The sequence below is a fragment of the Melanostigma gelatinosum genome (genome assembly GCF_949748355.1).
Source record: "Melanostigma gelatinosum genome assembly, chromosome: 19".
Lineage (NCBI taxonomy): Eukaryota > Metazoa > Chordata > Actinopteri > Perciformes > Zoarcidae > Melanostigma > Melanostigma gelatinosum.
This window is the reverse complement of record NC_136652.1, coordinates 14,448,681-14,592,859: the sequence shown is the minus strand read 5'-3', so window position 1 is coordinate 14,592,859 and position 144,179 is coordinate 14,448,681. Positions and strand designations below refer to the sequence as shown.

The window sequence follows — 144,179 nt, the reverse complement described above, 5'->3', positions numbered from 1 at the left end:
AGCATGTCCTATAGCTAATTATTGATTAACTTTGCAGAGATAAGTCAGTCAGGGTGGCACGATTGGCTTCATGCTGCGCTGGCTGGCCACACGCCATCTCAATGAGCTTCTCCTGGTTGATGTAATTTGCCCATTAATAAAGCAAACCAACCATGTCTCATGCAGAAAGAGCTCCGTCTGTTTAAATGTCATCTCCTGCACCAGATTGTGTTTTGAGCCATTTTTGCTTATTTGAAAGTTGACAGTCATGAGTCCAAAATGACATCCGACAAGGGACCTGGACTCAATTTGGCAGATTATATCTGTGCTAGCGACACATTAGTCATTATCCTTTGACTAAAAGCAGCAAGATTTCTGTTGCGACGGTTCCCAGTTACAACCAAAAACATGTTAATGGTCACTGGCATACGACCAGGTGTGGTGATGCAACAGCACAGTACAGAACTACTGGTCTCTTATGACATTTGCTCTGTAGACAAACTCAAAGCTGTTCGATGGAACTGGGATGGGATTAGAATGAGAGCACAGGCTACATACTTTAAGATTTCCACAACTGAGGAATCTCTGAAGCCAGAAAACAAGAACCGCACAAGAAGCAACTAAATAAATAAAAGAGAATCTAATCCACATGCAACATAATGCTTGTCCTCAGCACAACACCGAGCTGGACTGCAAACCGCTGGAGCACAGTGAGCTTTCACTCAATAGACCTCCGCAGTGTGCTGCACAGTACATGGCTGTCTCAGCTGTTAACCTCCTCTTCTCTCCTCCTCCTGCTTTCCCATGCTCCATTGTGTCTGGGCTGACTGCTGCTCAGACAGGCCCCTGGGTTGGCAGTTCAACAGTCAAGTACCTCAGCGCACATCCTCTGGCAAAAGTCAGTCAAGTCAAATGTCTTGCGTTTTGAATCGGCCGCCGGCTCTCCAGAGAGTTGGTCTGCTCCCCCCCCCCCACCCCCACATCCCACACAATAGACGAACATAGGCAAGCTGAACAAGGGGAAGGATGACAGATGGGAAAATGAAGAAGAGATGGGGAGGGGAATGATGGCGCAAAGCTGAGGATGGGAACAAACCTTTCCACCTTGATCCAACACTAATCAATACGACACAGACGTGCAGAGATACTGAAAATGAACGCAACAACAGACGTCACACTGTGACTGCCCAGGCAGGCTGATAACCACCTCAGAAATGTCACTTTTCTTTTTTTATTTGACTATGTGAGCCTAGAATAGGCTTAGTCTCTCAAGCCCTTGAAATCTCTGGATTACCCCAATCGCTCTAATTTAGACGTAGCCTCAAGCAGAGAACAGGCCAATTTCCTCGCGTGTCGAAATTAATGAAGAAGATAATTCGCTACAATGGAAGAAAACACACACGCAATCGCACAAGCACGAATGGCTTGCACGCAACACACACACAATCACACGCACACCGAAACACTCACACTATCCTTTAAACAAACCCCGAATGGGGCCAGTAAGTGAAGACTGCAGTTGAAACTGAAACTAGGTTAGTACAGCAGCAGTGGAACATGCGGGACTTGACACTCTTGTACAAAAAGGTCTTGGATCTCAGAATGCAGGAAAAGGGGAAATAATCAGTACATGAGAATTTTAGCAAACCATACCATTTGAACCTTTTTGATATTTCTGTCAAATTTCCCCTTAAGTAGTTTCGTAGTAAGATTAAACGCCGTTTTACAACATTACATTATGTTTCACTGAGGAAGCTATATCACACTTATGCTGAGAGAACTGGGATGGAAGAAAGATAATTCTGAATATTTTGTTACATTTTTTGTACAGATTTCCAATATAGTTCAGCCTGATATATTTCATAGCTATTGAAAAAATCTGGAACAATATTTCTTTGGACAACATGAAGATGGATTTGCCAAAGGATGTCATACAAATTAAGTTCCCATACAACAAAGTTGTGTCAATGACGTTTGAGGAAAGGGAAACTTATTTTTATCTTTGGAAACGTATTTGTGATGCGTCATAAACAATCATAGTCCGTGGAAGTCTGCGTAGGGTGGTCAGCATGGATGACTGGGTCAATGCAGGACTTTCAACCAAGATACCAACATACTTATTTTAAGCCAAACCGTGATGTTTAACCAAACCTAACCAAGTCATTCTGTTGCCTGAAAATAAGCATCATTTTGTTGTGTTTTTGTATAGTTTCATTGTAATTTCACAACGTAAACGTAACATAATTGAAAAAGCAGTTAAGTTGTATGGAAACTATTTTATAGGAGACAGGGTTGTTAAGGCGAACATACGACGAGTCATAATGCAGTATGGATTTTTATATTTCACTGTAAATGAATCCATTACTTACTGTTTAAGTGTCTCATCCACATTAACTTCATTATTTAAAAATAAATGTTGATGGAAACGCATAGCAACTATTGAAGAGCACTTTCATAAAGATGGGGGACTTCAAAAAGAATGGTGAAAATTGAAGCATCGAGTCAAGACAACCTGACATTTCGATCTTTATTTGGGTCACACTTTAAAAAACTGGATGCTACACTTCCCATAATGCAACATTTCTGTTCGGCATCCTTCAACATGTGCAGCAAGATGCTGAGGATGTTCTACCAGTCTGTTGTGGCAAGTGCACTGTACTTCGCCGTAGTCTGCTGGGGGAGCAGCATTGGAGCCGGAGACACCAACAGACTTAACAAACTGGTGAAGAAGGCCGGCTCCATCATTGGCTGCAAACTGGACTATCTGGAAGAGGTGGTGGAGAGGAGGACACTGAAGAAACTATGATCCATATTGGATAACCCGGACCACCCTCTCCACCACCTCCTGCAGGGACAGCAGAGCACTTTCTCCAACAGACTCATCCAGCTCCGCTGTCACAAGGACAGATGCAGGAGAACATTCCTGCCCTCTGCAATATCACTGTATAATAAATCACCTCTGGCCAAGTCAAACACAAGACTGTAACACTGATGCACTGTTGTTGCTGCTGTTGGTGATCTTGTGCACGACTGTTTTGTTTATTTTTTATTTTTTTTCCTACTTAGTTAATTTAATCCAATTCTATTCAGTGTATATACTGTGCATTTGTATTACTTGTTTTCTTAAATTGAATAGGTCCTGCTCTGTTATTTTATTATATTGTACATAGTGTGCATTTTCCATACCCAATATTTTTATTTTATTGTGTAACCCTGTTTGCTGCTGCCACAGACAAATTTCCCCTTGGGGATGAATAAAGTACATTTCTATTCTTCTTCTTCTTCTCCTCGCCTGGTTAATTTCTCAAACTGCGTATCCACTGTATCACTTGGTCTGCTCTTTAACATTTTGTCTCCAATCACAAGCTGAGATACCCAAGAGAGTCATTTTCTCAAACTTGACAAAGCTCCTCCAGAACCACAAAAGAAGTATTGCGTCTGGTTTCTCAGGGTGTTGTACTCCACATTACCAACAACAATATATTGACTTGTGAAATTGGGTGAGTCTTCATTTAATGTAAATACTTGTTTGATTAGGCTACATTTACTGCCTGTTTTTAAGGAACTTCATACATTTTTTTCCTTAATGATATACATTAATATTACATGCATCCTGAATAATGAAATATAATGAATGTTCATTAATAGAACATCCACTATGATACACTACTGATTAGCACTTCTGAAGTGTTCCATTCTGGATGATAAGATATATAATGATATACTGATTACCTGACTCGGAAGAATATAAAACATTTGATATCAGGTTTAAAGGATGTGATAAAATGTTATTTGTTTCTTACTCCATTACTGAATTACCTTCAAAGCACCAAGCTCTAGCAATTCAATAGACTTTAAAAGGGTCATTTTATTACATTTGTCCAGGATGTTACATTATACAGCATGATTACATTATACAGCATTATGAGTCACGATATAACTTTGCAGAGTTATTGATTACACTCAGTTCCCTCCTCACCACTAATCAAAATAAAGCAGGCAGGCAGACGATCTCTTACCAGCCGACTTCAATCTATTATCCATTGGAAGCCTCAGGGAAGTAAACAAATAGAAACTAAATAATTGAAAACATCTCTTACCAGTCGACAGGGCTTCGACTGATCAAATTTAAACTGTTCATTACATGAGCCTCCAGTTTAGACAGCACACACAGAGACTGGGTATGGACTGTAGAGAATGTCTCCCATGGACCGCTGAAGTGTAGATATAGAAATATCAGAAAGGAATTAAAAAATGTTTTGATGCTGGTATGAAAAGAGTAGTATCTCCCATTAAAGTCTTGAAACCTTACTGACAAAGATATATCCTGTATTCAGCAGATAAAGACAAGCAGGGAAGACTGAGGGAGTTGTCAGACCCCCTCTGTGAATCTACATCTGTTGCAGACTGAGAGACAGCTGTTCCTATGGGGAGAGGCAGCCGGCAGATAGAGCCCCCTCCGCTCTGCCTCTACGCCTCTCTACACACTTTCTTCATCTATCCATCAACCATCACACTCGCTGGTATCCTTCCTCCGGCTTCATCCCGTTCGCTGGTACCGGTGCCCAGCCCTCTCGACACCCGGCTCAGCCATCCACAGCCTTTGTTTCCCACCTCATTACTTCCCATTTACAATGTGAATATATATTCCGACAAGAACGTCTTTTCTTTTGTTCGACTCCAGGAAGGTTGGTTATGTCTAGAAGCCCGAGATGTGCTCTAGCCTTCTATCAATGCGATGCACGGAAACTGTGGAGGGGACGTGAAGGCTTTGTGAGCCTGCAGCGGAACTGTAGACGTTTCAAACACATTGGTTTGCATTATTTGAAGAACTGCACTGATTTGATGAACCCAAATTCAGCATTTCATTTTCCAAACTTAACCTTTTCAGTTGTAAAAAAGGGGGGGGGAGGTGTAGATGGAGCGTGGAAAATACAACAGAGATTACTGAAGCCTTAGGACAATTGAGAAACTTAATAAAAGGGATTACACCAGCAAGTTCCTAATGTTCAGCACATTCAGCACAGATTTAATAGCTGACAATTGTGCAACCACGCTGCTGGTTTTTGTTCAATAACAAAGACTTTACATCAAGAGCAACATATTGAATATTAATAAATGTAGGCTAAATAAACACACAAAGCTGCTGTTTGGCAAATCCTAGAATATGGGCATGGAGACCGACGGGGCAGTGGGACGCAAGGTGAGACGATCTCACCGGTGGTTCATGCATCATTGAGCAAAGCCAAGTCAAACTGCGTTTCGGCTTTCAGCCATCTGGAGATGACCACTCGCTCTGCTGCATGATGTGACGTTTCTTATCCTACTGCAACGCTGCTACGCATCACAATGAACTCAACATTAAATTAAGATTATTTATGCCGCGTTGAAAAGCTGACTACTTAATTAATGAATTAGTTAATTAGTTAATGCTGACAAATCACCAACGGCCACCTGGAAATGTACGTAGATAGTGACATAAAGAGGCGGATTCTCCTCAGCTGATTATGGGTTTACACTGGTCAGGGTGATATTGAGCCTCTTCCTGTCTGCACAAGGAAATCCTGTTCTTAATTCTGTCTTTGTTAACAACCGAGGCCTGCCTGCAGGACGCACACTCATCCCAGGCTGAGATGTCACCCCACGATGAAATCTATATCACCTCCACCACTGCAGCAGGATTTACCACACTGGGTATGTGATGCATACCTCTGTACTAACATTTTGGTGCTGGAACTTGCACATACACACGGTAACGAGTCTCTTTGGGACAGCCCTGTAGAGTCCAGAATGTGAGAGAGAGCGAGAGAGAGAGAGGGGTATAGGAGACAAACCCTGAGAAAATAAAAGCCAGTCAGTGAGATAGTTGCTGTAAAAACATTCAGAGTATAAAGGGCACTATGGAGCGCGTGAGAGAGCGAAGGAACAGCAGCAACAACAGAGGTGATTCAGAGAAAGCCAGCTGTGAACGGAGCACACTGCTCATGTTTGTTTTAGCGGAGGCTGTGAAAGAGGCAGAGTTGAAAGCAGCGGTTACATAGCGTCTGCTCTCAAAGACAAACAGACGAGCGAGGATGCCATCCAGCACAGGTGAACCGGAGATGTGCTTTGCACACATTGGCTGAGGCGTTGCTCTGAATGCCATACGTGCCGCATGAATGCCATGCACTTTATGAGCGCTAGTTAGGCGGGATGAACGCGTGGCCTTATATGTGTGCTGCAGGAGAGGCAGGTAATAAGCAGTGTATTTATGAGGTGCGGTGGTGTCAGTGGCATCTGCATAACCTATTCATGAGAGCCATGATGGAATCTCAGTCATCCTCCACTCTAATCTTACAGGTGACAAAAGAGGAACGCCGAGGTTGAGGTTGGGGAGAATGATAATGAAGATGAAATGGAGAAAGGAAGCAGCAGAGGAAGGTAAGCGAGACAGAGTGGAATTAAGAAAACTGGAGAAATAGTTAGTAGAGGAGGGAGTAACAAAGGCTGTACTGAATAGTGGAATAGTGGGAGACAGACCAGGGAGAAGGAAAAGGAACAAAACACGAGAGAACTTGAGCGACGTACGGGAGATGGAGAGAAAGAAGGAAGCAGAAGAGCGGAGGCGAGAGCGATTACCGGGAGAATGAGGAGAGTATTTCAATAAACCTGTACATGTCGATTCCGCCCGGCACATCCGCTACTTGTGCCCTGCACTCTGCATACCAATGATTCGACGCGCCATAACTGGAATTCACAATCTATACAGACAGCAAGGGCATTAGATATTCCTCTAGAGCCCGGAGAGAGGGAGGGGGGGAGGGGGGGGGGCTACATGTGGTCTTGCGTAGAAATGAGGGACAGGAGAGAAAGGGTGTCTCACGCCTAACAAGTTGTCTCTCATTCTTTTCCTTTATATTTGCTGACTGAGAAGAGGACATATAGATCAAGAAAAGGGGAAATGGGAGAAAAATGTTCTTTTCTACAACATTTCCCACATTTCTGCTTCAAACTTTGTATCCCTTTAGTTTGTTGTTCAGTCATTCCCTCCCTGTAACTGCCTTCATTTGTTTAACTTCTCATCATAGGCATCTTTTCTTCAGCCAGTTTACACTTCAAATACTTACAAGCACCGTATGTCCCCCATGCTTTGTAGCTCCACCGTGCACCCCTCTTCTGTTACCTGGCCTAACCCTGAGGCTTAAAATAAGTATATTAACGCTAATAATGGATTATTGATCACAATGAACCAACTGCTTTTACGCTATCGCCAGCATGCTGAGCAAGACACTTGTGTGGAAAAAGTCCCCATACAGTAATTCCTCAGTGCAGGAAAGGCCCAGAGCATAAGGTTGTGTCTGAATGATGAATGGCTGGGAAAGGACTGGGGACCGCTGTGGGTTGAGAACAGTGACTGCAAGCAAAGGCCGCCATGCTACCCAGGTTGTGATTAAAGTGAGCCGTGTAAGGTTAAGCAGATAGGTGTGCCTCAGTGCCGACACCGTGCTAAGGAGAACTAGCCCGGTGGAGGGGATTATTTTCCGTCTGCTGACTTTACTGCTAGAATGAGAGGAGGTTAAACTAAACATCAAATGTCCAAGCAGGCCAAAAGAGCCATGTTATTTAGTAGAGATAATGTACCTGCTAGCAAACTAGGCTAAACATTGCTGTTCAGTGGGCTTCTTAGCTACGTTTCCTGTTTGAATGTTTCAGATAACATTCGATATATTGTTAAAGAAAAACACTATGCTCTGCAGGAACAATATTTAAACCTTTTATTATAAATTACCCAAACTTGCAGAAGATACATGTTTGGGGGTAATATCTACCACTCGTTCCCAACCAGGAGGGGTTGCAAGATGAAATGGCTCGCAAGAGAAAAAACTATATTTTTACAACACATAATACATTTATTTTTCTGACTTAAGTCTTTGCCTTTGAGATTTGATGTGTCAGCAATGCAGTGAACAAGACTTTATGGATTCATGTCACAGCAATATGAAACTTTCCAAGGTTGAGAGGTCTCAATCCCCAAGACCATATTGCAAAAACCTGGATGATGAGAGTAGAGAGGTAATGGTCTCCTCTCTCTCTCAACAACCATCATCAAGGTACACTCACACAATGCCCTTCTGTGCTGGATCCAAACAGGTTTCAGACAGGGCAGCTCAAAGGTGTCAAAGTGTGCAGCAGAGCGCAGCTCAAAGAATCGGTGCACTGAAAACCTGTCTGAAATGTAAACGAAGAAAAACACACACAAGCGGCCTGTGGTCTGATGAGGAAGAGACCATGAACATTAAACTGTCCTGGCCCATTTTCACCACGGTTCAAAAACACAATGACTGGACAGGAAATTGACAATGTAATAGCATATTTGGGGCTATTTGTCATTTTCTGACAGCATGCTCTGTCCCCGTGAATTACACAGGCTCCCAATACACACACACATTGAATTGCACTGACAAGAATGCATTTTGCTTGACCAAGCTGGGAAATGAAAGGCAGGAAAGCAGCATGAAATGTTTTCACAACACAACTGCAAAGCATGTATTCCCCCTTTCTTCCAGACAGGAAAGGAAAGCCACGGTACAATTACGTGAATTATACACAAACACCCATTTCCATGCGTGCAGTATGAGGAGGTGTGGCAGTGTTAGCAATTGTTTGGCGGCTAGAAGACGGGTCATGTCAGGAACACTCCCTGAACACATTCAGGGTTGATTTTGGGTCCTGTTAATATTCCATTATTCATTTTTTATTTCAGTGTATGTCGAAACATTTAACAGTCAAGCACACTGTCATGCACACTGTGGTATTTGAGATCTGTGCTGATATTGCAGCTTAATGAGTATCTGTTTTCTGCTGCCATTAGAAAACAAGAACTCATTTTCTTGGTTTGGCCATTGACAGAATCCTGGCTGAAGCCGAGCTGAATCCTCGCACCGTGTCTGCTTTAGTCAGCATTGCCTCCAGAGCATGTCTCCCAGTCACGCACCAACAACCCCTGACTGAAACTAAATAAATAGACGCAGCTCGCTGTCTTGTCTCCTCCCTTGCTAAACATGGAAATACACAAAGCCCTGATTGCACAAGGGAGAAAATAGTAGGAGGGTAAACTAAAAGACTCGGCAGTCAGTTTCTGCCAAACCGGCGGCAGAATGTTTTTGCCTGCCTGGACACATTCCTCAGGCATCCCACCCTATTATTATTAGAAGCGTGTGTGTGTGTGTGTGTGTGTGTTTGGGGAGGGCACAAAGCATGCTGAATATGTTAAGGAACAGTGTCCCTTTGCCATGATAACCCACTGCACTTAAATTGTGTCCTTCAGCTGTCATGCTTGACTGGGCATAGTAGAAAATACATCATTTAACATGTGGTGGTGATTTTGAGAGGACCAGTAATACTGCGAAATTGTAAAATGATTACCGTAGTTGGCTGACCAAACTCTTTTCCAGAGCAGTAAAGATGAATGGCGAGCAACACAAAACCTCTCTGATTATAAACAAACTATTGAAGGTTACTTGCCCGATGTCACATCCATCCAGGTTTATAATATATACTTATACATACAGTTTTTATAAAAAGGGATTTGGTGAATTAATCTTACATTTTGTAAATGACTGAATCCACATAGAACCAAATCTTTTTAAATTCAGCTTTTCTCAAAAGGTTAATTTAGTTCCTCTATTTCATTGTAGCTGTTCTAATATTACTGTTGTCGTATTAGAAAACAATGAATCTATTGTTACATCCAGTAAAACAACTTCAGAAAGCAATTTTTCCACATTAAAAAGGAACAGGGAAATACATTTAAGCTTTTCCTTGCTGAGGATTGGATGAGAAGAACGACAAAAAGCACGAAGCATGCAGTGATGAGGATTTCCGACAACAGCAGCAATAAGACATTCTGGCTATTTAGAGACAGAGAGCATGTGCTCCAATGAGACAGGACCCATGTTTACCACATTAAACCATGTCTGTGCAGAATCGGCTACAGTCAGAAATCTATTTCCCTCCCCTGAAATCTGCATTCCTTCAACTCTACTGTAGCTAGTATTGACTGGGCCGCAGCTCTTTGAATCTATTCTATTAGAAGCAGTGTGACCTTGGATTCAAATGAAGCACATTATTCAGAAGAGAAAATTAGAGAGTGAAAATGTGTGTGTGTGTGTGTGTTTGTGAATATAGTCGACAAACACACACACACACACACACACACACACACATAAAAACACCTCCCACCTCCCCAGCAGAGACGGAGACCACACAGCTCGCTGTGCCATCACTCCTCTGCCTCCACTGTGTATTCACCACTCAGAGACAAATGGTCTCCTGACACCGTAGCACTTTAATGAGCCTGGGGGGTCTGCAGGAAGCACATTCATCTGCAGTTTTATTTCAATTCACCGCCACCTCCCAATGTACACACAAACAGACGGAGGGACATGAAAAAATACTTTCACTTCCTAATGGAATATTCCACTATAAAGGCAGCGCAAACTGCGCCGTTTTCAAGCAGTGTGCCCTAAACGGTACACGGGGAGATAAAATCAGCAGTTTGGCACAAGTGAAGCTAAATGGAAAATGGCAGCAAGGAAGGGGTTTGTGACGTGTGCAGAGAGGTCGAAGCAGGGGGATTGTTATGTTTATGAAAGCGGCAGGGATCTGATGGCTACAACTGCATGCATTGCTTGTGAGATGAGAGAGAGAGAAGGAGAGAACAAACAAGGAATGGATTGTTGTTTCCTGATCAATATTGTCATGGGACAAGCTCTGGAATGCCAAATCCCAGTTTGTTTGATTTAAGAGAAATCCCAGAGGAATTCCAAACCTCTGTGAGAGCTCATATTATTGATTACTAAACATGTCACCTTAGTGGTGTCACCTTAAAAACATGTCACCTTAGTGGTGTCACCATTCTTCCTAATTTCTCAGGTTAGTACAACAGGTTTGTTTTTGAACATTCCAGGAGGAATGCACTGAGCCACAAAGGAAAAACACATGTTCCAAACTTTCAATTTCACTTTCACACAGTTATAAGCCCACCTACTATAGATTATTTACAATTAACCGTTTGATCGCTAACCGACAATAATCATTTTTAGTGGGCTGTAAACTGAATTACATGACCGTACTGTGATGAAACAAAGCAATGCTGGTGTTAATATTGACATTTCTTTCCAAATGTATAAAAATCTCTTTTTCATGGGTTCAACACAAAATGGCTCAACACACCATTTACCGTGTTATATCAGCCTTGAACCTTGCAGGCCAATGCATAGAGTCGATCAGTCAGACTTATCTTTATCATGAAATATATCTAAAAATAGCAACTCCTGCCTCACACTGCATTAGTCATTTTTGACAGATGATGAAAACAAGGTGATACGAAGTGCTTGAACTGTCGGACCAAAGGTCCAAAACCCAAAGACATTAAAATGACAATTATTCAAACCAAAGTGAAGCAGTAAATCTCCACATATGAGAAGTTTGAACCAGCAAATAAATGGGAGAAATGATTAATCAATAATCTGAATTGTCGCCAATTGGCAGATCGATTCATCTAATTGCGTCAGCATTAAGAAGATAATGTTTCACATCCAGCATGATTATACCCTGCATGCCTGTGTGAGGCTATGTGCCCCAGGCCTCGGTTAAAGGTTGTGTCCAGAGTTGACAGATGAGGCCACAGCTGCCCATTAAGGAGCCACTTACTGTAACTTCCCCTCTGACTAATCCATCGTATCTACATTTAGGCTAGTGGCTGACATCCAAATGTGCATTAAAACACACACATACGCACACAGCCATGCAACACAACTCATCAGATGAATCAATCAGTCCTTGACCACTCATTTATCCCCCACTCATTCAGCCATCAAGTCCTGCCTTGTAGTATATAAGCACATCTGTAATTCCTGGGATGTGTGTGTGTATGACCTCGGTCTGGGGCTCAGCCATTTCATTCGCTGGATCAATTAGCCTGAACATTTGTTCCAGTTTGCCACTGGAGGGAAAGACCCGACACAAATGGAGAGAAAAGAGGACTCGAGGCAGCTGAAATCTCCTCAAGCTGAGTCGACAGCTCCAACCTGAACATATGGCATGTTGTTCTCTTTGATCAGAATGCTGTTACTTTAAACTGACTGTGCATGGCAATACAATGAGATTACACATAAAGTAATTACGATCCCAGAGACACTGGTTCATCTTCGTTCAGATTACCTGTCCTATGTGATTTCTAACAATGGGTGGTTTGGGTCGAAGATGTCCATTACACCTCTTTTATCTAATCAAGTTAATGAATTCAGCATCAGTGATCTGTGTGTAAACTCATTTTGACGATCTATTTAAGCTGTAACGTAAACGTCAGAGCCATACAATAAAGGGCCAAAGTGTAACCGTTTGTTTGAGCTGTCAATTAGTAACAGTTATTGATTTTGCATTACACTTTTAACATTTTTGTCTTGCTCTGATATGAAACAACTTATCATTACAAAAATGTTAAAACACCATTTGACTTTTATTTTATATATTGATATTGTAGTAGATTTTTCCGAATTTCTTATTACAATAAATTGACACTTACTGTTAAGTAGAAGGGCACTGAGCAGAGCAGACTTCCGCCAAGACCAATTATTGAAAAATAATGCATGTATCCGCTCCAAGATTTTTTGCCATCTTCTTCCGACAGAAAAAAAAAAACAGATCACATAACATCCTTGGCGGAACAAATTCATTTTTATGAAAATTGTACGCAAATGCCCGAGCAATAATTGTATATTTCTATGGCTAATGTATTCCACAGGTTATGGCAAGTAATTTTAGTGTGCCAATGTATACCCTGTTTCCACAACAACTTCCTTCAAGTGTCACTGACAAAAACATGCCAAAACTCTGCATTGTCTGCAGAGTGAGAGGAGCTATCGAGTCGTTATATAAATGCTTTCTTCTTGGTTGCTGTCTTTAAGTCGCTACAGTCTGTAGATGCATATTAATAACATCTGGCTGATTCAATTATATCGGTCTGTGAGAGAGGGGTGATCACAGGTCGCTCGCAGAAAAGTCAACACACACCGCCTCATATGCAGGTCTGCCTGGACGGTTTCGAGATTTGGGCAAACAGTTTGCTGTTTTGACTGCTGTTGAGCTGTCTGGGTGCCACAGTACAAGTTTGCCGTTTACAACAGTCGTCCCACACAAATGTGTCAACCAAGTATCTGTATTCTCACCACTTTGTTGATGAACCGACACTCAGTTTGGCAGCAGTTTCCTGGCGCAGCAGGCTGAGCTCCAGCCAAACAGCCTTACTGCTGACCGCCAGCTGGATTAGAGGGTGAACCAATTAGCAGTAAGAGGATGGGTCAGAGTATTGAGTCAATCCCAATCTGTAGCTGAGCCGGTTTACAAACTGCTAATCCAGTACCTGGTCACACCCTGTAACACTACAGTGCCCGGAAAGGCCACAAGAGGAAAATAAGAGGGATAAATTATGCATATGTTTGATTGTAAAATTATTTTCTTTTGTTACAGTAATTGGTTTTCACAATATTAACATTTTCTTTGGTAAGTTCCATCCAATGAAATATGGCTAAATACAAACATTCATAAGTGAACCCATTATCAACATACATCAGGTGTAAAAGACTGATAAAGCAACTGAATTATTATTTCATGGATCTCCCCTGTTGAGATGGACATTTAGCACAGAACAAACAAATGTGTATTAGCATTGAGTCGGGGCCTGCTTTAGGTTTCATTTTGAGGATATCTCATCGAGTCAGATAAGACGTTAACAGCAGGATGCAAAACTGATTTGATGGCAGCCGGAGCTCGTTCAATACGGTATGTACGCTTCCTCAATCCATTTAAGATTGGCTTATCTGAAGAAAACATCTTTTCGGTTGTGCATGCCTGCAACTATGACGAGATTGTCACTTTTTCCCCTCTCGTATTGGGAAAAGGCTGAATCGCCATAGAGACCGTGACAAGTTCAGGAAATCCACCTTTATCTGATTCGTTCACTGGTTGATTCCCCCCAGCTGGAGATATTTGTAGTTATGTACTGGTACAAATAGGGCTGTTAATCAATTAAAAACGATTTGAAATGGCATGATTGCACATAGTTAAATCGCAATTTTATTACTCATCTTTTATTTGCTCAAAATGTAAGATTAGAGTGTGTATTATTTTTACTGCAGCACATCTAACATGGAAAAGCATGATACTAGTTTGTATTAAAATGCCCCATATACATCACTAATATGTGTAGCCTCACTCTTCTGTTTGCAGTATTCCCAGCAGCTGGTGAAGTGGAAGTGAAGATGACCATTTTTGGTGGCAGATTTTTTAAATCTCTTCATACAGCCATGTTTCCAGATAGGCTTATCTCTATTATGACCTTTTCAAAATGTAATGAAAATGAAATAAACATAGGTCGAAAAACGTTTGTCTCTTATCTTTTAATTCATGCTTGCTCTCCATCTTTAGATTCGTCTTTGTCAGTCCTGTTCCCTCGCCAGTTGGCACAGAACTTGTCTGAGAAGAGAAATATAAACTCTGAGGTTTCACCTCAGATACAAAAAAGGCAGATAAGGCTCAAACTCTGAATAGAAAACGTACTGTCTAAATAAAAAGTAAAAGTTCTCCGGTGAGAGTGAAAGAGAGACGCAACCAGAAAATCTAAATTAAATTAGATATGATCAACAAATAATTAAATCACGTTTAATCAAATACTCCCAAAGAGAGCAGAAGAAAAAAAGTCGGTTTTACAATCTCCTAAATATTTCAGTGGTGTGTTTAAGGACAGAGCTGCATAAAAACAACTCCAAAGCATGAACACACAAGCTTATTCAAAATAGGCATGAGTCTCTCCAACACCGCAGCAAAGCTACTGATAGTTCTATAAACTCTGCCGCTATCTGCATCACGCAAAATGTGCCATCCAAATGTCTAAGCCCCCGGTGCTAATGGTACGCACTCGGCTGTCAGATTAAGGCTCATTTACTCTCAGCAGGGTCTTCAATTACCAATGATTCAAACCCCCTTTGGTGCTCTGCTTGAAGAGAAACAGGATCTGTTGAGATTAAGAAGAGTCCAGAGAGAAACACAGAGCAAGAGAGGGAGGACCCTTTACTTACAGTCAAGAAAGAGACGTTGTCTCTGTACAAGCACATTTATCTCCAGAACTGGTGCTATAGATCAACCACAAGTCATTTCTTTATTTCGCAAATAAGGAAATTATTGCAGTCACTGACTGTAAGACACAATCCAGTGTTTGAACTGCTTTGCTAGTCTGATAATCTGCCCGCGATAAATTGGTATATGTCACCATGGCTTTTGAAAGACAATAGAGTCCTATGCCTGGATCAGGCTTTAGTTATACAGACAATAATTACGTAATGTCATGCAATAGTAAACATTATGTCAGGACTTTTAATATTAAGCAGTATGATCGGAACCAGCTCACAACAGTGCCAGCCAAGTAGCCCTAATGTCTGCAGACAGCCAAACAGAGGCTACAGCAATAGTACAGTGGTAAATAGATGAAAGGAATAGAACAGAGCTACTCTATTAGAGCAGAGGACAACGTTCTGATTTAATTTGTCATCCAGAGACAACACAGTCACCCGTCATCCCAGGAGCCTGCTTCCGTTCCACTGTGTTTGGATGTGCGTCAGTCTCTTTCTGTCTCACTCTGCAGCCATCTCCATCACTTAAAAGATACAAACAGCAACTCTAATGCTAGACGTCATTCTTTTTACACCACTAATGGGTCACACCACTGTACACGGAATTAAACCTCATGCTGACAAAAGGTAACAGACTTAGCGGTTAACATTTAACCTAAAAAAAAAAAGGGAAATATGATTGTTGTATAAATGTAATTCATGGTGCCGTTTGTCTGCTGTGAGACCGCTCCGTTCACACGGGTGCAACAGTTTTTGACCGCAGTGAAAAAGTTGTCTTTGAAAGGCTGAACACGCAAAAATACAGATTGAAGCAGAATATTTAGTCAGACAAAAATATGTTGTGAATCTTGTAAATGATTAAATCCATCTTTTTTCAATTCATTTTGACTGAGGACTGAGGACCGACAATTACAGAGGCGGCATGTCAAAGTTATGAATGTAAATAAAATAAATAGTACAACAATCCAGCCAGTTAGACAGCACACACTGACAAATGAACACCTCACAATCATTTGTTTTTAAAACAAAATGGATTAATAGGACAGTGGAATGAAGCCATTAATTCAACGCTCTCCAGAGCTCACCTCTTTCATCTTTCTCCGCCTACCGAGTGTCATGCAGCAACCGGCAGACAGTTGGACAGAGACCTGGATGCTCAAGCCTGAATTAATTAGCATCATCACACATCCCCTTATTGTACCCGTCATGTCAGCGATGTAGGGAATGTGTGTTTGCTTTGGCAGTCCCCATGACTACATACATACATACAGCAGGTGCTGTCTACTGGATGGGAGGTGATGGAAGAGGTTCCCCTCAGTCAAGCTCAAAAGTTTGAAGACAGGTAGCCAGTGGCACATATGGTCCTTGGTTTTCTATACTATACCGAACACACACACGCACACACACAGCGATGCAGCACCAGCATGCTGTTTATCTGTGTGTGACTCTGTAGGTGAGGATTTAAGAGGGCACGAATGATCGTGTCCATGGAAGCACTGAAGAGAAAAATAGGAACACTCATAACTCTCACCAATTCCCATCATCTCTGAAATAGGCCCATCAAGCCTGGCTGCCTCAGTTAAGCTCATTTTAGTCTGCACTGTAACTCCAACGCACCTGCGAGAGACCCAGCTGCCCCAGAGCGCCCCCTACAGATTTGATGGAGAGGTTGTTGATCTGTCAGAGCAGGCTGTGGAAGTGTTCCTATCCCTAAATATTGTCAGGAAAATAAGATGCAATTTGGCTTGTAAATAAGATGTCTATCCCCTTTAAATGAAGATGAATGATGTGAGCCATCAAGGCAAAATCGATGCCATAAATCAGCGTTAAGCAGTGTTTGCTCTCTTTCCCTCTTGGTGTTTGTGCTCCCATTCGTACTTCTGTGGCAGTATCAGTGTGCCAGGGGTTACGTACTCACCCCACCCCCGCCTGTCATGGCATGTGATGTTTTTGTAATTAGTCTGAAAAATGACGACGCGCGTCTCCATCCGAGTGCGTCGCCGACTACGCCACCACCGGCTGCCGAGACATACATCACTCTAATTGGCTCAAATGGCTCTAATATATGCCACCATGTTGCCTTCATGGATCAGCAGCGTCGCCTTCTGAAAATCAATCCAGGAACAGCATGCGGGGACAGAGGAATGTTACGTTCAATAAGCAGCCCGATGACTTTGGCATTTCAGCGTTAATCTTTTTGCTGTCCACCAGTGGCGAAAGCAGTAATTGGAGGAACATTAAGGCCTGAGATAGAGACAGGAAGTCATGATGCACAGTGTTTTGTGGATGTGTATGTGGGGCTGTCAGTAGGTGGTATCCGAGTACGTGTCCAGTGACATATTATTGTAATTAAAGGCAGCCTGGCCTAAAGGCATAACAAGGGCCTAAATATATGACAGAGCAGAGGGGAGGTCGATGCTGCAGGGCACTGATGCATGATCATTAACATTTGGACCGATTCTCTAATGCGTGGGTGATGTGGCGACACCTGTAATCTCTGGGTGTTTTGTTGAGCATATTGTAAAAAGTGGCACTTACCGCACTAGATGTGCAACAACATATGTAGTGACTCATGCTACATTGCAAAAGAGTATCTCACCTGCAAAACAGCTATTTCAAAGCCAAACCGATAAAAGGAAAACTCTGAGCTGATCATTTTAGCACATCCAAAAGTGTTCATTAAAATGTAACATACTTAACAGTTAAACATAGTCTCCAACTCATGGAAAATGGAAGATTATCAATTAAGAAATAATAAAATAGAATGTCATCTATCGTTATTGCAAAGTGTTGCAAACAGCACTCGGAGCATAACTACAAAGTAATACACCCCCCTTTTATGTTTTATGATAAACTGACCCTTTTGATCATCCCACAGACATGCAGGTGTTTCATCAGCATCTGAATGATATCTTCAAAAAAGGGACATCAAAGTCATAATCTAATAATAGACAGTAACAGCCCTGAAAGGTTGCAGAAATAAACATTAAAATCCCAATGATCCAACGGGTTTTATGTGCAGTCCGTTTCTTTTATTGTGCTGGAGAGTAAAAACAGACTGAACTTCCATTACTCTGAGTAAATTTCCCATTCTCATTCAATTCAGTTAACATCTCTAATAAACATACCTCTCTACAATGCAAGCATACAGAACACATTATACAACATCTCTATTCCTAATGAAAGCCTGCATGGCATCTATATGCATATTTATAACACTGAACTCTGACTTGTAGTGGTGTGTGGTCACATGTTTCAAATCTGGAGCCGCTAGCTGCGGAGGAAAAACTGGACCTCAATGCTCCATAAAACTGGTACAGTATGTTATCATCCATGTCATACAGACAACATACATGTATGTTATTAAACTGTCCTGGAAACCTCCAGTCATTTCGGCTTTTGGATCTGGTATGACTCAGTGGGAGATGATCTACTGAATTTCCAGTGGGATGTCCTTGATAAAGCACGAGTGGGAGGTCTCCTTTTCATTTCTTGTACTGATGTGTTCTCTATCTATATAGTCTATCTGAGATTAAAGGACAGGGAGGAAAAAAACAAAACCATATTGCCCACCAGGAGACATAGATCACTGTTGCCATGGTGGAAATGGAAGGTGGCCTTGCAAGTTGCGACATTTTGCCAGAAAATATTATCCCATCCTCTTCTCCCCCTTCTCCAGATGCCTTTTGATAAAGCAGCTGTGCAGGAGATTTCAGCTCGCGTCATTGGTCTTCATTTGGGGGCAATGAAATGGTTCGTGAAATAACAAACATGGGATTTCAGAAGCCGTGTACTATTGTGGTGCGAATACCGTTGCTGCACTGGGATTCTGACCGTGCCTAACAAAATAAACCCCAGCCTTGGGTTTTGCTACCTTATCACACCATTACAGCTGTTGCTGTTCAAAGAGGCTCAACTGCCTTTCTCTCTTTGTGTGTGCGTGTTTCATAGAGCAACACAGTGAAATAACCACCGCTTCACTGTAGCCGATTCGTTGAGGCTCAACACAGAACCCTGCTGCAACGCAATCTGTAATGACATTGCCGACCTCAGTCAATACATGTGGACGCTGGGAGGCTTGCCAGGGAAACAACACGTAAATATGTTTGTTTGGAGTAAAGTTTGAATAAATGTTGGACTGACTAAAATGAGGTCTACGATCTGTAGTGAAGCGACTTGTATACAGACAAACGTCCCCTGTGAGGACACAAAACAAATAGTTATACTATTAGATCAGGGCTGCAACCAAACATTACTTTAACTATTGATGAATCTTCTATTTCAAAACATTCACACTTTCTTTGATCAATTGATGAATGATTCAGCGAGAACATAAAGGAGTACTCCACCGACTGAGCATTGCACTCTAATACCATTGTCGTATGGTGCACAGATGAAAAATAAGGATCAAAATTGATCCAGCAGAACCAGAGATATGACCATTTATTCAAGACTACATCACCCACAATGCAAATCAACTCCAGACACTTTTTGAGATTCGGGTGCGTTATTATTCTAGTGCTCAACAGTAAACAGTATTTGTTTTACATTTCAGAAGTAGAAACCTATTCAAATGTTCCGTCGATCACCGAAGCGACCAATTGCCAATCGTGTTTATTTGGGGGGAAATTTTGCGCATATATATATATATATATATATATATATATATGGTGAAATGTAGTTATGTTATGAAATGTAATGTTATGAAATGTTATCAACATTTGCCTTTGTGACAATAGCACTGCCCACTTCTGGTTGGCATCTAAATAGGCTTTTATTGCCAATTAATATGTATATATATATATATGCGCAAAATTATGTAATATATTTTATTGCCAGTTTTTGTTGCCGCCGTTTACATTCCTTACGATGCAAATTCCAAAAATGAACTACAGGAATGTGCTACTGTTTTTGTTTTGTCTGTCATGTGTTTGTTGTGTTACAACTGGATTTATTGTGCATCCCTGTGTTGCATTATGATAAATTATCCTGGAACCTTGAACATAAAGGGGAGACTTGCACAAGACAGTTAAAGAAAAATGGTCAAAATCAAAGTCCTTGATATCCTGACTTAGAAATGTAGAATAAAAAAATGCCAGATCCTAAATGTCCCATAATGCAACCCAATAGCACTCCATGGCCTTAGTTCATAACTCAGGTGGTGGTCTGTGAAACATTGTAATGCGAAAAGCCTAACTCAATATATTTACTATTTTATATGTATTTAATATGAGACAGATATTATAGACATTATACAAGTGTTTCTGAGAAGTACTCATTATGAATAAACTGATCTTGGAAATGGAAAGGACGTATCCTAATATATTTTTCAGAAAACCACACTGTTTGAAGCTGAATCCTGCCGAGTTACAATTATTCTATTTTTGCAAAGGAAAGACTGAATTATTGCAGGTGCAGCATGCGTCTCAGTAGCGTAGCACCCAGATGGCAGAGGGAAACATGCAGCCTGTCTGACTGCTGTGTCCCCTGCCCCAAGCCTCCCCCTATTCCTGGATGTCAGCGTAAACACTGTCGTGAGGGGCACACTGGTTGTAAACAGTGGTGATAGGAGTGTGTTGATTTCTCCAGGAACTGCCAAAGCCAAACGACATGACCAGGGTGGATGTAGAAATATAAGACCCCACATGCTTGTGGATGGAGTCCATGATACTTCACTTACAACCTGTAGTAAATCAATTAAACATACAGAGCATAAAGCATGATCAAGTGTGTGTTTGCATGCATCCGTTTATGAATATCAATAATATCATGACAAAAATACATCTTTATTCGTCAACACAAAACGCATAAATTGAATATACTCCCGTGTTTGCCATGAATGGATAAAATAAACGTAAAGACGACACATGTTGGATGCTGCCTCAGCTGGCCACTGCTTGATTTAATACTTGGAGTCGGGAGCAGCACAGAGCGGATGACTGCTGAGTGGTGTGTGGGAGACCCATCCAAGCACACTTAATAGAATGTCTGTTATGGTAGCCGTGTTACATTTGGGCCTCAGAGTAAACAAACCAGGACCCATGGGAGGACAAATGGCAGGAAACATCTAAACATGAGCATAAGAAAAGACTGGAAGGGATAAGAATTGACTTAAGATATGCACACTCACATAGACAAACTTCAAAAAGACATGATTTATTACAAAGTAAACCATTGGCGCATGGATCTATATTGTGCACTTGTTGCTATACTTGCATTTGTCTTTCTTTTGCCCCGGTACAAATTGTTCCATTTATGAGTGCTTATCAAATTACAATAAAGACTGAAGTTAACTATCATGTTTTATCCACATTGCTCTCGAACTTGAGGCAAACTGCACAATACAGTACATAGTTGGAGTTTTGCCCACATCTTCTCTAACGCCACCCAACTAAACTCCCGTTTCCAGGATAATTGAAATACTGCCTTTGTCTTGGCCATTTTCTCAACAGTGTCCGATCAGTTATGCGCATGTGCAATATGGCTGTCAAAATTGGCAGAAAAATGACATTCATTCTGAAAAAAAACACAGGTTTGAACGATTCGAATGTCCATTTTTGCGCACTTAAGCTTATTTAGAGAGCACATTTAAAAACAAGAAAAGGTGAGCAAAGTTCTCTCCAGTGGTAAAACAACCATATTATACATGAAAGTTCACTCCTTAGCTACTTCTATCATATAACTAATGTTCAATGCTGTATGTTTATCGTTTCTTAGAGATAATCTTTCCTTTCTGTACAACCTCCTCTTCAATTCGTACGGTATTGCGATATACACTTATGGCCGATTGTGCCAAAATCCCTGCAAAAAACAACAATTTCTCATTAAAAAGCCTGCTAAAATTGCATTGACCAAATGATGAAATTTCCTCATAAAGTCCAATGCAAATAGAAGGCAATTCAACTTTCTTAGACAGTTACAGAGGGATCTAAAGAAACACTAAAACAAACGAAACAACTGCTGACAACTGATAACATTGACATCACCCATCCTGTTCCCTTGATATTGTCCCAGCACATTTCCTAAAGGAAGTAGGCTAATTCAGCATGACCATGCATTTATTTTACCCGTAATTATCTTTTCTTTCGACCAACAGAAACCCTAAAAAAACCTCCAGAGTCCATCATCCTTTGCAACTTTAAGCTAAAGAAAAATCCCCTTTTATTAGTCAGTATGAAGTGCATGTTTTACTCTCTGATCAAATATAATGCATGACAATTCTGGCTTCCAGATTGTACAAGCCTACACATGTTAATACATGCGCAATTGTGCATTTGAACTGTATATCCTAGCATCTATATATGCTTGCATGCAATGCACATGTACCAGGGGAGCACATTCCCAGAGAGAACATGGTCAAAGCATGTAGATTGCCAATGAAAAAGTAAAAGGACAAAACACAAACTAGAACTCTGTGTGCATGTCCCAACACACAAACAAGTAAACAAGCATAAACAAACAGCCAACATAAAGGACAAAAAGAGGGACCAAACTCTGGGGGGGAGGCCACACACCGTGGCCTAACATTCTCAGTCTAACCTGCAGCATCTCGCTGTGTTTACATAGCTGCCAGATAAGAACGGAGGGAGCTCTTTACAGGGCCACACACCGGTTTGATTCCAAATGGACAACCGAGCCATTCATGGCTTAAAAAGGGCTGCGATCTGAAACATGAACACAACAAAACAGCTCACTCACATAAACTTGGGTTAATTGGGGGCAGAGACACATTGGTGCTTACACACTGAAGCAAGCAATTTGTTGCGATTACATGTTATTGAAGAAAGAGAATGAAAGAAAATAGAGAAAAAGACACATTTAACATTCATTTAAGAAGGAACGTGTCAAATATTCCAATCTAAAGCCTTGTTGACATGAGACAGATGGAAGATTTTGACCTCAACTGCCTTCACAGCGCACAGTGAATCAAGCTGGAATGTAAATGGTGTGTCTGACTCCCCTCTAAACACAGAGTATAGGCAGAGAAACAGAAACGACCCACAGTAACAACAATGAAACACTCTCTGGCTTGTGGTCGACTTTTACTCACACAGTCCACACCAATTCACAGGAAGTTTTATAAACACAGAATCTATGTTGTATATTCGCCATCAGTATTAACAGATTGTGTTACAGCACATTCGTATCACTCGGCCATTTTTGGTGAGGATATACGCTACAGGTATTTTCTCCGGTTATTGTTTAGCTCCCTCTCAGGCTCGAACATAAAAAGGTATATGCTCTGCTGCAGATCCTTTAAATAATTACAGTGTTGTTGACAGTGGCGTCTACAGATTTATTTCAGCTGAACTTTTCAACTTTAACGTCTGTCTTGTGCTCAGAAAAAGCCTATGATGCGCGTTTATGGGGAAGCGACACTAAAAGCTTCGGACAAGACGAGGTCAGCAGAAGGGGTTATCTGGGTAATGTTTTTAGGATGTGACTGGAGGGGCTGGCCCGCAGCACTGACCCCCCCCCCCCCCCCCCAACATCTCCACCGCCGTGCAAAACAAGCAAACAACGTCAAACACGTCTGAGTCTCAGCAGAGACGCTTAGAGTTCAAAGTTCAGCAGTAACTTTCAGTTTTAAAGGTTTTTGAACAAGTAAAAGAATACAGACAGAACTCAAGGACATGCAGTCATTTAAGTGACAGCACACAGAGCATGTTGGTAAATGGATGGGAGGAAAGAGAGTGTGAATAGTTCCTTTACTTTTATTCCCTATGTAACGATTTTAAATTCAGAATTAATAAGGGACACAACTTAACTCAGGTGTTCTTAACGCTCACAACATTTTTTATAGTCATTGTATAATGGAGTTGAATTTCACTGATATTAATGATGCCGCATCACATAACCACTGAGCTCGGATTCCATCAGGATGAGCACTCAAAAAGAACCAGAACTATGCGTCCCGTCATCAGAATGTATATTAAAAGGTTGTATATGAAGATCAGACATATTATCAGGTCGTAATGAATCAAACCGCTGCCTGCCTCCCTGGTTAGGGAATGAAACCTTTGTTGGCCACTGAGCTTGTTTTGGCATTCAGTCGTAAAGTTCTGTGTCATTCCAAGCATTAAAATAATAATAATAAATGAATCACAGCTGCAGCTGGAAAACACTTATGACTCCCATTGTGTGTGGTCTTGGTAATTTATGATTGCGTTTTTTATATTTATGGCTCAAACCAAAAAGGGCAACCCTCAGGGCCCCATGAGAACCACTCAAAACATATCGAAATTTGGAAAAAATGAATGGTCATAACTTTGAATTTACAATTTGTCTTCAAGTATTTCATGCAAAAGATATAATCTTCTGACACCAGCAAAAGTGAACACAGCGTGCTTAGAAATCATCGCACTAATGAACTCCAGACCTCCGGAAGTATTAATACGGCAAACTGCTGCTCTCTTCCAGATGATCCAGTTACACAAACGGACAAGAAAAGAGGGTCTGCCCATTGGTGTCTGTGCTCCACAGCAGCTAAAGAGTAGAAGACAAAGAGGAGACTGACTAATGGCCACTGACCTAATCCAAGGTCTGTTCTATTCTAATTAAAACCTGCAATCCATTCACTTGCTCCAATAAGGACTCCACAGAAAGCAACAGACGGAGGCCTGATTCAAATGAATGGAGGAATTAAGCACAGAAACAAAAGGCCACAGCCGTAGATAATCACAGAGGAAACGGCAGCGCAATTGAAAGTGACATCACCAACAGATGAACGCACATCCTGCAATCGGACGCCTCGTATTCAGAGCGAAGAAGCAATGAAAGTCAATGCGACGACGGTACAATAGGTCAAAAGGCATGAATGGCTTGCTAGTATTTGTCAGGAGGGAACTGGGGTGGCCGGAGTAGTTATTGTTACTTGCTCATGCTTTATTACCAGATGGGAGCTGTTGCAGCAGTTGCATCAAAGTGGGATCTGTTCATTGACCATAACAGTTGCTGGCAACTGGATTGTCCTCAGGCTACAATGGCTGGTTCTGTGTATGCATACGAGTGTGTGTGCTTGATATGATTATGGGTAAAGCCATAAAGAATATCTAGGCCATGTGTATGATGGAAATAGTCTTGCTGGTGTGGGACTTAAGACCGTTTGGTGAACGGTCAAAACTCAAAGGGAATCATGGAGAAGCAGCATTTTTGACATGTTCATAATGTGCCGCTTTCTCGTTATATAATTGAATTAGATTAAACTAAAGTGGTGACACTGGGTAGTTGGAGCAGTAATAACTGGCTGCAAAACAAATATTGTCCGTGTTAAGAATATGAGCACTTTCTACTCATGACCTATTAATGTGTGCTGACCAGATTTATGTGCAAAACAGTTATTGTGCACCTCTAAATGTAAACTGGACAGTGCAAATTCATTGGAAAGAATTGGAAAGCCAAGAACATTAAAGCTTGTATAATAGTAAAAAAAAAAAGAAAAAGACAGCAGTAACACTACTACATTAAAATGAGAAAGATGGATGCCAGACAAACAGGCCATATTCCCTTCATATAGGCAATTCATTACACCAGTTTATTTTGTGTTTCTGTCAACAGGTCTACCGTTGGCCAGGCATTGCGCTCCAAGTGTTTTGGTCTGTAAAAGTCCATCAATGTTAATATTGTGTTTGCGTTACAGGTGCAGATAACCTAATGCAAGTACAGATTATAGTCATTTGGACAGGTGCATTGCTAAGCACCACTCGGGAGGGTTAGACAGTGGCTTACACAAGCCGTCTCTCACCAAAGGCTGCCGATTTCAGCAGATTGGAACATGTTTCTAAATTGTTGCTTAAATTGTGCAGTTTCGCATGAAGAACAAAGACGATTCACCGGGTTACTTGTTTGGGCTTTGACTTTGCTTGTGTGAGAAAAGCACAAAAGCCAATACAGTCACATCTCACTTTCCAATGTTAAGATGAGGCCTTATAGTGATGACAAGGGGCCTCATTTATTAAAAGGTAATTAAAGATAATGTAATTTGATCATAACCTCAAGCAATATATTTTTTTAATTGAATTAGAAGAGGTCATTCTTTGTGACAAAAACCACTGAGAAATAGTGCCAAACACTACAGGTCTACACAGCCTGCGTCCGAACTACAATTAACGCCACACATTCCAGATAACACCTCGTAGCTGTGACTCGAGTCGTACAGAGGAGAGGATTTTTGAGGCAAAATCACGAATCCCCTTTGTGAAGCTGTATCATGTGTTGACATTCAGACAGGTGTTAATTCTACTCTATGGTCACATGGGATGTTGTACATCGTATTGATGTTGAACTGTCTTGCTTAACACTTATCATTTGTCTTATATTTAACCACCATCAATAATTTACATTTAGATATCTAAGGGGCAGAAATAAGAGGAGACTCAGTCAGAATCACAGTGAAGATGAAAGTAAAATGTGATATGAGCTGTTGTGATATTTTAGACACATTTAGCTTTTTCTATGCTAAGTGCCTGCAATAGATGCTACAGAGAAGGGAAAAGATACCGGGTGTGTTCAGCTGTCTCTTTGTTTCTGATGCATTGTATGGATGGCTGAGCATTCTGGCTCAGGAGCCTCTAAGCTCCAACTGATACTGTCCCCCAAGTGGACAGGGCTGCCTACATACACCAGTATAGAGAGACTGGTGGAGGACATGGCTGGATGTAGCCGTGTGGCTCAAAATGCAAAAGCAACACTAAATGATGAACGAATGGGGATCGATTGTAAATGTTTTATGACATCTGGCACCACATTTATAGACAAAACAAAAATGCCATTAAACAGTGTGTGCAAGAGATGTGTACTGTACTTACAGGTCAGAATGTATTTATGTAGCTGTCCAGAGACGTGTGTTCTATGCACCATGTAATGCAGCTGAGGAATGGTTATGTATCCGAAGGTCATTGAAAACCTGTCAAAAAAACCCTAAAAACTCTCCATTGACATGGAAGGGTGATCCCTCCATATTCTGTTAGACTACCACCCACATCCAAATGTTGAAGTAAATTAACCAAACTTTGTAGTATAGCTTGATATTCTTTTACAGTTTTCCCATTTGTTTTTTGTAATTGGCCACCTTATATCTACAGAATTAAATTGTGTTTTGCTAATTATGTTGGAATTAGAGCTGTATTCACAAGTCCAGGGTGGTCTTTCTGGGCCACTTCACAGGAACATCTGCAAGGTGTCACTATTGTTTCTGTCACAGTCTGTCCTCTCAAGGTGGCACGTGACAGCGGTCATATCACAGCTCATCTTGTCACCCCTGCTCCCTAAGAGCTTTCCATTTCCCTTTCCCTGGACACCACACGTGACAAAATGCTCGCAAAAAGCTTTGTGTGCCCCCTGAGTCACACCCACCATTTTTCTCTCTCACTCCAGAGCTCAGCCATCTAATGCTCATCTCTCATTTGTCTCTCAGTCCTTTCCTGTTTTTTTTCCTTTGAAACCTCCTCTCTAACATCTCTTACTCTCACGTTTGAGCTCTTTATCCCCCTCTTCATAGCAGCCATTCTTCTTTCTTCGTCCTTGAAATCCCCAACTTAGTCAAATGCTCATCTTGAAAGCAAAAGTGCTGACTGAATGGGATCTCGATTGCAATAAAACTCGTGCCAACTATTTTGTAAGGCGCACGGATGACAGATATGTAGAGGTGTGTCTAAGCTCAGCACTTTAGAGAAACACACAATGACAAGTCTGGACAAACAGTGTATGGAGCACCAAGGTTTTATTTCAATCAGCAGGGACGGACACAGCCCATACACACATCTCTCATTCATATTAGGAAAGACCAAATGTGTTATTGATATCTGCCGCTTGAAGACATTCATGGGTGGAGTATGTTTTTCTGCCTGTTAGCATTTTGCTACACTGGAAACAAAAATCTATCCTGAGCTCGAATCTCTGATTTTTGCCTTTCATGTCGTCGCTGCTTACAATGTCTTCATCTTATCCAGAGGTTTCTAGCAGCTGCAGTGTTTAGATGAACTCTTGATCTGATGGATTAAAAGTCCAGACCATTAAAGGGCCAGAGTAGCTGAGGTGATGTTTAAAAAGTGGAAAACCAATGTCTGCAATGCTGCTTTTAATACAATCACATCCATTATAAAACCTGAGATGGACAAAGCGAAGTCTTTGACGTGTATTTCAGTCTCAGGGTATAATGAATTCCAGCGAGAACAGTTTACACACAAGAGTTTTAAAAAGGTGCAAGATACTGGATGTTGAGCATTTCGATTGCCACTCATAGGCTCTCAACATGCAGCAGTGATCCAGCAGCTCACAGCTCATGCTGCCAACAGTCCAAACAACGGCGGAAGTGCTGACAGAGCTAACAATGTTTACCTGAGGGGGAACCAGAGGGTGGTTTGCTACGCTTCCTTCAGTCGGTCGGCGTTATTAACTGTAACCGCCACGTGACGACAGTGCAGAGCAGCGGCCGAGAGGTAACCAGTGGGACACGCCCACATGCACCAACAGCACGCAATGCCGGCCCGGCTATGGAAACAGACAACAAAAAGAAGAATTTCTGACAACAAAAACAGAGGCAGAGTTACCGGTACTACATTACCTGCTCAGGCTGACATTACTCCACTACATCTTTATTGCAAATTGTCGATTGCTGCTATATTAATGTTAAATACAGCTCCATTTATATTACACGCACCATTGCAAAGATTAATAACACCCAGTGGAAAAAGGCAGGAGAGAAATTGCATTAACACCAGTTATGCAACTGTACAGAGTGTGCTGTAACAGCTCTATAATAGCATCAAATGTGCAAAAATCATGGGATTCGGGGGTGCACTTCACACATCAGCTCCGATGTAACTAGATGTGTGTGTGTGTGTGTGTGTGCGCACACACACACACACACACACACACACTTGTCTACATGTGTTGCAAAAACTGAATTGAGATTTCAAACATTTCTTTCACCCAGATATCAGCTCAATGTCAAAGGCTTTTGTATTCTAACTTTTAATGACATCAGTGCTTTTCTTACAATCGGATTGTTATACGCAATGTTCCCTCTAAGCTGCGCGCTTGAGCAATCGCGCACTGCTCGCACATTCTCAGCGCACAAGAAAATCTATGCAGCGCATAAAATAAAATTCAACATAAACGTATTAATTAATATCTAATATTAGTCCTAATCTTATCTAATCAATTAAACCAATAATAATAATAATAATAATTTTGTTTTCTGTACTATTTTGCAACGCAACTCAGTGAGTGACAGGTGTCCAGCCAATGATACGATTCGGTTCACTTACGCTACGCAGCCAATCATAGCATTGACACTATTGCCCTGCCCATTCGCGCCGTGCAGGTTAGCCAGCTAACAACAGTGCGGCGGAGTTACGAGACGCAAATGCTAACCCCTTATCATGGCGAAACGAACGGGCAGCGACACATCCACTCACCAAGCCATTGGAAAAAAGAAATGTGGTTCTTTTAAGATGGAATGGCTGTCGGAGTATGTTCAAATAGAATAACAAGCGGTGAAACTGGGTGAGATTTTTTCTTTTTCGAGGGGGAAGGGTCTACTCTGCAAAACATGCAGCGAAGCTAAAGTAGCAAATGAGTTTTCCGAGGGAAAAATGTGGACTGAATGGAAGTTGGACTACCTCAAGCGTCACATTCAGCAGAAAAAACAAAAAATAAAATCAAAACAGCATCCAGAAATCGTCTTGAAGTGGCACATTTGGACCAGCTGATGCGCATAAAGTCAAAGCAAGAAGCAGACGAAGCCATCAACCTGGACAAAGTGTACAACCATTGGAGAAGTGAGAAGGACAGACGTGAAAAATAAGGTAAAATTTAAGTCAGATTTGTGCATATTCTCGTGACATTTATTAAGATTTTTTACTTATGGATATTAATCATTAAATTATGTTACTACTAGATCATTTATGGGTAGTAGAAATTATAATAAAAAACTGAGTAATTACATATTTTACAGACAGAGTTACAGGAATTTACACTGTATCACAAGCTACAGCACACGTCATTGTGCAAAATGTGAATGTTTTAATGTGAACAAAATGTTATGTCTGAAAGGTGTATATGTATCATTTCTTCCAGAACAGGACCCTCACACAGGCCACAACAGGACCTCACACAGGCCAAAGCAAGACTCTTCCCATGGCCAAGCAGGACTCTCACATAAAACATACTACACATCTCATGAACAACAAGATTTTTGTCTTTTTCCTTTAAAGTTTGTCAAATCACTTATATTAAAAGTAAACTAGTGAAAATTGCTGCTGTAATTTGATTCTTTTAATAAGCCATGTAACTTGCTATGATCCAAGGTTTTGAACAGGTGTGATACTGGTGTGTGGCCACAGCGTGCACATCTGATGTTGCTCACAGTGGTCCTCAGTGTGCTCAGGGAGCTTGTGTGTATGCCCAGACACATGAAAAATTAGAGGGAACATTGGTTATACGTGATGATGGCTCTCCAATGCTGTCTACAAAGCATGATTACCTTTTCATTTATTTAATCGTTCATTTTGGCCTTGCAATTCCATTCGACGTAATAGCAACTGCGTCCCTGGTATTGTTCATACTGTATACATTTTCATATTTTTCAGTATTTCTTGATTTTAGAAATATCCAAGAACCACAGTTCATTTTGCACTTGCTGCTAAAACCAGCGGTAAAGAGGATATTTCTGTTTTCCATTACATTGAGATTTCTCCCCGAATATGAGCTTTTGCCATCTTTTGTAAATTGGGTTTGAGTATGCACCAGCTCACCGACACAATTCTTGTTGTCAACACACATTTGCATCTAAATGCATACAGTTGTTGTCCATGCTGGCATGTGGAAGACATTCTTAATATGGTGCATAATTTTCCCCATGAAGTATTTTGACCATCCATGAGGCATAATTGCATATTGTATGTATCTTAAGCCACAGACAAAGGCTCAAATAAATCTGAATGCTGAGAAAAGCAATTTGGAGAGATTCGACTGAAGGCATATCTTGTTGGCATCTTTTTCCTTATCCCAGTTGTCCAGGAATGATTATCACGTTGCTGCCTTAGCTTTTATTTTATGTCTTGCCATACTGTGAGGAGCAATATAATTAGGTGCATGTTTACAAATGTTGGACTGTGCAAACCCAGCCTCCCTCTTTCTTTCCTTCAACTATGAAAAGGTTGCAATTGCTAAATGTGTGAATATCCCAAAACCTGTTATCTTGAAGTGAAGTCTTTCATAATGTTGAATTATTTCTCTTCAGACAAGAATTGTTGGCTTCTCTTTTGGGCATTAATCTCTGCAAACTGTGTATAACTACTGTGTATAACTACTGTATACAGAGCTGACCGTAAACAGACCAGAGGCCCATATCAAATTCTGGATATTGTCATCTTCATACTCCCTTGAGTTCAGACTGTTCAGAGAGATGCCAAACATCTACATTCCCACCATCCTTGTCCGTATTTCAAGAGTGCAATTTTGGTGGAGTGATTAAGTATCAGACACAAGCCCGGCGTTTGGGACAGATTCAAATACTATTGAAAATAAACAGTGGGTGGTTTGGCAACGCTGCACAAGCAGGATTTGCTGACAACAGAAATGGTTTTGTGGTTGCATCATTGCCCATAAAGTTGTACTGCGACTCGGAGTCTACGTCTCGATTGCTGCTATTAAAATGGAGAGTCCTGAAATACCCTGAGGATATGAGACAATGAACCCTGGCTCAGTTCAACTCCTTAACAAAGAAAAAGAGTCTGAAAACATGGTGGTGGGGTATGACAGGTACATAGAGCCAATGATGTTGGATGAAGCAGAGAGATAAGTGTTTTAAAAGAGCAAATTAGATCAACTGAGTGATTTGGGAACGAATGAAAGGCAGACGTTGACATGAGGAAAGCGCCAGAGTTCATGCAACTGGTCCCTAGTAATTACAGCATTGTTTTCTTGCACATGGTGTCAGCTTTGACCTCTCGGAAAAAGCGGCAAGAGACACGTTTTATTTGACATAGTTGGCGTTGCACAACTTTTTTCAAACAATGGACAGAGTGGAGAGTTTACAGAAAATGGAATGAGAAAACAACTGTTGAGGCTGCCAATATGTGGTCCTTCTGAGTAGGAAGGAAGTTAAATATACATCAGCGTGTAGCGGCTGCCTTCAAGCTACATGGCAGCTGTCTACTTTAAACAAAGCGGGGAGAAACTTTACTCAAATCTTAAGCAAAGCATTTTTTTTAAATCGAATTAAAGTCATTTGTTTGGACTCAGATTGTTCCAAACGCAAATATTTTAACAATCACAAAGGCTCTGCAATGAGAGACTATTTAACCGAGAGTGTAAATCACCGCTTTATCCATAATTACCATCACGACTGACAAACCCGTAATCGCCATCAATTGCTTTCAACGCTGACAGTATTTTCAACTGCCCACGCCTTCTTTATGGTATTTTAATACATCTGTAGAGATAAAGCTAGCATATGTTGATGTTGGATGACCTGACAGCAGCTGATGGGATCTGTTGTTTTCAAGCATGGTGTACCCTCCTTCCTGTTTGTGGTTTAGCAGCTCCTCATTAGAAAAAAAAAAAAAGACTACTATAGGTAATTATATGACTTATAATTAACTGTTCGGAGGCAAAGCTGAGCAGAACACTTGCAAAACCACACGCCGCCTGTAACAAAATGGCATAATCTAGAAAGCATTTCCCCATATTTCACTTAATTATTTAAATCCTCGGTGGTTCACACTGAGAATCCATCTACACAAATTATAGCAGGTATAAACAAGCTGCAAGAAGAAAAATCCACCTCTAACCAGCTATCCCACTTGCCTCCTCATCACTCGCTCATAAATGCTTCCTAAATGGATCATGCAAATCAGGCTATGAATTAGCAGGAGGGATCACGATGATGTGTTATCCATCTGCGGCATTGCACGTCCCCAATGCCACATCGCTAATTGACAATCACTGTCATTGTACTGCATTTGAAAATAAGGTTCAGTGTTGGCCCCAGCCGCATAAATTAAGACGCGTATTACCTAATTGCTCTGATTAGCATGAATGAGCTCTGTGGCAAAAAGTAGCAATGCTAATCAGAGAACCAAATCTGTACCGACTGATGAGTGTCGACGGTTAACTGTCAGACAGTGGGAAATTAAATAGAAATGTGTCTGGAAATGTGTGTGCGTGGATGTAGCTTTACGACTTAAATCAGTCCAGTATCCCTCAACATTTGTTCCACAATTTACACCCAATGCCAACGTTCACCGTCTATGAGGGAAGTAGTGTGCCCTTATCGTAGCAAGGCCGAACGTAAGGGTGTGGAGGTCAGGGCGGTCGAGGGGCAAGCAGAGCATTTGACTTTAATGCAGAATGCTGGAGACTGCATCACATATCTGCACCTTAATCATAGTTTAATTGCCAAAACCACAATCTTTTCCTAACTTTAACCATACCGAAGTTATACGCATCTTCTTTGATTAATCAATATTTTCTACTGTTTTCCATTGATAAGCTAGTTGTTTAAGCACTAACTGATACACACACGCTATCATCTGGATCGCAATTTAATAATATATTATGCAATCTAAAATATGTGACAGGGTTAAATCTGACATTTCCAAATTAGGAAGAAGCCATTGCACAGGCGAAAAATTATCTTTTGGCCTTAGGAGAATAAGTGTGTTCATTCAGGGGGTTATTAGTGGCAACTAGACTGTTCAGTGCCATTTGTTGAGGGCATTTCCCTTTCTACTCCAACCACAGCTGGTCATCACAATGGATCCAGCCACGAAGCAGACCAAAAGAAATCAAAAAAAATTGTCCGCAAAAAATTGGACATGAACCCCCGTCTACTCTCCAATACTTGCCCTCCACAGAATCGTATCCTCAGCTGAGAGGAATAAGTAGACGCTAGCAACATGCTGATGGTAAGGTTTGTGTGTGGGCAGGCTTTAATTAAATCAACACATTGATCATTCTGATACAATCAGAGATATTGAGACTGATGAGTGATGTGCTCGGTCAGTACAAGTGAAAGCAGGCAGCAAAGGGTGAATGTCGTCTTCAAATTCCTTGTTTTGCTTGACCAAGCCTCCAAACATATTTGGTCCAGGTTTGGAAGGAGAGTTATTGACAATTGTAGCTATAGGTTTCTCTCACAAATCTTCAAAATACACGTTGGGCTCCAGACGGGAGAATAATACAATTCCACCCTGTCAATTTAATAAAAGATTATGACTGCGAACAGTTGGAGAGATAACTAACCCGACTAGCCTGCTAACCCGGCTACAAAATGCAACGTAAGCAAAAATCAACCCAATTTCATTGAAGTCAATTCTATTTTACTCAACAATCATAAATCAAATCAAAACTGATAATTTCTTTCTAAATACAGAATTATACAGACAAAGGTTCATTAAATCAAATACACCACATGACCGAGTCCAGACATAGAAATCAAATGTCCATTTAATAACAAAAATGTATGAGGACTTGTTTCAGGGTGTGTAAGTGTGCTAGGAGAAGAAGGAGGAGAAGCCTGGAGAGTGCATGTGAAAGGGACTTATCTTGATGAATCCCTGAAGTTAAGGAGGCCTCCAACTGGTCCAAGCTGGAGCGGAACACGATTCCTTTTCCACCACCTGCTCCCGGGATCAGCACACCTCCAGTAAGGCCTGGTCCTCCAAGAAAGCTCCGTGTATTCAGTCGGTTCATGGATCCTTGCTGCTCCGATTTAGTTTAGTCTTTGTCGACATTTTCTTATTTTGAGCTTAACAGGTCCAGAAACTGAATTATACTCTCGGTAACTCCATTAAAATCTCTCACTCCTCTCTTGGTTCTCCTCCATGCAGCTTTGGTTAGTGGATTGGTTTTTCCCTTCCCCCTAGCTCACAGGTGTGTCTGATTTATAGCCTCTCTTTCCCCACCTTCTTTTCCTGTCAGGTTGGAAAAGGGCTATTCTGTGTATTTCTGTTCTGCTACACGGTAGTAACATTATTTTGCCAATCTTGAGTAATGTAGTGGATGAAGTTACCAGCTAGTTTTAAGCAGCCTGTGAGTAATCGGATTACGTTTTCAAAAGAACCTGCATTGAAGAAAGGAGCGATTAAAATGCAGCCACAAATTAGGGCTACTTATCAGAGGAAAACCCAATGATCTATTGACTACTGGCTTATGTTACATTTAATATATTCTACGTGCGTTGTCCTAACCAAATCCTGAGCTGCTCAAATGTGACTTTTCCCTTTTATATCACTTAGTTGAAATTAATATCTGTTTTCTCATCAATTTAAAATAACAAGATAAATCAGAAGACAAATAACTTCCCATTTGAGTTAGCGTCTGTGACAATAGAAGATATAGCTAATGCAGTCTGAAGTTGACTAATGGTGAATAATTGGTCATGCAAAATCAGACACAGCAATATCATGAGTGGCCTGCATGTGTGTCTGAACCATTGTTAATACATGACTCTCTTATGGATGGTGTTAAATCACGCGCAGCTTCAGTAATTGAGTCAATGTCTCTCCTTTGGTGCAGAATGCAGACATCAGGAAGTGCTGATAAGACAGTAAAACAGGTAGCCATGTAAATCCGGGTAAGAGAAAGTGAAGACAAAGGGTTCTCCACAAACAACCCTCAGACGGACGAATTGCCAGTTCAATCATTCCGAACCACTTTGAGACGAACTGGGAGTTGGAACAGTCCAGCTAGGATAGCAAGCTAATGAAGTGCAGAAATGAGATGAAATGACATGGATTGTGAAAGTGCTGATGGTGGCAACATGGGACGCTGGAGGAGGGAAAGAACCTCACTGCCAGTTAAGTCAAAACCACCAACACAGCAGGTCAGGCGTTAAACCAGTCAGGCAGGTGTACATTTAGTTAAATCAGGTGTTCAATCAAGTGGAGGTGCATTACCAAGGTTTTTCCTGCATGGAGAATTACAAAGTGGACGATTTAAATGGCATTCCACCTCCAGTTCTAGACAAAACCGACGGGTTTCATCATGGAAAACACCTATTTTTAAAAAGCGTTGCACCTGGTGGATTCCTACCATTTGTAACTGCAAGTGCGGGATTACAGGGCACTGAATCGCAACCTGCATCGTGAACCAGAAAAGGCGCTGGCAAAGCTACCACAGTGGGAAGATAAGAGCAGTGCGTTTCTTGGCTGCACCACAGCAAAGCGGGAGCCAGCCCTATAAAAGCAAAAGTGTGTCACTGACTGACTGAAATTAGTCAAAGTGAAAATGCACCAGCAGTGCCTCTGCTCGTAAACATTGATGTTTGTCAATGGAGCACAGATTCCAGGCTTCCAGTTATATGGTATGATACAGAGGTACTGATTACAGTAGGTTTTCATGAAATATTAACATCAGGTGTATTAAACATATTCATCAGAGTATGACTAGTATGTTACAGGCAGCAACAGTCTTCTTGTTCTTAATCACTAAAGCCATTTTGGCACTCAATATCATGTCATGAACATCATTTTATCACTGTCTATAATCATGCATTAGAAAACAACCAGTGCTGACCCGGCATTCTAACTGAATGACCGGTGTATGATTTGCTGTCATCGGCGATATTATGCACTGCTTTTGCAGGACAAAATATTGTATTGGTAAATTAAAGCAGCCCTAAGATGTATAATGGCAGGGAATACCCTGGTGATGATTTACAATATTGCACCACATTCTCCTTTCTCACCTACAGCAGTACTTGATGTACACACACACACACACACACACACACACACTACACTTGTATCACCTGCTTCTCCTTTCATGGAGGTCCAAAGTTGTCCTTTAGCTTTGTGTAAGCAGCCTTTTCATCTGTGCTTTTTCAATTAACCGTCATCATAAATCAAGTAATTATTTGATTGGCTCTGCGCCCCCTCAGCTAACTAGCAAAGGATAAGCAGGTATAGCTCATATAGATAAAGAAAAAGTATCACTGCAGGTCAAATGCAGTTACACGTTTCGTCATGAGGCACGTTTTTAAATGACTTTATCATTTGGTCATATCCCCTGAGGCTAAGGGATTATAGCTTAAAGATATTACCATGATCGATTTCTGTCAGCTCGTATTTGTACCACCATTTCTCAACATTAATAGACCTAATGAGAAGCGTTTAACAAATAATTGTTGCCACATCAAGCAGCCCACAGTGCTTCTGTGTTCAAACTGATTAACAGTGCGTGGCTCGTGTGCCGGAAAACAATGCCATTTTGAGCGGCATCTCCAAATAGAACTTCAAACGTAGAAGCAATCTTATTAATTTATTCTTCAATCTTGAACATACCTTTCTAGTAACTACACTGTCCTCTGGAATAGGGAGCCATTTAATTCAAATGGGAGGAGAGTGTGAAGGTGACAATATCCCATTTCAGGCCCAAATTGAACACCGCTGCAATCACAAAGCGAGGCATGCTCTGCCATGTCTGAGTCTCACTCTCTGCAGAGACCATGTCGTGTTAGTGTGTCTTCAACAAGGATTTGAGTTTCCTGCACAAAGGCCTGTATGCATGTCCATATACTGCAACATGCGACATCAGTAAAATATATTAAACACACATTCACACCTCCGTGCACAAACGTCCAATTTCCTGAAGTGGTCCCTAAAGGCGCCAGTGGTTTTAAAGCCACTGTGGCCAATTTTGCAGATTAAAACCAAACTCTCTTCTGTCGGTTTAGTTTACCAATTGTGCCGAATTAATTAATTAGACATGTAGAAGAAGAGCAGCGGCTACCACACAGACTTATCAATGCTTTGGCTGTGCATAAACATTGGGTAAAAAGCTGTCACACTTGCCAAGGCTATGAGGACTTCATGAAGCCAAACTGAAATTCACACAGAATGAGACGGGGAGAATGAGAATAAATGGAGAGTTTTTGCAATTACCCTGAATACATTTTTACAGCGATTCTGAAAGATTTCAGACAATTAATGTCAACATAAAAGAGAGCAGAAGCCGTAAAATCTAAAAAGGGTTAAAGTTGTTTGTAAAGCAAAACATTTAAGCCGCACTGAAGTCTTTCACCCTCTTTGCTGATGTTTACGCTCGTGTTCAGGCCCCCTTTCTTCTATTTCACTAATGGCTTCAGCTTTACTGTTGTTTGCCTGGGGTCAGAGATATGTTTATAGGGTTTCAAAGCCTGTGACAGTAAGTTAGCAGTGCGATAGGGGTCTGGCAAACGTGAAAGAAATTCTTTGTTCGCTACAAGGCTGCAAGGCAAATTAACCGAAAAGATGCTTGTAAACAGTACGGTTCATTTGGCTGTTGAATCAAGCTTGAAAATCAACTGCGCTGGCATGTGCGTCTTCTGGATACACAAACATCTGTTAGTCCTTCGGTCATATCTGTGTTCAAGATCTTTGAAATGGCCGATGCATTTAAACGTTTACTTATTTTGTGTACATCTTTGTGAGTTGGACAATTCAACTGTAAAAGGGAGATGACGCTCGATTGTTGAAAAGACAAGAGAGCCTTTTTGGAACTGGAAATGTGATCCTTCCATTCCCATGAATAGCAGCGGTGGATCTTTAGCTCAGTATGTCCGGTCTGTTTTCATTTTGGATTAGTGCTGAGGTAAGCAGACAGGCTCTTAACTGCTCCATTTCCACTGGGGAGGGAGTTTTAGTCTGTGTTGGGACACACACACACACACACACACACACACAAACCCCTCATTCATAACAACTATTTCTCTGGAGACTCTTTACAGTAACGGATAGCTATTCATTACCAAACGCGTTGATGCTTTTGGGATTTGTGTATGTTTCTGAGTGTGTCTACAGTCTGTACGTGTGTGTCTGCAGGCAAAGGCTGACAGTGTGATTGCGTTCCCTGCACTCCCAGCCACTCTTCTTCTGTACAAGTGCTTTATCCTGATCAGTGAAAAAAACTTCCCATGTGGCACTTGAGCGTGGTCAGCACCGCAATAGTTTAGAGAACTGCCCCGGCGTGACATCCAACAGATTGCCATGACAACTAAGTGAAATGACAACCTCAATTATTTCCCGACTGGACGTGAACAAGCATCAGCTATCCACCTGTCCCTCTTGTAAGAGTCGCCTCTCTGAACAGCAACGATGCTGCACTCTAAGTGCATAGCTTTTAGATTATCCCAGTGCTTCCCACTAATTACCAGTTTCATAATGGACCAAAAATATTTTGATCTTATATATTTAAATCTAAAATACATGGTACATGCTTTGATACATTGAGAGCTCCCGTTTGTGGCTTCTTCATGTGATAATAATGCTTCAGAGATAATGGCATAGCTATAAAACATCTGTATATGATTTATAACCCGATATGTGGATGCTCCTCTCGCCCTGGTTGGTTGTGCCCTTGCAAAGAATCCATTGGGAGCTGGTGAAACACGTTATTTGATATGGCACATAGACATTAAATATTCATAACATCACAGGCACACTGCCTATGTGTAACAGATACGTATCGTTAAGAATGATAGATGATGTTTGTGCTCATCTCAGTTTAAATTAATTTTATTCTAGTCTATTTAAGTTGTCATGTCAGGTCAATGCCGAATGTATAAAAACAATCACTAGGCTCTCTCTATTGATTTTATGTAAAGCATATGATTAAACGACCAAGGCAGCAAAAAGTAAATAACATATCAATGAAACCCTTTAGTCACAGAAATGTTACCTTTGAGTTTGTTGTATAAATCATATTTGGACATTAAAGAATTCAACATTAGATTCAATAGTGTTTCGACTAACAAGCCAAATGCTCTCAGAAAAACATGCATTAAGCTGTGATGAACATGATCATAGTGATTAGACTGTCAGGGCAAACTTAACTCAATGGATCTATATTTACAGCATTAATCAACGACCTGGAATATATTTTTGTATGTTAAGAAGGAGCCAATTCCATGAACATGTCATCAAATGTTTCATTAAACGAGCTGCCTCATCGAGAAACTGATCTAAAGGTAAGCAAAGTATTGGATGACATCTGCCTCCATTAGCCTGCAAGCACTGGAAGTTATTTTTATTTACCCCCCCCCCCACCACACATCCATCACACATTAGACTGCAGTTCTAACAACCAGGGAGCAGCCCATTACTCTTAATGGAATACAGACAAGTCAAGCAAAATGCAAATTAACATGCCTCACCAGGGTGAAGACTTAATAGAAGCTTATGATTGACCCACATTTAACGTAAACTCTCACCGGGTACAATGTATCCCTGTGGCAGCGCTCAATTTTCCTCGCTGACAGCCACCATTCAAATCCCCTTTCCCAATCACACAGTTGCCTTGGAAACACCAGCAGTCCTTTAAAAAAAATTCCAAAATGAAGCGTCTGGATCTCTGGAAATTCCAGTGGGGGGGGGGGGGAATATCCTCAGCCAAAGACACACGAGTCCAAAGTAGGAGACGAACAAGCACCACCACATGCTGTTAATTTGTTTTCCATAGAACCTTGTTTTGTCAAATGGTGCATTAAACAATTATCTTGTGTGATCTGAAATGACACAAAGGAAAATTGAATGAGGAAGCTGGGCTAAGCTGTGTACTTAGTGGTTTATGTTCTACGGAGTCCTTTTATGCTCCAGACCATCTTCCCTGTTTGTGCAAGCACGATGCTGCGCCGCTGAGCTTGTTCATTCCAGGTTTTTTTTTTAATCACAGCGTCAAACTGCTGTTGCGGGAGAACAGGGCAATTTACTGGCCAGACATGTTAATTAGACCCTGTGTGCTATTCAAGCAGATAGGAGAAGTATAAAGTCCCAATGACTACAAACACATATGATTCAATATTAAGGTGCAACAGTCTGTGTCTGTTCAGGAGGAAACGAATGTGCTGTTTAGAAAAACAATCTCACCACATGGTCCGTTTAGTAGCTCTCCTGGAGCTGTTGATCATGTCACGTGATCGTTATCAGCAGCTGCTTACTCACGTTAGAGGCTAATTTAAAACTAATTAAATGCATTGTTGCGTATGGAGTAACACATGGCAAATGGAGTAGACTTTTTGTATCTCACAACAATTTAGGCATCCTATGTTTACACAATGTTTCAGGTGTTCAGGTTCAGTTAATTAAAAGCAATGTGGCATTTCTAGGTCCACATCGGGGTTAACATACTCAAGCCACAGCCCTCGTCCAACTGAAGTTTTCCGAGTCCTGATGGGAAAGACAGAATGGAGCAGAGCAAATATTTTACATTAATACATCGAAACTAGAAAATGAATTTCCTGCTGAAAATGCGTTGGAATGCTGAAAGCTGAAATTAGTTGTGAAAAAATTGCTGAAAATTAAGAAATGGGAGACTATCTGTCTGAAAAATGTTGAAGCCCGAAAGCATTTAAACTGCACTGCTGAAAAACCTTCTCGTTGAAATGTCTAACTATGGCGTCTGTAGCTGAAAGTATGAGGAAGAAGAAGGCTTTAAAAGTTGAAGAAGTATAACAGGATTTGAAGATTCTCTCCATATAGATCCCATTCAAAAGAAAATTGCAAAAAGCTTAATTCAAAAAGTTTAAAGATTACAAATATGAAAAGTCAAAGCACCCCTCTCCTGAAAGAGCTGAACATTTTGATATTTGAACAATTTCTGTAGCTTAAACAACTTTCAGAAGTAGTGATATTTGTAGTAATAGTAGTAGAAGTTGTAGTTGAAGTAGAAGTATTATTAGTAGTAGAAGTATTAGTAGCATTAGAATAAGTAGTAGTCGTAGCAGTAGTGATATTTGTAATAGTAGTAGTAGAAGTCGTAGTTGTAGTAGAAGTATCATTAGTAGTAGAAGTATTAGTATTTAGAAGAAGTTAATCCATAATTAATCCATGGGGTTTTTATTTTGAAAGGGTGGGGCTGGGTGGGGGAGGGAGGGGGAGAGGAGACATAATCATCATGTTAGATAAACACAAACCGGTTATTAAATGACAGGCTCATCACAAGCATTTCAGTTAGGATTCATTCTGTGGGGCTTTTATTTTAAAATGGCGTGTGTGTGTGTGTGGGGGGGGGGGGTGGAGGAGGGGGGAAAGACCTCTAAAAATCCCTAAGACCTGAATGACTGTATGAGAGACACACAGAGAGATAGAGGGAGAGGAGTGTATGTGCGTGTGTGTCTGTGAGTCTGTGTGTTTATCAACATCACTAATTGGCTCAATCGCAAACACCTGTGTGCCTGAAGCCATTTGAAAATATTCTCCATAGAGATCCTATTGAAAATAAAAGCTTAATAATTCAAAAAGTTTAAAGGTTAGAAATATAAAAGTCACAGCACACCTCTGGTGAAAGAGCTGAACATTTTGATAGTTGAACGGTTTCTGTAGCTTAAAATATGAAGGAGGAGAAGAGGTGCGACGGAAGAAATAGAAGAAGTTGAATAAAGATTCGAAGATTCGAATAGTTGGAATGCTTAACAGCATTCCAACTATTATGTTAGAGTGAAGCTTGAGTAAACCACCATTAACATGCCAGCTCATCCACCTCTTAAGACAATACTTTTATCCTCTCAAAGCCAACAATTCAGCTCGCCAGGTCCATTGTCCACAACGATTTGGCTGTCCTACCGTTTTGCCCTTCTGTAGCCGTGTATTACTCGGACCGCTACATGTCCTGAAGGCCAGCAAATGGCTCCAGTTAACGCGCCTGTATTGTATAATAAAGGCAGAAGGTCACTCCTAAATCACAGCCTGCCTCTCTCAAATTGTTATCCTTCAGAGCCTGAAAGTTGAATGAATGCCCCAGCCAGTCCAGAGCAGTACAGCAGGGCTGCTTAGTCCCCAGACATCTTATACTTACTGTCCAAGAGATTGTTGCCAAGAGAAACCTTCAAGGTTAAAAAAAAAGCCAGCTTTAACCAATGGTAAAAAACATTTCACAATGCTGAATAAAAAACACTTGAACAAGTAAGCTTCCAAATATCTCATGTCAAATAATGTGCCCAGTAAAGAACACAGACAGCTCCCTGGTTTTCTCACTTTTTACCTCAGACCACACCTTTAGAAAGTGTGTCACCACGACGCAGCGCGGGAACGAGTCATACTCCTCCAAATTGTTGCTTACACTGTACGACTGAAGAAAAAGCAAAGGCTGCACTAATTTCAGCTCTTGCTGACCTCAAATACCACAGGTTGCCCAAAAGAGCAAGTTATTATCCAGATTTGGAACAGACTGTCCTTGGGCACACAAATTAGGACAATGAATGGGTTCCCTCCCAGTTGGTGATAGGCTTTATGTCATTTTGATAAAAGGCTTCCTCCGACAGAGCGGGCCAGTGTCTATTTTTAACAATTTCCGATTATCCCATTATTATCCAAGAACATATTTGACATACCTGGACACCTAACTTGAGTTCATGAAATATGCCTCTCGCTTTAAAGAAACCGTCTCTTTTGCAGAGGTTCTGCAAAATGGTCCTCAGTCTATGAAAAGTTGAAGATAAATGGCAATGTGCGTGTTCGAGGTTTCTACCATCATTAGTGGTGCAGCAGCCAGCACAAGGCAAATGCTCTTTAAGTCCACATTGTTCCCTGTTGGGAAATTACAGTAATTTCCAGTATATGGACAGATGAGCGGTGTGTTTAAATCTAAGAATCTTTCCCCTCCTCAGAAAAGGATCATGGGTACTTATTACCAGCACAAGAGCCCGTTACTGCACCTTTAAATGATGGGTCTCCTGGGATACTAACAAATGTTTGAGAAGAGGCTTGGGTATTTGTTACTCTACACCACTTAGTAGATAAGTCATCAAAACAACTGTGCACAATACTATAGCAGCTGCTGTGCAGAATCAAAGAATCTCCTTCCACATGTTAACCTCAGTTATATCTCTTGTTGCTATAAAAGGAAATACAAACAGATACCTTGCTGAGACTGTTCAATTATTGATGAGGTGCAATTAGATCTTCGGGTATGATCAAATATGCATTATGGCCGACAGAGTACATCCTTGATGAATTTGTTATTGTAACCAAGACACATGGAAGTGGTTGCCAGATGTTACCGTGTGGCTGGGATTGCACCTCCGAGTGTGTTTCACCTCAGTGGAACATCAGAGTTTTAAGTCGAGAGAGAAAACTTTGCAGAGTGCGTGCGCTGTGGAGAATGTGTACCTCTTCATATTTATCCACATTGAATCATAACACAACATTAAAGCAATAATTAAAACGAAGCAGCAGTAACTCTCCTGAATGCATTTCCAGGTTAATGATGGGACTATCGCATGTAGTTAAATCATCTGGTGCTATAGCGGCTGCAGCTCTGAAGCCGCTTTCAAACCAGCCATTAAAGTTTAATTCCTTTTATGCGAACACATGGCATGCTTTGCATATTAAAATGTCCCCTCTCCAGGAGAGGCCAAAGCCACTCTTTCCTAAACAGCATTCAATATTTTGACAAATTTAATGTTCAAGGATTTTACAAAGGCAACAAATCAAATCCTTGCACAAATGGGCCCAAATGGCAGCCAAAGTGCCGTCTCTCCGTCAAGAGTACAGTTAATTTTGCCATCAGAGAAGCACTTGGGCCCTACAAGAAAAGATACATCTTCATGCAGTGGCAAAATATACCCACACTGAATTGAAAGTTCTCAAACAAATATATCAGAATGATCATGAGGAGATTGTAACTTGATGAGGAATCCCAACTCGTTGCATGTGGAGTATCTGTACATTTAAATAGACCAAAGACGAAAACGACACATTGACGGAAGGCAAACACATGACTGGGTTTCCTCCGTCTCTTCTCTCTCGGAACAAGTCTTCCAAACCCCTTAGTCATGGCTCACAGAACCGGGCTGATTAAACTCCAGTGCCTGCTGTAATTATACACACACAAGACCTCAATTTGTGTTTATTAGTTCTGTGGCATTTCAAAACCACATATTACGGCAAATTGAAAAAATGGTTGCGCAGGCTGAGGGTTTGGATGGCAGCCATTTTGTTTTAGTCAGCGTTCCATGATGTTTTTGCACGTGTGCCCGTTTCCTTTCTGCTAAACGTGGGTAAATGCATTTGTTTTGCATTTGATTGTACGTTTTTATTTTAATTTTTTTTAAATATAGCAGTCTTCTAGGCATGTGAGTGAAAATTGACAACACATGTATGAGTGACAGGTATCATACCCCAATGGGAGTCTTGTCTCAAGGGAAGACAGGAGAGCTTATGACTGACCAATCAGAGGGCAGCAGGTCACAGCTCCACCACTGAGCCTTCAGACTCTGTTCACTCTACCAGGGAGAAGTGCTGAGCTCAAGCCACTTTAAAATTACAAGGTCAGAGTTCCAACCACACCCATGTGTGTTATAGACACCCCTTATCTCCACAAACACACACACACACACACACAGAGGAAAAACAGCCTACAGATGATCTTCCACTCATTTCCAAAACACAGATGTTTCTAAGCTTGACAGATTGGAGCAAATTATCCTTTTAACACATGTCTCTGTCAAGTGTGGGTTGGATGTTAACTGGGTACAGTTAAACCAAACAGAAACATATGTACTTAAATGAGCCGTGACTAACCGCTCAAGTTCTGCCATTTTACTACGAGAGCAAGAGAAGCCCTTTTCATGAGTAACTGAAAATTAGCTCCCGACAGTATTCTATCACTGAAAGGAGTAACTGCTGACAAGAATAGTTACTGTTCATCTGCAAACACACAATTTAAACCAACTATGACATTATGATTCATAAAAAAAGTCCCAAAAATAGCATCAGCACGTGAACGGTTTAGTCATTGTCTTATGAATGTCCGCGCATGCATTGTTTACTTTACATTTACAATTATAATTCCAGTTGAAAGTGACCTCATCTAACACACCGTGGACCTCAATCCAAAAACTAAATGTATCAAACCAATGTAGGACAACTACCAGGCCCATCTATTGCAATGACAGCCTAAAGTGCAGCAGTCTAAGACACTTCTTTCAGCCGGTAATTATTAAATTACACATTGTATTTAACCCCCCAAAAAATTCTTGGAACAGACAACATTCCTTTTATGATAAGCTGAAGGTTGGCAGTGCATGTGGCGGAGTGTAGCAGCACTGCCAATACTAAAACAGGAGCTTGACAGTTGGATGCAATTACGACAGAAATAACAAAGCAAGTTGACACATTTGCTGACGACTGAAATATTCTCTAAAGCTCAACTAAAAAACGAAATATTTGAAGAAACTGTGGATGTGTGACAAAAGCCATGTTGAGTGTTCCCATGGTGCCAATATTACAGAGAAATGATTCGGGGCCCAATGTGAAGGCTTCGTGTGCGACACTCGTGTTTATCCCTATACAGCCAATCTACAATATTACTCTCGACTAACTTCAGAGAAGGAGCCAACAGGCGGGAACAGCCGGGGGAAATATGTTGCAAAAGTAAATTCAGCCTCATTACTCCAGCTAGTAGGCCTATTCATATTTCATCACTGTGCCAAGTTAACACCAGGACAGAGCACTATATTGTGCATGCCAATTTGCCACAAAAAAAGAGTTCAGCAGTGACAAATGGCAACAAATTACTGCACACAGGGAGATAGCTTTATAGCTTGAAAGCAGAAAAAAAAAAGCAGCAATAACACAGAGCACCGACAAGTCAAGATGTAAAGTACGTATTAGCACAAGCCTTGTTGGCGGATTGAAATAGCCACTTTCCGGTGCATACGGCCCCCTAGCTTACTGGAGTATGTGGAGCAGGATCTAGTTCAGCTTACTCTGCAGTACATGAAAAATAGCAATAAACAACAAATAATAGCCCAGAGTTGTCTGCCGGAACTAACGAGCCTGTCCTCCATTCATTAGGCATGTGGTTAAATGTGCTGTTAAAAGTCTGCCAGTGTGCTTGGTGGGTATAAGTTCAAAAGGATAAACAGGACACATCTAAATATCTGGCCGACGGAATAAAAGCAAACTTACTGTAAACTACTACTTTTTGTTGTTTATATCCAGGCTTGACTCGGCATGTTAATGTGAAAAGAAAGAAACAGATCCGATACAAAATAACACAGGATATCCAAGCTTGAAATTGAACAGCTCATGCCCCTGAAATGAGATATCTATCAAGTGGAAAATGTAACACCGTCCTTTTGGTCTTTTGCCCCAAAAAACCCAGAAGCATTTAAGATGGCAGATTCCGCTGTCATTAACAATAAACATCAGGTGACAGCTTCTCCAATTCATAAAATAAAGACATATTTTAAAACAAAACCTGCCACTGCCTGTCATGACCCAGTCTATGGTTTATCTACTTAAATAATACATGCTGAGAAGAAGAAAAACACTGTAAACATCTCGTGTTTCTGACCGATAGTTTAAATCAAGCTGAAACAGTCGGACCAGCTCATCCTTTGAATGTTCCCCTTAGGTGCCATGCTGATTCCTTGCTGTGCAGACGTGGCTCAGGTCATTCATGTTTCCAGTCACCACAGCAACAGTCACACTGACGTGCCATTCGCTGAGCAGTGTGCTCAGCTCTGGATCGCCTAACCCTATATGCGAGTGTGTTTGTGCACGCGCTAACAAGGTCAGTAGTTCATACAGTATGCATCAACAAACATTTCTCCCCGCTGACCTTCCCTTCGTGGTTTCAGTCAAATTGAACAAATCAGCCCTGTTTTCATCACCTCGCTCTCACTCCATCTCTCAACCTCCCTTCAACCTCTCACAGGCACATAAGCTTATATATGATGAAAAACGTGCAGTGCTCATAACACAATTACGACACCACTTTGTTTGAGAGTTTTGTTTACGTAAAGAAAGGATGATGTAAGGCCACAAGGTACCCATGTACATTATATACGGGAAGGGGGAGGGGAGTCATTTCCTGTAAGTGCTAGCATCATTGTTTTGTGTATATACTTTCCTCAGATCTTTTTTGTTGTTGTAGTTGAATTGTGATTTTTACATATTACATATAAATCTTCGAAGCAAACTGCAAATTAAAACAATACTGCTGCTTGTTCATTTTTTGGCGTTGCATGAAAGCGCAACTCTGATTTGCCCGTTTGTTCTTAAAACAGATGAGCAGAGCAGATTTTACAGACCTGGTTTAAAAAAAAAGTATGGCCCCGGGAAATATCAATTTATGGAACTGCAGTATATCTTTTTGTTTGTTTGTTGTTGATCATAAAACAGCTACAGTCAATCACGGGCTGCTTTTTCCCTCCAGCCAGCAATCAATAGTTTTATTTGCAATAGGACTTGTTGGATTTTAACATGTCCATTCATTCGTACAGCCTTTTATTTTACGCTATATTGCTTTTTCTGGATTGTCTTAACTCTGTCACACTGATTTCCAACCACGATGAGACACCAAGCGTGTTCACACATGATGCCAGGAAGCATTTCATGACAATTTAGTTACGGAAATCTTTTTTCCGACAGTAAATCGTCAGTCGAGCTGGAAGCCCTTCTGGTTGCTGCAGTCATTGATCCACACCATAAGTCAGTGCAAATACACTAAGTGAACTTACTGACCCACATGTGAAACATGACTGTGATTGGGACAATTTCATCTGAAACAAGAGGTTTATCCTAACAGTATAGTGGTGCATTGTAAGGATAAGTGGGACAAAATAGAAAGCCTCCCAGTGTAAGATAATTACTATGTTTCTTGTGGAAGACAACATTTCCCAAAAATCACGATCAGGGCCACTTAGCCATTACACTGTCGCTCAAACCGAAAGATTGATCAGATCTGCTTGTTCCATTCACATCTCACATGATTAGATCACCTGATGATAACTCGTAGGTCAGTAAGATTGCATTGTTTTCTGTTGACCACTCATCATCTTTTCCCTGTTCAGTCGAAATGCATGTAGAGACAACTGCGTGTGTTTGCTGCCATCTAGTGTACAGATGCAAACATGGCAATACATGTGTTCCCCCGTTCATTGCCTCATCTTCATGAACAGTATTAGTCTTAGTATGGACACATGTACCTACACTATGTACACCATCGCACCTCCCAGTACTCGCGATGCCTTATATTCACAATGCATACATTTTCTTTCATCCGACCCGAGTAAAATGTCAATTTTTTTAACTCCTTATATTTTTTTTAAAAGATGCTTTAAGACAAAACATACATTTTCCACTTTTATTTTCCATTGCACAGTAATCTCTATCTACAGAAATTCTAAATTTGTGTGGCAGCAGATAAAGTCATTAACATCCATGTGAAAGTTGCATAAAACTGTACAAGAAAATTGGCTACAATGAGAAAAATACTGCAACCCACTGATAACTGTTGAATCCAGGACAGAAGATGGCATATGGCAGATAGACAGGACTCCCTCTTGTTGCTTGAGTGTTTGGATTGTATTGGGTTAGAATACTGCATACTGTAGTGTATGGAGAAGAAACAAATCACTCAAATATGTAAAAAAGATATATATATACATTGACAAAAAGAGAAAAAACCTGAAACAAACAAATAACAGTTGGGTGGGAGGGAAAGACATTGAACGGGTTTTCGGGGATGACCTCCAGCTAAGACTAGTTTTTTTTTTTTCCTGAAGTTGTTCCCCCCCCCCCCCCCCCCCCCCTCTTCTTCACCTCGGGGGTTAAAGACAGAGCTACCTGTCAACATCCACACAACAATGCTTACTAAACACGGAGAAGGCCATATCTGTCGCTGTGGAACCAAGAGAGTCAGCGGAGGACTCGCTGGAGGAAGAGAGAAAGGCAAAGACTGAAGTGAATGAGAGTCCAAGCATGTGTGCAAAGACCAAACATGCGGCAGTTAAATTAAACCAGAATTGAGAGGTCATCCTCTTATGCTCAGTATCCGATCGTTATCTTCTTTTTATCGTCATTGGTGGCTTTAGTTAGTGTAACGGACACTCAACTGGACACAGACTAGGCTGGTGAGACCAGGACATCAACATTGATTGTTAAAGAACCAAAATCTTAAATCATATCACTTAATTTACACGAGCACGCCCTGACACACATACAGACACGCATTCGCAAACACACAGATGAATACCATAAATATTGTGTCTGAGCTTCAGTGGAACGGTTCCGATTTTTTTGTTTTATGGAGACAGCCTCATCAACCAGCAGTTAGGCCTCTTCAAACATTAAACATTGGTCCAGATGTTACACTTTATGACATATTGTGAAACAATAGTACTATAAATGGCTGAGTTCCATTGCAACTTGCTCCATTTCTTGAACCCTGAAAATGATAACATTCCTAAAAGGGACCTGATCCTAGGTCTGCACTCCGTGGGTGACGTAACACTGTAGTACACATGTTACAGTCTGGTGGAATGACAAGCCAGATGACAATGCAATGGAAAAGCGAAAGCAACTCTTTGGCGTCAGAAAAAATATGGCCTCTCTCCTCTTCTGTTGCTGAGGCAACCTCGACGTTTACTTTCCAGTTGGTCTTAGATTGTCAAACTATTTACTTATATACAAATAAAGGTTAAAAGCCTGGTAGACAGAGAGACACGACACATTTGCACGGAAATAGAAACGAGATAATGATGAAGGTGAACGTTTCTGACACCAAACACAACCGTCTCTTGCACCTCAGTAAATAAATATGAACAAAGAAGTAACACGGTCCACTTTCTCATACAGTCAACTGTCAGCAGAACCTGAAATATGTTTTACATTGATGCCTTTAAAGGATTACACATCTGTATTTCCATTATCCTGCATATATGCATACACATAAATAGTGGATACTCGTGTATTTATGAAATCGCCACAGTCATCCAGAATTTAGAAACTCCACCAAAGCTGTTATGCTGTCAGTGTATTTAACAGTGATCTCATCAGCGCTTTTACAGTCACACTCACAGACTAAGCCAAACTGTGTTAGCGTATGACATTAGAGGGTGAGGGAGGCGGTTCACATCAGGCCAATAGATGAAATTCTCAGGTAAACAATGAATGTGTAAGGTTCATACCTCCTCTTCAGAGTCAAGAAAGCTGATGTTGCCATGTCAAGTGAGTACTAAATGATATATGCCTTTTATATCCTTGCCCTCCTTTTTAGATTCCAGCCCTTTTCATAAGGAGCAATTATTTGAGTCGTTAAGATATAAGCCACAAAACGTATTTTTTCAACAAATCAAATATCATCCACTTTCACAACAATAGAAAAATAAGAGATTTTCCAATAATACAGACGGAGCAAAAAACCCAACGAATAACAAATAGAGTAATGGCAAGATAATAGAAATGAACATTCACACACGCACGCACGCACACACGCACACACACACACACTGTTGGTAACGATATGAAAGTCTGTAAGATACAGAGGAGAGTCTAGAGGTTGAGCGAGATGACGAAATATCCAGTGTACATCAAAATAGGTTGCTTTTATCCCCCTGACTCTCTGCATAGAGGAGGCGTCACTGTCACAGCACTTCCTGTGGCTCGCCAACGCCACTTTTCTTCGGCCTTCACACCCTGCTCCTGTCTCCTCCATGGGTTATTCCTTTCTTTTGTACGTGGATACAGCGTTGCACATTTATTAGATTTATGTATATATAATGATGTATTTAGATTCTTTTTTCCTTCTTTTTACATTTTAAGAATGTTGTGTAGTCCGTTTCTTCGTCAGGTATTTTGTCTTTTTTTTCCAGCTATGTTCTTCGGTTTGAATATTGGCCCCGATGGGCTCGGCGTGGAGACGACAATAAAGGACATTTTGGCATGTGAGAATGAAGAATCTCAAGGTGCGTGGGCCAATTGGCTACCTCGGAGGACAGTTGAACAGAGATAAACAAAGAGACAAAAACATAATAAAAGACACCATTTATTTGCTCCCTCTGAGGTTGTCCTTCTCCCCTGTCTACCCTTCAGTTCCACCCTAAGACTGAGGTAAGAACAGTGTTCAACATTGTGCTAGGGAAGAAAATCCCAAGTGTCCCAGTGAAGAAGGCTTGGAGGGATGGAGGAATGGACAGACGGATGGGTAGGGGGGGGGGGGGGGGGGGGGGTCACGGTGAGTCAAAATGAGCCAATGGAAAGTGACAGTTGTGTCCACGGGGCTCCGCTCCTCACCCGTCACTGATCAGATCTGGTACCATTTTTTGTCTTTGCACTTCAGCATCATCTGGAAACAGAGGAAATGTAGGAGTGAGAACATGGTTCAAATATGAGAAATACCTTCCCAACTTGTCAGTTACACGATCCATGATCCTCATGATTAAATCAAGGGTCAAAGTCCCTGGACTCCCGAGCCACAGTACTGTGAACTTTCAACAGGCATATACTGCCCTCTAGTGGGAGAATAGTGTAAGTGAGAAAGATTTCTAAAACAATTTGAGAAGGCAGATCACTCACAAACGTTTGCTTTGATACACAAGTCTATAACTCTGTTTGCAAAAGACTGCACACAGCTATTGTAACCAGCTCTGATGGTCAAATTAGAACTGAAATTAAAACAAGGCTTATCCAAACTTTCATGAATACCTCCTACCCTTAGAAGGGTATTTCTGAGCACACTATCTATTTCAGCCAAGACTTTATTTGTCACTCTGTGAGGCACCGCACACATATTTATGTACGAGCTGGAACAGCTATGGTGTCCTTTCTGTGGCGTCACATAGGGTTCACTATTAACAGATCTTAGACTGTTTACATCATGGGCGTGTTTGGAAAAGGAGTCTGCGCTGGCCATCATGGCAGCTGTCCTCTCATCCAGCTCGCCCAGTTTCTGGCCTCTTTCATCCAGTGCTATTCGGGCGCGCGCCAGATCTCCAACGACACCAGACGCTGCTCCCTTCATGCCCTCAAGGCCACCTGGGCCTGGGATGTGCTGGGCCAGACTTCGGGATGCCTTCCCAGAGGATATCTCACCGACTGAGTGAAGAAATGAAAGGAAATAAACAGCGAGAGACGTGTGGGGGAGCGGTTGAATCAACAAAGGACTGAACCACTGTATATCTGGGCATGTGTAGGTCTGGCATACATAGCTCCTCTCTGTCCAGTGACTGTGCTCCTCCCCCAAAGAGGCCTTTGAAGAACCCTCTGTTGGGTGCCTCTGGTGTCTCCACTGGTGTAAACAGTTCACCCAGCATCTCCTGTAACATCAACACACACACACACACACATCATCCTGCTGCATACAGTTTGACTGTCTGTGTCTTAGTGTTTTGTTGCCCACTGCAGTATGCTACAGACAGTCTAGTATGCAGTTTCTCAGGTAAAATATACACCAATATACAGTTCTCAAACATATTTCCTTTATCTTATCCAGATCATTTAAATGATCATGTCAACTGACTTAAACATGCACAACATGCAGTTTGTTTATGCTCCCAAGGCAATGGGATATCATCTGAAAAAACCCCTGAACCATGACTCATTAGATCCATATGCATGCTGTCCTGCATACAGAATGCTAACTGACCTGTAGGTTTTCACAGGTGTCCTGGCTGTAAGTGAGCCTCTGGGCCTCAGTGGGGGAGCAGAGGTACATGGCCTGACCCAGGTTGGTGAAGCAGAACGTCCTTGCTATCCGCATGTCTGTCAAAGGCAGGTAGTTTACATCCATGAGCGGTCTCAGTCCCGGCACACTAGACAGAGGGACACAGAGACGATGTATGTGATTTTAGATCTATTCTAAGAATATTATAACGCTGACAATAAATGCCTTTTATATTTTAGCCTTGGTCAGCACCTGAACACAAGATTACCGGTACTGTGGTTTCAAGTTTTTCAACAGCACATTTCAATCTCCTAAAACATTGATGGCAATGTTTGTGCACGAAACACACACACACACACACACACACACACACACACACACACACACACACACACACACACACACACACACACACACACACACACACACACACACACACACACACACACACACACACACACACACACACACACACACACACACACACCTGGGCATCCTTCCTTTGTCAGACACCCATATGGATGGCTATTCTGTCTCCGTGTCTCTCCTCTAGGGACAGGAAGATTAATGAGGATGAGCGACAGACTTAGACACCCCTCCACCCGTACACTTCCACACACAACATGAAAATGAACTACATGTGTATGTGCATGCCTGTATGGGAAGTTTCTAGCCTTAAAGTTTAAGTTTAGGTTAGGATTAGGTTAGCGTTGGGGTCACGAGAGGATGGAGGATAGGACCGAGGTCTGAGGATGTGACCGAATGTGGGCTGTGGGTGTGTATGAGGACAACAGTTTGTGTCTGACTTTGAAGGACAACTTGAGCAAAAATAAAAGTTTCATTGAGGACATAATATGATGAGCATGTGTGCCTCAGTGGTGACAATCTTTAACCCTCATAATATTGTTAAACCACACTTGCAGAATATAGGGAATTAGGAATGAATAAAAAGAAAGCTAGAACTAAGAGCAACAAAGACTTAGAGTCTTTCAAGGATACTTCCATCCTCACAAAAAACTAAAAATTGAAGTGATACTGAAATCTGTGTTTTGAGACTAAACACGCGCTGCTATGTGCAGTAGATTTCTGGCAGCTGTAAAATATATTACAACATAACCGAAAGAGAAGGCTGTGGTCAGCTTGGATTCACACTCATTAAAATGGACTACAATACAAGTTACAAGATGTTTTATAGCAAAAACAAAACAAAAAACATTCAAATAGACTTCTCAAACTATCTCTGCAGCCTAGTCCACTGTCTCATGATGTCCTCAGTCGTCCTTTTCATGCCAACACATGGCTCAATATCTGACTACCATCTCAATCCTCATGCAAGACCCTGATGAGCTCATAAGCAGGCACCTGTGCCCGCCTCTCGCTCTTCTATTGGTCAGGACTAAACTAGCATGGCTCTCTCATTGGTTAGCTTACACATTGACACTGTGCTTCTTGATATTCACTTGTGTCCTTTTTAAAGTGTTTCATACTCAAAGTACAGATTTTGTGGGGTCATCATGGCAAAAATACTGACCCTCCAGCATCTTTTGTCTGGTGTGAATTACTGTTCTCTGTGAAAGTAATAAAACATACAGAGCACAACAGAAGGCAAATCAAAAATACCTAAGTCTGATCATATGACCGTGATTCATTCAAACTGACTTTGACTGATGCATTTTAATAATAACCAGCTATTTTTTGACTGACATGTTTCTCACCTGAGGGTCATGATGTGGCCATTGGCGCAGAAACAGGCCAGACACACGCCTCGGCTCATCTGCACCACATCTGCCCGTAGGATGAAGGAGGTCTCTGTGATACTGTGTTTATAGATGCAGGTCTGGGAGGGGAGGGAAATGACTTTGGCCTGTTTCTCCGAACACACCACAGCGTACTGGCTCTCGTTGAGGTCCTGGGAGGTGGAAGGGGACACTGAGACGGGCCGGCGCTTGCGGACCTTCTCTCTTTCTTCACCATCTGTGGTCACGTTGGGCTCAAACCAAGGCTCAAAGGCAGGGGGCAGCATGGAACCTGTATAATCCAGGAAAGACATCCGCATGATGCTTCCCTTCAGCCGCACCAGCATGCCTGGTGAATGGAAAGAAAAGGCTTGTTATTGAAATTTGAATTGAAATTCAATTTTTAAAACCTTTCAACTCTGATTGTACAAGGCAAGGCAAGGCAAGTTTATTTGTATAGCACATTTCAACAACAAGGTAATTCAAAGTGCTTCACATAAAACCATTAAAAGCATCAAAACATAAGGCAAAAGAAAAGGAGATTTAAAAACAATTAAAGAAACAGTGTAAGAAATAAAATTCAGTCGTAAAAAGTAAAGGAGATTTAAAACATACATTGAAACAATAATTGATGTCTCCCTGAGACATTACGCTGCACGCAATCAACCATACACTGCCGCAATTCTGCAATTACTCGCACACAAACCACGTCTGGAAAAGATCTCTGCCGATCTGCGTTTTATAGTGTACGCCTTGCACGAACTCGGTCCCGGAGGAAATGGCGACATATTGTACACTTTCTAAATACAACAGACAATGTTGCGAACATCATTAGACAACTTGCACAAATCAATCTGGTTTTCATCTGCTACAGCAAGATAGCGGCTATGCATTACCCCACTTCTGGTATCCCGTTACCCACCTGTTGGTGAAACGATAACTGGCTGCAGTTGCCGTTGCTCCCCAGCAGGTGGCATTGTGAGAGCTAGAGCGAGCACCATGCCCAGAGTGGTGCCCACGTACAGGCAGGGGGTCAAAGTGCTGTCCCCCTTCCGGGCAAAGGCCTCGCTAAAGTGGAAGGAGCTGATGGCCTCTCGCGCTTCCTTGTCGATACTGGTGACGCTGGAGGAGCGGGAGCGGCTGAAAGAATTGTCCCGGTGGTCTAATGGGTTGGCACCCCGCGGCGGGCATACAGACAGGAGGACAGTGAGGAGAAAACAGAGAGAGGTAAAGCACCCGCAAAGCAGTACAATCACAAGACGGCCAACACAGATGTAGATTCTGTACTGAAAAAAATGAAGTCACAAAAAACACACTGGACCTTAACGGCATTTGACATTTTATAGCGAACTCGAGACATATTACTGTTTTGTTTATGACTGAACTCTGTAAGATACTGAAGATGTAGAGACACAACATTGGGATCGGTTTGCATTCTTAACAGTGGGTGAAGATAAAAAGGTATAATTTGATCTCTCTGACCGACTGGTTAACAGAGCAGCATCACCTGAAACCTTACTGATGGTGACTTTAGATTACACACACTTTATATAATATATTATACAATAGGACACAAATTCAGTGCAATTATGAGTTTGCACATTTTTGCAGGCCAACCAACATTTTCGAAATATTCCATCCCCAATCAATGGTTTTATTCGTATGAAAGAAGTGGCTATTAGGCACTTTGGTTACATATGTATAACATTGGAACTCTGAAACAAAACATACAGGTAAATGTCTTGGCACTTGCACATTTGAATTTGACAATGTCCCATCCAATGTTATTGGTGCTTTAGAAGAATGTTGTGCATCACAGCCTACACAACGCGACAGTATTGCTATTCCAGCAATTTGTAAGGCACCAATCAGACAGAGAAAGGAAAGACATGAAGAACAGAGAAGAGAAAGAGGAAGCTGCGAAAGTAGCAGAAAGCATTACGGTGAGATGGAAGTGTGCATCGTTTAGCTTAGCACCACTGACCTCTAATAGAACCCCCACCAAGTTCAAAAAGTGGGAGTTTCACACTGAATTTAATTCATTTACTTAACACTTCAATTTTGCTGAAATCAATTTCAACTCTGGTCAGATCAGTGCTACTTTTGTCTCATGCAAACTTAAATAAAATACCCACTCAGCTTGCCAATGTTGAGGCTAATAACCAGATAAAACCGGACCAATGGGATGTGTGAGTCCAGTTGAAGTGAGAAAGATAATACTGCATTTCATAAAAATTGTTTGGCGACAAGTCAAGGCTTACCCAAGTCTGGCTTTAGCTCAGTAGGCAAGCTTAATTTCCGTGACATCTTTGCTGGAAAAAAGAGAACATCCCTCTTTACAAAGACACGTCTACGCTAACACACGATGCCATGCAAAGCTAGATAACTAGCACTGGGCTAGGATTGTGCATACAGCTAAAATACAGGAAAGTGACAGTAGGCTGTGGAACAAAGTGCCAGGGGGATTGTTTCATTGACTTAGAGGAGCCAATATGCTTTACACAGTAGAATATACTGTGTAAGGACTCAAGAGACAACCCTGTGCATCACAGAGGCATGCTGTGAAAGACACAGAGTTGCACAGAGCCCTGCAAGAGAGGACTGATACAGTGAGATACATCGAAACTGCACAGCCATTCAGGACCGTCATGCCACGGGAGCATGCACCAAGAACAGGGAGGCAACAGAAAACAGAAAACACTGAGCTGGAAGAAGACAGTGGGAAAAGATGGTTCCTGAAGGCCAGCTAAACTTTGGTCACCTATATATATTTCATTTAACTTATTTTTGCTTCTTTCATGAACAACCGTGTGAGGCAGATTTACCCAAAACTATCTCAACTAGTGCAACGTTGATTACTGTATGTGTGCATGTCTTGCTAAATGTATTGGGTTTATTAGCTCTGGTGCTCAAATCGTTCCATCTTTTAAAAAGAGTGCACTTATAAAGAGAAACAACAATGAATGAAGGTCTTGGATGTTATTCCTCTGTCTGTAGGAGAAGAAGTAGGAGAAACTATATGATGAAAGGGGACATTCATCTTGGGTTAACTCAGATGTGATGTTCACTGATGGTAGTTGTAAAGAAATGGCTGGCTGGCGAGTTCTTTTTGTGTTCGAAAACCAACAGAAACCCACCTTGACAAAGGAAGAAATATTAAATAAAAACCCTGAAAAGTCTGTGACATCCTTAATATCCTTAAGCTCAAATTGAGTTGGGTTTAACGTGATTACATTTTTTTTGTGTGTCTCCATTTAGAGTAAGTGCCAGAGGCATAATTTGAATCACACTTCAACTACAACCCAGTTTTCAAAGCTCGCTGTTGTCCAGCTCTTGTCCATCATTTATGGACACAAATCTAAAGTGAACACGCGGCTTACTTTAATTTAAGGGCCCTGCATATCCCCGCAGGTGTTTTCACTTAGTCTGGCTACATAGAAGTTGAGAGGAGCTGTGGGAATTACATCAACCAAAAATAATTTAAAAAGGGTTAAAGGTCTCTGCAACAAAGCAAATAGGAGACGGAGAGGGAAAATGTGCTGTATATTCCGAGGCTTCGAATATTTTTAAAAACATGTCTTGTGAAACTTTTAGCAGGGCTTTAACGGGGTTCACACCAATTAAATGAGGTCAGGCTAGTTTGAAGACTCTGTGACGTTGCTTTGAGAAGGACTGGTCTGGGCAAGGGCAGAACTCCAGTCTCTGAAGTTTCGGCCATTTGAGATACCGACTCATTGTCACCTGAATCAGAAAGAAGGAAGGATCCCGAATCCCGGCCTTCCACAGACAAAACACGTTACTTTTGGAGCAGCTGATATGTCATTATCTATTTCATCAACACACACACACACACACTCAAGGTACACAAAGACACAGTTGGACAAATGAGTTGCTCTCTGCTCTGTGGCGTCGTCATACTGTACTGTGCACAGAGCCAATCACGTAGCTCGTAATGTAGACAGGGAACCTGTTGTAGGAGGTCAGGACAGATGTCACACGCAGGCACATTTACATTATGACACTCGTGCTACGTACATGTAGCATGCAATGTGAGTCCGAAGGCAATGCAGCTCTATCGTGTGTTCATACAGACAGCTGAATTCCTGCATGCTTCCAAGTTGGCCTCTGCTCTATGAGCTTTCAGTTCTCGGTGTACAGTTTTTAACCATGTACTTGAGTACAGAAGTAAAACTATATGAGCACCATGTCGTTTTAGTCAAGAAAAAAAAGAAAATAATTCTGTTTATAATTCAATACAGTGAGAACCAAACGGCAGTGGAACAGAAGCTAACCCAGAAGTGAAGCTGAACTTTGGTTCTCTCTTCTCAAATCTATTTCTTCCCACTGTGGAGACCACGACACGGAGGACAGAGACAGGGGGGGGGGGGGGGGGGGGGGGACAAATCTGGACGTTGTCTTGCCTAAACAGCCTCTAATGAATATCTTTGGCCAACCTTACCTCCTCTACCACCTCCATTGTAGAATTGCTGTAGATTGCTGTTTGACATCAACACTTTTGGGGGTGTAAGGGGGGGGGGGGAGTAAAGTAGAGTAAATGTGCAGTTAGAAACACCCTTTGGCTTATTACGACACACAAGCTGTCGCTGTTTACTCTGATGTTCAGGACACTGCTTTGACTCAAATACGGGTGGAACCGTACACAGATGGATCTAGCTGTAGCCCTTTGGGTTTTAGGCAGAGCCCTCTGGAAGGGTTGCAGGTGGAACCAAAAAAGGTACTCCTTTAAAGACAAGTTGAAGAACCCTTTATGGTTCTAGTTAACACCGTTATTTCTTAGAGAGTAATAACTTGCTACTGATGTTCTTGTATTGTGCTGCGTGTAAATCCTTCCAATATTAAATGCATAATCAAGAGCGTCCGTCCTGTTACTGTCAGTGGTTTAGCATCGACAAATGTAAGCTGTGAATTTAAGTTGTTTTTAATGCAAATGAAAAACTAATCCAAGGATTTTCTTGTATTAAATGGCACTCTCCTGAGTCTTAATTCATCATTCTGCAACTTCTTTCAAGGCAAAACAGGGTAATCTGCATGAAGAGATCTAAAGTATGTTCCTTCCACTGGCAGAAACAAACAGAAAAAAAGCTTAACCCTGTTTTCCTTTGCAGAAAGACACCTCATCGCACTCTCCGTCCTATGAATAATGCAGAGCAGACAGATGTATCAGACCACAGTCTGGTGGCACCAGGCATGGGGGGGGGGGGGGGGGGGGTTTGGGACAGGCATCATATCTGCGGCAGGACTTTGAGATTTGTTTTCCGTTTGACCTTTTTAAAAAAAGCTCCTTATTTTCAGTGCCAAGTTACCCCTAATGAGATGGATATGGGCTCTTCTCTCTTCAAGCACCTTCAGCTGAAATACTAATGATGCAGATTAGGAAGGAGGCGAGTAAAAGAGCAACAGAGCGTCTTACTGTTGCAACACAGAGCGAGGTCCTTCTGTGGCTGTGGTGCATGATATGCGAAGTGATATATTTTTTTCCCAATTATGCAGTTACTAAATATGTGAAAATTCCCAAGGCCCTTCAGGTTGATCTTTTACTTTTTAACTTATTCTCTAATTAATGTAAATTACTGGGTTTCTCGACCAGAATGTTAATTTTTGGTTTCATTCAGTGTAAAATGCTTAGCTGTCACACTGAATTAGCATCATGGAGATTGGATACGTTCACAGCCTATAGCCCAGTTTTTCAGGATACAATATGAGATAAAAACAAATGTATTCCTGTCTATTAATCTCTGCAAAGTGCTAAAAGAAAGCATTCACAAATGTGAAAATACTCCCGTAAACGTATGGCAATAAACTCAAAAAGAGCATTTCTAAAAACTGTGGTGGAATGAAATCGACAGCCAGACAATTTTATGGTTCAACAAAAAAGAAAACCTCTGCTAAGTTCCAGTTTGATGAGCAACAATTTCAACAAAAAAGTATTAAAAGTAGAGGCTCTTTAGAAACTTTAATCGTACAACGTAACCAATGTTCCTCTTGCATTCAAATACATAATACGTATATATATACTTTTTTTGTTTTCTGGTTCAGGGCTTGGCTTTTACGTCTAGATAACACAAAGCCTCTGCTGTATTTCTCCCACTTTTTCTTGAATAAGACACTGAAGGACATGTTACCTGAAGTAGGGGACTTGCAGCGGTCCTCTGATGTGGCTGAGCCCTCGTTAATGTCGCACAGACCTGCGGCAGAGATCATACAATTAAATTCATGCAAAATAAAGCAGGCCGAAAAGAGTTTAACACCACCCTTTTTACGTCGTAATACACTGCAGAGAGTACAAATAGATGATTCCCATGTCTAATGTTCTCTTCACTTGACAGTTCAGCTCATAATTGAAAAACAATAATGATTTTGTGCATCTTTAATGTTTCTTCATCAAGTTGTAAGTCTAAGTCCTTCATTTGTCGCGTGCATGTTTGTGTATGAATGTGTGTGTGTGTGTGTGTGTGTGTCTGTGTGTGACATTGTCCCGTGAGGCAGAAAGCCAAGCAGACAGCAGTCCCGTTGGCATGGAAACACAGCTGGACGCCTAATTACTGCTCACACTTGCCAAGCTCTGACAGGTGCCAGCCCACTGCTCACCAGTCGGTGACACCAGATGCTCTGTGTGTATTTACATGTGCGCGTGCTTGTGCACATGTGAGCGAATGCGTACATTGGTTTTGTTTGTGCCTGCATGCACATGTGTGCGTAAACAATCGACAGCATCACAAATGAATCCCTCAATGTCCACAGCTTTCTAATTCATCCACCAAACTTTTGCGTAAGCATGGGCAGTGCGTCGTCATGACACTGCGGCATCCTCGACGCAGCTGCACTGCCGTCATCTAACACTGGGTGGCACTGTGGCCATACGGAAAGCATCTTTAATAGCCATCAGTGGTACCATGAGGCTGCAGTGTGGAAAAGGGATGGGCTGTGAGAGTGTGTGTGTGTGTGTGTGTGTGTGTTTTCAATGTGTTGTTCTATGACTTCATTTGTTCTCACATCAGTTTGGACCTTTGGGGTTACTTGAAACTCATCATAATGTTCCCTGAAAGACTGATGACAACACTATCACACTTGGCGTCGCTGTCTTTGAAATCGAGTCAGCAAGTCAGAAACCGTGGCAATACTCTGGATACTGATATCAATTTGGAAAAATCACATTACCAATATATCACGAGAACAACGTTTTATCACTTCGAAAAAATTTATAAAAACCTGTGAGCATTTATATTTCAACTGACTCTCCGAAAGTGGTTCTTGTATATAATTATCATTGTTATTAGGTTAGACTACGGTGGCGCTCTATTTGCAGGATTGTGAAAAAACATCCGTAGGACGACTCCAGCTCATTCACGAGTCGCTACACGTCTGATCTAATCTACCTATTACTGAAATCACTTAATTCACTGGCTCCCGGAAAACAAAGAATCACCTTTAAAATCCTGCTAATAATCTATAAAGCACTTGCCTCCTCTGTTCATTTCTGATTTGCTCACTGACCCAATCTGGCCTCACAGATCAGCAGTGTGTGTGTGTGTGTGTGTGTGTGTGTGTGTGTGTGTGGCCACACTCGTCTCTAGTATAGTTGGTTTCATGTGCGGCCATGTGATAAGGCAGAGAATTCTATTGCACATTTAAATGTGTAAAATAAAATTGCCATTACCATATAATTCTAACCTAGACCTTTTCTGTAAATAAACCTTGATTTAGCAATTACGATTTTGCTTCTTAGTTTATATCATGCGTTATTTTGCCAAATATCTCTAAACTGGCGATGTGTTCGTCTGCCTATTACTTTACCCTTAAGACAGCAGCAGGATCTGCAGATCATGGTTCAACTCAGCGTAGTCAGATGCTGAGACACAATTTTAGCTTAATGGCAGGAATTTCAAAAACAAGAGGGGAAAAAATAAATGATTTTGTACAGCATTTCGAATTCGAAGCTAAACACTCTGAGCTAGTGGGGCTGAAAGAACAGATGAGCAGCGCCACCTAAAATAAATGACTTTCGTTTCTGGGCATTAAACAACAGGCACTAATACAATAAGTGCAACGTTATTTCCTGTGGCTGCACTGTAATGGCCAGAAAAAAACAAACATCTACTGCTGTGAGTGGTCAGAAAAGTTGAGACTGTTTTTTCTTACTCTTCTCCTTCTTATCCCTTTTCCTCATTACCTCCAGAGGGCTGTCGTGTCTTTCTTGGCGAGCGGGGCTGTCTCTGGTAGGGGTCATTGGAGCCGTAAAGCTCGACCGTCCCCAAGTTGAGCACCACCGTCTTCTGGACGTAGTCCACCACCGCCAGACCATTACTGTTGCCAAACACCACACTGGAGAGGGGGTGGCAGAGCCAAGAGAAAGAAAGATGAAAAGGCAGAGGAAAGGAGAGTTGGGTTATGGCAACGTTGGTATGAGATTTGATTTAATCTTCAGCGCACAAAAACAGCTTGAATATCCAAAATTTTCCAGGCAGTCATAAGTCGGGTTGACAGGCCTGGTCTTTATAGATTTTCATTTTAGTTCTTCACTTCCGATGATACACGAGGATGAATAGTGGGCACCGAGAGGACCTGGTTCTAGTCTTGACTGCGATGTTCCCGTTTGTATACTTACAGGCCGTAGGAGGAATTGAGCGCCAGACTTGTGATCTGCTGCGGAGGCTCCCCGCTCACCCACACTAACTGGACCACCAAATCTACCTGGTAACCAGCAGACTGCTTCAGAGGGGTGCTGCGCACTCTGGAGAGAGGGAAATTGGGGGGAAAACAGAAAGGAGACGTTAAAAAGAGGGTTTTCATGAAGAGAATGACAAGCGGTGCAGCTGCAGTTCTGAAGCCATTGTGTGTTGAGTGTCTGGCATGAGTGGCTGCTGTGGGATGAAGGGGAGGCTGTGGCTGAGAATGCTTCAGGCGCTGACTAAGTCTGTGCAAGAGTGCTTGAGGCAAAAAACAAGACTCTTGTGTATAAGAATGTGTGCAAGTGCTCCTGGTGCTTATGGGAGTTTATGTAATTGGTATGTGTGTATGCGTGTGTGCGCTTCGTACTTGAGGCAGGGCATGTTGCCTCCGTCAGAGTTGTTGCTGCTGGTGGAGGGGTGTGAAGGTGGGCCGCTTGTCTGAGGGGAGGCACCGGGGGTGGGAAGCGCCGATGTCTGTTCTCCCCCCCCACAGTCTGGAGACTCTATGTCGTTGAGCTCGTACTGCATTCGCACCTCTAGTAACTGCGTAGGACACACACAGAAGACGGAGAGGAGAAAAGACATAAGCAGATTTATTACAAGAGGAGATAATCAAAATCGTAATAAAAGGTCCTAAACTCTTGTGAACAACTATTCTTCATGAATTCCCCGTGAGGATGGGAAAAGTCATTTGGCCGTGAGTGACAACCACATATGTACATTCACACAGAGTCACTTTGATATTAGAGATTTGTTTGACACGCGTGTATGTGCTTGTGTGTGGGCAGATTGAGGTCCTCCAATACTGGAATATTCCATTCCTTCCAAGTCCTCCTTCAGGCTGCTTCTCTGCAACCTCCGCCTTTGTAGAGTCACACACACACACACACACACACACACACACACACACACACACACACACACACACACACACACTGTCCGTAAGCTCTCTCTTTTGCATTCTGTCAGTCTCATTAGCCCCACTGACATGTGGGAGTGAAGAGTGATCAGTGCCCTTCTTCGGATTCTCACTCCCGCCTGCCGCCGCCGTCCTCCTCCTCTAACTTCATTTCTGCGAGGTTACGGAGGTGTTCGACCTCGAGGGAAGGGAGGCTGTTCCCCTAATTACGGCTGACTGCTCGTAAATATCTAGTCCTCATCCGCATCCCAGTCACAAGCTTCGAGCGTAGGCCTGAGATTTCTCTGACACATGCATCAGCGGCCACTGGTATTCACAGGAAGAATTCACAACAAAGTGGCTGATTTGAATCAGTCTTTTGCTGTTTGCTTGGAAGAACAATATAATTGGATCGTTGCGGCAAACTGTGCTGAACACATTAAGGGCACCGGCTAAAAAAAAATTCGAATTAATTTACAGACCTGCGAGGAAGAACACGTCACAGCACCTCCCACGCACTTTGATTGACAAGCGGCCTCTGTCTAGAGCAAGTCTCGAGCAACAACGCCACAGCAGTGACCGCTTCACAGGGAAAATGTTGCCAAAATAATGAATAAATAAATAAAGTGTCTTGCTGGTTACCAATTCAACACTCTGCTGAAAGCCGAAACTAAGCATAAACAGTATGCACGCACCCTCTCACTTGTAATATAGGAGCCGTGAGCATGCTCTCACAGACTAAACAGCATTTGCCTTTACAGTATCTCGTTAAACACTGACTCCCATAAGCACTTACGTCGCCATCAAGGCAGATTATAAGACAGTCTGGCTTTGCTTGTTCATCGCTCCGTCTGTTGGCATGGCAACCATACTGCCTTTGACGAGGCAGATATTAGAGCGTGTGTGTGTGTGTTTGTGGATGTGTCTCAGCATCTTATAACAGGACAGAGAGGGAGTGCTGATTGAAAAAAAATAACAAATACAAGCAAAATGTATTCGTGTATTCGAGAGTTACATCATGTCCCTTATTTGAGTCGTATGGTTGCAAGAGTCTTACAATAAAAGAGAAGATGAGGGAAAATAGGTGTATTTTCTGTAATCGTATTAGATTCAGCACAATTTTAGAGCTGATAAAGCGACACCCACCTGCACCACCTCAGTCGTTACTTCCAGTTTGCTGAAGCGGTACATGATAACGTTGGCTGACACCCCGGCCACACACAGCATTCGGCTTTCAGGGCACCAGGCCATGATCTGAATGGCAAAGGGGTCTTCATCTGACACCTCGGTGCTGCCCTTATCCTCCTTGGACCGGTTTCTGTCAAACACCTTGGCTGTTTTGAGCTTATAGAGCACCTGGAGCATTACTAGGGGGAAAAGGGTAGAGAGGAGAAAAGTATCAGCTGCAATCCAAAGAATCACACATATTGAACCTGACAATACAAAATATGAAATTAGAATTAATGTGCTGCTTCGAACTTCAAGTAATAAATTGTTCCTAGACTTAATCTAAACAATACGCATTTTGTTTATTTTGACTGTGTGAAGGCTGGGGCTCAAAGTGTTCATGAAAAAAAGCATTTCTATATTAGTTTTTAAAGTGGTTTCCTTTCCCTCAGCGTAATAACACATAATTACAATTTCTTGAAGCACAAACAGATCTTAGCCCTTGAGAGAACTCACTTGCAGAGGCATCCCAGAACTTCACAGTTCCATCAGCATGCCTGGGAATTCAAGAGACGGAGGAAAATAAATGATAAAGGTAGAGGAACAAGAGAGGGATGAATATTTGTGACTTGTGGTCTGGACTCCGCACGTTGAATTCTAGGCTGATGGAAATAAATCAGTTTGTAAGATATGCAGCATTAAAACGTATCTAGAATGTCAACCGAAGACACAAAATCTGATGTCTAGGCAGTAAATAAAAACCAAACATCCATACACTTAAATAAGTTGGCCCCTGTTTAATCATTTGAACACAATCATAGGTTCTTTAACCAGAAGGAATACTTCCGTATATGGCCAAAGGTATTTGGACATCTGAGTGGATTGGGAGGGAACTATGACGCAGCCTGTGGCACTCTTGGAAAGAGAGCGAGAAGCCTGTACGGAATGTTAATACGGCAGAGGAAGGAGAGGAGGGAAAGCCAAACTGCCAAACCTACACCTCAATGTCACTTCTGCAGTGCGAGTGTTCTGTTAAAAACGCCCCTTCTCCCCTTGATGACAGCTTAGAGCGGGATAACAAAATAAAGCGAAGGGCACATAATTGGAATATATAAAGACCTACAGTAAATATTGGAAGACAAGCTCCCTTGCTGTAGAGACCTGACAGTGCAGGAGAGGTGCAAGTAATTGAGTTGCAGCAAGACGATCAAGCTAATGCTAATGAAATCAGTCTTGTCTTACCCAGTGATGATGATCTCTGGGTAGCTCTGTGTGCCTTGACCCCAGTTCCCACCACTAATAGGCCATTCCTGGATTGACAGCAGACACACGCAGTACATTAGAGAGAATGAGAGACCACAGATAGAATTACAGCTATGTCAATAAACAGTGCGTCAATATCAACACACAATGATTTTAGAAATAGATGACATGATAAAACTGCACCTGGGTGAGTGTGCGTGGGGAAAAAAAGGCTGGGATCCTTTGTGTAACTCTCTCAGTACGTCTTGCAATTATACATTATGAACGTCAATGAGTGTGTGAGTCTGAAAGCGTGTGCGAGTGTTGGCGGGGGGTTTGGCTTTGAACACGTTGACACATACAAAGGTCATCAGGATGACTCATGGTGATCTTCATGTGAGAATGCCCTCCCGCAGCTCATCCAGGCCTTTGCTTAACAGCAAAAAGCAGCAGCTAGGCCGCCAGTTTGGGTCAGTACACGCTGACATTTACAATGGAATGCTAGAACAAGGCGACAGGGAAAAGAACATAGGCATAATGGCTAAAAGAGCAGGGGGGGGGGGGGTCTGTCTTAGATAACACAGGGATAAGAGAAGAGAATGAGAGGAGAGAGGAGGTGTAAAAGAGAGAGGATGATCGTTTGGCAATATGGCACTTATAGTCCGTTTAGCTTTTAGCTAGTGTCGAACATTTACATTTCTAATTTAGCTCTTTTACGACAAAATTCCAACCTCTGGATACTATTCACTCTGTTATACATCATTAAACTGTGATGGGAGGTGTGTTCAAACAGCCTTTCATTGGGAAGTAGTAGTGATTTATTCTATTTCAAAAGGTAAAACCCGTCTGCTTCTGTTTAAGAAATGGTAACAAACAATGATGACAAGCAGTAATTAGCCATTTCTGCAGCGATAGAGACTTTTTTTTACAGAAATAATTTGCCATCAATATCCTTGGTAATTTGGTAACGTCACTAATCATACGAACACGGCTAAAAGTCGACAGCCCCACGAGCGGCTGTATCTAGGGCACAACAGTACTTTTAGCCAAATGCTAACATGAGCATGCTAACGTGCTCACAGTGACATTGCTAACATGCAGATGTTGGGCGGGTACTATTTACAAGGTTCACCATATTAGCATTTGCTAATTATCTTGAAAACAGCCGAGGCTGATGGGAATGTCAAGTACCTGCTCAAATAAGCGATATTGTTCTGTTGATACTGTTCTGTTTATTTGCCAGTGAAACTAAGAGAGTATTTTAGTCTGTGCATAATAGCACAATAGGAACATGCAAAAGTACAACGTTTGTCCACAGAAAAGTATAATAATACATTCATATTCCATAAGTCATACTTGGATTTAAATTATGCTTTTCTTTCAAAGAGATTCCAATTTCAATTCCAAAATTAAGTGGATCTTTTCAGGAAACTTTCTTCGATCAAAGACACTTTTAAGGACCTGTAAAGAAAGAATATTTCCCACCTTTTCCTTCAAATACACAAAAGGCATGTCATGTGATCGCACTACTTCCAATCTACTAAGAATAAACTAATATCTCTTCCTCTTCCATAAATCATTTTTTTCCTTTTCCCTTCCTGTGCAAAGTTGTAAACGTGGAAAGAAGTCCTTGATCTTTAATTCTGAGGGTCTGTATCCAAAGCCTGATACTTACTACTAATATGTTAACGAGGTGAAAGATTTTCCATTCAGATTAGCACAACAGTACCTTTTTGCTGTAGCCCTGTCGTTTCTGCCGCGAGCCAACTGAGTAAAGTGCAGGTATGAGGTCCACAGGACAGTCGGCGTAGTACTCGCAGCAGGTCACAGGAGACTCGTGGATAGTCAGAGGATAGGGGTTCTCGAATATGGGGTAACTGTTAGCAAGAGGGCACGGACAAAGTCACTTTTAATTAAGTGAGCCTGTCTGCCAAGTATCCGTGCATTAATCTCATTCAGTGCTGCATGCGTACTAAAAGAATAAGATTGATGAAAGTAAGTTATATCACGTATAATAAAGATAACGAGCACTAATCGGCATAATAGCAGAGCCAGACTCACCCATTTTGTGCAAGGTCGATGACCACCAAATCCTTTTCTAGAAGGACCACCACAGCGTAAGGTTCCTGAAAATCTGCGCAGAGAAGCAGAGAAGCAAGTCATTCATCACACCACACGTTCAGCAGTGTTGAAATTCCTCGAGAGAGAACTCCACTGAGATCTGCAAACCACATGGGGAGACTTTCTGTGGCAAATGTTATTATCAAATCTGTGCCCTGAAGATGTGAGGGCAGGAACGCTTAATGCTTCAAATTCATTAATCTATGAGATTTATGTCTGTGGGGGGGGGGATACTGCTCTGGTTAAATATTTGCATCAGTCTGATTTGGGAGTAGAATTTCCAATTCAAAAGTAATGCACTGGTTTCACAGATTTTTATAACCTATAAGGCACAAAAAACTGGAACCAGTGCAGATCACCCTGCTGCTCGATAAGCTAACTGCACATATCAAGACATTCAAGTCTAAAATCCAAAAAAAAAAAGTAATAAATACGAACAAAAGGGACATGTGCATCCAGCAATGACATAATGAATGCAGAATATGAAGAAAATACATGGTAATTAATAATTACTGAAAGGATGCAGGGGAATTCTTTACCATTCATAGATTTACACTGATCACACCAATTCAATTTATTTTGTACGGCCCAAAATCACAAATTTGCCTCAGAGGGCTTTACAATATGTACACATTTGACACCAGAGCTGCGTCAGAGAAAGAACTACCTTTCTGACCGTAAAAACCACAAAGTTCCCTGCCCTAAAGCTTTGTGTGAGTCCAGTGCATTAAAAAAAGCTCAGGCCTTTATGGCAGACATTAAACTGTAGCTACACTTGGAAGTAGCATCACACACCAAACAGAGACCATTCAGGTATGTGGTATAACCACGAGTGTTTAGTGCAAGCTGGTGTTTAAAGAAAAGTCTGTTGTGTGGAGCAGCTGGCTGTCAGAGTACACTCAGGTTGAAACACTTTGACAAGTGTTGTCACCACATCTCGCACTGTCCCTCTCACTTTACTTCCTTGGTGCTGGTCTACAATTGATTCACATTCTCTCGTGACACGTTACTGTATGTAACTTTAGATCACTGCGAGCTGAGAATGACAACTGTAATTATGGCCACTTTCACTGCCGATTTCACTAAAGACAATTATAATCAAGGCAATAAGCAAACCAATATACAGTATATTATAATTGTGTGTCTCTTTCAAGTCTACTTGCCTTTCTAAGCACTGGGAACACTCTCTCCAGAGGAAGGCTGTGAGATGTGGCTGAAAGCAAGTCGACCTTGTTGTAAACGTGTTTTGTGAACCTGCTATTTTCAAGGTGAATAAAGAATCTCCAAGCTTAAGATCAAATCTAATTGACTGAGAATGATGCGCTGATGCTCTGTATTTATTGCTATGAGCTGTACTCCTCCTCTGGGTCTTTGTCTGCGTACTGTACTTCTCTGCTCCTTTTTGTTTCCTGCACTGGTAGGTGTGACGATACTTTGTCTGCCTGCCATTTGCTTTCTCGTTCAGACATATAGTCGTGTACAAGCAATTCCACATAATTAAAAAAAATAGAAGCGTGTGTGTGTGTGTGTGTGTGATTCTAATGCATTGACGAAAGGACAAACATGCACACGCCATACGATCACATCCACAACACAATAAACACAAACGTACCGTTAGCGTATGGTGTCTCACAGAGTGTGAGGAAGTCTACTATTGGATAGTCCATCTCCAGCACAGCGGTACTCTTCCCATGCATTACAGTCAAACATGGACGCCGTCCTACCGTGTCGTAAGACAGACCACCAGACAGGATTATGAAGGGCTCCCTGGAACAGACACACGCACAGGTATAAACATTCAACTGGATTTCTATATGTATATATATATATATACACAGAAAATACCTATTTTGATTGGTCTGCTGATGGCCATTGCAGTTGTATACTGTAGATATGGTGTATGGACTATGTTACCAGCTAACTTTGACAGGTGAAACCACAACTTTATATGACTACAAACAATCTTTAAAAAAAAAAGAGACAATTAAAAAGACCTTTTCACTGTAATAACTGGACAAAGTATTAGAGAAATACCCCTGTTACATGACGCCATGACTCAAAGACGGGTGGTGTTTTCTTCATTATATTAATATCAAAGGATTGATTGTATAAATTCTGGGTAGCTCCGATTAATGCACATTAATCTGCTCACATTGCCTTGGCAACAGCTGGTCACTCCTGTCAACCTTGATGTGTATTTTGCCATTACAGTGTTGTATATTTAATATATTATTAATGCCCAAGCATGTGCGTATGTGTGTGCGTATAAGAGAGAGCGAGAGAGAGAGAGAGAGAGAGAGAGAGCGAGTCCATACCCGATTCTAGTGGTTTTGTACTCCACTTTGAGAATGGGTTTACAAGGCTCTGGCTTCTTCCCGTCCTTGGGCTGTTTTCCTAAAATAGAACAAACAGAAGTTACTTTAGTTTGCCAGTTCATCTGTCTTCACCTCCTCTTTTCTTGTTCCTCCTGTCATCTCGTTTCTTTTTCTCTCCTCCTAGAAGCTGTTCAGAGCTGCACTTAAATTGCAGCTCTGAACAGTGGCCAAAAAACAATAACAAAGGGCTATTCATCAGAAAGAATAAAGACAAATGCAGAGGGAAGGGACATGCAAAGAAGGTGCGACGATCACTGATGACTTTCAGAATATATCTATTTTGCACGGTTATCACATGTGTGCCTATCTATGCATATCAGAATGCACAAACAGTGGCTGTATATATACTCTGTATATATCTGAACTACTTTTAAAGAACCAAAGTGAGCCCTAAGGCAGGTTTATACAAGGCAGGTATGTATAACAAAGAACTGCTTTTAATAACTACATCTAACTAACAGATATCGAAAAGACAAGTAAAGGAGGACTTATAAGCCTTAGTTAAACCTGTCAAATGAATTTGCATAATGCCCATTAAATACCAAACTAATTATGTATGCAGCAGTGGGAGAAACAACTAATTAAAAAGCCTGTGTGGCGAAATCCTTTCTGCAATCCCCGACACACAAGACCAGCTTGAGAAACTGGCGAGAAGTTATTTCCTTTAATTTAATTCCCGTCTTTGTTCCTCTTTCTGACTCTCTCTCTCTCTCTCCGTCCATTTGTTGCACTCACACACTCTGCCTAGTTCTCCCAGTCCCTTCATCTGAGTGACTTGTCAGAGTGCTCTGTGGGATGAGTAGGTGTGCGGGGAGACGGAGGAGTATAGATTAAAATGCATCTTCAAAAGAGCAGACTTGCCTTTCTGCAGGAAATAAACAGAGCAGCGGCACTAATGTAGGCACGTGCCGACACAAAGCAACGCAAACAGAGGCAGGACATAATTGAACTGACAATAATCCTTTTGATTGAAATAGGGAAACGATGGGGGAGTGACTTGGAGGGACTATCTTGAGGGAGGTATGGAGCAAATCATGTGACTAACAGAGGTGGCTAAAGGCTCACGTGTCATGTATTGTAAAACAGGAACTATACCGCAAAGTAATCAGACCAGGCAGAACCAGTGCTTTTGTTTTAATGTAATAACCGAATGAAATTGCTGCATTTGTGTCCACATGGCCCTCCTTGTAGAAAGTTTGACGTCCAGGAGTATTTGGATAAAGTTAGCAGAATCCACTCGATTTCTTTGGAGCAGTGGTTACCGACCTTTTTTGTTTGTGATCCCTCAATACGAAGCAATTTATATTTGCAATCCAGATCTATATGTCTATAAGTTGTGAACGGTTAGATTGCAAGGCGATTGAAAAAGATACGATAAAATGTGCCTCATAATAGATGAGAAATACACAAAATGCAGGAAACACAGCAAAAAGGATAATTCTTCAAAAAAAGAGAGAAATATCATAGAAATGGTAAAAAAAAAACTATTATAATAGCAGTTAATGAAATACAATTAATAATGTTAGTGAGGTGAAACACTTTCGGGTCAAAGCAAGTTTGAAAAGATGAGACATATCCAGGAATATTTTCCGGCTTGTGGTCAATTTATCGGCATTTCTTCTTATTTTGAAAAATGAATTTTGCACTGATTGACCCACAAGTGTTAGAATGTTTCAGAAATGGTGTGCAGCACCAGGCAGATTTTTATTTGGGGGATTAAAATGCCTAATGTTAGGAAAAAGATCAAGTATGAGGTTAATTAATTACCTCACCTAATATGGTGAAGTGTTGAGGTAAAATGAAGATAAGATCCTAATAATATAAGGAGTACTAAATGAATGAGTGTGGAAGTGATTTTAGACGCAGCCTGTGTGTGTGTGTGTGTGTGTGTGTGTGTGTGTGTGTCCCGCTGCTTACCATGTGGGGTGATTGTCTGTATGGGCTTGCCCTGGCCTCTGATGTTCCATATGGTCAGAGTTCCATCTGAGTGACTGCAAATGAACTGCTTGCCCTCGTGATGCCAGGCAACTGAGTGGATCGCCTAGGAAACAACAGGGGGGGGGGGGGGGGTCAGTGGTTCAGCAAGACGAAGCATCATGTGCCACCATCCACCTTAATCTACAAGTGTGTTAGCCATACGGTGCACAGTACACTGTTCATGCGGGGGTTAAACGCCCTTGACCCTGGATAATATACTCTTGAACAGATGGGGAAAGTGAGATAAAAGAGTCTGGCCCCTGACTTCAGAGTATTTCCTGTGGCATAAATGAATATATTAGAAGGAGCTTTTTTTATTTGACCCATTTGCTGAATGTGGAGAAAGAAGCAGAGCAGGTAAAAGAGAAAACGTTTTGTCTGTAATGTGTTTTAAATGAGGTAAGCAAGGAAGTTTAAAAAAAAGAAACGCAAGTTTAATAGAAAAAGTGAAAGTAATCACAATTCTAATATCTACAGTATTTACTGGGGAAAAAGTATTTCTTTTTGTGAGGCCTTTTTAATGAATAACAAATGACCAAATGGAGAAATTGATACAGAGACAAGCAAATATATCTAGAGAAGAATACGGAACGGCAGGAAAAAGTCAGAGAGATGTTGCCTGCTCCGTCCTCTCATCCTCCCCATCATCTCAACTGGTTCACAATGATTTATCCACTGACAAGCAATCATTAAAAACACAAATGAATCAGGTCCAAAGTATGCCAGTAAAGGGCAACCATGCCTATTGATGCCCTTTTTATAGCTCATAATTTAACCCAGTGAACGTCCTGACATTGAGTAAATATGATGATGTGCACCAAATCTGTGTGAAGCTCAACAACAGCTTCCGAAGCAGTATTTACGAGGCTCGTCGCATGAATTTACGCCCGGGGGCATGTTCTTACCAGAACACCTGCAGCATCAGTAATATGTCCCACCACAAAGCCGGTGCTTTGTCAGGGAAAATATTCTCCCAGAGACAATGATTGGACATATTCTCTGAAATGGAGGTTACAATTAGGTATAGCCTTTTCTAGAAAAAGAAAAATATGCTGGTCGGTCATGCTTATGTGCATTCTTTCCTCCGTGCACACTTTAACAGTCAAGCTAAAGCTCCACTTACTGTTTAGGTGTGAACTTAGCTTTGGTTTTCCTCGTCTCGTCTCCAGCACTAATCTGACGTAAATGTTTACCGTCGTCAATGTCGAAGTGAGCACGCGGTCAGGTCAAGTCAATCTCTTACAATTAAAGCTTATATTTGTTTCGACATGTATCAATTTTCAACAACAATTCTAATTGTATCTGTCCCAGAGAAAGTTGTGTCATGTTTTGAGGGGTAATGAACCCTGTCTATTGCCTGCTGGTAAAGTATGTACTCCATCACAGTCTTGCTTGGTCAGACCTTGAACTCACAAAGATGAAACCAGTAAAGTGGAGAACTTCCTGAGGTGGGTGATTTTGGATGCAGCAGCCTTGAGCATTTTCAAAAGGTCTCATTATCGTGGGTTCTTTAATTAAAAAAAAAGACTCCAGGTCACCGTGAGCTTGAGGATACAGAGTTACGGCTGTATGTGACATCGTGCTGCAGAGACGCACCACTCACATTATCTCATGACACAGTCAATGACTCATTCCCTCTCACTCCCACAAAGACGCACAAACGAAACATGTTCTTTTCAAAAGCATTCTTTAGTGATGGACTTTCCTGATTCCCTCTTCATGACCATTGTTTTCTTCGACATAACTAGAGCCCTAATGAGTGATGGCTCAGGTGTCTTCTCAATGCTGATGGCGGATGTGAGTCTCGGCACGAGGCAGAGTGACAGGGACAGGTGGGATGCAGTTTGGAAATGATTTCTTGCCAGACGTGATTCACCGGCGTGCAGTGCCAGGTGGCGTGGATGTAGTTACAGCAGGTGTGCTGAACACAATTTAACATTCTGTAAAAAATGTTTTGCATCCTACACTCTGGAAGAGAAATTAGTTTTCCTTATATGTACGATTTGTACGTATAATTAGACATATAGAGTGTGTACTTGGGGATCTGGGGACCAATGCTGGGAATGATCGACAGGTCTTGATTTATTCATTGATAAATTGAGTTTTAGTAAAGATGAGATACTAATGAGATCAGTTAGTGGTAGGGGGGTGGTTGAAGATGCTTTTTCTTTATGTTGACTGCAACCCAGATAAAGTACATGAACTGCAGATATTCAAGAAAATGCTAGAACTGAATCACAGTTTCAGAGAAGCTTTGACAGAATCAATTCTGGAAATCTATCAGCGCAATGATCGCTGTGACAGTCCCAACAGGGAACATTGCATTGTTCTTAATTGGAAAATGAGTACGGTAATTGGAAAACATGGTGCTCGTCATATCAAATATGTCAATTAAAAAGACTCGTTCGTGATTTATTACATTAGGTCAGTTTTCACAGACTGGTCCTTGGGGTATGAGAGAATTCAGTTAACACTTATTAGAGTCACACACATGAGCGATTGTGTTCCCCCCCCCCCCCCACACACACACACACAATAATTCACAGCACAGATGAAAACAAACTTGGTGATTGGTGAAGGAAAACAGACATACACACAAACAGAGAGCTTAGCTCTGAAGTGCCACACACACACACACACACACACACACAGCAATGGTAATTCAGTTCAAGCAGGAGAACAACCAAAGAAGGATTAATCTAAAAAAAACAAAAAACATTTGGGGCGAGTATGTCAACAGTAATTTCCATAGAGCAATCCCTTCTTGTTTTGAAACATTAAATCAACACAAACACTGTTGTGTTGTGTTAATTACATAAGCCCTAAAAGAAACAAGCCCATTTAAGCTTTGATTTGCCAATTAAGACTTTTTCAACACTAACAATAGATAATGCACCAACAAAAAAAGTGCTATGATATTAGAACGCTCAAATTACAATCAAAACGTTGGACTTTTTGAGGTTTATTGTCAAAAATGTGAAATTCTTTAATTTGCCTGAGTTAGAAATAAACTGTTCATGTTGTATCGACCCTTGAGATGAATTTAAATGTATAGCGTTCAAGGATTTTTAGCCATGTTAACTGCATGGCTCTCGGGATGGCAATGCCGGTCTGACTTGTCAGAACTTCTGTGATCCCCGACTATTTATCGACCAACATAATCAGATCAAATCTTTATACGTCCAATATTTGGGTTTATGACGAAGCACCCTTGATGTGAGAATGGTAAACAATATAGAACTGTCATTGTCAGCATGTTGATGTTAGCATTCTGCTCAAGGTAGAGATATAGAGCTGCTAGCAGTCCATGAGCGTTCCACATACAGCAGTGCTAGCGGCCCATAGGGGCAAGAATAAATGGTAAAAGAATAATATTCATCCTCGTCAACCTTAATCCATCCAATCCATCTCATAATGGTTGAGAGATTTCAATCTGGATCAAAGCATTAGACCAACAGAGTGACATTTATCTACTGTAATCCCCACAATAACCCCCTCCACACCATTATTTTTGTGAGTAATCACATTAGGAAAATAACTTAATCAACAAATGTCTTGCAAGAGCGGTGTGAGGGATTCATCTTTTTCTTAACAAGGAGTTAACATTAGCATAATGAAGAGTAACATCCTGACAGATAAAGCTCCACAGAGACTGACCATCATATAAAAAATGATATTCTCCATCTCATGGACGTTGCGCTAGACTTGCCAAATGACCAATCAGCAATGAATAGTGAAGTTATCCGTCTGTATTCTCAACAGGTCTTAGGGGCGAAGAAAACACTTCTTAATAAAGCCAGACTTGTGTCACTAAGAGTATGCAAATAACTTGTAGCATGTGCTTTTACTCTTCTCAGACAACCAGATGGGAGGGATTTGGTGCATGCAGACATCAAACAGAGTCTCCTGAGCTGTCCATCAAATAGTACAGGTCAGGAAGTATTGTGCTGTGTGGATAACCTCACCCATTTGGAACTGGATTAAAAAAGTGCTCCTCATTTGTTTACAACTTGTTTTAGATCTTGACTGAAGCTGCATCCAGCAGTCAAGACTATTTATGAACTCGGTGTTCAAAGTCCTCCACAGCCAAAGTTGTTAAATGATTTGTGTTGCTTGGAAATGAAGTAATTATTGAGAGTGGTTGTGGGAATGATTGTCTTTTTTAACCGTTTAATTGTTGGCCTTCAATAACAGCTCTGGGAATCGCGTCTTGGTCCGAGGGAAACGTTTTACCCCACAGTTCTTTTGTATTTTGGCGGGTTGCATTTGTGTACACACTTTTTCTGGTTATGTTCGTCACACCAGAGGTAGCCAAACATTTCTGCAAGAGAGTTTTGAGGCTTTTGGGAAAAGAAACTGCTGGTTTCTTTCCATGAGAGAAAAAGATATAAAGAGAAAAGAGAGTGAGAACGAAATGGCTGGAACACTGTGTGCAAGGTACAAGAAAATGGTCAAAATGATATAAAAAGGAAAAAAGAAATAAAAAACCATTTGGAAGGGAAATACGTTCCAGAAATAAATGTAGAAAAAGAAAAATATACAACATTGAGTTTGAATAATGGTTCTTCTGAAGGTATGACACAAAAGTATTAAGACTCATCCACGCACTCCTTGAGTGACAAACAGCCACCAGGAGACAAACATCAGAGGAAGAAGGGAACTAAAAACTCAAATCTGGCTGTGATGTCGCCCATTCATCAGGGCCGGACTCAGAAGAAGGTGTTGAGTCAGATGGGGCAGAGTGGAGCAGGGTCAGAGTGACGGATGCTCTCTGGCTAGCACTCACTGGAAACCCATACTGCTGATCCACAGCTAATAATAGACAACCCACTGATAGACACAGAGTGGAAGGCATGCTCTCTCAGCTCCTTGTGAGCTTGTAAAAACAAAGGTTTTATGGCCTCTGCTCTTTGTCTGTACTCTGCTGGAAACTTTGTTGCTGTCCGGGGGCCAGGTTTATATCCCGATCTGCGAGTGCAAGTGCGAGTGCAAGAGTCGTTAAAAATGTGCCAGGAATTTCGGAGTTGACGTTACTCACAAAAAGCATTTATCCGTCTCCTTTGAAATATGGGAACATAGACTGCCTTCCACTTGTTTAAAACACCCACAAATTCCCATCAAAACTAATATATTCTTTAAGACACGCTCATTCCAAAGCGTGAATCCATCACTGCTGGTCTGCTGGCTTACTCTGCCGTTGAAAAGGAGAAGAGGAAAAGCCCCCTTGTTCATTTCGCTCGACAACTTTGATACGTGGCGGCAAGCTTCTGGCAAATAGTATTCGAATTAAAGCACACAGCAGGAAAAAGAGTGCACAGCGGGAGGAATATAGTTTGCAATGGATTAAATAGATGTAAAAAAAACTATTTTACCCTACAGTATTATTAGCATGGATGTATGAAGAGCTGCAGCTCTGTGTGTCTGTTTGACCAAAAGTAAGGGTAAACCCCCATCCCACACACACACACACACACACACACACACACACACACACACACACACACACACACACACACACACACACACACACACACACACACACACAAAGCAGAGAGACCACAGAGAGTCGATTCGGCTGCATTCACACAAAATCCGGCAATGCGGAACCTTGCACATTGTTGTGCGGAGGTCAGAAAATAATCAGAAATCAGAAAATAATGTCTTATTTCTCACTTTTTCATTTTCCAGACCGCTAGACTGCCGCTGCTCTTGCTCTCTCTCGCTCTCTCTCTCTTTACTCGCCAACTTTGAATGTTGTGTATACAAGAGTAAGCGAGAAGTGCTGCAGACTTTTAAGTGACTATCATAACACACTGATATCAAGCTCATATATTTCTGTCCATACCACCCACCCGTACCCTCACAAAGCCCTGGTGTGTGCCACAGCGTCCACTCTCCACTCTACAGCCCTGTCTACAGCAGTATGAATAGAAAAGTCACAGCCCAATCATCATAACCACATGTCAGCAGTGATGTCGCACAGGAGAACACAGAGGTTGTCTTCAGCGCCCCTGAAGGCTTGTCAGGGGGCAAATGAATCTTTAAATATATCTGACTCTAATAACCATTTGGATGCATGAGCCATGGGAATAACCCCAAGACATTCCAAAAGAGAGGCAAGAACGGTTGTGTGTTGCAGGCTCTTTCTCCTCGTCAGTGTAAATCAGAGTGAATGAAATGAGGAGCAGCCCCCGCTCACTCAACCCCCGGTCTCCGGAGAGGTGTAACTGTAGGGGTTTGGGGAGAAGAGATGAGCTCCCCTGAGAGACTCAGTACTCGAGAATGTAATGCCCTCGGAGCAGCAGGAGGATATTAGCTTATCTGACAGAGGGAAACAGGGCAAAGAGAGGGAGGGAGAAAGACGGAGAGAGACAGACAGAGAGCGAGAGAGAACTGTTCAGACTGAACATACAAAATCCACTCTCCTATTTGTGTCTACGTAGTCCTCTGTGACTCTTGTTATCTCAGCGTGCTTACGGCACCTCAGCGCTGCCAATGAGGTGAGCACCAGCACGAGTGTTCCAATAATCGTATTATCTTCAACAGGCGGTCTGGCTCTGCGTCTAAGAGCTACGTACACCACTGTATGATTATTCACATGTGTGCATGTCTGACCGCAACCATTCAGTCAGTCTAAAAGTGCTACTATATGAGATTGGGAACATTTCTATTGCTATAATTTAGCAAATAGTTGTTTGCTGCTTTAATAATGCCCTGGATATCTAATTTAGCACCTGACACCTAAATGACAAGTTTATAAATGAGATCTCCGATTAATATTCACATGCATTCGTAAAAGCATAATCACATGGAGTAAATGGAAAGGTTTTCTAAAACCAGCATAAACAACACAGGCTGTAATACATTTTATCGCATCTATTACGGAACATAAAACAATTGAATTACAGCAACTATGTTAGTGGAGAAGAGATTTTGTGTGAAGACTAATCTGGTAACAGATAACAGATATGGTCTTGGTTTGACACCTGCCAGGTCCAGAGAGATCCGAGCAGCTCTGACGCGGTGTCTCTTTTTTTATTGTCGTGTTGTCTTTTATTGATAGACACACTCTATTGCCTCTGGGGGAAGCCAATGAAGCGACATGACTCAGCGCTTTAAAAAGGTGGACCGTTTACAAAATGTTTCCCTTTTTACAACTGCAAAATGCAAGCGCAATCACTGTGCAGCCTTGCAACATCACTCCGGAGACACTGAATAAATCATGACATTGTTAAATCATGCATTTCACAAACTGTTGTTCTTTGTAAATGAGAAAAAACATATTTTCCGTTGGTTGTGACTGCAGCACAAGCCAAAGAGACTGTGTTTTGTGAAGTGATATTTCATAGATTCATACTTTCTAATGAAGCAACTAAGCTTGAAGTAAAAGATATTTAAGATTGATACCACTCTCAGGTCTGTATGCTAAATATGTAGCTACTCTCAGAAGCCGGCTAACTTAGCATAGCATCAAGACTAGAAACGGGAAGAAACAGCTAGTCTGGCTCTGTCCAAAAGTGACTAAATCCGTCTGCAAGTACCTCTAATTAACTGGTTTGTTGAGGAAGTCATTTTTTTTCTTCTCGTAGCTTGACAACACAAATCCAGTTAGAGTTGGATGTAAAAATCTCCTCTGTCAAGCCAAAATTCAGCTTCATCTTCATTAAACTGCACAGCAGTGGGAGGAATCACTGAAATCTGTGACAGACGAAAGGAAATAGGGGAGATTTGCCTACCTCATCGTAAGTGTAGCGACAGTCGGCCTTCTTTGATTTCAGATCCCAAAGGGCCACGATCCCAGACTCAAATCCAATTATAAGCTGGAGAGGAAGAGCGACAGGCAGTCAGTGAGATAGGTTGGAGAGATGACAGAGAGGAGATAGAATAAGACCCCATGATGGGCGGAAAAAGAAGTAATACATTTGACATTATCACGCAGCATGAAAGGAGGTCAGGTGTAAGCTCGGGGAGAAACCTGCCCGCCCTGGGTCACAAGAGATGCTGCTGAAAGATTTAATTTACAACATAAAGTGTGAGTTTTTTTGAGGACTTATTGATAGAAATTCAAATGTGTGAATAAAGCAGATCAACTGAACATAATGGTCCCTATTTTAACATGTGCGCTGGGACAATGAGGCCGTATTCAAGGACCTTATTTGTGACCATATAAACACAGCATGTTCTGTGTACAAAAGTCAGTTAAAGTGGAATATATACAGTGCATATATATATATATATATATATATATATATATATATATATATATATATATATATATATATATGAAATGGTGTGGTGAGTCATCGTTCTCAGCCAGTCTCCTTACTCATATTGTTAAAAATATATTCAAATCAGTGATGTAGAAGAAAAATGGCTTAACCAAAATAGAGAGCAAATATCGAGAGTATTCAGTATAGAGAGAGCAAACCAGCCTCAAGTTAAGGTTTTAATACAGTCTATACTGTATGTTCTCACTGCAATATCAAATACTGGACCTTACTGTACTGTTTATAGATTTGCTGTTTGGGACTGCTATTGGAGAGAGGATGACATAGAGTATACATTTTTCATATATTTGCATGTGCGTGTGGACAGAGAAGTGTTGTCGTTTACCTTTCCTTCATCCATCGGGTTGTCACTTATGTGCACAACTGGTCCAGGGTGAGCCTTGGAAGACCTTATGAGAGAGACAAAGAGAGAGCCAGAGACACATGTTTTTTCTCTTTAAGTTGTGATGCAGTGCTCAGACATTAAAACAAGGCCATGAACGTATAGATCTCGCGTAGTGGCGTATGGAGAGGGTTAAGGTGGAAAGCAAGTGTCTTTGAACCTGTGTAAGGGGTCCGCCAGGGAGGACAGATCTGCCAATCACGCCAAGGCACTAAAAGGCTGTTCAAAGACATAAGCTCAGTTAAGGTTGTGATGGATGGCAGGCCAGGCAGTCCCTAATGGCTGTGTATGTGCGTGCGTTCATTGCTGTGTGTGTGTGTGACCATTTGCATGTCAGCGGAGACAGCACAAAATGCCCGACTACCCCCTCCTCTCCTCCTCCTGTCTGTGATTTACCCTCCAGACAGCCTTATGTCAAATCTCCTCTCTCGGCGTGCCACGTGGCTGCAGAATTTACCTAACCTGCTCTGCCTTAAACGATGATGTGGCTGCAGAGCGCCAGAGAAGGTCACAGCTGAAAAAGAGTGACTGTTAAGAGCCTGAAACGTAACCCCAACACCAGGGAGCAAGGGCAGGGGTGCCCGAAAAGGAGAGGGAAAGTAAGGAGCGGCAACCAAATGGAAGCAACACAGAAGGAGGTCATGAGTTTCTTTTACTCATCTGTAAGTCTGACAATGAAGGACAACAAGACATGCTGGTGATAATAGTAAGTATAAAAACTGTACTGCTCTGGATTGAAATGCTCCTTGTTAACCGGCCTTCCCCCATCTCCATCCCCTAGTAGCAGAGAGAGTGTAGGGGAAGAGGGGTTGTTTCATTGAATATGTTAATCTAGTCCGCCCGACTCATTGATCCTTTATCTGACTGAGGTTTGTGCCAGTTAGAATCTAAGGGCTCTGAAATATGAGTAGCCTAACAGTGCGGAGTACCGATGAGTCCATTGCGCTGTCCGTGGTGCTGAAGTAGCAGAAGGATTTGTAATGGCAAACTTTTTCTCTGAGTCCCATCTTTCAGTTCACAAATCACCGATTGAGTATAAGCAAGGGACCAGAGAGGGATAGCATCTACTGTGTGTGTGTGTGTTTGTGTGTGTGTGTGTGTGTGTGCGCGCGCGTTAAAAGGTAGCAGTTAGTGGGCAGGCAGGCAGTCAGTCAGTTGTCTCTATATTTAGCCTGTTTGTGCCAGAGCCTTATTACCTAAGCTCTGCTGCAGCTGGAGCTGTTGATTTATCTAATCCCCCTTCACTGCCTGTCTCTCAGCTAACAGTCGTCCACAGCAGAACGCCCATGCACACACACGCACACGCACACATTTGCATGTCGGCACAGTTAAGAGACATCTCAACATCCACCCCAGTTGTAAAACCCACATCCGTAACAAACAATTACCCTCCTGCTGAATTACAAAATGCAACTTGCATAAAAGGCCGCCTGCCCCACGTGGTTTATTTCCTCTCGTTTCAGGATTTCATGCACAATGTCCTTCATCTCCCCCCAGTGAGACTCCACACACAAATCTGGTTTGTTAAAACCTGTTGTTACACAGTAAATAAATCTGACATGAACACATTCTCAAAATGCATGTTCAGGTTTGGAGATGAAGGAGTCACCATGGCAACAGAGGCAGAATGGGCAGAGAAAAGACTCCAAAAGCGCATCCATACTCTGCCACAAACACACACACACACACAAACAACGCCTACCTAGCTCCTTCAACACCCTCCTGTAAGCACATGATTCTGACTGCGTACTAATGACTCTGCGTTTTGCATATGAAGTAAAAAGAAAGGTCTTCGGGGACAAGAGCGATTGAGTATGAGTGTATAAAGGAACATGTGTGTCTCTGATAGCTTTTGCATGTTCATAAAGATAGACGTTTTAGTGTTAATGCACACTACTCTATATCTATGCATACTTGTTTGGCTATGGGCATGTCATTATGGCATCATTCACAGTTATGGGGATCACATTCTTGTCTTACAACTGATTCAAGGTCTTTCATGTCTCACACACACACACACACACACACACGACTACTAGAGTTAAACTAAATGCCTCATGGCAAATATAACACTTAACATATCCGTCCTCTTGGCACCTTCGGTTCAAAAAACGTCATATGCTGTAAACCTTTATTGCACCAAATCCTTCTTTGAATCTCAAATATTCATCGGAAACACAGCGATGCGTTCAGGACCTTAAGGAAAATGGACCGTTTGTATGTGTGCACACACAAGCACCATAGAGGAAATGTCTGTCGGTGTGTAGATGACACAGGGGGGGATGTTAAAGCAAAAGGAAGGGTCCACCTCACAGAATTTGAAAACATCTCTTCGGTGCAGGCACGCATGCGCTTACACACACAAAATAAACAACAATATGTGAATACAGAAATACACAGACACACTTGTACAGTGTCACACACATGCACAGTGAGGTCCTGAACATCTGGCGTCACCACGGGTGCTACACACCGTGAGGCAGCAGAGGGGCAGTCACCATGACAATGTCTCGGCGGCGACATGTTTGCAGCACGGCCATTACTGTAAGCGGCCTCATGATTGTGTGTGTGTTAATGCATAGGATACACATGTTTCAGATGAAAAAGTGCTGACACAGCTGTACTGAGTACACGCAAAGGTTTCCAGTACATGAAAGAACAAAACTTTAATACCACATCCTCTGACCAAAACAGTAGCTTTTTGCATTAGAGCCCCTGCTGCTGTGGACTGATAAGGCCATTGACTGCTCAGCCGTGACACACAGAATTCTGCTCCCTGTTTAAAAGCTTACTGAAAGACAGCAAGAGCAACAGAAACATCCATTATGTGATGTGTTGCAGTTAAAGTAGTTTGATCATTTGGGAAATACGCTTGTTCACTTATCTGTCAGTTAAGTCGGGGATAATGCCCTTCGAGGTGTCCATAATCAGGAATGAATGGATCTGGCCTCCTCTCAGTCCATTAAATCCTTGAACACGGGCATTATCCTGCTTATACCATGTACACTTGCCAAAGAAAAGAAAATGAAGACCATTCATTGTTGGAAGGCATAAAAATAGCATTTTACAAGATTATATTAGAGCACATCATGATGATGTGAACCTTCGCCTAATACCTATTGTTACTATTTGGATCTTGAGTGCACCAGAATTTAAATTAATTATTTCAACGGAGGGAGCGGCAACTATACAGTGCATTGATGCTGATCTCCTGTTTTATTTGTACTGAATGGCAGCCCCTAATAAAGATCACATTCATTTTTCACTTGCCCGATCGGACAACTGCATGAGTCGCGAAACCTATAGGTAACTAGAAAAAGCATTTCCTGCTGAAATTAATTGCAAAAACATTGCTGAAAATAGATATCCAATCCAAAAACAAATTGCAAAAAGCTTAATAATTCAAAAAGTTTAAAGATTACAAATATGAAAAGTCATATCACACCTCTCCTGAAAGAGCTGAACATTTTGATATTTGAACAGTTTCTATGGCTTAAAAAAAATTCATCAGTGGTGATATTTGTAGGAGTATACGTTGTAGTAGAAGTATTATTCATATAAGTATTAGTAGCATTAGAATAACTACTAGTAGTAGTAGTGATATTTGTAGTAGTAGTAGAAGTTGTAGTAGAAGTATTAGTAATTAGAAGACGTAGTATCAGTAGTCATAGTAATAGCTGTAGTATTGGTCGTAGTATTTAATATCACAGTAGTAGTTGTAATAGTAATGCAGTAGAAGATGTAGCAGTAGTAGTAGTACAAGTAGCAGTCGAACTAATAGCTGTAGTAGTATTACTACTTTTAGTAACATGAATAGCAGTAGTAGTAGGAGCCGTTGTCGTATAAGTAATCGTAGTTGTGGTGGTAATAGCAGTAGTGGTAGTAATAATATTTATGGTAGCAGTAATAGCAGTAGCAGTAGTAGAAATAGTAGCAACAGCAAAAGTTGAAGGAGTAGTAGCAGTAGTAATACTAGAAATATTAGCAGGAGTAGTCGTCGCAGTATTAGTAAGAGCATTCATTATTTCAACAAAAAGGCCAAATTTTGAGCTAAACGTTCAAATACAGTTAATCCATGAGGCTTTTATTTTGAAAGGGTGGGACTGGGTGGGGGAGGGAGGGGGAGAGGAGACATAATCATCATGTTTGACACACATAAACAGAGGTTATTAAATGACAGGCTTCATCACAAGCAGTTCAGTTAGAATTCAGTTTGAGACATCACGCACTCTAAGCTGCGCAATACACACCCATTATAAAGTCAGAAAAGTGCTGAAAAATCATAAAAGTTAAATTGCTGCAGTTCAAAAAGTGTAAAATATGTCAAAAAGCTGAATAATGCGGCAATAGTTCAGGGTTTTCTCAACATTTGAAAGTTGAAATGGTGTCTTTAGCTGAAAGTATGATTGACAGGAAAGCTAGAGGAACCAATGCTTAGACAGAGTTGATAGAAGGTATAGGAAAGACAGAGAGCCAATATGATAGAGGAGAGGGGAGACAGCAGGACACCTGTAAGACACAATAAAGACACACATTAGACAGCAGTCTGAATAACAAACTCAGTAACTTCTACCCTAAGCTAAAAGTTCAGTGAAGTGTCTGCTCACATGATCATAATGTAAACACATCATGACAGTATAACAGGTAATAGTGCACAGATTTATGTGAAATATCATGAAATGATATGTATATGATGGTATGAAATGATGGTATAGCTGTTTAGAAGTCTCACATTTTTCAGGGTGGGTCATTTAGTGTTGAGTACGTAATGGATGGATGTAATTCCTGTCGAGACTACATTAGGATGGGAAGTCATTCTTAATGTAAACCAATGTAATATTAGTTTAGTAACAGCAAAATCATAATTCATGTGTGTGAACTTACACTTCAGAGATGCAAGGAGTCACAGTGATGGTCTGCAATCAGAGACAGAAAGGAGGGGGATAGAAGGAGGAGCGGGAGGGTGAAATGTTTAGTTCAATTTCAGAAAACCATCATTACAGCTCATTTTATTTCCTTGTTAATTATCAAAGTCTCATTCAAGATCTCGAATTTCCCAGGAACTTATGTTAGTCTTCAATATATATATTTAAGTTGCTTTAGAGAGAATAAATCACACAAAATAAATTAATCTGGTGTCAATCTAAACAAAAGGAAAAGGTCTAAGATAGGGCTGCAACAACGAATCGATAAAATCGATAATAATCGATTTTTAAAATAGTTTTCATTATCGATTATCAAATTTCATAATCGATTCGTTGTGTCGCGCGATTACTACGCCACTCAATAAGTTGCGGAGATGTTTGACAAAAAAAAAGGGGAAAAAAGAGTGGAGCACAGCAGTTGCAGTGTGAAGTGGAGCTTCTAATGACGACCAAGACACGTCTGGTTTTGAACGGAACACTTTACTTCCTGAAAACTGCAGTTTAACAACTGTTACAGTGAACAGACCACGCTCTTGCACCCGACATATACGTTAGGTTTTCACTTATCGTTATCATTGTTGTCGTATCATAGCACATTTCATGCATCATGCTACTTCCTGTCTCTTCACAGTAAAATCACTTCCGTTTTCATGCTCTTCACAATAAAAGTAAACATGCGATCAAACTATTTACAACAGAGGAAAGACCATCGGACCCGTAACGTTGTTCTGAAACATGGCGGAGGCAGAGGAATCAGTACGACCTAAGTCGGCCAAGGTGTGGGAGCATTTCACACTTAATAAATTGAAAAAGTGTGTTCATTGCAAGATATGCAAAAGCGACATGATATGGCACGGGAGCACCACGGTGATGATTCAGTTTGTGCGTGTAGTGTAGAGAACAAGTTCTGACGTTCAAACAAATCCTGTTTTCTGATTTGTATTTTTCTTTATTTTTTATAAATTATTTATTGTTCTGACACCTCAGGTCCCTTTAAACAAAAATATACATATTTTTGTTCACATGTATGTTTTTTGTGTTAGTCCATTTGTTTTTTTTGGTTTTTAATTATTACTTTAACAGCTCAGGGATGTTCAAGAAGCAACCTGTTTGTGCACTTTCTGAAGATCAGTTCTGTTTTTGAATAAAGGGTTGGAAATTAATGCTTTTTTGTTTTTTTTTATCCGATTAATCGAAAAAAGAATCACCCAATTAATCGATTATTAAAATAATCGTTAGTTGCAGCCCTAGTCTAAGATACTTAACAGTTAAACACATCAAGTTATGTGGTCTATTGTCAATTTCAGTTACAGCATGTCCGTACTTACCAGCCAAAGCACAGATGTTGATCAATGTTCTCTTTGCCTAAGAGAGGAAACACAACATTATTATCTTCTGTGTGTATGAGCAATAAAGGGTTAAAACTAGCAGAACTACAGAACACCCACAACTAATGACAGCTCCATCTCAGCTCCATGTGAGGGCTCACTGTGGACTAATAATGGATTATCTAATGTCTCTGTATACTGACTATATAAAGTCATGTTCCTATAGGGCCTGCATTATATTAGTGGATTACTACAGAACGATACTATCAGCATTATATGAACAAAGGTTATTTGTACATTAAGGTCTAACACTTTCTGTTACAGATTTACACATTGACACATGAAGTGGCCAGAATAATAATTGAACAGCTTTAGCTGCTGGTAAAACTAACAAACAGTTATAAAACACTCTGACTGTAATGTTACCACAGCAAACATATTGTTGTCAGGATAGTTTGATGAAAAAGACTAGTTTTATATTAGAAATAACCTGTTAATTAGCTTAGTGGTTTATTGTCAGTTTAATAGAGAGATGAAGTCACGCCCTTTACAGTGTCCTGTGGGACTTTACTTTATAACTCGACAGTTCGATCCTTGGCTGGGACGTGTCATGTGTCGGAGTGTCCCTGAGCAATACACTGAACCCCTAACAGCTCCCGGGGCACCTGTAATAGTCAGCCCACTGCTCCCTATATACAGGGATGGGTCAAATGCAGAGACAAATTTCCCCCTTACCGGGATCAATATAGTATAATAAATAAAAAAATAAGAACGACTATGTATAGCAGCTAACGGCGAGAGATAAATGTTTATTTCATCCAGTTTGAATTGTGCTATGAATTACACATATGTTTGTGAATTTAATATTTATTTTGCAAGTCAAGAAAGTCTCAGATTGTCAGACATTTGTCGTATCGTTTAGCTTTGTGTGAAACCGATCAGTGAACTACATCTCTGGTCTAGCATCATGCACGTCAGCTGCACGGCCGTTACCTTGGCTTGCTAGCTAGCTCGCTAGGTAACTTAGCTATATCCATCCACACATGTACCTTATCATACATGATGTGTTTTATTCTGCTCCTGTTCTTATCAGCCGGGAAGTAGAGAACAGGCAAGGCCTGTTGTTCATGCAAGTAGTCTTTTTTAAGTATTAGACTTCAACAGTTCAACAAAATGTTCCTTTCTTGACTTACAAATTAATATTTTTAATTGACAAACATATGTGTAATTCATTCAGAAGATTCCGTAATCACGGACGCTGACAACGCATGTAATACCTGACTTCATTCTTCACTTGTCTTTTTAATTCTTCACAGTTCATTTCGTTTTTTCGCCCTCTGGCGTTTCTGAGAATAATGCAGCACACGGAGTATAATTGGCTCCGTTCATGCTACGCGCTCGCACTACAACACGAAGCGAGACTATGAACATAGTTTATAGTCCCGTAGTAAACCGGAAGGAGCCGTATGACGAACGTTAGCAGCTATGCTAACGTTAGCACTTCGCTAGTATTAGTAAGTTAACAATATAGTTTTTCTTTGGTTCACCAGGAAAATGTTTACTCTTCTTGCTTATTTTGAACCCTGTTTGAGTTAGAAACCACTTGTAATGCCATTGTAAAATGTGGAAGCTTCATTTTTAAAGTAGAGTATAGAAACACACTGTGCTACTTACCGGTCAATGACTCAGAGAACAATGTGGAAGGCCTGGTTTCTTCCGTAGTGAAGTTAAGATGAGGCGTTTAAGGGTACCCGGAAATTCACGCATTCACGCAAGTTCAAAATTAGGCTTTTGTTAAAAAAAATGAATGCTCTTACTAATACTGCGACAACTACTACTGCTGCTGCTAATATAGTATTACTACTACTGCTACTATAACTTTTTCTGTTGCTACTATTACTACTACTGCTACTACTGCTACCATCAATATTATTACTACCACTACTGCTATTACTGCCACTACTAATATTACTTATACGACAACTGCTACTACTACTACTGCTATTCATGCTACTAAAAGTAGTAATACTACTACAGCTATTAGTACGACTGCTACTAGTACTACTACTACTACTGCTACATCTTCTACTGCCATTACTATTACTACTACTACTACTACTACTACTACTGTGATATTAAATACTATGACCAATACTACAGCTGTTACTATGACTACTGATACTACGTCTTCTACTACTTCTAATTACTAATACTTCTACGACTAATAATACTTCTACTACAACTACAACTTCTACTACAAATATCACTAATACTACTGGTAGTACTTCTTCTAATGCTACTAATACTTATACTAATAATACTTCTACTACAACTTACACTACTACAAATACTTTTTGCAATTTGTTTTCAATTGGATATCTATTTTCAGCAATGTTTTTGCGATTAGTTTCAGTTTTCAGCATTCCAACGCATTTTCAGCAGAAATCGAAAATCGAAATCAAATTTTGTTTTACTGTATTACACTACTGTCTGTCTTATAATGGGTTATCTTGAAGTTGTTGCGGATCAGACAAGTCTGATTGCTGATTTGCAGCAAAAAAAAACTAGGAAAAAAGGAAAAGAATATTGAGAGAATTTTTGGGGAGACACAGGAAGCAAGGATTGTCTGTTCAGAGAGTTGGAGGGAGGTAAATAAATAAATTAAATTTCCCTCGCCCCATATCTTGTCCTCTCATTGGCTTTAGACCGTCGCTGTGGGAATTATGACATGATCACTTACTAACGTGCAAACTGCACAATACGTGACTGCAAATCTTTACACTGTACGGATTAATATTATGTGAATCCTCAAAATGTTTTGTAATTTTCACCTTTCCAAGTGCATAGGGTGTTGGAAGGCTGGGTCCCTTAGGAAAGGTCACTGTTCCGGGCCTCCATCTGCAGCCTCCCCATGCTGCAGCTGGAGGCTGGGATGCTTCCCTGGTAGGGCACTGCTGTACCAGCTGAGGACCACCCATACGTAGAAGCATGAAAAATTCAAACAAGTAATTACAGAGTCCTGAGTGGGAGAAAATAAAAAGAGGACAGAATAGGCCTCAGGCCAACATGTTCACGTGAACTATGTGTCATAGTAAGCTGTTAACATTTTACCACTGCTGCCTCTAGGGGGTGCGCGAGAGGAAAAGTGTAATGGCGGTCTGATGGTGTAATAATATTAAATATAAAAAAAAAATAAACATTTAAAAAGTGGGATTTTTCACAAAATAAAAACATGAATTATAAAAATTCCCTTTGTAAGATTTAAAATTAAAAACGTACAATTTAATAAATGCACTTGAGCTCCTTCCGGCAGTCTTGCCGCCTGCCGCCAGTCGTACACACTAGCCAGCCTAGCTTGTGCAGCTAACGTCAGCTAACAGCGAACTTCATGCATTCAGCAACATTCATTTAAATATGCTAAACTGGCTGAAATCTGGGAAACTGTCAGGTGGGACATCTGAAGCTATCAGTCATAAAAGAGGAGAGAGAGAGAGAGAGAGAGAGAGAGAGAGAGAGAGGAATCGGAGGCGAGGGGAACGGAGAGGTGCGTTGGGGAGAGACCGGGAGAAGAAATCGAGTCAGAGTCAGAGGAAGATGAGACGGAGGAGACCGAAAAGGAGGAAGGGATAGCACAGACAAATCGGGAGCACATCGGCCCATCGAGTCAAGGTGAAAAAAGAGGAAACGAGAGTGAGCATCAGACTGGGAAAAAAAAGAGGAAATATGATGAAAAGTATGTGTGTCTGGGCTTCACTTGGATTGGCAACGCAGATTCCCCAAAGCCACAGTGCGTGGTGTGCAGTGAGGTTCTGGCTAACAGCTGTATGAAGCTCTTATTTACGTCGCCACCTGAACACCAAGCATGCCAGTGCAAGTCAAAAGCCCCTTACATTGTTTATATCGAAATTGGAGGAGTTACAAAACAGCCAAAAACAACTGCAGTCTCATTCATGTGTTGGGTCTATAAATGACGCACTATGGGCTTCATATCTGGTCAGTTACAGAAGAGCGAGAAAGGGGCTTCCCAGGTTCCCAGAGCCCGATGGGGCATCTTCAAAACCCTTATTTTAACAGTTCAAAACCTAATGATCATCAATTTATGATGATAAAAAACAGAGAAAAGCAGTGAGCATTTTTCCTCAACAAGTTAAACAATGAATCAACTCTAAAAGAAAATAATTGTTTCCAGTAATTCCAGTTAATTTAGATCAAGCGCTATCTTCTGACGACGGCAGTGTCAGAGAAGAACAATGGGAAAGATACAGAGGCTGTTGTACCTGGACGACCGCCACCCTGTCAACCCCACAGCTGGCAAAGAACAAAAGAAGAGAGAACAAGAGAATCACATCACACCGCTCTGATCTGGGTCAAAGCAAACCCCAGACACACACACACTCATACATATAGACATATATGCAAACTGAGAGCTTCTGTAACAAATACATGAATCAATTGCTGGCACTGCCGCCATCTTCAGGACATAGTATCCCACAGAATACCACGTGTGAGGGATTGTGGCCTGAATGGAAACAACAATATGTCAAAGAAAGTGTTGAGGTCAAACAAAGCTGTTGGCATGTTCATTTTTGGGTGGCTTGAAGAAATGGAGGTGGAGATTTATACGGTTAAAATATAATATATTGATGTTGGCAGCTTCAGCAATCTGTGGTGCAGAGAAGGGGATTTTGAGGCCGTTTAAAATGTTCACTTGCAGGCTGTGTGGTCTTTTGTTTCATGTAGAAAGTGACATACGGTTCTATTTCTAATTCTAATACAAACGGCAGTGTCATGGAAAGGACTAATCTCCCTTTCAGCTTTGTCAAGCGAGAGGTTATGGTTGATGTAGTCAAAAATGATTCGCCATCAAACCAGAAAATAGATGCGAACACATTCTTTGGAATTTGCTGAATATTAATGAAAATATCACTTGATTGCAAATGTTATATTTTTGCAGGATCAAGATACTGACTCACCCCTCAATTCAAGCAGGATTGTTTTCATTTTTCTGTCCGCTTTATGATTTTAGAAAGATGTAGTAATATTGCATATAGCGCACACCATGAACTTACGCATCCTTACAGCTGAAATGGTAGATTTCTTTGGGATGTTTTCAAGTTGCACTTTTTTGTGCCGGCTAAGTTTTGGCAGGTTGAACCGGTCATCGTCTAAGTGCAGTGTTTGGGGTATGATACCAGACGTACCCCATTCTTCACCTCAAATTACCGGATATGGCCCTTGCACGGTTACTTGCCAAATGTGTGTGTGAGACGGGTGAATGAGATGCTGAAAGCGTTTCATAAAAGCAGTCCATTATTTCAATAATTGTATGTTGAATTAATCATTCTTCACTTCCTGTACATTCAAAAGATATTCTTATAACCTTTTTTTGAGAATATTCTAGATAGGGTTAACTTTTACTTTTCAAAGAGAGAACTTTGTCAAAAGCTGTGGAATGGAGGAGGAATTTTGAAATCATATGAGGATGGTCGGGGAAAATAAAACATTGACATGTAGGTGAAACAAGGTGAAGAGGAGTGAATGGTATACCGTTAAGGTGAAGGGAAAACAAAGAGCATGCAGTCTAGCAAAGAAAAGTGTAAGTTATTGCTTGTCCTTCAGTCAAGAAGAACTCCTGTATCTACCTCTCCATCTTATCATCCACATCTACCCTCATTCTCATCATTATCACTCCTTGCCCTCCTCTTCTGCCCTTTTTTTATTTAATCGAAAACCTTTCCACCTCGTTATCCTCTTTTCTCCGCACACCTCCTCTTCTGCTCTGCCCTCTGTTACCTGCATTTATCCCTCTGTCACCACTCCGTTCCTCTCCTCCATCACCTTCCTCCTCTGCATGTCCTTTACCCCAGGCAAAAGCCCTGTCTCATCCATTCACCTCATCTTCTCTCTGTCATACACTCCCCCCCTCCCCCTCCTCTCTCCCACCACTCACTCTCGCCTTTTCTTCCATGCAGCCCTGTCGACAAGACGAGACGTCTGCGTGTACCATACACTGATCTCGGCAGACACCTGTTTCACCCCCTCCCTCCATCTTTTCCCTCTCTCCTCACCCGCACACACATGCAGAGAAGGGGATGAGGGGCAAAGCGTGACGCAAAACGCTCCAGTGAATAATTTAAGTCTCTACAGCAGGGAACCAAAATGGAGCCTGTCAAACTGACGGATCCATTGAAACAGCAAAGAGACAGGTCGCTCGCTACCTGGAGTCCGATACGGTGCCTGGAAGTGATAGACTGACTAATGATTCTTTCTTATCTCATTACAATTAAGTTACAATAACCTTTTGAAAAGGTAAAATGCTGATTACACTGCATCGCTTGCCTCACTTAAGTGCTGCAAGGTGAGTCAATAGACCCTGGGATCAATGTTGCAGTGCTGCTGATACGAGTTTGATTCCCACAGAGTTCAAATATTGATCTGCGTATCAGTGATTCACAGTGGATGAGAACCTGCACAGCAGCATGCAAAGTTGTGCAGCCGAAGAAGAAGAAGAAGAAGAAGAAGAAGAAGAAGAAGAAGAAGAAGAAGACGAAGAAGAAGAAGAAGAAGAAGAAGAAGAAGAAGAAGAGCAGCAAATGTGAGAAACATTCAGGGCATTGAGAGTGGGAGGCAGCATCAGAGGGTGACACGTGGGCAGTTACACTCACAGTTCAATGGCTTTGTTCCACATGATGACGTAGCCTGAGAGCATAAAGGACTCCACGTTGACGAGGTGGATGTTCCCTCGTTCTGTGCCGATGTACAACCATTTACTCTGGAAGGGCAGGTGGCAGAAGGTTATTCTGTGAAGAGAAGGAGACACCAGTTGAAAGAGTAGAGCAGAGGAAGAGGAAGGGTGGACCAGGTAGAACCAGGGAGGAAGACACAGACAGCCCGAGAGACAGAAGCTTCTTCAAAAATCACTCAGCGGCCTATTATAACGGGAGACAAATTATGCAAAACTGTGAGAGGGTTATTTACCACTCCATCAGGTCGAAGCAGTCGAGATGAGAGTGGGAAACCAAAGAGGCGTTTGAGTCATTCAATCAGCGAACCGTCTATCCAGACCTACAGGGTACATGAGGACAAAGACTCCTAAAAACTCTCCTGTTTCCGCCATCGCTTGCCCATCGCTTGCCCATCGCTTGCCCATCTCCTCCTTTCATCAATCCATCAGACTTAAAGTTTAATGGGAGGTTAGAAACCCTTCCCTCCTTAGCTGTGGCTATCCATTCATCTTCCTCATCACTTTTTCATCACTTTTGCTCTTTCATCCATCCTTCAATCCGTCTGAGGAATAATAATACACAACCTTGGTAATTCGCCTTGCTAATATTTCACGGTCGCCAAGCTCCTCCAGCGATGCTTTTGTTATTCTTGCACGCTGCTTTGAGCTAGACCTGTGGACTTCAGAGGCCTGCATCTGTAAGACAACGCCCCTGGCTCATCAGCTGGGACACACCACCCAAGTAGGGAGATCAATGAAGTTGTATCCATCTCTTTCTTCTTTATCCATTACTTCCAACCGGAAGGACACGCTGGGGTATTTCCTCTGCGTTCATGACAGACTGGCTCGCATTTAGCAATGGAATCACTCTGCACAGCAAGTTTAATATCCGAATGTAATATCTGCTGTCAAACACGCTTTAAGTAGATACAGTATGTCAACAAAAATAAAATAGTGTGTTTTCTTTTTATAATCCGATGAGATGAGATCTTGTCAGAGATGAATTCATATAACTGGCATTAAACTGAAGACCAGGAGCAGTATTCAAGGAGAGATCAAAATAACCACTTCCCCCAAACTGCATAACATTACAACCATGTCTCCAAGCAACTATACGTAAGACGAAAAGAAATATCAACATAAACGTCAACGTGTTGAGACCACATTTCAATTAAATAAATATGCAAAACATTCACAATCAACAACAACATTCAACAATCAACTACAATATCCACTCCTAACAACTAAAGAATAATTAACATGTTAAGGGAAAGTAAAAGCATCCGGTTAATAGGAAACGATTCTTCTTCCCGAGATATTAACCACATGTTAGCAGCCTAAAACTAAAAGAATGTGGGATGCAGGACTCAAACTCTGGTCTCTGAGTCTCTGGTATGAAAGTCACGTGATTTCTACCTGCAAAGTGTAAGAAGGTGACACACTTCCTGGACTTGAAAAATGCTGCAAAGGAACATATTTGGCAAAGGATGCGAGCAGAATACGGTATGGATGTATTTTGTCGTAGAAAGGGTCAAACAGAAACCTTGCATTATACTGTATGAATATACATACACTCAACAGCACAGCAACACGTGGATTTGTGTAAACATGTCCTTGCAGTGACTTTGAGTGTATGTGTGTTTTAATGGCAGAAAGCCTCTCTCCCTTTCTCTCCAGCTCTCCCTTTCTCTCTCTCTCTGAGTCTTTCAGATTGTTGCTGCAGGGCTGTATTGAGAGTAGCAGCTCCTACTACAACACACACACACACACACACACACACACACACACACACACACACACACACACACACACACACACACACACACACACACACACACACACACACACACACACACACACACACACACACACACACACACACACACACCTTCCTCCTTTGCCTCAATGCTCTGCTCCAAATCATGAATATATTCATTTTTTGGGAGGAATTGGGCTACTTGACATACATCTCATCCACACACAGTGCAAAATGTCCACAGAGACACTCAAAAACACTCAAACACACTAACTTAGATTTACATACAGCATTTACAAACAGGAGTATGGTCTGGCTTCATCAAATATGAGAGTAATACTGTAAGTGAGTTGCACATGCTCATTTAAGCCTCATCTGATGAGGCAAGCTGACCGTGAGCATTATTGGTACACTACCAATGTGCTTTGCAAAACATATGTTGGAGGAAACGTAATTTGTAGTTATTCAAATGAGTTGTTCATGAACATGATATTTAGGGCTGCAAGAGCACGAGATGACTTACTACTGTGAACAGTTGATCATTGAGACAGACTCACTACAGATGAGGTGACTAAGAGCTACATGACTTTTCAGGATGACTTGTGGCGGACTGTCCACTGGAATTCATTTCCTTTTCCATCTGCACAAACAGATGTGCCTCATCTATGCATATGAGGGCTTGAGTGAGTGCACGGTGCAACCATGTGTTGATGCTTCTCAGCAACTGATTTGAACTCATGTAATTACATAACATGTACCGTAGATGTATGGATGTTGTATACAGGCGGCAACCTCCGGTTCTGCCGTGTGAAGCCGATGCGGAAGTGTCTTAAAACTGGCATTCTCTCTACTGACCAGCAGGGGGCGACTCCTTTCAGTTGCAAAAAAAAGTCAAATTGTATGGAAGTCTATGAGAAAATGACTCGACTTCTCACTTGATTTATTCCCTCAGTAAACATTGTAAACATGCGGTGCTTACTGTGATTGACACGTCGCTGCCACTACCAGAGCCGTATACGGCGTCTCTACGTCACTCCTCCGCATTCCAAATATGCTAAATTCCGTTCATTGGTTGCGAAAAAAACAACATGGCGACGGCCGTAATCCAACACGGCGATGGCGAAATCGGCAAAGTCGGAAAAGTCGAGCAGTCCACAAACCAATGGGTGACGTCACGATGACTACATCCACTTCTTATATGCAGTCCATGGTTGTATATAAACATGCTTGATCGGTGTGTGTGCGCTCATACGAGCCAGATGATTAAGTGTTCCGAGAGCCATGTATTCAAGGGCCGACTGAGAGGCAGTGGCAGGAAGCATAATTGTACATATTTGCTCGCAGTTTAGCAATGTGTGTGTTTCCATTTCTTTTTGTGTAAGTAATTGTTTCTGTGCGTGTCATTGTGTTCACACCTGTTGTGCACGCACGAGTGTCCTGCTTCAAGTGGTCACGACACACAAAAGGCAGCTGCCAGCTCGCAGGCTCAGGCCCAAACACATTGCCTCGGAGGTGACAGACGGCTGCCACACACAACTGAGGTTAACTGCACTGTGGGCTGGACGTATGAGAGCATGGTTCACTGCAAATGAGAAGGGAGTACTTTAGAAAGTCATCATTTGTAAATGCTTGGTTTTATGTGAAAGAGGACGATTGCAAGTGGAGTAATCGGTGCCTGCCCGTCATTAGAAAGTCACCGCCCGTCCGCTCAAATACTTTGTTCTAAACTGACTTGATTTAGTTATGTTTTCATTTTTTCTGAACGTTTTTTATTAAACTGCCCTTGAGCAAAGCACTGACCACGAACTGCTGAATGGCTGACAAGACAATAACGTGCCGATGAAACACTGTGATTTGGTTCCAGTAATGAGTATGCCATTACTGCAGCAAAGCAGTAATAGGATAATAGCACACTTAATTAGTTTTTATATGATCAAGAAATGTAATGTGTTCAAATATATCTTTTGAAGAATCATGCACAATGATGGCAGGGGAAGAGGCTGACAGAAAAAGAATGAGGGCCATGTTTCAAAATGAAATATATATCGCCGTATCGTATATTGTATTGTCATCAAGTCTGTGTCTGTTATTTCATCTGGCCAATATTCTCATCAGAGGAGTATGAGAGTAATTGAGAGTAAAGATATTCCTTTCTGCCTGGAACTGGTGATGCAGACAATGCAGAAGACAACAACAACAAAAAGTCAAAAATGTGTTGAAGAGTCTGTGGATGTTGGGAGAAATTCACCATCACTGTTTAACTAAGAGAACACAAATCAAATAGACATACAGTATCCATTTGGCAAAGCTCCAGGCCAGGTTTTTTTCCTAATCTAATGAGTCCAGAGACCCCAATCTACGAACAGGTTCTCAATTAAGAAGTATCTTAATTGAGTCACACACACACACTCTCTCTCTCGTAAACACTTTCACCCTCTCTCTCCACTTTACACGAGCAGAGCACCTGCGAAAATCAAGCCGGACCTCGGCCTCATAATTAAAACAATGCTGAATTCACATTCACAGTTCTTTAACATGCATTTGCACAGTTACAAGGTTACGCTGGAGAAAAAAGGGAGTAGCAAATCAGTCAAATGTCGTTCAGGAAACTCTAACCTGCTGAATTGATTAAAATTCTTCAAGTATTTTCATTCATTTAATTGATGCACTACAGCTTTGTCGACAAACTACAGAGTAGATATTTTAAAGTGGTACCTGAGATTCAGGTTATATAAAATTCCTTTATTAAGTTACTAGGATCAGCTTCCAAAAGTCGAGATTCGAGCAGCTAGAATCAAATATATCAAGAATACAATTAGTTATTATTTTGAAATAAAATAATCTAAAAAACCTTACAAAAGAGCAAGTAACAGTAGAGGTCTTATCTATGTTGTCTGTGTACCAGTGTGTGTGTGTGTGTGTGTGTGTGTGTGGTGACCCTGGCTACCCCCTCTCATCATATCACCCTGCATTGACGATAGCTTCCACATCTGCAGTGCATTCCTGTGAGGCCAGGAGGTGACGAGAGCATCCTACGCCAGGATGACTCGGCAGGATTTCTTTTGCGCTCCCTCCATCCCGACACTCCGACCCACAGACTGACTCACTGCTCTCTGGCTGAGGCCCAGTCTGTCTCAACTCCTCTCCTCCCTCCTCTCTCTCAGAGCCTGTGATCTGATGTGAATGGATGCTGACGCTGGAGGGCTTTCTGCAACACTGCTTTCACCCATCAACTCGAATACTGATCAGGGGAAGGAAGGCGAGAAGGTGGGAGAGAAGGATCTGTTCCTGAGTATTGGAATGGGCCCGAAGAAGACAGGAAACCTAGAGACTTCAAAAGTGAATTTGGGTTGTATAGAAAATAAATTTAAAAAAGTTTAGAAGAAACAGGCCAGTGCAACAACACAGCATACTAGCAATGGGAAAGGAGTCTATCGCCTATTTTAGGCGGGTTTTCCTGTGTTTTGAAAACAGCATATATGCACCTATTGGTGGAAAAGGGTATTAATCACTTTCTTGCTGAGAGTAAGGTGAGAAAATTATGGACCTGGAGTCAGGAGGCTATTAGCCTATCTTAGCAGGGGGAAACAGCGAGCCAGTCTCTCTCCAAAGTTAAAAAAAAGATGACCCGCGCCTTTGTTGCATGTTATACCCTTCTCTCTCGCCCCCATTTCCAGTGTCTCTGTGTCTGTTTAAAGACAAAAATGCCCCAAAAAACTTTAAAGAAAAGAAGGTGTCAGTCTTCTCAACTCACAGAAGGAAATTGTAAATGTTGGTTGATGATGTACCTAGAATAATGTGGGGAAGTTTAAACATGAGTGTTCCATTTTTCTGTGAGTAGGCTGTCGTGGCAGTTCTGGTTGGGCGACTGTCCTTTTGTTGACAAGGAAATGACTGCCCTGACTAAAGTCACGCTTTGAACAAACAGAGAGAGGAAAAACAAAGGAGCAAGGGTAAAAAGTGGGAGATGGGATAGAGTGGCAGTGGCAGTGGGTGACTTAAGACTTTTATAGGTTTTTTACACATCTGTCCAATTCAATCCTGCAACTTGTCCGTCTTAAAACCATCAACACTGCGTCACTGTGGCTTCACTTCAACAGCAATTCTTACTTTCTGATGACACTTCAAACTGTGATCTTCTAATAACCATTGTTGTTAGAAGGATGTAACCTGATGCTATTTCATTTGACAACTACATTACAAAGCAACCACGGTGTGCACACCTTTCTTTTTTTTTGAAATATACAAAGCAGAGAGATATTTATAGCCTTTAGAGCCAGAAGAGATCTTAAAAGCTTCTCAGATTGCAACACACTTGGCAAAACTGTGTGTTAGAGAAGTTGAAATATGACGGACTCAACAAAACCCTGATGGTCCCAATAACTTTGGAGGCTGCTCCTTCGGGCAGCAATGATAATAATGGAGGACTGCAGAGTTGTGTACCAGTTCACAGAGGGGGGAAATGGACTGCTGATCAGCAAACACTTGAATACAATATGATACCAATGTACGGGAGAGATACACGTACCTTTCATGGAAAACATTTCGTATGCACGGCTTAAGTAAAGCGCCTGAAAAATGTGCTGCTCAGTGAGATTTCTTTTGGAAAGCCATAACACTTGTTACAATGCATTTCTAAGAAACAGTTTAATTGCATTGAAAGCAAAACATATAAATCATTCCAAGCCAATTAGGAGATGAGTAGTCAACAAATCCTGTTATATGCGTCTATGTGGTGTGCGTGCTATAGGCGTCAGATGATGCAATTACTTGTAACGCAGCTACGTGTGTTGTGCTTACGTAGACAAACCCATTCACGAATAGGCAACTACGTTTATAGTTCACCTGAGCCTTATATCTTTGGCATGTGGGAGGAAACCAGTAACCTGATAGAAAAGATGCAAAGTTGTTGAGATTCCAAATAGTCACAGAGAGACTCGTATTCTGTAACATCCTCAGGTGAAATTGCCGTCAGGTGCCGAACAGCAGACTGGCGTCTAATGCTCAGATCAACTAGTAAGACTGTCTCAGTCATGAGGCTCCATCGTCCTCGAGATATTTTAATGGGATGAGAAAAGCCAATGAGTGGGACGTCTGATCCCTCTCAAGCCCTCCTCCTGCTTGTGTTACCTGTTCCTCTTCTTTCATACAATTCCGTTACTCTCCCTTTCCCAAATTCTACGACTCTTCCTCACAAGCCTGTTCTTTCACTTCTGCCCACTGCGGTCTCGAGGTCTTTGCGTTGGACGGCGGTGCTTACTAAATTTAAGCGCGCAAGAACACAACGCGCCCTTAAAAACGCTACCGGCCACCTGTCCATCACGTCAGCGCTGTCTCAGATCATTGGCTCTGACGTTTAACCCATTCCCCACTTTTAACTGTGACAGATCACTGGCCAATGATATGATTGGCTCGGACGGTTTATCGCTGCATCCGTGATTGGAGGAGACAGAGGACAGCAACTCCCTTGAGGTGAGGTGATTCTGCGCTTCACTCGTCTTGTATCTCAGAGTTTTGACATTTCCAAATGGAAAATTGTATTTATTTATGCAATGTTTTTTTTTTTTGCTTGTCAGCCAAATATCAGTTCTTGGATATTGGATTGCCCTTGATTAAGCACAAAGGACTGTTTTGAAAATGGTCCCCTCATGCCAACCGTATAACCACATGTAATGCCACTTTCCTTGACAGTGGATAGTAGAAGATCGAGAGTAAATTAAAAGGTAGCGAGAGAGGGGATGTCATGCAACAAAGGTTCCAGGACTCAAATCATTATATAGTCACGTGGTGAGATGGTATTTGTCTGATGAGCGTTAACTGTATTTCTTATGATTATCACAAAAATCGGAATCTCAGAAGTTTTAATTTCACACCCCATCCACCATCTCAAAGAGTGTGTGACGCTGTGTATATTAATTGCTCGTGTGTGTTTATGTTTATAGTCTATTTGTGAGCGTGTGTGTGTGTGTGTGTGTGTGCGTGTTACAAGCTGCTGGTGTAAACCTACAGGTGGTTGGGTGGGTTCACACGTGTGCCCCAGTGATGGGAAAGCCTCAAAGGCAGAGCGAGTAAGTGACCCAAGTAATGAGTTCAGTTAGAGAACCAACAGAGAGAGAGAGAGAGAGAGCCTCTATGTCACCTCCTTTGCCCTGTGCACAGTTTAGCAAGCGCAACGACACATTTGCCAAATGAAATGCCGTCTGTTCGCATACGGCACGACAGTCAGTGGGAACGAACAGTTCACGCGGGCAGCAAACTGTGACACAGGCCCCTGCTCAGAAAGACACAGTTCATGTCGCACCAGAGCGAGCGCGAGGGCAAAATTGAGGAGAAAAAGACAGCGGTAGCAAGACGGACACATCGAATAAGCAGGAGGCCTTTCTCGTCATTTGCAGTTTTGCGTTCTCGTACCTCTCTTTGCTGAACTTGAGGGAGTGGAGGATGGCTGGTCTCTTCTGCCTCAGGTTCCACAGGTGAACACTGTCGTCCGCCAGAGCGCTCACCAGCGCTCCCTGTCACAACAAAAGGGTGCTTTCATTTTATATTCAAAGACATCGCAAGTACCATCGTTGAAATGCATGTCGGCTATAACGACAGAAATGTCCATGAACACCTTTGACAGACTGCTCTCTGTGAGTCTGACATGCATGAGTCACACTGCATTCCCTGGAAGCGGGTTTTAAATCAGGCGTCTTCCTCCCAGGTAACAGCAATGATTCATGAGATGTATTTAAATGTATCTGCAAGTGTAGGAGGCACTGAAAATCGTCTCCATCTCTCTCAGGGTTTGTTTGAACTGTCAGTCACAGACGCTGACACACACACACACACACACACACACACACACACACACAACTAAGCCTGAAGTACTGCATTCCTCAATAACATGAAGTAAATCAAACTTGCCGCATGAATCAGAAAGCTGTAGGCATTCAATACGTATAGAAATGTTTCCAGCATGTCAGCTGTTTAAGTGTCTGGTGAGAATCGACTGGCAATTTCAATAAAGTTGTCAATAACACCAAAAGGTGTTATTGACAAGTGCATTGGATCAATAGGAACCAAGAAATCCTGCACACTGTGCATGAATATCTAATATTAGTTTATTTGAATTTGACTTGGTCTGGTAAGAGTATTCAGCACTCTTCTTTTTTCCTCAAATGTATTGGTTTAAAGGTAATCGACCTTTTTTCATTCAATCAAATATGCCAAAGTCCACAAGGCATCGCTAACTCTTTTTGTTTTAACGCAAACAGCCAGAAGAGTGTGAGCAGGCCATTCTTTGCCAACTTTTGGGCCATCATCACCCAGCCCCACTGACACCACGCGACTTTGTTTGAATGTGTAATCCTACTCTTGGTACAGTCGCATATAAGAAAGAGAACTGCTCACTGCCAAAAAAAACTCGGGAAGACGTGAGGGAGATGAGCAGAGAAGGAATGCGAGTTACTTTCACACTACCAATACGCTCATCATACATCCTTACCTACAACGGCACACGGTAGGGACTACTTTTTGAACATTTTAAGAGGGGAAATGCGATAACCAGGGATGAGTATTATTAAAAGACATACATCACAGTGGACTTTACCCACAGAGTCACCCGTCCTTGGCTTCGTAAGACAGCGCTGGTCTTACTGGTGGAGATGCCTCACTGGAGTAATAAACATTTTTCTGACTCCAACGTTTCTTCGCTCGTGTTTTTTGGGACCTACCTCATTGATGAGGAACTGTAGCTGGATGACGGCCGCTCCACTCTCATGCTGACAGTAACACTCCACGCCTGGACGACCAAACCTGAAAGGTTGTCTGTCAAGGAACGTACAGTATCATATGCAACACCAAAGCAAATGTCTTTGTTTGTTCATGGCAGCCCGGTGTGCACTTTACATATTCATAGTCAAAGTAGAAGTAGAATATTCCCAGCCTGACCAGACTCCCCACATGCCTTCCCCATTCCTTTCTTGTAATTATTGTAACTATTCAACACCCTGTAATTGTACAGCATAGGGCTTAGTGTTACCAGCAAGCTTTTTTTTATTTTAAGAGCATATGTTGTTATATTAAAAGGCACTTAAGAGCACCTAATACTATTATTCAGGTATATGATTGCAGTAACAGCTGTGTGTTAAACAGAAGAGAGTGCTTGGGAGGAATATAGTCAAAACAAAACAGAAGAACATTGGCAGTGGTGCAGCGAGGGAAGAAAACTGTACCAGGATGGAGGGGGAGAATCCAGATATTCAAATATATATGGAAATGAATCAGCAGAGAAGAGGTGGATATTATGTGAGCAGATGAGAAAATAATAGCAGGGAGGGAGAGCGAGAGAGGGAATACAGTCATACGGAGATCGGCCACTCTGATAAAAGATGCAGAGGAGAGAGAAAACATGCACAGAGGGGTGGGAGGAGGAAAGGAGTGAGGGAAAGGAGAAGGGACTGATGGAGAATAACTGGCTGCTCTTCCTGAGGAGAGTGAATGGGTGAGCTTACTGATTATACCCATTCATTCTTCCCACGACTCTCGGGACTAAGGTGGGGGGGGGGGGTGGCAATTTTTCTTACAGGGGGCACATAGAGGTGTAACACCCCGGGGACGACACTGTTGCTCATCATTCGTGAGTTCGTTAGTGCGTGTGTATGTGTAAAGGTGGGGGGTGGAAGGTTGTACGTCGCATGAGCAGCTACTGTAAACTGCCTGCAGAGGTTTCAAACCAAAACACAACACTGTGCAGTATATTATGAATACATATTCAATTTAAACATCATAAGAGTATACTAGTATACTAGACTGAGGGAAAAGAGAAATTCCTGTGTTTTACCATTAATCAGAAGAAAACTGCATCACATGTTGGTAATGATAATGGAAGCAATAGCAACAACAGAACAAGCAAAGCCCTCGAAATATAATCGAAACACCAATAATCGAGTCCTCCTTTCCCACAGTGCAAACTGCGCCTTCAGCTCCCAGACAGGCCCCGGTGTAATTTATTAAGCTGTAATGCATGCGATCATTGCTGAGGTGTGTAGTGACCGTACCAATGAATAAAGCCATCTCATCAACGGAGCCAGCACCACACACCTTCTGTTCCTTTTGGACTGAATACACAACACGGGGTTGGAAAGCAAACAAGTGAAGTACGAACCGATTTTCATCCTTTCATCTTCACATTTTGCATCATTTGGTCCAATACATTCATCTCCATTCATTGGCTACTATTTCATTTGTAGCTGTATTCGACCGTGGTTCAGTAGCCTGTGTGCTGCGTGGAAAGCTGCCCCTCAGCTCCTCAGGTGGCTTAAGCTTTGACCTCACCATCCCGGACAGGCAATTAAAGAACTACAGCTCTGAGCCGGTGATGCCCCGAGTCGCTGTCCAGGAGAAATCCACCAGCTTCTTTGGATTTCAGCCAGTAAGCCCCCAGAGAGATTGAGCAGGCCTAAACTATTACACCTGGAGGGCGCCCCCAAGTCAATGATGATCAGAATCTTCCCCTGTATGACATCAACCATATAAAACTTATGTTCAGCAGCCACCTGTCTGTAAACCCCCAAGACCTTTAATTCTGTCCCACTCCACTTTAAACCTCCAGCAAGTAAATGAAGAGTAACCTTTGACTGCATGGGATCTATAGGAATGATTGGTTGGCCGTTTTTGGAGTTTCTTTTAATAAATCACAACATGAAATTGAATACTTGGGATTGAGCAAACATGCAGTAAAGTACATGTCCACTGCCACAGTAGTGGCACTTCAGACTTTACTTTATGGTGATAAAAACCCATACATTTCCGTGTTCATCGAGTGAGAAATAACAAAACCATTCCAAACAATTGCAACTCCACCAACTGTCAAACTGAGACCTGAGGATAAGTTCTAAAAAGAAGAAAAGTGAAATATGTAGAGTGACACAAGGCCACTGCTGCACTTCAAAGTTTACTGCAAGAAATTCAAAAATGAGAAGTTCTCTGACTTTAAGACAAGAGGCAAAAAATGATCATCATCAGCGCGCACAGAATCACTGTCACAGCCAGTGGATGAGGACGGAGGACCCCGATGCTCTCTCCACTTGACCCATATGGCTGCCATGCTCACGGATATTGCTGCTGGCTACACGGTCACAGACTTGACGTCTGTGCGGGCCAAAATGTGCAAGTAAGTGACAGCAAGCTAAAGCTTAGGTCAGCTCATTTAATGGGCATCGGGATGTATTGTACACCTAAAAGCTTTAATTATGTCGCTTTTAATTGTTTACGAGCGCAGAGGGGGGAAAGTGATGAGAGAGGAAGTGGCGCTTGTGTCATTGCGGTTTGCCAAAACATAAGGAGGTACTCTACCACCTTGAAGTGTCAATTGAATTACTGGTTGCACATGCAAGTGATTACTGGAGCTGGCTATTTATCTTCATAAACTGCAGATAAACTGATCTGCAATAAGTTAACAAACGCTCCCAAATATGTGGAAAGTTACTTTTAGGTCACCATGTGGTTATATTTCCTTAATGCCTGACAAATGTCTCAATAGGCACTAAATATCACGACTCAATAACATCCCATGTGTCCAATGAATCTGTAGTAGTCTATAGTACGACCTCTCTACACAGTTTGTGCTTCAGCTCTGTTGCAAAAGTTATTGAGCATCCTTCTTATGTGTAACCTTCATGTATGGGACAGTGCCTGTGCGGCGTTTTGGTCAGGCTGGTTTGGGCCCAGCGACGGTAACAGTCCATCTCACTCAAAGTGACTTAATTGCAAACTCTTTCCTAATGTTGCCCGGCAAGCAAATCATCCAGGGTCACAGAAAGACTGCTCACATCGCCTTCTCTCTGAAGGGAGGCAGCCATCCCACAAGCACATTATCATGAAAAGCGCACATATGCGTTCACACAGACATAAAAGATCCTGCTCAAATCAATTCAAACCATCAAAGGAGGAAAAAATGGATTTTGTTCATATTTCAAGTGGATGTTGGCAGAATAATTGTCATTAAAATGCAGCAGGCCACAACAAGACATCAAATCCAATGGGAGAAGACTTGGCTTCAGTGCCAAAGAATGTGCGAAGAATATGGCTAAGCACTGAATTTCACCACAAGCAAGTTAGTTCTAGTAGACTAAAGTTCTGTATTCCTCTCTTTGTATTTAATTAAGAGAGACTAGCACTTTCAGTTCATGTGTATCTTAGTGACGCATGTCTAAATGCTCTACAGAATTGCATTTGAGTGTTTACGCTCACATGTTTTTAATGCACATTTCAAATTTGTGCATAAAACAACCTGGAAACTCAAGAGAGAAAAAGAGTTGACATACTGCACAATATTTTTTGGAAGCTTGGCTGAGGTAGAGAAGTTTGTGTATCGATGAAAAAGAAAATGTGAGAAAGTGCAATTGAAACGGACTTAGCCGATGAATCATGACAATCTTGAAGCATTTTAACTTAAACATCACTCAAACTAATATTCCTAAATGATTTAATGGCACAAGGTTAACGTCACCCACAGTTGATCTCAATGGAGCATCTAGCTTATACATCTCCTTCATCAATGCATCGGTGAAGCTTCTGTATTTAACCGCTCAGGACAACAAATGTGTCCACGAAAATGTGTCTCACAGATGAGTATAGTCAGTAGGAAGGTGAACAGCTTAACATCGATTGAGTCGGACTGACTTTCCAAGAATATCTAGAACAAAACTACTCCAATGATAATAAAACTATATGACTTGTAAATAATTACAATCGTCATTTGTAAATAATTTGTGTGACTCATATACCTTATTATTTTAGTTTTGTGATAAACCAATGAATCATGTTTTAATTGTTTGAAAATAATGACCTCATCATTGACTGTTGGCTCAGAGATAATGAAACATGTATGATATAGTGTGATCGTAAAAAAGGACCACTCTGTCTGTGTTGTGCCCTTTCTGCTGCTCTCAATATGTGAAGGTAATTCAATCTTTACTCAGTGCATGAAAGCTTTTACATTTGTTTTTGTAAACCTCCAACGGTGGGTAGCTATTTACCACTGCAAATGTATTTCCTGTAAAATACATGTTTCCTCTGGCAGTGTGCCTTTTCCAGTGTGGCTTTTGACACACTGCAATAACATTTACAACATCTTTCACAGTATTAAAGAAAGAAAGACATTATGAGAACACAATCATACTTTTTAATGATTCCTGAACCAAATGGAAGGTGCGTTATCATGCAGGTTATGAACTGCATTTTACCCACAATATTTCCTCAGGGGAAACATGCTGATTCCTCATGTACAGAGGAACTAATTCATTTCATTTTGTTATATTGTTATACAGAGAAAACATTGTTTGTTTCAAAGATAGGAAAATGTGAACGAGATAAAAAAAATAGAGATGTCACATTGCTGGTCATACTGTGATTCACAAGTAATATTGAACTGCTGAGCAAAAAATGTTGCTTCCATGTCCCCTGAGCACTGCAAATGCCAGCAAAATAAAAGCATCACTTTACAGGAAAAGTTCCTCGACATCTTCAGTTGCCATAGTCAAATTCTTTCTAGTGTTTTAACAAACATGACCCAAAGTTACGCTCAAGTGCCTCGACTCCATCCACTCGGGACAGGCTCCGTAGGAGATGTGTCACAGTCGCTGACAAGAGCATTCCTCGTTCCGTTTTAAACAAAGCGAAGTCTCCATTTGCCACACTGCACCGACGCTAAAAGTGGACAGACTGACCGCAGGGCAGCGACGGGAGCGAGAAGACGGGAAAAAGAGAGGAAGACAGAGAGCGAAAGCAGAAAGTGGGTCAGCTTTCACGTCTCGTTAAGCCCGATGAAATCTTCCTGAGCTATTCTGGAAGTCAAAGTTGATTCACTTTTATGTTGCTCCTCTTGTATTTATTTTTGTCAAAGCCACGGGCAACTCTCCTGACAGATAAAGGTGAGTCATTGGGCATCTGGCAAAGTTGTCACGGGGAGAACTGGCTGAGTAAAGTCAGAAACAGACTGCGGGTTTTGATGAAACCACGTTATCCAGGAAGAGAGTGGATCCTGATAAGTGTAATTGAATAGGGATAAGCCTGTGTTTCACATGAGAGAAGAGTTGGCTTGCTGCTTGTCTGCTTACTTCAAACGTATCAGGCCTCTGTATATTTGTCGTCTGTGAGAGGAATAAATAGAAAAATGAAGGAGAGGGAGCAGCTTTAGATGAGAGTAGAAAGCTCCAGAAGGATGGGACGAGGAGGAGGGTGGATAACGATGAGAGGCACGTTTTAACATGAGCCAGAGCGATGACAAATGATGGGCAAGAGAAAGTTGTGGATGCGGGGAAGGGGAAACGGTAAAACAGAGGAGCCATCACACAGAACAAGAAAAGGGAAGAAAAGAGAGGTGATTAATGGAGGGTAAGGAAGGACTGAGGGAGAGGCAGTGAGAGAAAGCACCAGAAAGAGCAAGCCTGGGAGCACTGAGTTGCTATGACGTCGGGCCTGAAGTGACGTCAAAGCTAGCCGCTCATACATCACCCTACCGGGGAGGGAGGCGGGGGCCACGGGGCATCGCCTGCTCTGAAATCGACCCAGAGACAGCAATGAGGCGATAAAAGCTGGGCGGCAGAAAATGGAAGGAACAGAAGGGAGGCAATGCACAAATGTCAGTCAAAGGAAGACAGAGAGAAAGAGACAGGAATGGGGAGGACATAGGAGCGAGACAGGGGAAAACAAGAATGTCTTCACGACAAAAACAAAATACAGTAGCCTCTAGAAACAACAATTGTGAAAAGGCCGCAACCCCAAAAGGACTGCTTGTCCACACATTACTCAGCTCCCCTTTGATAGCCTACGACTCATCCATAATTCTGAAACAAACCTTGGCCTAAAGATGCCTGATGGCTTCCATGTCACCCATCTCCTCACCAGGGACCTCTCCTTACAATGCTGACGTGGATTTATTGGTTTCGATGGAATGGAAGCCATGCTCCGGACAGAAAGGGCAGGGCGGTTTTTGTTGGGCTGAGCAACAAAGGTTGAGCAAAAAATGTCCTTTAAACTGGTTTTCAGCTGTCGCTTACGGAGCACAGTGCAAGCGTAAAAAGCTCTCTGGACGCAGGTCTTCACCCTTCTGACTTTTAGAGATATTGCAGCTGTAAAGGGCCCCTAAGACTTATTTGTGTTAATTTGATTTCCTTTCCCCTCCCTCGGGCAGAGCATTTAGGTCGCACCAAATCCATCAATGACAGAGAGGAGCGCGAGGAAGCCGTGAGATTCACGCTCCCTGACATGGAAAGAGAATCGTACGGAAATGCCTGCAAGTATAGCTCACGAATGCAATCCTAAAAGGCTCCGACGCACAGCTCCACACACCAAGGAAAAACCTGGAGTTTGAGCAAACTGGAGATTAATTTGTTTAACACAGTCCTTGTATAAATAATGTCCCTTGACACATTTGATTTATTATGCAGGCAAACAATTAAACTGCGATGGGGGGGGGGGGGGGCGGTGAGTATTTGTCGCTGCCTCAGCTTCCACACACTCACCTTGGGAAGCACTACGACACTATTATAGTCCCCGTCCCGAAGATTCAACGAGATGGCATTCTTGGCAATGGCCATTTGCTGAGGTGAACAGTTCAACGTTGCAGTAATCCAAATCCACGGAAAAAAACGAGGCCTGCTCTTAAAGTTTACAGGTACGCATGTGTGCTCTTGAGACTGTACAGCGCAAGATAAGAACATTACACAGATGACTTTTAGCGTGAATACGGATTTGGATGAGTTTTACTGAAGAGAGAATATAACACAAACCAGCCACCATCCTCTTAAGCTCTTATCGTCTTCCCCACTGATTGCAGTGGAGCACAATGCTGGAACACAAAGGGCTGTGTGGCCAGTTATACTAGAACCCCGGCTCTATTAAGAAATATTGTCCATGAAGTAGTCTGGACCTGCAACAGCACAGGCGAGGTGGGTTAATTGCAACCCCCCCCCCCCCCCGCTTGCTGTCAGGATAATGTGGATTGTTGGTGTCTGCAGCGTGGCCAGTTCTGCCCAGTAGTAGGGTATTATTATTTTTAGCAGGAAGACTCAGCACTGAGCTACTGTACGACCACTGCGAGGCAAACATCTGAAAAGAGATGCAACAGAGAGGGGGGGGGAGAGAAGGAACAGAATAAAGGGTGGGAGCGGAGACGGAGGGAGGATGAGAAGGGAAGTGGGAGGGAGTAAAGGGGTAAAAACTATGAAGAAGTTGAGTCAGCAGAACAGCGTGTTGGCCAAACCCTCCAGCAAAAGCATGCATAGCAAAGGAGAGCAAAGGAGAAATGGAGGAGGGAAAAGGGAGGAGGGGGAGATAGAACTGGACAAGAGGACGGAGGAGAAAGAAAGTGCGACAGAAGAAAGAACAGGAAGAGAATTAAGAAAAGTGAAATACAAGAATATTTCGTCAGTATCACAAGCTCGGCCATCTTGGACAGAACAGATGTTTAGCAATGCTACTGCAACTGTCACACTGTTTAATAGTCTCATTTACAGAGTGTGACAGGCAGAAGCTCAGCAGAAATCATAAGTTCTGCTGTTGTGATAGCAATGCAAAGCCAGTTAAAGGATTATGTTCCAACAGGCGATGGAGTTCAACAATGTCTGCAAGTAACAAGTGGTTGCAATTAACTGCTTAGAATGTGACTTTAGCGTCGTCGTGGCCTGTTCTGCACTGATTCTGAGGACTTAAAAATAAAGGTTTTTTTGCATTTAGAAGTAGCAATGTGTGTGTATTTCCAAACTGAAGTAAACTACTTGTTTGGATTTGGGTGAGTAGAATTCACACCAATTGTCTGTGTTATATTTATTGTTCCGTGCATATCTCGCATGAGTACAAGGTGACTATGTATTAAACATAAGTCCTGGCCTGTGAATGACTGCAAGGACACCGACTCCATCTTCCGCTAACACGCTAGCGCTCAGAGCCCCACTTGGCCAATTACAGCATGACCTGTGGTAGAAGCAAAGGCTCTCAACCCACTCTGCAGTCTACGGCTAATCTGCCCTCTGTGACTTCTCACTTAACTGTAGTTTCAGGCTTCGGCTACATCGTTCACTGACTCTTACAATGTACCACCAAGCAGCCAGTTTGTGGGTTTGTTTGTTTTTTTAAAATCAGATCTGCTAGTCGCGGTTGTTTGTTAGTTTGGTTGGTCTGATTGTGTCCTGATTTAGCTCAAGATGGACATTTAGCCTTAATATACACACAGCTAAGGGGAGGAGGCCGTCACGGGTCAGCAGTGGTCTATCCCTAGCTGTGAGCCTGTAATGGATACGCATGTCAGAGTTTGGCTCTGCACAGCATGCCTAAAGTGTAGCAACCCTGTCTAATGGACGCACCCTGTATGTGCCACTGTGTGTGAGGAATAGACCGGAGAGGAAAGAACTTTGCTCGTTGGCAACACCACCAAACACATTGGTATACTGTGCTGGAAACCATAACAAACATCATCCTTCACATTGCAAATGAGAATCAATCGTTTCAATCTGTCTCCACTAGAGCCACACGTTCACCTGCTGGACTCGGATTGAATCCCACCTGAACTATTTCCCCCCCCTGCTTTCTGTCTTCCTCCTCTTTCCAATGTTCGTCATCCATCATCTGTCGAGAATAGGATGTCAAAAATCGAAGAAAAGGTGAGTCAAGACTCAGAGTCTCAAAGTGGAGTCTTCACTGATGTTGCAATTCAGCTTGGATATTGAACAAGGCTCGATAACTACTGTAGTATTCAGGTATCTCCTGTGTCAACAACTATGAGAATCTTAACTCTTGAAATAAAAGGCTTTATAGATTGGCAATCCTTTCCATTCATGTATATACTTCTAATTTGTTATGCAACTCGAGAACTCTATGACATGAATGAAACGTGAACCACCAGGTGTCCAAAGGGAGACTTGTAATTCCCACATACCTCTTTCTGACCTCATGCATTCACACTGTTATCATTGGATTGCACATATTGAACATGGTCACGACGAAAGCAGAGTGTTCCAATCTATAAACAGACTATCAGATAGTCCAAACAATGGGGTGTATAATGCCAGCGGGGCGAGGGAGAGGAGCAGGTACAAAACCCTGCCTGACGTTTGATCAATTTCACCACCTGCACATAATGTTTAACGACACACATGCTCGTTATAGGATAGTGTGGATGAGGAGAATGATAAGGCAATTAAAAGGATATATCCAGATGAAATGCTTGTACTCTCTCTCTCTCTATATATATATAAAAATATAAACGTCACACTTCACCCAATTAAGATCAACGTTTTACTTTGAGGACTGATACATCATAAGGCTGAAGGAGAGAAAAAAAAGGGAGAGGAAACACGTATAACAGTCTCAAAGACAAAACCCATGTGGAGAAACATGGTTTTTGCTGTATAGACAGAAGATGGAGAAAAACAGGGAAAGAGAGATGGGGAAGAAGACACAAGCAACCGTAGGACTAAAAGTCTGTGACTGGGTTTCCTACCGTCTATGAATAATGGATGTGGCGAACGGGAGCCAGCATATGCATTTAGATGGCTTTATGTATTACCCTCTCAAAGTAGTTGGGAGGAAAATGTTTTTTTAGCATGTAACTTAATGCCAAATTAACCTTTAACACATTCACACTGCGAGATAGAGGCTCTTTGTTTTAATACAAGCACCAAAAGGCAATTAAATGCATCTGGACTGAGGCGCTTTCTCATCAAACACTAATCTAATCTTAATTAGAACCAGGCCAGGTACTATACTGTACTGTGGTGTATTGTACCACACACGATTAGAGAGTGAGAAACAGGAGCATTCAAATGAATATTTCATCATTTGCAAAGCTAAAAAACATTTCACAAACAGTCGTTAAGCAGGGTTCCTGGAGCTATTCTCCCCACATTCCCAACACTATCTCAAAGCAATCAGGTATATCTACCGTGTGTGTGTTTTATGTGCGTGTGTGTGTTCTCTTGTTCCCTCCTCCCTCCTGACACAAACGCACGCACACATGCACCCTCTGGCACTGATATCAAACAAATCTTTTCAAAAGGTAGGGCCACGGGAGATTAGCCAGCGTTGGCCTCTGATGCGTTTTCGTGTGCCAACCAATGCTGAGCCAGGCCCCACTTTCAAGGACAGGTACCTGTAAGCTGCCAGCGCAGCAAGAGTCAGTCATATTTCCAGCCGTGCAGTAACACTGGACTGGCTGTATACTCATACTTCAGAAACGCGCGCGTGTCTGTGGGTAAGAGATGGACCGCTAAACTAAGAATCGTTGCACAGAAATGCCGCACGAAGGAGAGTTGTCGGGATAAACCCTGACTTTCTAGAGTACTCTGATTTCTGCCAACTATATGTTACTCACATACAAAGTGAAATGAAACACAATTAACGTCAGGGAGGTCAAATTGTAGAGATCTACAACACCAGCATCGATAGATTAATTCAAACTAATGGATTGAGTAATCTTTACAGGACTTCCTGCTGGCAGGAATTCTGTTGTGTCTGCTTTAGGACTAATTAGACACACTGTTGGTACATTGTATGGCTGTCACTTTGCCAATAGCACATCGGAGAGGGGCGTCTTGTCAAAAGCGCCATGCAGCATATCAAATATTCATCGGAGTGCTGTCATTTGCTCTTTGATTAATGCGAGACGGCAGTATACCCAGCACTGGATTCAAGACTGAAAATGAACTAAGATCCACACGCAGAGGTACTGCAGTGGTGCACTTTGTGAAGCATCTGCATTTTCTCTCTCTACCCTGATATCTGACACACACACACACACACACACGAACACTGAGAACAGCAGGATGGCATAACCAGTAGGGAAGATGTCCTTCAACTGCAGGACAGAGGTTGAAGCCCCTGTGTTGGCGACCATCTGCCCTGCTGAAGTGACATCGAGCAAGAGGCTCAATCCCTGGGAAATAAATGAATGAATCAAATTATATATGTAAAGAGTGAAGAATAAAATGCAAAAAACATTTGATGGAACAAGCATCATAGTGATGATGTGGTGTTCTTAGAGCCACGCAACTAATGGGGCAAATTATTTTCAATTTACTACATGAGAGGTGAAGGGGTCATAATTTGAGCATGGAACTCAAATCATTGAGTTAGATGTGAGGGTCCGCATGATGTATATTTCATCAAGCCCCTTGTAGACATGGATGGTCGTACATTCTGTAAGTAAAGTACTTCTGCATGCAGCACAACCCTTGAGACTGTGCAGACTGTACGCACCAACTGCACGTCTGTGAAAATTTACATTTACGCAGACACCCGATGTAGCATAACAGGGTCTCCACTCTTTTCTGAAGATCACTTTCTGGGACATTTCCTCTCTGTGGAAGGTGTGCAGTCTATAACTTATTCATGAAATCATTTCTTACCTGCTTAGAAATGATGACAAATTGAACATAAAATGATGCACCAGCAGAGCAAGCACATCCATTGTGGCGACTAAACCAAATATGGTAACCAATTTAACATTTTCCGAACGTTGGTCAAGGGGATTTTCTTTTTTTTATCTGACCACGGCTAACGACTTAATGGTAAAAGGTCACCAAAAATCATTAACAATCACTGTCTGAGGAGGGAAATCCATACCAGATTTAACAGCAAGCTGATATTTGCACTGAACCTACCGAGTAGAGCGGAAACGATGAGTTGATTTATGGATTGGTCAATAGACAGAATGTTAATCAGCATCAAGACAAAAATGTTCCCGTTTTAGCTTCTCAGGTGAGAGGAATTACTGCTTTTCTTTAACGTGTGATATAGTAAACGACGTATCTTTTTGCGTCTGTAGTTCAGGCAGCCAGGTGTTAAAAAAAAAAACCAACCTCTTTCCATTTTAACGCCCCACCACTCGCTACAGCTAAAGTAGTAAATGCATTGAAAAAGAGTGGCTGTGGATTAATGCAGGTGATGAATTAGACTGGATTAAGTAATTCAGGACTGCAAAGAGGAAGACATGGAAGCCATCGGAATGGCAGGATGAATAAAAAGAGCACAGATTCACACAGACAAACACACCCTGCACTTCATTAAACGACGGCACTTTGATGACTCACTCGTCCATCTGTGCAAGATAAAAATGTCTGCCTATGACACACGTACAAACACTCATTTTATTTCTGTAGCGCTATGGGATTGTAATAGACAGGTTGAGGAAGATGAGAGAAGATTGGAAAGAGACAGACACTCATAATCTCATCACACACGATACACAGGCCTTCAGAGGGAGGCGTCTAGTGAGTGCATAGTGCAACAAAGCAAGTTACATAAGTCAAGAGGATTGTCCCTGCTTGTGAATGTGTGTGTGTGTGTGGTAATAGACATGTGTTGTGCCGTTTGGAGGGCACACAGGACAGGTTGTACTCTGTTTCATGACTGTGTGTTCAGGCAAAGCGCCTACAGTGTGTGGAGGAAAGGAAAAAGAGTAAAGGAGTGAGAGCAAGAAAAAGAGTGTCTTCCTCGCTCTGCTACTAATCCCCCCTGTCGCCTTGCTCGTACAATCTCTGTCATTTTTATCTCTATCGCCTCTCTGTCTGATCTCTCGCTCTCTTCTTATTCCTCCTGCCTCTCATTCCATCCCCCGTCCAGGATGCCTGCTGGGTAGCCCGACCGAGACGGCTGATATTCAGCACACACATACGACGCACACATACAAACATATATTGTTATTACACCCCAGGTTGTGAGATGTGCGTACGCTCGACTGGCAATAACGTGACTCCGTTTGACTCACAATTTTCATGTACAATTTTCAGTGTTGCATCATGTAGTTAATATGCTTTTATACAAGACATGCTGCTCTTGATCTTAAATGATTAACCCTTACAGCAAAACATGTCATGTCTTTAAGCCGCAGTGCTGTGTCAACCAATCGCATGTGGGGAAAATAAGAATCATACGACAGTTGATCCGGGTTGCGGTTCTCCAGTCACACTGTATTCCAAAATGAGAGCATGCAAATCCAAAATGACTGCTTTCGAGTTGAATCTATTTGCCCGCTGCATTCAAAGAACGAACATAGATTAGGATTAAGAGATCATACTCTGAACTGGCTAACACTATGTTAGACTGGATTCATTTAAACTGCAATACATATTTCCCGCTTGTTTCTGAAGTTCTTGCAGCCTTTTGTTGTTGGTATGCGGTGTATACAATATGTATCTAACAAGACCAAGGTGGGAGATATTTTTAGCAACAAAAATCATGAAAAGTTTTTAGTATCCTGGTCTATTCTGAAACATCTTCTTCGTGCATCAAATTCATTTTGCAGAGATGGACAGGAGCCTTTAATAGAGAGACCTCTGGGAAACCGAGCCCCAGAGGTCTCTCAAAATGATTCAGGGGGTGTGTCTAAGGACCAAAGCTGTCGCATTACATCAATGTCCAAATCAGTGTTAGCAAGCAAAGCGATTGACAAAAACAAATGGAAACAGTACAAATGTCCTCATATGCTTACACACACATAGAAACAACAAACAAAGCTTGAAACTGCTTCTTACATGGCTCTTCTCTAGATACTACCATGAACACTCGCAAAGGACACACATGCTGTGCACTAAATGCACACACATCCAGAGCACAGCCTGCTACAATGGCCTTAGCCATTAAAAATGCATGGCAATGCAGCAACAGTTTCTAAAAATGGCCACCAGTACCAGCTGCTGCTGATTGCTCCACTAAGAACTACCTTCTGTGAGCGAAAATCTCTCCCACAATGTCATTTATGTATTAGACAACAAACAAAACACTCCAATGAAATGCTCAGTTTCGCCAATTAGATTAAAGCCAGTCTATGTTGTATTGCCTATGATTTAACTGTCAGTGAAGGGGTTAACAGCATGCGTTATCTCCCTGGATGCTAATATTGTCAGGTGTGCGGCGGTACCAGCGAGGGTTAATGCGCTCACTGTCATCGACGCCCGCGTTTAATGCGAAAGCAAGTGTTGCCAAGCACCAGACAGGAAGAGAAATCACGCCAATAGACCCCAATCGAGGCTGCCTGTTCATCGTTCACTCTCGCTGGTGTCTGGGAGATGGAAAGGGTTTCTGGCTCATCAAACAAATTAGCTGCTCCATCACTGAAATGAAAGTGGCGATGCACAAGCAGCAAGGTTGTCCTTTCCCACGCAGACTGTCCTGGTTATGGATCAAAGAAGTGAAAATGCATGAAGAGAGGATGCACTGTATATGGTTTGGTGGAGACAGGGTGGGGGGGGGGGATCTGCAGTGCTCTGTGTGCTGGGTAAAAAATAGTGGGCATCTCCCACCTCCTAGGGGTCTGACACTTCGTCCTAATCAAACAGTGGGCAAACAACCAACGTGTGGCAGCTTCTGCTTGGACAGCAGTCTGATTACAAGTGGGTCAAGAGCCAAGTGTTGCCCTTCCAATTTCGGCAAATCGTACCCACACAACACCAGGACTCTGACTCACAGAGCTGAATGGCTGCGACCACCTTGGCTCCAATCCATATGCAGACACTCCTACAGTACACTCTATCTCCTAATTTATTTTCCTCCTCTTCACTTTTCTAAACTTAGACGCAACTTGGGTGTCCACTCTTCCCGTTGCTTTTCCTCCTGTCTCCGAAGCTGCAGTGATGCAGGACTGATGGTGCTGCGCTAACTAAGGAAAACAAGGACATCTGTGCCACTTTCAGGTATTTGTATCTTTACAGATTTGCACCATGTGGAAGGAGAAGTCTCCGGTGTTGCAAAAAAATCACAACATACATCACTCCTGCTGAGTCTGCCAACTCCCACTCTGGATGATGCCAAAGCAAACCGGCACAATGTAGCACAGAACTTTGTCTCTGGACAAACACAAGCATAACTACCTTCTCACTCTCCCCCATCCTCCCTCCTCTCCCCCTTAAGTCCTGGGAGGTCTGTCTCAACCCTTTTGAACCCACCCCCCCCCCCCCCCCCCCCCCCTGCCCAGCCCGCCGTTCCCACATTTCACATCACAACGGAATCCTCATTCTGGTTCAATCAGACGGAAAAGCACAAACAGCCCCTCGGCCAGTCACATTCCACACACACATGGTGGACAGAAACTGGACTCATATGCACTTAAATATACTGTAGGCCTATATCACACACACCAACAGGCTGAGAGCTGAGGGGGGGGGCTGTGCGCATGACAGCCATGTGGCAGGGCATTAAAGTCTGAGTCATCACATCATGCGACACATGCGTGTCTTCCCTGCAGGCGCTCAGCATGACGCCATACGAAAGCTACCGGCAAGATTTGCGCAGCTCTTATTGACAAGAACACATGCTGCCAAGTCCTGGGCAGAATCCCAGCCCCAGCCAACTAAAGATAGTCAAGGACATTGGCTTTACTCGAGCAAAGTCCAACACAAAAATGTCATCAATTTAGGCTGGCAGCAGCCAAGTCACTGAGCTCAAGTCACTGAGCGGATATTTAGAGCGACCTCTCTAGAGCGGAGCAATTGTTTTTTCAAACATCCGTTTATGATGCCGCTGTTGTTAGCAAGAGGAGGAAGAATGGCAGTGACTTGGCGATCAAACTGACTGCAGCTGCACTTTAAAGTGATCATGTGTGTGGGCTCAGCTTGGCACACACTTTGTCCTCTTTGTTTGCCGATACATCCGACATTTCTCAAAAAAATCTCATCATACATCAACTTTGTATGATGAATCACTGTTTCCTCTACAGCTAAGTGAATTTGGACAATTTGAAATTCATATTGTTTGAAGTTTAAACCTTCAATAAGCATTTGCAGGCAGCAGAAACAAGCTGTAAAAAACCAACACTGACATATAATCACTCTTTAAGTTGACTCCTGAGGGAAATGGCTGGCTCTTTAGCTGCTAAACGCTCCACTATGTTCATCAACACAATAATGTGGGCCGGAAAGTCGAAACAAAGAGTAAAAAGATGCTGTAAAGCTCCATAGAGTGGAACTGCATAGTTGGGTGATAATCCTTTGTCAATTCAACACTCAAGCAACTCTTTTCACATAGAAGGAGCTATGCGATCAACTAGTGCAAAAATATTGATTACAGCTGCTTTAAAAAGTAGTCAAACACAGAAAAGTGGGTTTTGAGCTGTTTTTAGATAAACCGTACATTACATTACATTACAGTCATTTAGCAGACGCTTTTATCCAAAGCGACTTACAATAAGTGTATTCAACAGTTATTCAAGAGAACTACAGTCACCAGAAGTCGTAAGTGCATCTCCTTTTTTAAACAAGCATCTAAGAGCATAAACCAGAGCCAAAGTGGGATAATTCAACGAAACAAATGATTGAAGATGAAAATGTCAGCAATGTCAAAAAAACTCTAATTGCCCTCGATTATTTTACCACCGGCCCCCAAAAAAACCCGCCCAATTTGGGCTGAAGGGCAGTGTTTGACTACTTCAACACATTTAGTTTTAGAGGTGAGAAATACATCTGAAGGGGAAACATAACCGTGACTGTGCCAAATATTATCTGAAGGTAAATATCATAACCACTCTACTGGCTAACATGTGTTGTGCAACAAGGAGCTTGTGCTGCAGGGAGGGCAGTCCCCGTCTCTGCTTTAGGCCATTTAGTGCAGTTAAAACAGTAGCAAGTCAAATATCTAGTAGTACATGTATTCCATAATATGCCTACAAGCAACATTACCCACATGGTCAGTGGCAGTGTAGGCTTGTTAGCTACGGATGACAGAAACACTAATATTCTCCAGCTGGAGTTGGTTTAGTCGAGTAGAAATTAGCCTTTAGCAAAGAAGGTAAAAAAGCATGAAATAGAGGTAATACCATGTCTGGGACACATTGAATGAATAAAACTATAGAAAGAATGTGTGTGTCTGCCATGACAGATGTTTCACCTGGATGCAAGTTTTGCTGGATATTAAGGCCTTTCTGAGGCTAACTACCCATGAATATAGAACCACAGGCAAGGGCACGCACCTACTGTATGTATGCAGCTGGAACCGCATGCAGCTCTGTCTCTGTCTGCTAGAGCCTTGGCACACACACACACACACACCCACATCTCAGCACACAAACACGGTGACAGGCAATTCCTCAAGGTCTGGTACCTTGGGAACCTTTCTGTCTTTCCTCTTCTGTGTCTGTGTGTGTGTGTGTGTGTGTGTGTCCAGAGCTTCGTGAGTGCGTATGTGTGCTTGCCTGTGGATGCCTGTGCGTGTGTGTAGAGGAGCTAGCAGACAGAGACAGAGGGTCTGGGTTTTAGTAAGGTCATAACCAACCATTTACACAGCCCAAGGCCATTAGGTGCTCACGGTTTGTCACCTGTACGCATTCAAACCAGAACCGTCTCCGATCACACCTGCTGTACCACGGACCTACAGCAGCTCGGAAGATGGTTGTTGCAATGTTACAACGTCCTCTTGAACCAGTACGCTTAACTAGCTCACATTAAATGTATTAACAGTCAATCAAGTTCTCGCTTTTATATCATTGTAAATGAAATACCTTGAGGTTTTGACACAAACAAGCAGTAAAAAGACATAAATTGTCACGTTCGCAAAACAAGCCTCTGTATGTTTGGTGAAGGCACTTTGGAGGGGAGATGGGTACAAAAACAAATGATAAGAGAACATGGGAAACATCAAAATGGGGAAGGAGTGGAGCCCCCTGAGACAGAGTGGAAGATTACCTTCAGCAGCTCGATAAAAGTAATGAGCTGCAGAGAATCAGCAGGGGGACCAGGAGCACAGAGAATATGTAAATCCCATTAGAAAAAAAATGCTACAATCCTGAAACAAGTAAACAATTAGAGTATATCCCTGGGAATGTGAATTGAAAAGAGAATTCTTCAAAAAAGCAGCATGCGGTACAACTGGAGATGGAGAGAAAGAATAGAAGAGGGAGGAATACTTCACAGTTACTTCAGCAGTGTGGCCCTGCAGAGACCCAGAGGTGACGTGAAGGGCAGGGAGAGGAACGCGAGCTGACAAAACCTTTGTGCTTCAGCGCATTCCGTAAGCCAGACCCTCCGTAAGCACCGCAGGGACGGTGCCACACTGACACAACAGTTGGACCCAACAGCCACTAGGGCTGTCCTAGACCAAAGAAAGTCTTCGTCGACTAACAGCCTGCTCAGTTTCTCCACAACGAATCACACAAAAGCACCACTTCAGTTCTGGAGAGATGTGCTCAGACGTTTGTTGGAAATAAGTCATACAGCATGAACAAAGCAAACAACAATGAGGAAAACAATCTCAGTGAAGTGAGACCAAAACCCCTAAAAAGGGGTCAACCCTGGCAGCCCTACCTGCCACGGCTCAAGCAAACCACATCAGCCATCACAAGTAATGTTATATAAGAAATAAAAATAAACTGAGAAGACTATTGCAGTGTTTCCTTTGGTCAATGAGAAGCCTTTTAGTCAGTCAAGTCACCGTGAGAATAAACAGACACAGTTGCAATATTTTCCCACATAAAACTACATCTATTTCAATGAGTTCGCCAGACAGCAGCAAACATGGAAAGCTTCAGTCCCAGAGCTGTGGACAAACACATGCTCACAGAGCAGATACTGAGGGTAATTCAAAGACAGCGCATTCTCGTTCAACTGGTGAGCGGCTAGTTCTCCGTCGCTGTCGTGTCTGATTTGAAACACGACAGCGACATTTCACTGAGCCGCTAGATTGATGCGAAGTGATATATACATCACTGGACAGGCAAGAGCTATCAGGACATGCCATAAGCTGTTCAGGGCAAGTCACAACAACTGGTACTACACTGCCTGATTATTTATAGACATCATTTGTCTTAGGTCTGACAGTTGTAAAGAAATTGCTGTTAATTTCATTTTAGAAGTACTGGCATTTAATCCTTGGAGATTTCCCCAAAGTGTCATGGTAATAAAAGCCTCAGGCTAACAAATGAACCACAATTTGAAATCAATAGGAGGAGGTATTGTGTTACCATGTGCTGATGTACACATACCATAACCCGTGAATCAGACGCTCTGCTCAGTGAGCCGGGGCAGTGGTCAAACCCTTTGGTCACGAGAGCGCGGTTTACAATAAAGAAGCATATTGACCAGGACCAATACGAGTGCAAAACAAATACAGTACACGGTCCACACGAGTAACCCCCAGCAGGGCTGCAAAGGCATTTGTGTGAAGTAAATCCTGTCGTGAATACCGACAGGCGGACAGCACTGCGAGCGAGCGGTGCGGCATGTTTATTTCCAAGAACACTGCATGCTGAGAGGTTACATGGGTCTCATATCCTACGTTATTGTAAAATCATCATCATCAGCACATCAGTAAAGGATAATTTGGCCATTTGTTCTCTTCTTCAGTCACCAAAGACATCGTTAAGATTTGAGATCATCATTGTGACAATGCAGTGAGACAGAGCAATAAACAAGTGTTCAGATGGTCAGACATGTTGTAAACAAGCTCAGTAGTAGCCTCCTTCCAGACCTCACATCTCCGATTTGTTCAGCAATTTGTAGGCATTACAACTGTCAATCCTACCTCCTGTCATCTTTCTAGCTACAGTAGTTAATTAACTCCCTACACCCATGGGAAATAGATGGCCCAAAATGTTCTGAAAACTGATTCTACCAAACAATACCACAGCTTCTGTGTCACCTAAAGATGCCCGTAAATTGTGATAACTGTTTACAACAGACAACCTGGGTAATAGTTTGCCGTTTTGCTTTTGTTCCAAAAAAAAAAGCCGGCTCTTGTTCCTTGACCTCTTTATATCAGAATCACTACATTCTCAGATTGCATTAAATAACAACAAAATGTGTATCGCAATGCCTACAGAACTGCAGCGTCCATCTTCCAGTTTGATGTCAAGTTTGAAGGTGATTTGATATTTAGTGTTTACTTCGAATTCGCGCTTCAAAACATAATGACCAGCAAACCCAGAGCAGCAAACGCTATATAATTTGCGTGGCCAAAACAGTGTCGCTTCCCATCCCACGTCAACAAGCAGTCAGAATAGAGCCAACCAACCATCAACCAGTGCAGTAGGTACGCCCTCTGAGTGGATGTGTACAAATCTGAACCTATTTATTCTCTCCAGCCCACATGACACTGTGTATTTACGATGAGCCGCTCAAGCGTTGCCTTCCGTCTGTTGGGAATAATTAGCGCGCAGGTTGGTGACCTCTCAGGCACACGCACACGCACACGCACACACACACACACACACACACACACACACACACACACACACACACACACACACACACACACACACACGCCTTACTCTACAGCTTGCTTTCTATTATTTTTGTATGCAGACCGATAGGAATTAAAAAGTAGCCTTTTGAGCATTATTTCTTTACTCTCGTATCAAAATGTGATACGCGTTACTTCGGCTAAATGATAATCCTAATTTACAAAAAACCTTGATGACGGGGCTAAAATCACACACTGTTCCAGACAAAACTGCTTTAGCATTCATGCCCAACAGCCCTCGTTGTCAACCTTTCTCGAGGTCATCAAGATTTCTTGTCCTCCAATAAAATTGCTCTCCAGTGAAAAATGTCACATGGTGATGACTCACTGGAGGAAGAAAGACTGTGTGTGTGTGTGTGTGTGTGTGTGTGTGTGTGTGTGTGTGTTGATGTGCGTGTGCATGGGTGGTTTTTGAGTTTTTTTTTGTTTTTGCATGTGCCCGTTTCCATTAGTGAACTGGCATAATATAACTAACCGTCAAACTCACATAACTGTGTAACTGTCTGCATTAGACCCGTCGCTACTGGTAGATTCAGAGTTTGTGTATTATTGCTTGAGAGATGTGATAAGAAACATAAACGCTCATCTCACCGCAGCGATAGAGGTCTGTTTTATTTGGGATTATTTGATTTCATTTTGTTTTCTTGCTCCATTTCCTTGAATCGATTCTGTGAGTGAAGTGTGGGAACGCGACTATCGTGCACACGTGTCGTCAGTTCGCGAAGCGACAGCGGCAGCTGGTGCAAGATACGGTCTGCGACCCTCACACTCACTACTAAAAGCTGGAGTTAAATGCACACTAAATTATTGAGGAGAAGCAACATGGCAACAAGACTTTAATCATCCTAAACTCGGATCCCATTTGGGGGCTTGTCAAGGCTAAAGGACTTAAGCAGGACACACTGTCAGGATACTGGACAGAGAGAGGCAGCAACTACATTGTTGTGGTACTGATGCAGCAAAATTTGTTTTCCATTTCTAAGAAGCGATAGAGCAGAGGAGGCCGAGTGCTTTTTGGAGAGCATGATTACCAGTACTTCACCTCAGTGAACAGGTATGCACGCACACGTACTGCGTTCCAGCAATAGTGTAAAGTTGACACTGAACTGACATGAGAGCCACGTCTCGGCAGCTCTCTGGTGAACTCACCACGGACTCTTTTTCTAAACGCCATCTGGCAGACACAAGCCGACTCTTCTACCAGCAGCTCTTTCCACACACACGCCATTAAACTCTCTCATCAGATGCGATACGAGTCATTTTCCTCATCCCCAAATCCTCCTCCGGCGTGTGTCAAAGGTAAAATGAGGTCAACTAGGATGCGATACTACTAACTCTTGATTTAGTGTGATACAGGTATCCCCTGCGAACCACTGACACAGGAATGAGCTTTCCTGGACATCACCACAGGTGTGTACTGTAATGAAGACATGTATTGATCACACATGTGCACGTGCAGTAAATAATACAGTGGCGGCAGCAGCAGCTTAACTCCTTCGATGAGACCGCTGCATGTCTCAGTCGGCCTCATCTCCGGCGCATCGCATAACTCAACACAGTCACAAACGCACAACCCCAGGCCTGGTCTGCACTACGGGGATTTCTAACATACCCTAAAAGTCCCATCGATGTTTGTTCACAAAGAGATACACAGTATGCATGTACACACAACGTCAGTGATTGTAAGCTGCAATTGCACACTTTCGTGTTTATCTCTATACAGATCCAGATTCCAGCTGCCATTTCTATGTCAACACTTTTAAAATGACTCCCATTCAGCGGTCCAGTCCGAGAACTCATGGCTCAGTGAGATTCTCCTGTGACTGCAGACAGAGCTGGAAGAGTAGCACGGCCACTGAGTCAATCAGAAGGAAGATCAATGATGGAGATATGTCATAGTCAATCTATGCTATGACCAATAGCAGTTACTGCAAAGCCTGTGTGCGCGTGTGTGTGTGTGTGCGCGTGCGTTAATGTGTGTCTGAATAAAGTTGTCTTTGCAAACATGTGTGCACCACTGTCCATCCGCATGAGCAAACGTTTGCCCCCGTGTATGTCAGTACACATACAGTATTTGCGTGCGCACATCCACTAACATTTGTATAAGTCATCGATCATCACACGCTTGTGTGTGTGTGTGAAGGCACACGTGTGTGTTACCTATGCCTCCTCCGAACGTCGATCCTGAAATACCAACTCTTTGTGAACGTGTGTTTGTGTGTACAGTGTTTGCGGCCCCATGTGAGTCCTATGATGTCCTGCGCCTGCCGATGAGATAATCTGGCAGAGCATGGAGTGACAATTTGATCAATTGCTGGCTCACAGGGAGTCTCTGAGTTATAGTGCTGCCATCTCTCCCGGCCACCACCAGTAAAGAGACATCTCTCCGCAGAGATGAGCCGCCACACTGTTACACACACAGCTGCAGACCACCCAGCAAATAGACACGCGCGCAAAATACATACACATACAATTGACTTGTCGTTTGATGGCGGTACGCTGCCAAAATCATCCAATAAGGCCCCTGCACCATGTTTTCTGTCGCGGAGTGACGGTATCTCCGATTACATGGTGCTGGTGGAAAAATTGGTAATTTACACCCACATGATTCTTGCTTTAACAAACGGACTGAATCAGCAGAGTATATATTTCAATTATTAAGGGTGGTGACTTTCTTCTATTAAAGAAACTCATGTTTACATCCTAAATGGATTCTTTCTAAATACTGGAAAGCTGGTTATTAAAAGCAGGATACAGGCTCTGGGTATTGTTTGTGAGCTGTCCTCGAACCAAAGAAATTCTTAGTTCAGAGGATTTTGTCGACGAAAAATAACTGACGAAAGAATAAGTAAACAAGATATCTTCACAGTTATCGGTGCTCAATTCTACAAACTCATTTTGGTTGCAATGATTGAGGTTCCATTCCTCGCCTTCCAGGTTGGTGATTACAATTCCCCTTTTTTATTCTAACTATTAAGGTGCTGCAGAGACTTTTCTTTATTAGAACTGTTATATTGTGGCAGGTGTTTCCCTTTAGACTAGGCTGTATGCTTTGGTTAATGTAATCTTTCTGTCTAGAGGCTGATGGATGTCAATTCACATCAACTTTTGCACTGATGAAAGTTCAGGATATCATCAAATGATATGGTTGATGAGCGGATGCAGCTCATGATGTTGAATTAGCCCCACCTTCTTTGCCTGTTTTCGCTGGCTTCATGATACCAACGCTGTGGGTCAACAAACTGCAGCTGATGTTCAACAGCAAGACAATTCAACTACTGGCCAAAGGGTCTTGTGTTGGGTTTAAGCAATATCAGATAAAATGACAAGTGGCATCAATGTAATACATTTAGTCCAGTCTGGTCAAGAAATAAAGGATATCAATAAAACAATGAAGGTTCTCTGCCGCTCATGACAAACACTTTGACTAAACAATCGAAACCAAAAGACTTTTATAATCCTGCATTTCCGAACAGAGCATCTCTGCTTTGTTTTTCCAGAAATGACACTGCTAATCCGACAGGTAATCCGACAGGTAATATGTGTGCCGTGCTTGAACAACAAAATCTGTTTTGTAAATGCTCACAACTTCTTTTCGCTCCTGAGAAAATTTACAGAAAACAATTAACAGCAGTGTGTGCACTTGGGCATATCTGTCTCAGTGCATTACCATACACAGATCAATAAGGATTCTATTCTTGGCCATTAGATCTTGAAGCAGGGATAGCCTGCCTCTCGCTCACTCTTTCCGATCTATTCCCTCTCTCTCCGCTCTATCGGCCCGTCCTCTCCTGCCAACCGCTTTCTCTGTTCCCCTCTTTCCCTCCTCCAGACAACACCAAAGGGACATTGTCATCTTCCCAGCTGGACAGTGGAAGCAGCAGCAGCAGAGTCAGTGGCGAGCATCAAACACGGGACAGTTGGGGGGGGGGGGGGGGATCACAGAAGTGATTGGCTTTCTGGCTCGAGGGATCAGCCGTCTCCTCTGAGGATTCATGCGCACACACACACACACACACACACACACACACTCATGTACACGTCCACACACACCTCCTGTTCCTGCTGTAATTCTCAATCCACTGCCACGCTGCGGCCCTTGATCTACCACTTCCTGTAATCCTCCATGGGAGAAGGGTGCAGCCAAATGTCCTGGCAGGCCAGCCAGGCAAACAAAACACACGTACACACAAACATGCAGAGACACAGATAGCCACGAGTTGCCTCTAAGTGAAAAAGCAATGACCTCCAGGAGATAGATGTGTATCGGCGCAGGAGTCCCAGGATGTCTATATATGCAAATATGCAACTTGATATAACTTTAACCAAAATACATGACAGGAAAAAAAACACAAGATGCAGGACTGCCACGCAAAATGACATGAACCGTGAACCGTGAATCCATTATGCCCCTTTCATTTGTGCCATGCTGGTATCGTTGTCATCAGATAAAGAGACAAGGCTGACTAAACAGCAAATGACAGGGGAGGAGAACCAAAGAATAGATGGATGACTCCCAATTCACCTTCCTCTGACTCCGATAAGACTCTATCTGATCCACATCACTTCCTCCGTTTATTCATTTTCAAAGTGACCAGTTTCAGCCAGAAGGAACCATCTGACAAGATAATTGCATCCAAACTAGGGATAGTCTGAGGGAGTTCTGATCTCTAAGCCGATTGGTTTTAGGCATCTTTGTACACCATGAGTACAGCTTTTTAAATTTTTTTTTTCTACTGAGTTTAAAGCCAGCAAGACATAAGCCCCATTAAGCTTATTCACCAGCTCCTGCATCAGAAACATAGTACTTCTAAAATAGGAGGGATTTCATCTCCGATCTTCTAATACATGTGTACCACTGACCGAAACCATGAACTTCTTCATCCAAAGCAGAGCAGCTGTTGAATCCGTAAATCTCAAGGAACATTCAGTCCCTTCCAGGAAAAAGTGGTGCATCATTATCTCTTCAGTCTCCCTCTCTCTCTGCTTTTAAGAGCAGAAAACACTCTGAAGGTACATAGACTGAACACCATCGTCTTTTGAGAAGTCTGGTAAACACGGCTCTGTAGACTCTATGCTCACTCTCCTCTGCCTGAGAGTTTCTCTGTTTTCATCCTCAACCTCTTCAGTGCAGGTGAACAAGAATGAGTCACGAGGAACGAGGGAGAGCCAGGTGGACAGCCCTTCATCACACCGTAATGAGCTGGCAAAGGTTGTGGGACAGGCATGAGAACACATGGAGGACCTGTAAAAGCAGCCTGACACAGACGAGCTCGCGGGCGTTCTCTGTAGCTGTACGACTCCCTGCGGTGCCATTCCATCACAAGCTGTTGTCCCTGTTTGTGTCACCGTCCCCACATTGCAAGGAAGCCGACGCACGCTACCTCCACCACTTACTTCTCCAGCTCAACTGCGGCACATACTTCAATATGCGGCTAAATATGGACTTTTAAGTGACATGCCTTGTCACATTTTCGACGTCGGTTCCTCATTGCTTGTTCCCGAAAACTCTTCAGCGTGCTCTGAAAATACCCTGAAACCCCGCCGATGTATGCAGCATCTGACTACTGCAGCTCATACATCTGTTCACTTACCTGCTGCTGCCTCCCAGTTGATGCAGGGGCCTAAAGGAGCTTCCACGGGCCATGGTAACCTATCACACTGGCAATGACAAGAGAAAGGATACAATCTGAGAGCTCCACTCTGCGTGCCGATGGCCAGTATCTTCTGCACAGGGTCGAAAGCCATGGACGACGGCTGGTAGGGGAAGCCATGACGGACAGTCTGAAGGACGTGCAGAAAGATGGAAAAAAGAGAACATGATCAATTTGCATTTCACAGCAGGGCCGTTGTGTTGTCAAAGGATGTCACACAACTGGTTTTTGGTAAACAAAGGCCCAGATGGATGTGGAAAGTGTTACGAAGCGGAAATGTAAAGGCTGGAATTGCACAGACAAGAGAAAACGAACGAGAGCAACAAACGCTCTTTCTATGCACCGTTACTCTGTTCTTCGTGATCGATGATATTTGGCTTTGCTATTTAGGATCCTTTTATAATCATGGGCCTATTTTGAGATTCCTTCTCTCCCATTTCACTATTTTTTATCTCGTTTTCCTTCTCTCACAGACACCCACATGAAGTCGTGATTACACTGAAGTCTGGAAATAAAATGACGGAGAAAAGACACACCAATAAGCAGCGTTTGGTGGTGATTTCTTGCAGGGCCTTCTGTTTGAGTGCATTCTCCTGTAAGGTGTTTGTGTTTTCTGTATATTTGTTTGTGTGACTGCAGCTTTATGGCGTCAGTCAGCTGGTGGTGTTCTTGTTGGATTTGTTTGCTTAGCGGCAGAAGGCGAAAGCACGTTACATAAAAAGCACTCAGTGCAGCAGAGACACCTGCCTTCTTCCGCAGAGAAACATTACAGAGAGTTTCAGGTCCAGACAGAGAGTGATGGTGCAGGGGGGGGGGGGGGGGTCTTGTTTAAAAAGACTTCCATCGGATGCTTGGCTGTGGATCAATGTCAGTCAAACCTGGAATCTCCAAGCTCGTCTTTGCAACAACAATATCCCCTTAGCCTTCAGACTCCACAATCAAGCCAGTTACAATTGTGCAGGTTGTGTGGAGAAATCAATAGCAAGCACACAGTGGTGTCTCTGAAAAAAAGAGAGTGTGAGAGGAGAGAGAGGTGGGGGAAGAAGGGCATGGGGAGACACTGTGAGGAAAAGACATCACGAAAGGGGATGGCACACACTCACTCACGCACAATAACCAGAAACCACTGTTTTGCTAATCCAAACCCAGCAGATTATACAAGAAGGGATCAGTTTGGCCCAACCCCTCGATATGACAGTTCATGCCAAACGACACATAGGCTACAGTAAAGGATGCTATTTGCTCAGAGGATTAAGTCCTATATTGCCTTTAACCAAAATATCTTGTTGTTTTGAGGAATTTCCGAGCACAATTATTGCACAAACACTTCCAACCACACAGGAACTTACTAATGTGTATTGTCCTGTCGCCAGCGCGCATTCGCCATACAGTATGCGCATTGTAGTCAGGTACGGGCTACAATGGCACAGAGCGCTTTATAATGATACTCTTTCGAAACGGGATTCTTGCCGAATGTTAAATAAGCATTCAACCAGCAGACGTCCTCGTTGTAGTTTAAAATACGGAGCAAAATGATTGGCCGATTCATTTATTTATTATGTGGAGCTCACTTGCACAGTGTGTACCGAGAAGGGACACGCGCAGCACAAACTGTCAATTATAATTTAAAAACATACATGCGGAAGGAGTAACCGTGATTAAAAAAAAACAGCTGTGTTATAAAAGCATCAGGCTCGCCCACCTTGCAGAGCTGGAAATGGTCGGACTGGAGGGTCTCCTGGATCAGATGGTTCTCCTGTGGCCCCACTTGGACAGCCGGGGTGGAGGAGGATACCTCTTTCAAGCCGTCCAGCACCTTCCTGATGTTGAACTTCTTCATCTTCAGACTGCAGAGCACAGAATTGAGATCACCCGCAAAAGATAAAGGGGATAGCCACTTTCTCTCTTACACACACACACACACACACGCGCGCGCACACACTCAAGCGCTCTCCCTTCTGATTTCCTGTGTCAATATCACATTTGAGTGATTGTTTTTTAGCGCAGTCTCCATGCTGGGATGCTCTGGCGCACACCGCACAGATCGCTTCTTTTTTTTCTTTTTTTTGACGCGTAAATTTGGAGAGGAGCTGCTTGGATGTTGGTGCGTTGGTGTAATTTGTTCGGAGTCCGTGCTGTGCCCCACTGCGTCTCGGTGGCTCCGCTCTTCTTTTCGGCTTCCCTCCCCTCCCCTCTCGGCTCTGTGCGCCGCTCAGCCAAGGCGGAAACGCAGCGCAGCGGCGGTGTTGTTGGTGCTGCTGCTGACGCTCTTGCGCATGTCTGACAGAGCAGAGGCTTCAACGCAAGTCCCACCACCTTGCCAGCCCCCCCCCCCTCTCTCTCTCTCTCTCTCTCTCTCTCTCTCTCTCTTCCTTTCATCTGCCCTCAGCGACAACGCCCCCTCTCTCCCCTCCCCTCTCCCTTACTCGCACGCACACATAGTAGGATTTGCTCCACTGCACCTGGTGATGTTGGGATGCTGCAGCGTTGTGAGTGTCTGTGGAGACAGACGGGCGCTCAGTCCCATTCTTTTTCGACTACACCCTCGCCCTATCCACTCGGCCTCTTGTTTGTGTGCTCGCGTGGAAGGTTCGCAATAATAAAGGCCATCCCAAAACCATAGTGGAAGTGGACTATAAAGCCTCGCTGTGTTGGATTGGGGAATTGGAGAAACATTGCATAAATGTCCTGCATTTTCCTTTCGCTATATTTTTCATGGTGGGTTTACAGAACATATCAGGAAATGTGACATTAAAATGAAACATGGAAATGAAAGCATCACATTGTCCCTGAATTCATTTTACATTTCACTGATACCTCCAGACGTCAATTCAAAAAAACAACTTATGTTGGCAACACTGATTTGGTTGTATTGTTGAGGGATGTATTCATTTGCATACAAGCTGTGCATAATAAACCCCAACAGCTGAGCAAGCAATGCATCTAGCAGTATCCATGGTGATGGTTGTTTCCTGCTAATGATGGAGTCCCACGGTTTACCTGTTATTTATACCCTCCCTTTGAAAGTGTTACGTCATGCAGCAGTAACACTAGTGAAGCGCTACTGATGAGGGATCGGTTAGGGAAAGTTCCCCAACCAGGTCACATTGCATGTTCCCCCTGACGGGACCTTAAATACATCAAAGGCAAAGGCCATCATGTCTTTATTTGAAAACCCTGCTTGGACACCACTCAACAATGAGCTCTAGACAATATTCTGCAGATTTTGTTCATCAAACATCCAAAGTGGATCTGCAGAAATGGCCAGCAGTGACTGACTTGGTTTGACACTTTCATCAATAACTCGCCATGTTCGGCGTATGTCAGTTGACAGACATGTCAAGACGAAGCGGAAGAAAGTCCTCAGTTCAGATCCAGAATTGTGCTGAGTTTGCATGTTCTCCCTATGCCTGCGTGTGTTTTTCCTCTGGGCTGCAGTTTCCTCCCACAATCAAAAAGGTGTGCTGTCAGAATTGACAATGAATTAACAACTCTGTGAAGATAAAAAAAAAAAAATGGATGGATGACTATATTGGAGACATCCCAAAATTAGGAATTATTACTTGGAAAAGGTGCGATTGGGAGAATTTCTATTGCCTTTCAACGGTTCTCAACATGGCAATGGCTGAGCCGGCAGCTATCAGCTAGCAGTGCTAACAGCACTGACGACGTTAACAGTGACTTGAGGGGCAACCGGAGGGTGAGTGATTTGCATCCGCAACCTCCGAATGAGAGCGGTGCAGAGTTGGGCCACGAGCTAACCCACTGATTGCACTAACATGGACTAAAAGGTGCGTGCGGCCGGCCCGGCTATGTCAACAAAGCAGAGAGAAGCCGGATCACGACACACAAAGAGGGAAAGCGATTTCCTTCTCTGCTCAAGTAGATGTTACTCCACCGTATCTTGACAAAGAAAATAATTGTTTGCAGCTATATTAATGGTCTGAATCCCATAGATTGCAGCCATATGCGGGTTGAGTTCAGAACGCCAGTGCAGCTGTGTATGTTCGTAAGGTCACAGATGAAAGTACTTGACGAGCTCAGCTGAGACTGCTCATGCTTGACTGACAGTGACGGTGCCACCTGTTTTGGCTGTTTGCTAACATGCTTGTCTTCGACAGGTTGACGCCGGCAGCGGGGACAGGGGTGCAGCAGTGGAAGTAATGGGTGTGTTTGCGCTCTTGTTAAACAACTCCTGATGCCAACTCTGTCCCTACCTGAAAAAAAGGGTATGTCTATGTCCACCACATTGCAATAATCAATGCTGAACAAATGAGATTGTACGTATGTGTTTTCATGGAAACAGTCCTTTGCTGAGACGCCGCTGAGTAAAGGATGCATCAAGGTAATGAAGAAGTTGGATAAAAAGGCACAAAAAGATATGATGCAAATTATTGATTCAGCTCTCGTACCAGGGTGGCTTGAGAACAATTGTTGCAATGCTGATTTGCATAATGAACTGAAATTGACCATACGCACCTTCCAACCCCAGCTGATATCGCCTGATCCAGAATACATTACGCAGGCAAACAAAGAGGTCCTTATTAGTCAATCCTTGCATGTGTGTAAGTGAGTGAGTGATGTTTGAAGGGAGAGCTTTTGGCGACTCTGACATCAGTGGTTTCATTTCGCACCATTGTGTTGTGGCCCGGGCCATTCATCCAGCTGCATTGTGTGTGTGTGTGTGCGTTGTATTTTGAGTCTGACTGCTGTGTTTGTGCTCTTTGATAAGGATTTCCACTGAGGTGGCGCTTTATTAGTGTTTTTTTGTAAAGGGCAAAAGTGTAAAGAGAGTATAAAACAGAAGGAAAAGAGAGCGAAGAGAGAGAGAGGGGGGCGATGGTCAAGCAGAGGTGTAAATCCCATGTAAAGTTAGGAGTCAATGACCAATATTTCAGTCTTTAAGTCATAGGCCACAAAACGATGATGATTTTCATTTCATCTTTTTTTTGAGAGGGGTTGAAAAATCAGCAAGAGATGAAAAGAGTAGAATGATGAAGCACTGCAAAGACACACATATTTTACAATATATCATCTGCTTCTATACCTACTAACATAACTGTGAGGTTTTGAAATGGCAGCCTGTCAGTGCAGTCATTGTCCCTCCCTTGGTTGTTGTTACGCAGATTACTTTATTTTTTAGGCACACTAAACATCTTGGAAGTTGAACTACATTCTGCAGCATTGGTGAACTTTACTTCTAGAAGTATATGTGTACCAATTACGCCAGTACACTCTGCAGCCCCTCCATTATCTCTGTATTGTCATTGATCACAACAATCCTTGGAAATATGCATATTGAGTACAATCGACATGCATTGAGTTGAGGGTGGATGAGGATCATCAACAGCATGATAACTTTGACTGTGTCGAGCAGCTATACTGTACTAGACCCATTGACTCTGCAGTGGCATAAGCTTGTTTTCGGTAATGTTGCGTTAATCAGTAAACACAGAAACAAAATACACCTAATCTATCTCAAAGAATATTTATATTTATATTTATAAAATAGATAAAAATGTTGTCTTCTTTATTTTGAAGATACAGTGCAGCAAAGGGTCAAGATTATTGATCTAGAAGTATCTAGACATGCACATTCGCACACATTACACAGATGTTTGCCTCGATATAATTCAAATACTTGCATCTACATGCATCTCATTTCTCTGATTTTACAGTGTAGGATTGTACGTTATTCTAATATGTAAGAATGTAGTTTTATATGTAATTTCATCTTGACTGATTCTCCAACTCTTCTAAAATGACTAAACAAAACTAGACAATTAATGTGGAGTTACGTAAACAGGCCACGCTCACAACAAAGCGCATATGCACAGAGAGCAAGTGTCCTTACACACAGACGATTCACCTCTTGAGGATTTCAGCCACTTAAAATCGTACAGATGACCTAACAGGGACAGACCTTGTCGCACTCTCTCACACTCAAGACGGATCCAATCCGAAGTGCCACACCGTGCAGCCCCAGAGCGCGGCATCACAGTGAGCCCTGTTCGACCCCCTATAGCAGCAAGTCGCAACGCTGTCTGGAGAAAGTGAAAAACCTAGGAGGACACAGGGGACAACAGCAGGTCTGCTGCGAGTCGGGGGCGTCTGCCTGTCATGCAGAAGGACGAGACTAGAGGGACAAGGACCTTCCGCCCTCACTGACAGCTGTAGTTAATCAAGCGAATCATAGCACACCTGAGTTTTGGGCTTATGACCCCAAAGCTTCTTGGGGCATTCAACCACTGTGTCCTAATGCAGCAAGAAGGATACGCGGTACAGCACGGGCTATCAAGTGAGAGGAGATACAGTATAATCACACATAGAACTCTCACACACATGTGCTGGGGGCTTGTTGTTAAAAGAAACAAGCGGAAGATGCTCACGCAAAATGTGAGTCACAAGAATTTGCACACTCACAAAACAGAGAGGTCAAAGTGGAAACATACAAAAGCTATTAAGAGTATGCATGATACGCATAGACAGGCACACATGCTGCTCACAAAAACACGTCCCAGGAGATTGCGAGTTAATGAGTCAACACTCTTGAGGGAACACTTGATTGTCTCTGCCTGGTTGAATAGGAGGATGTTTTCAATGGCAAACTGCAAGCACACGTGTAGATGGGCTGCTGCTGCGGACGGCGACGAAGCTCAAGAGGTACATCTGCAAATGTGTCCCTCCCCAGATCTCCCCCCCTCCCCTCCCACCAGTCCTTATGGTTACACTGGGGCTCATAAATATCGACGGGAGGATAAAACAGATGAGCAGATGAGGGTGAAGAAATTGACAATACCATAACGCCTTCATCACGCTCGCAGCGTTCCTAATCAAAAAGCCAGAGTCTGATACAAGCATGAGTTTATGATCCTGGCAGCACACCTCATTTTTGATTGACGTGGGAGAGAATATAAGACTGTAAAGATCTGTCTCCGGCCACAAAAACAGTTAAGACGCGTTGTCAGCTCAAGCTTTCAAGGTCAGAAGGCCACGCGTCCCTAACGAGCCAGAAATCGCATATATTGTGTGGCCTGTGTGTGTATGTGCAGGTATGTTTCATGCAAACAGCTCAGGGGATGGAAGTGGCAGCTTGTCTCTACTCGGGGCAGCACAGCTGGTATCAATTCCAATAATCAGCCAAGGCGATAAGCTGACTATCAACACACACACACACACACACATATATATATACACACACAGTCGAGCAGATGGATGTCACTATGAAGGCAAAGGGCAATACCAATGTTTCCTTTGCAGTAACGCAGGACCTCTGGGAGGACAGATTCTTCGAAAGAAGCCGGAGTTGGCGTGAAGAAACATTTCGTCCTCAGTTCAATGTCACCAACTCAATAAATCGAGACCACTGCCTCCGTCAGTCCCTGTCCTTTGAAGCAGCAGAGGGGAAGTCTAAGAAAGTCGACCATGATTTTACTGGTATAAAGTTGAACATGGACATGACGTGCACCTTCTGCCCTAATTACATATACGCATGGTAAAAATGAGGCTTAAAGGGATGTGTGTGTGTGTGTGTGTGTGTGTGTGTGTGTGTGTGTGTGTGTGTGTGTGTGTGTGAGAGAGAGAGTGTGAGAAAGATCAGTTCACACTTTATCGAATCAGCACTTCACCGTGACCATGCCTGTGTCGCTGAACTGGTACGAGTCCTCTCTGTCCACACATTAGAAGTGACTCTATACCAGAAAAGAGTCATGACCTGATGTGTTCAAATACAGAAGGAAATCTGAAGCCAAACACAATGTTACTGAAGAAGGCGCACTGTAAAAGCGCATTCAGAAGAAAGTTAAATTCCGTTTCCCTCCGGACTACAGCAGCGTGATGGTGAGCCGCCTTACCGAGGCCTCTGTGGCCTCCGCTGGTGAATTAAGCCGCACAATTATCCCCTGTGATTGGCAAAGGCTATTGCACAATCCAATAAAGTGGGATGAAACTTAGACTCCTGTTTCATTGGCAACCTGACACATCCCAGATATAGTCTGCATCGCTGAATTAATGTCATCATCTCAACACAATTGGGTTTGGACTCAAGCAGTTGCTGTGAAGCTATTTAAGGAAATTGTGTGTATCCTCTCATCCAGCCATCTATTAGCTTGCCCTTCATCCGTCTGTCAGCTGAGGCAGAGCTTTGAAGAGGTGACATCAAATGATGCATGATTAGTGCTGTGCGAGACAAAAGCGTGCTTTACACCCAGGTACAAACAAACAAAGAACCACATCTGGGGCAGTCTAAATCAACATTCAAAGATCTTTCGAAACAAACACTTTGGACAGGCTGTGGCACAACAGGAAGTTACATCAGCTGCATCCTGACAACCACGATTGCTTCACTACAATAGATACAGGCATAAGCGACTTCGAAACACAACAGCGGCCACCAAAAGAAGTTCCAAGTAGTGGTTAGTATGTCGGGGGATGTAGAGAAAGCTCGGACGCAGAACCGACTTTGATCGGTATGGATACACACACATGTGCCCACACATGCACACACTCCCTTGATCCCTCCACTGTACAAGTTGTGTAGTGATGTGCTGATTGATTCAGCTGTCAACTCAGCCCTGTGCTTTGAATAGCAACTTGCCCGGTTCTGCTGTCACTGGCCACCCGTTAAGTGCACAGTGAGCTGCGCCACAGACATTTTATCATCAGACACGCGGTTCCCCAGCCCTGCTTAAATATTGACTCGGTTGGACCTTCAAACAGGAATAGACTAATCTTTACGAAGTATTCACTGGTGGTCCAGGGAGGATCTTGTAGGCATTGATAAGTGAGGGCCAGAGGGAAATAAGAAAGATAGAATGAGAAAGCCTATCTATATAAGTTACAATAGAACACATTCTTACACAGGACTTCTCCCGCTTTACAGTAGGTCTCTTGTCACCTAAATCTGATGACAGGTGTTTTTAAATGGTGACAATGACCTTGTGCGCGGTGCTTCGTTTGCTCGGCACCTCTAAAACTGAAGGGTTGCAGTTTTTTTTTGTGAACTTCTCCAGACTCATTATTTGATTTTCACATCCACCCCCTGGTGTCTGCAGAGATGCGCTCTGTTGGCTGAAGAGAGCAGTTTCTTGCTGGAGGCGGGTATAAGCCAAAAAAATAAAAAATAAGAGTAAAGAGAGAGTGAAGCCAGAGCAAGGTGAGGCAGTGGCGCAAAATAGCTGGGTTACGAGACTGAGGCTGCAACCAGGTCAGCATTTTTGTATCTGCAAGTTGGGGGTTCCGTGTGTGTGTGTGTGTGTGTTCGCACATCAGAGTCAGAGTTATTGTAAAGTACAGCGGTTTGGGATTACTGCAGTACAGTCTGGATGTCAATATCACATTCAATGCTGTCGCTCTGTCACCATACAGGAAAGGATTGGCCTTTTGCTCCTTGTCGTCTGCTGAGTCTTAGCCATGGCAGCACCGGCTTCTCTCCCTCAAAGCCTTGCTCCTCTGTCTTGTGTCAGCATAGCACGCTCTGTGGACAGACCCCAAGAGGCATGCAGTCCCAGAGGGAGAGAACAACCACGATTCGACAATGCTGCAGCATGTTGAGCCAATAGGCCAAAGGACCCTGTATCCACCCCTTTCCAGCTGGGAGAGCATGTTTGTGTGTGTGTGTGTGTGTGTGTGTGTGTGTGTATGTGCTTATTGATGCATGGGGGAGTGCATGTGCCTGTGCAAGGCAGAGAAAGGTGAAAGAAAAGGCAAAAGGAGCTAAGTGAGCATAAGGCTCTTGAGGACTTGAAGGGCACTGCATATTCTTTGCAGACATTACAGATTTATAGATTGAATGCAAAACAAGTCTACACTATTTTATGGAAGAAAATCACTGTGTGGTGCATTATTCAGAGATGTACACTTAAAGGAATGGTTCAACATTTTTGGGAAATATGCTTACTTGCTCGCTTGCTGAGTTAGATGAGGGGATCGATAACACTCTCATATCTGTATGACGCTACAGCCAAGACACGATTAGCGTAGCTTAGCATAAAGACCAGAAGCTGGGGGAAACAGCTAGCTGGGTCTGTCCGCAGGTTAAAAAAAAACAACCTCTGGACCTCTTAAGTCATTACTTAACATCTTGTATCTCATTTGTTTATCCCGCACAAAAACAGAAAACTGTCAAGTTGTAGATTTGCGCAGATTAATATGCTTCATATGCCAGGATGTCAATCTCCTGGTGTCAGGCTAGCTGTCTTCATGCTAAGTTAACATGCTTCTGACTCTACTACAAGATTCAGGATCAACCAACTGATGTTCAGTTTAATGTCAGAGACTTGAGTTAGACTTGGACCCCTTGATACTGAGCCACAGAAGATATATGAGATGATATACATTTATATGAAATGTAGGGAGGACAGCATCATAGCGCACTGAAAAACAACAGTAGGCTAGTCTATATATTGTACATGTGACAGAGATGTTGCCATAGAAACAGAGAGAGAGAGAAACATTGAATACACCGGCAGTTCCTGCAAGTCGTCCTTTTTGTCATTCACAAAAGTAATAGCAAAGAAATTGATTAAGGCACTCTTGAATTATTACCTCTAAAATGGAAAGTGAATTAAAGAGCCACCACAGTCTCCCCACTGCAGGGAATGTGGATCTACTTTCATTTAATTTCATCATCCCTCTATGTGGGTCCATTTAAGAATCAAATATTTTCTTATTACTTATGGGAAGTCAAATGCGCACACACACACGCACACGGACACACACACACACACACACACACACACACACACACACACACACACGCACGCACACATAATGGCCGGCTGTCCCCGTGTTTTCAAGGTTACGCCAGAGTTCTTCATTCGCTCACAACACATTTGCATCAAACCACCAAACTGCCAATTAACAAACAGCCTCTCTGTTAATACACACGTCACTGCCAATTACAGTGTCGGGTGATCTCAGCACAGAGGACCAGGGGGAGGAGGGCGGGTTTAGAGGTACCGAAAACAGCAAATAACAGCTCATTCTTTTTTTGGAAGGGAGGAATGATTGGGCGAGAGGAGACAAGGCGTTCAGGATTAGCTCTGTCGTGCAGTTACAAGAGGGTAATAGTGGTTTGCTATATAGGAGGCCTGACAGATGCAGTGCAAAATACACGTCACGCGGCAGCACATTTCTATGAGCAAAAATACAACTGAGCAATGTACAAATACACACACTGTGTTCTGTGTGCGGACTGGAGCAGCACAGGGTATTTATATCAAACATTGTGTGCACATATTTACACAAATGACTGTTTGTTTGCTTGTGTCTACAGCATCATTGTGTGAGCCCATCTATCGGATTCATATTATTGTCCGATATCATAATGAAAGGGACTCATCTCCTACAAAGACGAGTTTTAATAAACGAATTGTCAGCAGCAGGGTACCACAGCTTTAAAGCAGGAGCGGATTACTGCAGGATGACTTTGCACATGAACACACATACAAGCAAGAACAAATAATTCCTGTCAGCCCGCTGTCTTCCACACACACACATACACCGACACACTAACACACACACAGACAGCATAATAGTAATTTCCTTCTCACAGCAGCACAAAATTGAACAATTGATTGTTGTCGACCATAGAACAGCATAGTGCAGAGATGGTGATGAGAATGTATTCAGGCCCACAGCCACTAGATGGCAGCCTCTTCCCTTTCAATTCTAATTTAGCTTCCCGTTCCTCAGCTGGTCAGCTGACTCTCTCTGTGGGACTTCAAATACGATGCTGAAATAAAGGGCGCTTATTTAACGATATCATATTCATTTGACAAATAAACACCAGGCCGATGAAGAGTTATGCATGTCAGAAGCCTAACCATCTCAGATATATTGAATACTTGTTCTTGGTTGTGTATGAATGGACTCTTGTGAGATTATATCAGCAAGAAAATATCAATTGATCAATCAATCAATACCACTCAGTTTGTGGGAGGTTGGCTGTTTCCAGCATGGCTGGAGTCATACAGTCGATACAGTGACCTTTAAGAAAGCAAGAGATGTGTGTGGAATATAACCAGGCGTACTGGGCATCCGAAAGTCAAATCCATACATTCCAAGTGAGAAAGCCTGACAGCCTTATTTATTTTTTTCATATGTATTATACTTGATATTTAAGTAAATGTAAATATATAAGTAAATGAACGAAAAACGCAAAGATTGCTTTTGTAGGTGAGCCCTGACTGTTAATGCAGGTTAGAAATGAACGATGAAGGATACAGTGTGGTATATCATACATATTTTTTATATGATAAGGAATACAGCATAAATGTTGTGAAAGTATGAACACATTTGGTAAAAGAAAACAACATCATAAACATCAACAAACTAACTTTTTAGAGTTTCATATTTCAATAAAGTCGAAAGAAAAACAAGGCAACAGCACTTTCAGCTCTGGATCAGGTGCAACAACAACCTTTTGGTATTATATCATCAAGTTGTAAATTATATCATCAACAAGCTATGCTAAATGAAGCATCTTCAGTGTTCAAACAGACTTGTTGAGAGCTGTCTCCTGAGGAGAATGGAGACTGGAACTTAGTGCCAACGACCATCATTTCTTCTTGCCAGCACTCTTGGCCTGTTTGTTTCGCTGCTTTTTGGCAGAAGAGGCCTTTGTTTTTTCTACTGCCTGCCGAGCGTCATCCAGAGCTCGTTTCTCTTCTTCTTCCTTTTTCACGGCTGCCATCTGACGGCTACTAAATGACTCGCAAGCATCCTGGAATTTCTTACGGCGCTGCCCCGCGGCTGCCTTGAGTCACGACAGAGAGGGAAAGAGAAAGAAGTCAGACAACGATGTTTAACCAGAGGGAAGGGAAGCTGAAAACAGATCTTTCTCACGCTCTTTGATCGTCAAAACGGATCATTATGACATCACACAGTCCCCTGTCTGTCCTTACTGACCTGCATGTGCTCATACATCTCCAGCTGTTGTATTATTAGCTCTTTCCTGTTGAGCTCCTGCTGTTTCCGATGCTCCAGCACATTGTCTCGGACCAACCGGTAAGTCTGGATCTTTTCTAAGTGCTCCCTCTGCTGGATCTCCTCTACCTGCGAGTCCATCAGCTCTGGAACATCCTTTTGGCGTCTATGTACATAAGGATTTACAATGTGATGAGTGTGCGTATCTTGATTCACTGTAGCATGAGCCAGAGCCTTTTACACATCTTCAATATAGTC

At 42.3% G+C, this 144,179-nt stretch overlaps 2 protein-coding genes across 3 annotated transcripts in view; both read right to left on the bottom strand.

The window, feature by feature from the left end:
- Window positions 1–51,797: 51,797 nt before the first annotated feature.
- stxbp5a (syntaxin binding protein 5a (tomosyn)) lies at window positions 51,798–132,834 on the bottom strand (the record flags this gene model as incomplete). 2 transcript variants are annotated; one of them, XM_079290313.1, is made up of 27 exons in its annotated part: window positions 51,798–52,208; window positions 52,737–52,957; window positions 53,067–53,178; window positions 53,508–53,673; window positions 55,241–55,610; window positions 56,184–56,465; window positions 57,523–57,573; window positions 59,721–59,774; window positions 61,405–61,467; window positions 63,453–63,604; window positions 63,888–64,013; window positions 64,319–64,494; window positions 65,996–66,216; window positions 66,533–66,573; window positions 67,259–67,326; window positions 68,988–69,135; window positions 69,320–69,392; window positions 70,992–71,146; window positions 71,695–71,773; window positions 73,672–73,795; window positions 81,468–81,551; window positions 82,345–82,408; window positions 95,320–95,454; window positions 103,546–103,646; window positions 104,850–104,931; window positions 131,027–131,124; window positions 132,697–132,834. In XM_079290313.1, the coding sequence occupies 27 exons, from the start codon at window positions 132,832–132,834 to the stop codon at window positions 52,167–52,169; spliced, it is 3,426 nt and encodes a 1,141-aa protein (XP_079146439.1). In that variant the 3' UTR covers window positions 51,798–52,166. The 2 variants fall into 2 exon arrangements, with proteins under 2 accessions (XP_079146439.1, XP_079146438.1); XM_079290312.1 differs by having other exon boundaries at window positions 56,184–56,423.
- A 10,574-nt stretch (window positions 132,835–143,408) lies between these two features.
- Window positions 143,409–144,179, bottom strand: part of adgb (androglobin) — a gene marked incomplete at its 5' end in the record, with an annotated part of 32,402 nt that continues 31,631 nt past the window's right edge. Inside the window, 2 exon segments of the mRNA XM_079291183.1 lie at window positions 143,409–143,747; window positions 143,900–144,087. Of these exon segments, the coding sequence (XP_079147309.1) occupies window positions 143,554–143,747; window positions 143,900–144,087 (382 nt within the window). The 3' untranslated portion in view covers window positions 143,409–143,553.